Raw genomic sequence first — 144,179 nt, 5'->3', positions numbered from 1 at the left:
GGTTGTTGTGTGTTGTGGGAAAATATATTTTGTGGTATATTCTAAATTGATATTTATTTTCTGATTTGCTGTGAATATTTCTTTTGAAAAAAATTATTATAGGTATTTCTGTCACTATTTTTATTCATTTTTTGACTTATTAACTTATATTAATGAGCTAAAGATAGTCTACACACATTCACAAGACCGTCACATTCATTATGTATTTTGATATGGAAAATAACAAAGAATAACAAATAAAGACTTTTGTAGAGTATTCATCATCATCTGTAAACACATATCCATTTCAGGGTTGGACTAGGTCCGGAGCTTACCAAGGATTACTGGACACAATGTTGGAACACACCCTGGAGCGGGTGCCAGTTTATCTCAGAGTAACATATGCATTCACTTGCACTCAAACATCTTACAACAACATCCTTACAATCTCAAAATATGATATGATTTTACTTGTTAATATAATAAGTATGTATTTATTTACAAAGCACATTTTAACCCAAAGTGCTGTATAAGCAAAATACATGTAAAATTACATAAGACATCTAATGTATACCATACATATCAGTTTACTGAGCCAAAAGCTAATCGATGGAAACAGAAAATAGGTTTTTAGCCTAAATTAAAAATGTCTGTTTTTTGTAGTCAGTGGTTTAAATGGCCTAATGCATGAGTCCAGGAATAAATTTACACTGGAAAGCCTAAAATAGCAATTGCTGACCTATATTCACAGAACAAAATTTATTCATGTTCTGAAAACTGTAAAGCACCTTTTGGATGTCACTTAGTCAAAGTTATCAGTCATCATTCCACCATACAAGAACAAGTGCTAGCCGCATGTAATAAATGTAATGCCTTAGTGAATATAGTGCACAGAATTAATTGAAGATAAGGATTTTGCTGTGAAAACATGCTAATTTGCATGCAGGGTTTAAAGTGTAGTTATATATATATATACATATGAAGAAGAAATACCTTTATTGATAGGTGATATTGCTTTTCTGCATTTCACCTATCTGTGGTAAAGAACACACAAACAGACTAGAGAGCATTTCTTCATACTAGGGGCAGTGGACACACACACAACTGGAGCAACCACACCGACGCTTAAGTAGCAGTTTGGGGGTTAGGTCAAGGCAATGGCATAGGCATACATTTGCTTTTGACATTGGAGGGGACCCCCACCCCCGCACACACACACACTTTTCCTTTGCTCTGTGATAAAATGACAATGTAAAAGAACTGACAATTGGCAGTTTGTTGTGCAGTCAAATCTTGAGTTTGTTTAAAGCTTGAATTTGTGAAATATTTGAGATTAAAAAATAGATTTAGTTAATTTTCATCTTCCAAACATGCAAATTCAGACTATTACCATAATCTCTTAACATTAAAGGGCCTGTAATTGTGCTTGACTTGGATATATTGGTCTATAAAAGTGAATTATATGGGATTCAAGCTGCACAACCTCTAGTGACTAAGTAGGTGAATTACAATATCATTTGAACAAATTATTTCCCCCAACTTTTTGGAGCCACTTCCTAGTCCTACCCAGGAACATAATACACACATTTTTAATCTAAGGTGGCCAGTTGTGTTTAATTAGAGATTGAAAGCACCATTCACTTGTCACTTGTCCTTTTACCACAGGTCCCCAGTAATAATGATAGATTTACACTGGACAACAGTTGGGAATGACTAAACAATTCAAGTATTGCAGTCACACAGTGTGGATCAGAGACAGCACATCTACTGTTCTGAGAAAACACAAAACAACATTGTTTATTCTGCAGAAGATAGTAAATCTTAATAGTAAATATGATTTTAAAGCTCAGAACGCTTATGGATTCAATCATGTTTTCTAAGCTGTGGAGGATGTTAAAATAGCTAACTAATAAATAAATAAAAAGCCCAAACAGGTGGTGGTATGCTGTTGCTGACTCTGTCTTTATTTCTCTGGTTTCTCCTCGGATCTGAGAAGAATATGTCTTCTTTCTGATGCTAGACTAATTGCCGTAACAGTACCTTTAACTGGTATAATACTTTAAATGGAATACCATTATTTGGAAGTTCTTTATACCTTTTACCCAAAACATTTTAAAACATTACCCAAAACTCTTAATTTTTAAGAGTTTTGTTGGTGATGTTTTAATTGGATAACTGTTGTCTTTACATTGTCATTACATTTATTAAATGCATTCATAATGCATGATATACTGGCTGGACACAATGATTTTACAGAACAATTTATTCACATTCATGTCTGAAGTTGACATGATATATCAGTTTCTGAGAATAATCTGTAGAACTACACATATTTACACAGCCATTGCCTCAGCCACAACTTTATTCGGCAACACTGTCGACCAATAGTGGAGTTCCTTTGGTGTCACCAATGACCAGTAAGATTCAATTAACCTGCATTTCTTCCCTGTATAAGACCAATTACAACATGTTATCTTAGTATGACAGTTAATTCCAGAATGCAGGTCTGTCCTCAGAATGTGTTCAGTTTTATCTTTTAAAGCCACTAATCTTTCTAATCTTATTTAAAAAGAAACAGCTTTTTTTATGAGCTTACTGCCGTGGGGGTAGGAATTTAGAGATGATGAATTTAGTCTTTCAGTCGAACTGACTCTTCAGCATTGATTTACAGCCCTGCACTTCTCTGGTCTTGCAAAAACAAGAAAGAAAGCTTTAAATGAGGACCCTGAGTCAGAGACAAATTCAATTCTCACACTAACGGCATGCAGCTATCAAATTTTTCAGCTGCAAAGGGTTTTTGGAATGAGCATTCATTAAGGATAAAGGAGATGATAAGAGGTTATGTGAGAGTGGTTATGATAAAATTCTACACACAAAAAGAACATTCTGCTGTCTTAAAAGGAGCTTGGCCTTCTGAGTGATGCACAGGTCAAAGTGTTGGCACTCTTCGGGAGATTGCAGGTTCAATTCCAAGAAAGCACAATTGGCCTCATTCCACAAGGCAGTTGTTCCCAACTGTTCCTTTTGTATTAAAGAATATTTTAAACCCCGCCCACTCTGACACGTACACGGTCAGAAAGCCGTTGCTATGGTGGTACCCTCAAGGGTACATATTCAGTACCTTTAGTTAGGGAACATTATTGTAATGTTTTTTAAGTTTCATACGCCCCATTTCATCTGCAGGACATATATTAGGCTCTTATATATTACTCAGCTCTACAGTGAAATCTAACAAATATTGACCTCTCCTTCTGAAGAGAATGTACCTTTAAGGAATACAGCTGGATTTTTAAACCACTGTTGTACCTTTTAAAGATACATTTACACTTTTGCACCTTTAGTGACAAAACTTTAGTGAAAAAAATCTCTACCGTACCATTTTTCTGACAGTGTATGTGTCTTTTGTTTCCAGACTCCACTGGATTTTAATTTAAACATCTTAATCCATGAAAACCTGCAAATACTTAGTGAACAATATAAATTGACAAAACATCTTTACAATGTGTGTAATGTATTCATATGCCTTGCTCTGCCCCATTTTTGGGAACCACTTCTGGAGGGAATCACTCCCTCCCTATTACACAGTGCTAGATTAAATAAATTTTTGTTCACTGATAAACATAGATCTGGGATTTTATCATTGTCCTGCAGGCTAGTTGAGCTCTCATGTGGCATTTGGTTATGACGTCTTATGCGTCATGTACTAGTTGTCACCCCCCAAGCTTGGAAGCATCGAGTGATTAAAGGAGACAGATCTAATGTCCGGAATCAGTAAATAACTAAAAACAAAAATACAGCTTCAATGTTTAAAAACTTTCTTTCAAGAACTCTCCATATCACATGTTGATTTCTCCCCTTTCACAAAAATGAATTGCTGCACATAGAGATGATATATAGCTTGTAGGTGCTGCAGTGAATTTTTCATTTGGCTCTTAGTGCATTTAAGTCAGCCAACTTCTGCCCATCATCTTATCAGTATGGAGAACGTAATTAGGAATAGTTCAGCGGCTCAGAGGAGTGCAAAGTTAGTGCAGGACGAGAGACCAAAGGAGACCCTAGAGAACCAATAGAAGGGAAGGATTGTGGTCATTAGAAAGAAGAGGATCTGACACATGCAGGAAGCCTGTATTGACTGCCCATCGAGAGAGAGAGAGAGATGTCCTAGGTTCAAACAATAAATAACTAAATAAATAGAAAACATCTTTGCTAACAAGGCTGAAGAGTTAGGGAAAAAAATAGTCAGAGCTTAAAACAAACATCTTTTATACATCCTTTTTTTTTTTTTAAACTGATAAAGATATAAAAAAAAAGTCTATGTAAATGGTAGCAGGGTAAGCATTATGGCTACATCTGACCTCTGATTCCAGCTATGGGGGGAAGCCAAGGACAAAAGGGTGAATCAACACACCTGTAAAGTTTTGTGCTATTACAGAAATTAAATGGGAGAAATCCTGCCCTCTGCTAAGTGCAGGTACAAACCGGATTCCAAAAAGTTGGGACACTAAACAAATTGTGAATAAAAACTGAATGCAATGATGTGGAGGTGCCAACATCTAATATAATATTCAGAATAGAACACAAATCACAGATCAAAAGTTTAAACTGAGAGAATGTATCATTTTAAGGGAAAAATGTTGTTTCAAAATTTCATGGTGTCAACAAATCCCAAAAAAACACTCAGATGTCTGGGGACAGAGGAGACCAGTTTCTCAAGTTTAGAAATAAGAATGCTCTCCCATTCATGTCTAATACTGGTCTCTAACTGTTCAATCATCTTGGGCCTTCTTTGTCGCGCTAGAACCTGAACATAGTTCTCTGGATTAATGGTGCCTTTCCAGACATGCAAGCTGCCCATGCCACAAGCACTCATGCAACCCCATACCATCAGTGATGCATGCTTCTGAACGGAGCGTTGATAACAACTTGGGTTATCCCTGTCCTCTATGGTCTGGATGACATGGCGTCCCAGTGTTCCATAAAGAACTTCAAATCGTGACTCATCTGACCACAGAACAGTCTTCCATTTGGCCATACTCCATTTTAAAAGACCCCTGGCCCAGTGCAAACGTCTGAGCTTGTGGAGCTTGCTTGAATTGGCTTCCTCTTTGCACTGTAGAGTTTCAGCTGGCAACAGCAGATGATTATAACTTAATTTTGCTATTTTACGCTGGGTAACACCTTTCTGGTATCGCTGCACTATCTTTCTGCGCAGCAATGGTGGAATTGGTGATCCTCTTACCATCTTGGCTTCAGAGAGCACTGACACGCTGAGAAGCTCTTTTTATACCCAATCGTTGTCAATTGACCTAATTATTGTTAATTGGTCTTCCAGCTGTTCGTTATATGCTCAATTTCCCTTTTCCAGCCACTTATTGCTACTTGTCCCAACTTTTTTGGGATTTGTTGACACTGTGAAATTTTGAATCAACATATTTTTCCTTTAAAATGTTACATTTACTCAGATTAAACTTTTGATCTGTCATCTATGTGCTATTACGAATAAATTATTGATATTTGCCATCTCCACATCATTGCATTCAGTTTTTATTCACAATTTGTTTAGTGTCCCAACTTTTTTGGAATCTGGTTTGTATTAACAATGACCCAGAATATGCTAAAAGGCGTCCAATGCCTAGAAACAATCTGCCTTATTGCCACTCCGGGGATAGCTCAATGCACTTAACCAGACATAAAACAATGGCACTGAAGAAATTTACTCTTAATAGGTTCTTCAATGGTTATTTTGTATGCAATTTACTCAGCTTAGCTTCATACTCTCAATAAACATTTTACAGTTTTTTTACTGCAGTTTTATAGCATGAAAATGATTTTCACCACTAACTGCAGCATTACTGCCTTTGTGCACTTTATAGAGGCAGTAGCTGTATAGTGAACCATGAACACCCAGACACCAAAATATTTAAATAGTTATTTTGTCTGCTCAGGTTGTTCTTCCCTATTATGTATTTGGTTCTTTAAAGAACGAGAATAGGCCCTGAACAACACAATTCAAAGGTTTTGACACATTTCCAAATTGCAACTCAGATTGTGGTTTGACAACTTGGCATTAAGGGACTAGGGGATAGGCCTCATCATGCCTGTTTAACACATAGTTAACCGGTTGTTGCAGGTTTTTTCAGTACAGTATTTGCTAAGGTTTCACTAACACAGCCAGGATTTCTAAAGAGAGTTTGGAAATGAAGATATAACACAAAATTATACATTTAAATGAATTCATTTTGTACAGTACTGTATGTATAATTTTATGGAGCATATGGTACTTTTGGGGGCAGCAAAGTGGCGCAGCAGATAGTGTCGCCGTCACACAGCTTCTGGGTCCTAGATGTTGTGGGTTCAAGTCCCGCTCTGGGTGACTATGAGGAGTTTGGTGTGGTCTCCCCATGTCCACTGGGTTTCCTCCAGGTGCTCCGGTTTCCTCCCACGCCCCAGAAACACACATTGGTAGATGGATTGGTGACTCATAAGTGTCTGTATGTGTGAGTGTATGTGTCGCCCTATGAAGGACTGGTGCTCCCTCCACGGTGTGTGCTCTGGACCCACTGCCACCCTGAAATCTATAAGCAGTTACAGACAATGAATGAATGAGTTAATATGGTATCTTAGCAAAATTAGTGTTTTATTGTGTGTCTGTGTGGGTAAACAATGGAATAAAATTCCTCATTTAATTGTGGGTGACATTTAAACTGCAGATTATCAGGCTGTTGCAGTGGCTGGTGTTTTCAATCATACCCAATAAACACATTCATTTAGCTCTTGTAAATTAGATAATCCATGTGAACATCAGCCATGTAGGTTCACAGATTACATAATGACCTTTCATAAAGCGGAATTGTATGATCATGCAAGACAGATTTCTACCATGTACTTTACAGGGGCATTAAAACACACACACACACACACAAAAAGACACTTAATATAAAATGGAAATTTTATGCACACATTTGGATTCCATTTTATACTGTGTCTCTGAAAAAGATATATTTACCATTGATGTTTATGTAATTGCTTGGTGGTTGAAACAACCTGTTTTTTATGTAATAAAAACATGTATCTCTCAAAATAGTAAGTTTACAAGAGAAGGTAAAAGCTTAAAGAGACGCTATGTAGCATTTCTACATTAAAGTTACAGATTCTACATGATTGTGATGTTCCACTGAGCTTCACAGGGCAGAGGGCTCTTGCGAGAAATACGTTACCCTTTACGGCGCAAATATCATGAGTGGTTATCTAACTACAAGAAGAATCTAGCTCAGTATTCCTGGTATGGACATTATTGCAGAGAGAGCAAGGAAGAGAAAGAGTGAGAGAGCAGACGTACAAGAGTTAATACTGGACTGAATTTACACAGCAGACTGAGCTGAAAGAGACATGAGAACACAAGTTGGAGTACTAAGTAACTTGAATTGTAACTTCCTGCTGCTGTGTTAGTTAATTTTTTGTTTATGAAAATGTTATAATCAGGTTAGCAGGTGCTAACTTGTGACGAATTAGCTAACTATTTGCATTAGACATATATTCTGGTAATAAATGCTTTTCTGTGTGTTGCTTTGTGGTTGAAATATCTAGAGTCGGTGGAAAACAAGCTTTGTTGAGGACAGTGTTCTTATCAGGTTTTTGAGAGTTACTGATGAACGAGGGCCAGTGGTAGCCTCCAATGTATATCATGAGCAATATATAGATTTTATCATGTAGTCAACATCATTTTATTTGATTATGCAAATACGGGTGGGTGGGTGGGTGGAAGCCCAGAAAACTTGTCATATGTATGTAAGTGAGCGAGAGAGACAGACAGAGAGTGATGGGTGTGAGACTTCATTTCATGACAGTACTTTAAACATGACTTAGTCTGAAGTGCATTACTTTGTGTTAACATCTAATCAATATATCTATGCACATGTAAGAAACTTGTGCAAGAATATTGTACAAGCAACATTGTTTGGTAATAATTGCAAAAGTATGATTCAGAGATGTAAAAATTTTGTCCATTCACTCCTAAAATGTTGTGCATTATATGTGATGTCATCATTTCAAGGAGGTTTCCAATCTGAAAACACATTAGAAACCTCCAATCAGATTTAAGAAGATGGAATCTTCTCTCTCAGGACCTGTCAAGTCTCATGTGTCCACTCCCGTCCTGTCGAGTCCTTTCCAGTCCCAAGTCCTGTCTCCTTTTCCCTTTTTTCAGTCACCTGTCCAGTCTCTTGTTCAGTCTCCTGTCATGTCCCATGTCCCTTCTCATATATCCGGTCCTGTCGTGTCCCCAGTTCCTATGTCTGTTCCTGTCTTGTCCTGAGTCCTGTCTCCTGATGGTTCCTTGTCTTGTCTTGGTCTGTCTTGTTTTCCATGCTCCTCTCCTGCACCAGCTCCTGGGGGTTCTAGGTTTACGTGCCCCGGGAGTTGCATGTTTTGGAGGGGGCATCTGTCACATGCTGTGTTTGTTTTCCTAGCCATGTGCTCATTTAGCACATGGTTCTGTTTATTCTTCCTGTCTCCGCCCTAGTCCCGCCTTAGCTCTGCCCTCTAGTCTGAGTCTCCTTTGTAGTCCCGCCCTCTCGTTATTGTCCCCAGGTGTCCCTTATCAGTGATCTGTGTATATATAGTCCCTTTGTTTCAGTGTTCCCTTGTCGGTTCTTGTGTGTGTAGATGTGTGTTTCTCTTTCTTGGCGTCTCCCATGTCTACCCCTGTTCTCGGTTGTCTGTCAGTCTTCCTGTCTGTTCCTGTTTCAAAAAAAATTTAGTATTAGTATAAAGTATTGTCATGGTTTATTTAGACACATTTTAGAACAACAAACCTTATTGGTACACATCATCCTGATATTGCATTTTAGGACCACTGCCTCTTCAGTAGAATATAAATTGAATGCTGGTAGTGTCTCTAATATATGCTGAAGCAGAAGTGCTTCAGGATGTGCTGCTGAATTTTGATGTTAAAGGAGGAGACTGAACTGTTCCCAGATCAGCTGTAAGCTTTGACAAGCAGCCTTATGGTATGCTTTGCAGCTCATTATCTGACTGTGCAGTATCTCAGTGCTCCTATTACCTTCCATTCTCTGTTGTCTGTCCTGGAGTATCTTACATCTTCTCTCACTGTTGAACTCTGTGCCCTTTGCTTAGTTAAAAGCCATGTACACATTATTCACACAGGGAAAATGCAGAAAACATATTTAACAAAATTATAAAAACATAACAAAACCCTATACATTTATATGATATCACAAACATAATGTATTTCAGTATTTACTATATCTGCAGTTTGCATACAACATCTATTATAACTTTCAGGGTTTTTTGTTTGTTTTTGTAACATACGTACACTAATGTATATATGCTTATATATGTTTCAGGGCTATCATGCAACAACAAATCATCATGAAGGTACATGAGATAGATTCTCAAGTGATTGCATAAAGCTCTGAAGTATAATATGTTCTTACATTTTTATTTTCTTTTTGCCCAATTGTGTCAGGTTGGAGTTTGATAGTGATTCAGCATGGCTATGCAGAAATGTGGAAGAGCACTGGTCAGCACTCTTTGGTTTATCAGGGTGAAAGGATTATGGCTTAGCCCCTCCATTCTCAATTTGCATGAGCAAAATTCAAATGTATTTATAGACTTCTGTCACTGAGTCCCATTTTCTTTTGCAGTGTTTTGTCTGCTTGAAAAGTAGCTGTTTTAAATTAAGTTCAAAACTATTTAAAGCAATGATACAATGATGAGGCTTTTTCAAATAATCTTAGGTATTTTCTCTATTTCATTTATTTGTCATGGGTTTCAGATCTTTAGACAAAACATAATAAAAGATGAGAACATTTTAACAATTGTAAGGAGGCCTTGGAGGCAGTGATTAATTTTAAATAAATAATTTTAGAGGTTGTTTAAAAGAAACAAAAACTACTGCAACAACTCCACTGACCATACAGGAGCACTTTGTCATTCTACAATTACATATTAGTAGTCTATAAGTTTCTCTACATAATATGCTCTTCAATGGTCAGGATCCCTGCATAACCACCACAGAACATGTATGATTTTGGTGGTAGATCATTCTTAGTGCACCACAAAGATGTGGTGGTGGTGTGTTAGTGTGTGTTGTGAGTGGATCAGACACAGCAGTGACGCTAGAGTTTTTAAAGCCCTCAGTGTTAGAGCTGGACTGACAATAGTCCACCAACCAATCCAACATCATCCTTTGGAAGGCGTCCTGTGTCCACTGATGAAGGACGAGAGGACATCCAACACAAAATGTGCAGCAGCAGATGTGGTATTTTTTCTGACTTCACCTCTTCAAGGTAGACTAAAATGGTAGGAGTGTCTGATGACACAGTGAGTGGACACAGTGTTTAAAAACTCTCTGATCACTCATACCAGTGCAACACACAGTAGTGTCTTGCGTAGTGTCACTACAGCACTGAGAATGACTCAGCACAGTTCAGTTTATGTGCAACAAAGAATCAAGAATTACATGAAAAAAAATGCCTGATGCCTGTCAGCAACAACTACAACCAAATGCTTCCTGCAAATTTAGATTAGCCTTTCATGCATTTGGAGGACTTTTGGCCCACTCTTTATTGTAGAATAGATGTAGAGAACAAAATCCATGATTCTTTAATTTATTTTAAGTTGCCTCGGCTGGGAAGCAGCAAAGCATCCCCACACAATTACAATGCCATTTAAAACATTAATGAATTAATTAATTCACTCTTGATGTGGTAAATCCTGTCCAAGAATGCTGTGCTAGCTTATTTTGACTCAGCAGTTCACAGAACATTACTACCAAAGGCTTAGAGGTCTTCAAAGTGTTTTATGGCTAATATGAGATTAAACTTTATGTTGTGCTTCTCACCCTGCATCTCCCCCATCTAAACTACTCTTTACTAGTTTTTTTCTAACAATGGGTTTATGAACACTGCCCTTGTCTGAGGATGTTTATCTACTTAAATATTTGTTCATGGATAAGTGTTTGTTCTGCTCTTGAAAAAATGTAGGTTTTCTAGCATTACATATGTCTGTACATGTTTACTTTAATGTAGTCCCATTATCAACTACATTTGATTTGATGAACAATATTGAAAGGTTCAATATTGAGGAAACCTGATGCCACACTCTAATCAGCTGATTAACCCAAAACATTATTCTTGTCTGAAGGTGAACAATAAGAAGAATCAGGGCAAACATTTCCTCACTGCTTTCCCTTTATTATTTAAAGTATGTATGCTTAAAAGTAATGTTTACAATTTGAGCTTCCAACGCCATAGAGTTGTCCTCAATGATAACATCATTACCACTTTGTCTGTTGCTATACCCACTGCTATACCAAAGATTGCATAGGACAGTGGGAGTGTACAAGAAAACCACACAATGTTTTGCTTACTTTAAGTGAATTTACAATTATTTACAAGTATTTACATACAGCAAGCCATTTCTCCAGGCGTAAGCTAAGCCAAAATAATAAACCAAACCCATTCAAACTCCACCCAAAATAACTAGCTAGACTAAACAAACCAAAAATCAAACAAAGGAGAGACAACTAGCCTAACTCCCTAACTTAAACAAAACAGGAGAAAAAACATGTACTCCAAAGAAAATGGCACACCCCCTTCCGGTGCAGACACAAACCAAGATTCTATACACACACTGTAAACACTCTACACTACAATAGTAAACAAACAACTAACATACCATTAACCCAAACAAAGGTTCTCTCTTCTCCTCTCTACTCTCTCCAACACATCAACTTCTGGTTCTTGTTACACATCTGGGACAAGAAAACCAGTGGGCTGTGGTCAGTATACACCATAGTGGGCAAAGAACGAGAAATGAGATACACTTCAAAGTGCTGTAGAGCTAAAAGTAAAGTAAGAGTTTATTTTTCAATTGTACTGTCTCGTTGCTGGTAGCTGCTGAATTCCTTTGAATAAATACACACAGGACGATCAACTCCTTTGTGTTTGTCCTGGATTAAAACAGCTCCAGCCCCATTATCACAAGCATTCACTACCCGTTTAAAGGGCAGGGTGAAGTCAGGAGTGGCTAAAACCTTAAGGCTTTTGAAAACCTTATGACAGTCACTTGTGGAAGAGCCATCTGAGAAGAGTTTTTACAAAAGGTACGGTAGTACCCAGCCATACCAAACAATCTGCATAGTTTTCATCTGGTACGTGGCACAAGGTAATGAAGGACAGCCTGGATCTTGTCAGACGGAGTATGCATACTACCTTTTCCAACCTCTCTACCCAGGTATGTAGCTTTACCAACGTCACACTTGGCAAGGTTAAGAGTCAGGGAAGCCTGATCTAAAAGAGCCAAAACATCTTGCAAAGTGAGCATGTGCTCGGCCCACATGCATGTTAAATTACCATATCAAGTAATAGGCAGCAGAATTCAGTACAGATTGAAGTACACAACTCACCAGTATTTGAAAAGTTGCTGGGGCATTTCACATACCAAATGCCATAACAGAGTATTGCAAAAAAGCATCAGGCTTCACAAAAGCAGAAATTTCAGAGGCACATTTGATTAAAGGATCTTGCCAGTAATCTATATGTAAATCCAATTTAGTCACATACTTGGCAGAACCCATGCTCTCCACACAATACTTGATTCTGGGCAAGGGATAGGAATCAGGTACTATGATGGGATTCAATTTCCTGTAGTCAGTACAGAACTGGAAAGAACCATCTGGTTTAGGGACCAGAAGGCATAGAGAATTCCACGGGCTGGAACTAGGAAGTGCCAAGCAATGTTTAAACAGAATCTACCTCAGTACATATGTAGGCATGTTCAACAGGACTGATGCAGGTGACTGGAGGTGGTTTAGGACACTCTTGACTTTTACGGGATACATGCGGATACATACAATTTTAAAAAGGTACTAACACTCTAGACATAGACTTGGCTGGGATGCTCCTCAAAGGATATACATTTGGAAAACGTGGCTAGGTAAGTAGGTATTTATTACCCTTTTTAGCTCTGGGGAGAGGGCCCACGCAATCTAACAAAAGATGGTCAAAGGGTTCACCTACCACAGATATTCCCAGTGCTATGGGGATACCTTGATTGATTCTGGTGGTTTTACCTTGATTCCTTGGGCTACGAGATGGATAATTACTTGATGGATGGACAGTTGGACTGCTTAATCCTCATCTGACACACGAAGGATTTTGCACTATTCTTTAGGATATACAGGTCTACTCTACATCAAGAAAACTCCAGCATCTTCCAAGGAAGCAACATTTACTTCAAGACTGCTAACAGGACTCATAAACTGTTAAAGGATTTGGACGTCTTCCTGCCTGGTGAGATCTATCTAGTTTTCACTAAGAGTGAGGCATTTTGGAAAGACTCTTAATTGTGTAAATATTGTATGATAATTGATGGAATGCATGTGGGCATTGGAATTCTTGTCAAAAGGGTTATGGTTGGTTTATTTTGGGATTGTGGAATTGTAATGTAAACAAGTTAGAAGCATCTAGTTGATGGTACCCTCCTTGTTTTCTTAACAGGTTTACACATAAAACTGTTATACACTGAAGAGTGTAGTGCTCTCTGTGCTCTCCTTATCCACAACCACTGACTAGACCTTTCAGCTGTTTCTGGTAACTTCTTCACAGTAGGCCTTAATTTTTGACACCTAATGTCAAACTTCACAAGCAAGGATGTGCTTGCCACCTGCGTTCCCTCACCTCAGCTACGTAGTATGCATACTTCAACTTCTTCCCTTTGAGTGCTGTAGACCAGTGCTATTTTGGAACTGAACTGATGCGTGTTTAATTAAGAGAAACATTTATATACCAATTTATCCTCAAAGTGGGCCTCTATCTGTGAGGAATATGATGTCTTATCTTCTTATCTGCACAGGTTTCCTCTGTGTACAAAAGGCGAATGAATGGAAGAATAAATTAATGAAATCTGTTGTCCCCCAAACACAAGTCAGAACACAGGACAAAATTAGGTTTAGCCACAATCTGGGTTCAAGGAAAAACTCCCTCAGAGCTGAGGAAGGAACCTTGGGAGGAACCAAGGCTCACAAGGGGGGACCTCCTCTGGTCAATCTACTGGTAGTCATAGTAAGGAGTCAATGAAAACTTCAATGTAGTGTGGGCAGATAATCCAATGCCCACCAAGTGGTGGCCTGAAGCGTGGAGAAGGAGTTCGACAGTCAGTCATCAATCAGTGTCCAGCCAGACAGGTTGTCCAGCTGGGTGGTTGTTTACTCAGAAAAAGGTAGAGGGAAGGAATTAGTTTTTATCTGTTTGGGTGAATGTAAAGCAAAGAATGTGAACATTTCCAGAGTGGCTAATCACTCCAGCAGGTCTGACAATAACGAAATGGAGAGAGCCAGAAGGACACACAGATGCAGGAGCATCCTGAAACACTGGCATCCCTCCGCTCCACCATCAACAAACCTGTGTGATCCCGTGCAAGCAATGGGATGGCAGCATCTCAGTTTACTATAATTCCCTGTGTCCATGTACCCCTGGATCTGCTGTCTTTATCTAAGGGGGAAGAAAAGTTAAACTGAACAAATGAGTTTTCAGCCTACATTTGAAGATTGCGACTGTATATGAGTCCTGAACATTTTCTGTAAAATCATTCCAGAGTTGGGGGGCTTTATAAGAAAAAGCTCTTCCCCCAGCTGAGGTCTTCTGAATTCTGGGAACTACTAAAAAGCCTTTAGAATCTTCCTTTAGAATAATTGGAAGAAAAATCTGAACTGATAATGTTCCATTAAGTAAGATTTGAACCATGATAGGGCTGTTCCTGTGATTCCAACCATGTTTTCTAAACTTTATAGGATAATATCGTGGTCTATCATGTCAAAAGCTGTGCTGAAAGTTGCACCAACAGGCATACTTAGCCTTGATAAGAGGCAAGAAGGAGATAATTTGTTATCTTGACTAGAACTGTCTCAGCGCTATGATGTGGCCTGAATCCAGATTGGAATTTTTCATATCCATAGTTCTAATGTAGATAGGAACTAGGTTGTTGGGCCACAGCTTTTTCCAAGATCTTAGATATAAATGGTAGGTTAGAAATATGCCTGTAATTGCAATATACTTGCATCAAAATTTGTTTTCTTGATTAGAGGTTCAATAACTGCTAGTATAAAGGATTTGGGTACATGGCCCAGGCTAAAGTTTACTATAGTTAAAAGAGGATTGATAATAGCTGGTAGTACGTCTTTGAGTAATTTTGTGGGAATTGCATCAAGTGTGCAAGTTGTACAATTTGCAGAGGTGATTATGTTGTCTAGTTCTAACTGTGGGAGTGGGTAAAAGTCTTTCTCCTACAATTATGTTATGTTTTATATCAGCCTCATTAGATGACAGCCAGGTCAGATTTAATACTGGGTTGAATTTGTTGTCTAATACTTTCAATTTGATTATTAAAAAAGTCCATAAAAACTTCACTGGTGAGAGTTGCAGGAATTTGTGGTTCAGAATCTGCCTAGTTTTTATGTAATTCTGAAACACACACTAAACAGTACTCTAGGATTATATTTATTATTGTAAAGCACCGAGACCAGATATGCTGAGATATGCAGAGTGGAACACTTCCAGCTTGATTGATTGCCATTTCCACTCTAGTTTCCGTACTGTTTGTTTTAAGGTACAGGTTTTATCATTGTACCATGGGGCAAGTTTTTCTCTCTTATGCTTTTTCTTTTAAGCGGTGCCACTTCAAAAGTAGATCAACGGGTATTTTCTAAGTAGTTAGTACATCTAGCTCCATTGGGTCTGATGGAGTGGGAACTGAAGTTGGTTCAGTTAAAACATAGTTTAACTGTGGTTTATCACACCCAGCCACACACAGGCCAAACCTGTTCTCAATCAAGAAATTACTTATAGGACCTGCCTGACAAAGTGAAGTAGACCAAAAGATCCTCAAAGGATGTAGCTCATATAAAATTAGATAATGGTCAGCGATTGTTGAGGTTTGCACACAGCTAGGTTCGCAGCGAAATCACTGAATTCTTTTACAAATTCTGAGTAGTGCCCTGGTGGTCTGTAAATGTTAAATAATCTAAATACATTATTTTTTGTGACTGGATTTGTAATAATTTTGGAAAGAACCTTGAAAGAAGTGAAGGTGTTGCTTTGTTTCTGACTGATATCTAGGGTATATTGGTAAACTACACACTCCACCTACTTTGCCTGATATGTACATAATGGGCTATGTACAAAATAATAGCCTAAAGAGGTGGCTTCATTTAGTACTGAAAATTCATTTGGTCTAACCCACATTTTCGTGAAACAGAAAATGTCAAATCAAATATATGATCACTTATAAATTCATTCATGGTGACTGCTTTTGAGTTTAGTGATCTTATATTGAGTAACCCAAAATTTAAATCTGAGGTGTTGCTATTTTCTAGGTATACTTTCAATAATTCATGTTCATATGCTTTTTACCACCAAAAAATTTACTTTAGGAAACACACTTGTTCAATACCATCCATGTCCAAATAAAAATATTAATCTAATCTAATTAATTTAAAGTTTATAGGAGAAGATAAAAACTTCTTAACATTCAGTGGAAGTCATTGTAAAAATTTTAAGCAATTTTGGAGCATTTCTACTGGTTCATTCGTCATGAAACTTTAATGTGAAGAACAGCTGCTGTGTTCAAATTATGTTTTTTCATTCATTCATTCATTGTCTGTAACCACTTATCCAATTCAGGGTCGTGATGGGTTTGGAGATTACCAGGAATCACTGGATATAAGGTGAGAACACACCCTGGAGGGGGCACTTTGCAGGGTGACACACTTACACACTCACATCTATGTACATATTTGAATAGTTAAACCACCTACTAATGTATGCTTTTGGGCTGTGGGAGCAAACCAGACCACCTGAGGGAACCAATGGGGAGAACACATCAAACTTCTTAAAATAGTAAATGTAGTAAAACAAAAATCAACAAAAATGGAGGTACATGTTCTTTTTTTTTGGCACAGTGACGATTTATGAACAGTATCTTTGTGTGACTAGCTTCATATGCAAGCTAGCAGATATTTGTGTGTTTGCGGGCATTAACTCTTTATTCTTGATATTCACATATTTAGCAGATATACAAATTTAGGAATGAGTATGATCATCTAAGGGACTGATCTTGGGAACATCAGGCTCCAACCTAATTTCCTTTGGATAAATGAATATAATGACATTAAATAATCAAAACCTGCAGGTTCAGATGCGATAGAATGAGTTCTGCACTTTGTGTTCTTAGCAGTTACCTACTTTCATAAGATACAGGTAAACAAATAATGGTTATAAGTTTGTGCTTGCACTTATTTGCATTTGTACTTCTTAAAATGCCAATTTCCTCTTCTCTTCTCTCAGAGTGTGTCTAAATGAATACATTTATTCTATCACTCCTCCATCTCTGCTTGTGCTGCCTCAGTGAGTTTTCTCCACATCCTCACAGACTCCAGGGTGGCCCTGCCTCTCTCACGTATTTATAAAATACAACAATTGACACCTATGCTACTCAGCCTTTTGGTCCATGCTTTCCCTGCCTACTCTAAACTAGAGAGAGAGAGAGAGAGAGAGATGATCTTTGTCATCATCCAGCTCCTGCTTGCTCCATCTGCCTCCCTGCCAATCTCTCCTGCTGAATCTCCTTGTGCTATTATTAAAAAATAAAGAAAAATTGGTGGCTACGTAACCAAATATTTAACATTGAAGTATTGTGAAATCACTCAATTTCACCTATTTACTGCACATGAATCGTATGCACCTAAAGCAGTTCTTAATAAAAGAACATTAAATGCTGTATTTTTATTATATGCACTTGTTTACGGCCAGCACAAGGGATGCTCTTCTGCTCATATTTTATTTATTCATTCTGTGGGGGTCTCTCACCTCTTGATGCAAAATCCACATTTCTTCACTTGCTGGAACTGTTGCCAGGGGATACAGTTGCAGACTCAGCACTTTGGAGAAAGGATTTCTCAGCAACCACAACAGTTCATTGTCAGTATCATCACTGTCCTCATCGATTCTGATATTACCATCCACCTCCTCTTCATCATCATAACTGACACCACCACCCACATGATCACTAAATTCCCCAATATCGCTATCAATATCATTATTCTCAACTTCATTAGACGTTACATAAATTACATCATCATGAACATTTATTAATGCCTATGTAGATATCAACACCAGCATCACAGATATCATCATCAAATCAAAAACCAAATCAAAGTTTATTTGTCACATAGTTATACATGTTACAACTTGAAGTGAAATGCTTTGATGACTGTAAACACACATTAACAAAAATAAGAGTTAACGACATAGGAAATAGAATTAGAATAACATAAAATATATAGACATTCTCAGAATAAATAATGCTAAACTAAAAATATTTAAAGCTAAAACTGTACAACAAAGACAAGAAAAATAAAAAATATAAGTATGTATTAAAACTATAAAAAAGTGGGCTGTGCATATGGCATACTGATAAAGATTGAAATGCATAATGTACAACTTAATGCAGTGCAAACATTGACAAGTGAAAAGTCTATGTGGTAAGAGCAGTTAACCTGTATGTGGTGTAAAGTGTGAACTGGATGAAGATGATGGGTTTGGACCTGGTTCAGTGTCTGAATAGCCATTGGAAAGAAGCTCCTCCTCATCCTTTCTGTGTTTGTTTTCAGGGAGCGAAAACACTTTCCTGATGGCAACAGAGTGAACAGTTTGTAAGGATGACTGATGCCCTTCACCATCTTCTTGGCTTTGGATCAGCACAGGTTCTTATAGATGGTCTGAGGGTCAGGGAGTATGACTCAGATGAGGCACTCAAAGAGAGGAGTGCCTGCAGAGTCTGCCTATCCTGCCTGAACCAGGTTGTAATGGTTCCTGTGAAGATGCTCTTGATGGTGCAAGAGTAGAAGTTCCGCATCACCTTGGAGGGCAGTCTGAAGTCCCTTAGGCGTCAGAGGTGGAAGAGAAGCTGTTGGGCCTCCTTTGCCAGGTTGTTGATGTGGCATGTCCATGACATGTCCTGCGATATGTGAACTCCAAGGTACCTGAAGCTGTCCACTCTTTTCATTATTTTCATTATTATCATTATGACTAATATCATGAGCTTTATCCCAGACACCTGTAATCTGTAACCTGTAACCTCTAATCATTTTCATTATTAACATTCTCTTCATCACTTTTGTGGTCAACACTCACCACCACACCCTTTATTATCATCATCACTAAAATCACCATCATCATTATCACTACCACCATCACTATCATTATTATCATTATTATAATCACCATGACAGGTTTAAACAGTTCAAATGTAAGACCATAAACAATGACCTACAGCAAAATTTAACAATTGATTTTAAACTAGAATGTTATGTAAATGGCATATTTTTCATCATTTTTCTATCTTGACACATAGACAAATTTAAGAATTTTGGAAATGCTTTTCGAATATCACATCATTAAGTTAAAGGTCATCCTAAGGGTACTGAGGAAATTAATATGTGGTCGTTTGGATATGGAGTCGTTTAAACTCGTTTTTTTAATTTCATGCACTAAAACTATGTACACATGTCATCTCAGAATTCATCAAAAAGACAAACAATCATTAACATATGTATCTCATAAATATTATATAATTAATCAAATTCTTTTTTTTACTGATGCATGGTATACCCTTATTGTTTGCAGGATTGCTGTCAGTCATTTATATTTCCCTTAATTACCATAAATCCAGTGCTTTCCTGACCTCAAATCACCCTCTTCCTGATAAAAAGAGAAACCTAAATATTGTTCAGGATAGGAAAGAAATGGAAAATCAGTCAGGTTCAAACTGTGAGCCAGGCCAAGTTAAAGAATACATTCAGGTCTGGAATCTGGGAGGCATTTTTTTTCACTTGCTAAATTTATTATCTGGGAGTAGTGTAAATTGGATGGGCACAGAAAGGTCAGACCCAAAGAAACTCATAGAGACCGATAGCTGCAATCCCTTTGAAACACTGCTGCTTGAAGTGATGCCATGCCCCTTTTCAGTTCTCTTCTTCCCTTCCTTCCATCATGCTCCATGCCGCAATGCCCCATTTAAGAAAAACAGACTGAGAGGAATGGCTGTGTTAAGCCAGCAAATCACTGTTCAGTCCCTAAAAGCAACACGTGTGTGATGCTTTATCGAAGATATACATTATTGAATGAGTTACTATCATTCATCCACTTGATGAGGAATCTCCAATTCCCAGCAATAATGTCCTATTAGATGTGGGAGACCAATTCAAATTCATCCAGACAGAGTTTGCTAAGCTAGGTTCAGTTAGGGAATGTAAAGAGACCTACAGTTACATTCTCATATCCAGATAAAACCATGTTATAGATATACATAAATGTAGTATTTGTCCAGGTTTTGCCCAAGAAAGGAACTGAAACCCCAGAAAGTGATGTTACCCACCTCTTTACCAACCACAAGGTCTCAACATATTTACAATTAAACAATGCAAAATAGCACAAATCTATTTTTGTTTTCTTATTTAATGCTTAATTAGAGGTGTAAAGGTAATGCTTTAATAATGCACCAATGAAATAAAATAATAGCATTGATATTTTTCAACACCATTAAGACATTTTCATAATTTGTCCTTGTGAGCCATTCAAAACTGAAAAAAACGTAAACTGAAGCAAGAGATTCTCTAACCAGCTCACTGCAGTCCTGACGGAGTGGATGCTATCACCAGCAAAGTGCTGGGAAACTAATGTGTGGCTGTGGAACTACATACTCTGACAGAGTTTTTAGCTCTTTTACTGTGATAGGTACCTACAAATGTTGTCTAAAAGAGCTCACTATAAAGGACTTTGTCACTGAAGTCAATGTTTTACATTGAATATTGCATATAACGTGAGGGTTCAGCCATAGTTCTCATTGTCAACACTGAGGAAGCTCCTCTGCCTTCATTGCAATGCTGTCAGTTGTTAGACCACGCCCCTCTCCGCTGATGTCCCACCTCCCACATGAGAAAAGGGTCAGAAGTCTGTAACTGAAAAACAAGGATCCGAAACTGAAAACAAGGATCTGAAAGTGAAAATAAGATCTATGCCCGAAAAAATGATATGAAACTAAAAAAAAATTGGATTCTGAAAACATAAAATCTGCAAATATAAGACTTCAAATATCAAAATATATAGGAGTGTGAACATTGAAAAAAATCATTTATTCCAAAAAAAAAAAAATTGAACCAAAATTATATTTAAATTGAAAAATAAAAATCATCCTACACTTTTTTTTTTGATTGCACTGTTGTATTTTTCAAAGTTCAATCTCAACATTTAAACTTTCAGTTTTTTTTCAAATGAACAAACCTTTTGACCCTAATATAGCTCCATATATTTTACCTTAAAATTACAGCTTCAATATTATTGTGATGGTTCACTGAGCTCTAATAAGAAGAATAGTCTCTGTGTGTTTCCACTCCTTCTGGCATGATTTTTTATTTATTTATTTATTTGTTTTTATTTCCTGAGGCGGCCGTGTTTATCCTATGTTATTTTTATTCATTCTGTGCCAACCAAACCAATGTCTGAGGAAATCTCTGGCAGTGAATTTGCTGCTTTATGCAGTCTCTGAAGTGTGAAAGAATTCATAATTTTGGACTTCCTCAGTTTGTCTGACTGCAGACCAATCACAGTCATTATGGTGCAAGTCAGGCTACACTGTAGGGTTCGGTTCGATGTGTGCCCTATGGCATAGGTTTGATGCAAAATCATAAATTGGGCTTAATACTCAGAAGACAGTGACCTCTGTTGGTTTGGAGGGGAAATAACTTGGGTCTTTCTCTGACCACGACACGCGAGCAGCTCTCACCAGCCTCAGGGAACAGCTTCATCCCGGAGCTGTTCTGCACAGTCAGTAACACAGTTGGAGAACACAACACACACTCTTGAAGATGAGACAATTACTCTCTCCTGCAAGTATGAGATTGGTTCAACTACTATAGGAAGTCTACATTGGTATCGTCAGTATCCTGGATACAGACCAGAGTTCTTGTTGCTGCAAACCCTCCTTTCCCATGACTGAATGTTACAGAGACTGGAAATATTGTGCAGCTGGTGATCTCCTCTGCTGAAGTATCAGACTGTGCTCTCTACTAACTGTGCTTTGGTGCCCACAGTGACAGGAAACCCAGCTCCACTGTACAAAAACGTATAGATAAATCAGTACTGTCAGTACAGTTTTCTCAAGAGAAAAAACACAACAGACAAAAAAAAACCTGTGAGCAGTAGCTACAACAACATCCAGGCCCAGCAGCAGCTACCACCAGGCCCAGCAGCAGCTACTACAACAACCAGGCCCAGCAGGAGCTACTACCGGGCCCAGCAGCAGCTACTACAACATCCAGGCCCAGCAGCAGCTACCACCAGGCCCAGCAGCAGCTACTACAATATCCAGGCCCAGCAGCAGCTACTACAACATCTAGGCCCAGCAGCAGCTACCAGCAGCAACTACCACCAGCAGCTACTATCAGGCCCAGCAGCAGCTACCACTAGGTCGCTCTGCTTTGTACTCCGCCTAGCCAACTGCAGCTCTGAATACCTACGAGTCTACCTGCGTGAGTCCACCGTGTAAGGCCACCTTCAATGCAGCCAGTCCTACAGCCGTCCGGTATGTGCTACAATTACATTCCCGTTATTGCTGGGCCGGACAGAAAGCGCAGAACAATCCACAGGCACCAAAATCATGCTAATCCCAGGCCAATAATACTGACCTCACCCACTACTACTACCCTTTCTGTGGGGCTATGGAATTGCCAATCAGCTGTGAATAAGGCAGACTTTATCACATCTTATGCTAATCATTTATCTCTACAACTATTGGCTCTGACTGAAACTTGGATTAAGCCTGAAAACACTGCTACTCCGGCAGCTCTTTTGAATACCTATTCCTTCAGCCACACATCTCGTCCATCCGGACGAGGCAGTGGGACAGGCTTGCTAACTGCTCAAATCAAATCAAATTTATTTGTATAGCGCCTTTTACAACTGACGTTGTCACAAAGCAGCTTCACAGTTTCAAAACAGAACATTTAAATCAAAGCCCAATGCAAGCAAGCCGAAGGCGACAGTGGCAAGGAAAAACTCCCTCGAGGCTGGAGGAAGAAACCTTGGGAGAAACCAAGATTCACAAAGGGGACCCATCCTCCTCTGATCAAACCATAGATTGAATTTTAAATGATCACCAATGAAGTGTCATTATGCTACATAATAATAATAATAATAATAATAATAATAAGGTGAGCAGCTGGTCTGGTCTGGTCTGGTCTGCAGGAGAATCCAGCAAACAATCTTCCATCAGTGGGCCTCCATTCTCTCTGCTAATGGCTGCTAATGGCTTTCAATGCATAATTTAACTACCGTCAACTACATATACCTCATTTGAATACCATGCCGAACTGGTTAGTATTCTAGTCAAACTTGGTATTATTGTTATTTATCGTCCTCTTGGACAACAAGGTGAATTTATAAATGAATTTGACATGTTATTGTCCTCCATTCTGAAGAATGACTGTCCCATGCTCATTCTAGGTGACATGAACATTCACCTCGATAGCCCTGGCTCTACTGATTTTAAATCTCTTATGCACTCTTTTGATTTAGAGTTAGTCCCCAGTCCACCGACTCATAAAGCTGGTCAAAACCTGGACTTAATTTTCACACCTTATTGTGATATAGATTCACTCCGCTTCATTTCTCAGATCATTTTTTTATTCAACTTAGCATCTGCATTTATAGGAAACCTACTGCTGTACCAGTCATGGTCACTTTCCATCGCAATCTCAAAGACCTTTCTATAGATCAGTACTGATCACTGGTTGCCAATACTATGCTTTTATTAGGCTCATTCTCCTCTCTCAGTCTGAACACTGCCACAGATACACTCTGCTCCACGCTGAGCTCCTGTTTGGACAGTTTCTGTCCTTCAACATTTCGTATCATTCATACTAACAAGCCACGGCCTTGGCTAAAAGTCCCTCTGGAAGCTACGTTCCAAACTCCGGGCTGCTGAAAGGAAATGACATAAAAAGGGTATTCTGTCCGACCTATCTATCAGTTACTTTTGGCTTCCTTCTCAGAATGTCTTACATCTGCCAAAACTGAATTTTACAATGAGAAACTTAGTTCGCTGACAGATTCCCGAAGATTATTCACAGCATTCAGATCGCTGCTGAATCCTCCACCTCCTCCTCTGCCTATTTGTCTAACAGCTGAAACTTTTGCCCCTTTTTTTTTCTGGGAAAGTGGCGGCCATCAGCGGTCAGTTCACAGATCCACCTATAGTCTCTGCTCCTCTTTCTTTATCAGTCAAGGAAAGTACATTTACTTCATTCACTCCTCTCTCTGAGAAGGAAGCACTGGCCCTCCTAACATGTAGCCATTCTACTACATGCCCTCTAGATCCGATTCCTACAGACCTTCTACAAACCATTGCACCCACAATTATCCCAGTCATCACGCATGTGATTAATACTTCCCTATCCACCGGTGAATTTCCACTTACCTTCAAACAGGCCCAGGTGACACCTTTTCTTAAAAAAACCTTCTCTCAATCCTGCCCTGGTTGACAACTATCGACCAGCCTCGCTATTACCTTATATTTCTAAACTCATAGAAAGGGCAGTGTATAATCAGATTTCTGGCTTTCTTTTCCAGAATAAGCATCTAGATCATAACCAATCTGGTTTTAAAAAGAGACATTCCACAGGCTCTGTTGTCTGTGACTGAAGCCTTAAAACGGCCAGAGCTGCTGGACAGTCCTCAGTGCTTATTCTGCTGGACATGTCAGCAACTATCAATCATGACATACTCCTATCTACACTTTCAAATATGGATATCTCAGGCGCACCATGGTTCAGATCTTACCTTGCTGAACGTTTTTTTAAAGTGCCATGGTTAGGACAGCTGTCTTCATCATGTCCACTGTCCATCTATACCACCTCTTTGGGCCCAGTTATTCGTTCTCATGGTTTCTCCTACCATTGCTTTGCTGATGATACTCAGCTCTACTTGTCATTCCCGCCGGATGACTCTTCAATCTCAGCACGAATATCTCATTGCCTCTCGGATATATCCTCATGGATGAAGGCACACCATCTTAAACTTAAACTTAATCTTTCTAAGACTGAACTACTGGTGGTTCCCACAAAACAGTCGGTTCAACATAACCTCACCTTTACAATCGACTCGCTCTCACTTTTTCCGGTGAAGGTTGCTAGGAACCTGGGAGTTATGTTCGATTACCAGCTATCATTTACACATCAAGTGGCCTCTATTGCCCACTCCTGTCGCTTTGCGTTTTACAACATCAGACAAATTAGATCGTTTCTAATGCAACATGCCACTCAACTCCTAGTGCAGGCTGTGGTCATCTCGTGTCTTGACTACTGCAATGCAGTGCTAACGGGCCTTCCAGCCTGTGCTATAAAACCATTACAGATGATCCAGAAGGCAGCAGCATGTCTGGTCTTCAACAATCCAAAAAGGGCACATGTCACCCCACTGCTCATTGAGCTCCACTGGCTTCCGGTTGCTGCTCGCATCAAATATAAAGTCTGAACGATCGCTTACAAGGTGATGACAGAGCAGGCGTCCTACTACCTGCATTTGCTCCTAAAGGCCTATGTCCCGCCTCGGCCACTGTGCTCTTCCACTGAACATCGCCTTGCTTAACCCAACATCCACACTAAGCAATCCAGACTGTTCTCTTCCATAGTTCCCAGATGGTGGAACAAGCTGCCTACCTCCACCAGAGCAGCGGAGTCCCTCGCTGCTTTTAAGAAACTCCTAAAAACTGAGCTCTTTAGAGAACACCTGCATTAGCCAGTATAACTATCGGATGAGTATAGACATACTCTTTTAATGTTGCATTGTTTTAATGTTTTAATGTTTTAATTTTTATGTTTTTGTACTATCATTGTAAGTCGCTTTGGATAAAAGCATCTGCTAAATGAAATAAAGTAAAGCAAAGTAAGTAAAGATTATGCATGAGTCTTGCTGCAAAAATTATAACAGGACATTAGAACCATAATAAATCATGATACATTTACTTTCGATACTTAAGTACATTTGAAGGTAAATACGTTTGTACTTTTAATCAAGTGGAGATCTAAATCAAGAAATTTTACTGGTGTAATATTTTTCATTGAGTATCTGTACTTTAACTCAAGTACATGGTTTGTGTACTGTGTCCACCACTGGCATTATACCAACACTATATTGTTACTACAATAATGTTATATTATTTATTAAAAACAATGGTTGGAAATATAATCTTTTCCCTGATTCCAGTAAATAGAATTGCACTTTCAGCATTGCTGCCTGCCTGGGGCATCCTTTAGCTTTTTGGCGCATTTTTAGAGCGAAGCCCCTCCCTCCCGCCACCACCCCACATAGTTTTATTGCACCCGTACTCTAAATTCCAAATGTGATTGGCTATCAGAATCTACTCACGTGCAGCCAGCCAATAGGTATATATGCTTACTCGTGGTTGTGAATTTCTAACGAATCATCACGCAGAAGAGGCGGGGGTTTTCGGAAAACGGGTACATACCCTAAAAACGCGCACGCACGACAATGCCAGCCCGAGGACAGTTGCTTTTTCCGGCGTTTTTCACCATGAGAAGAGCTTCAGTGTCGTTTCTCGTAATGAAAACATATTCACTGAAGCCTTCCATCCCGAGAAGAGATCTTGGGAAATAGTTCTTGCCACAGTCGATTAACAAAGCCACCGCCGCTGGGACATGCTGGTTTTCTCTAGCACTCATTCCCCGACTCTCACTGAGAACAGGATCCTGAAAGTAACAGCGGCTAAGTGTCTGAAGAGAACGAACCATGAACCGTGAAAACGTAAAACAAAGAGTGGAAATGGGAGTCCGATAAAAGAAACGGAGAAACTTTCACCGACGTTGGATCAGAGCTATGCATATCATTAATCTACCATCAGTGATTCCTATCGGATGCTTCTTGGCCACGATCAAGCCGCACAGAGTAAGAAAAGGCGCAGTGAAGGACTAAACAACTCACCACTAATCTGCTTCTCTTGAAAAGAACGTTGCATTTAAGACCATACCCAACTTTATGCAATTACAGCTGTCTGTTCACTCTTCTCCATGTCCTCCCAGCGTCCTTAGGCCAGTGTGCACACCCTTTGTACAACCCTGAATCATGTAAAATCGCCGACGAGATCTAATATGGTTATGCTTCGCATCGTTGCATCGCTTAAATCCAGTCAACCTTGTAATGTCGCTGAGCAAAACGAAAGGATACATCCAGTTTGGTGCAGTGATCCAAAGGCTGAGCGAGACAATGGCCAGGTCAGTGGACAATGATGTTACCAATAGAGAAACACAAATAAGATAGTTTCCCTTCACTACTTTCATTTAGTTGTGATTATACACATTGTTGTATTGCGCGGGATGGGGCACAGTGGGATGTGTGGCGACTGTCTTCCACTTTGAGGATGAGCCGGGATGATTTGTAACTCTACAAGTGCTCGAAGAAGATCTCCCTTCTTGCTCGTTTAGCGCTTCAGATTTTTTTTTCTTTCTCTGAGACCCGTTTGGCGCGGTGCAGTGTGGGGTGGCCGAGAGCGGAGAGCGCTTGGCCGAAGGTCGCTGTCCGCGGCGCTGCTGGTGCTGAAATGTGGTCACTACCTTGCCGCAGGTTGCCGGGCTGCCGCTCTTTGCTGCACGTCGGCGAAGACACGGGCCGCTTCCTCCTGCTCGCGTTGCTTATTTTGCTTTACTTGCTGTGCGGCGCCGCTGTTTTCTCCGCCATTGAGAGGCCGTCCGAGCTGCGGGCGCGCGGACGCTGGAACCGGACCCTGCACAACTTCAGCGACGCCTTTAACGTCAGCCTGCAGGAACTCAGCTCTTTACTGCGGGAATACGAGCGCGCTGTGGCCGCCGGCATTCGCGCACACTCCCTCAGACCCAGATGGGATTTTACAGGCGCATTCTACTTCGTCGGGACGGTAGTGTCAACTATCGGTGAGTTAGTTACTAATGCTGCTAATGCTTTATTTTACTGAAGCAAAACTGTTCCACAGGTCTTTCCATAAACTTAAACCTGGCCACTCACAAGACTTACCTTAAATACTTATTCATATTTATATGGTTATGAATTTATCATTCATAACCATATACACTGAGTACATTGAATAGCTTATGCCACTGCTTGAATGGTTATGGTTAATGTTTACAGGGATAAATATACAGCAGCACAGGCCAGACGCTTAAGAATAAAAAAAGACCATTTACCTGAGGTGTTTTTTTTTTAAATTCAAAACTAGAAGCAATCCTGAAAACTGGTCACAGATCGAGTGACTTGATGTCAGTCACTGTCACTAGAAATGAAACAAAAATCAATATTTCAAAGAAGTGAATATGTTATTCCTGAAGTGTTTTGTGAATTCAGACTTCAGGCTTTAAACTAGTGTGTACTGTAAACAAAAAAACTATTTTGTATAGGAGAAAACAAAATCAGAAACACTGGTTCTTTCTAGTGGGAGGCACGGTGGCGAAGCAGGTAGTGTCGCTGTCACACAGCTCCAGGGGCCTGGAGGTTGTGGGTTTGTTTCCCACTCTGGGTGACTGTCTGTGAGGAGTTGGTGTGTTCTCCCCGTGTCCGCATGGGTTTCCTCCGGGTGCTCCGGTTTCCTCCCACAGTCCAAAAACACACGTTGCAGGTGGATTGGTGACTCTAAAGTGTCCGTAGGTGTGAGTGAATGTCTGTGTTGCCCTGTGAAGGACTGACGTCCCCTCCAGGGTGTATTCCTGCCTTGCGCCCGATGATTCCAGGTAGGCTCTGGACCCCCCGCGACCCTAAAATTGGATAAGCGGTTACAGATAATGGATGGATGGTTCTTTCTAAATTGGGTGTTTGAGTATGAGTAACAGCCAAAGTGTTGTAAAATCCCACATCTAATATTTTCTCTCTCAGCCACAGGCAATATGGCTGCATAAACATACACATGTGTAAACATACACATCCATTCTCAACATTCTGTTCCCAAACAAAATATGTCCTCTGTTCACATTTTTCCACGGGTCTCACTGAGCAAACTGGATTTGCCTTTTCTAACTTCCTGTAGTGTGCACACTCCTGGGGCAAGACATTCAGGATGCAGCCTGAGGCAGAACAATCTGCTGTGGGGCTGATTCCCAAATAACATGTGGACTGATTCCTGCACATAGCAAGTAACATTTACATCTGCAACAGGTCAATAAAGAGCAAGTGTGTCTCCAAGGGGGCCCTCTGGCCAGAATTTATGTGTTGTTGTTATGAGGGTGTGTGTGTTTGTGTCTATTTGTTGGCTTTTTTCAATATTAAAATAAGAGTCAACATACAATGTACAGGTGCTGGTCATAAAATTAGAATATCAAGAAAAAGTTGGTTTATGTTAGTAATTCTATTTAAAAGTTAAACTTGTATGTCATACTCAATCATTACACACAGACTGATATATTTCAAGTGTTTATTTCTTTTACCCCAAATACAAAAAAAAAGGATTTTTAGAAATGCTGGCTTTACAGTTTTTAATCAAAAGGCAAAAAATCTGATACATTTACTGGAATTTAGTGATTTTATGAGCAAACTGGGATAGAAATAATACTAAAAATTAAAAATACATAAATAGCCTAGAAATTATCACAACATTTGTGAAGGATAATCTGAAAATCAGAACCACATGTGAGATGCAGTATGAATTTGTACATTAACTACTGATACATGTTAAGAAAAGGGATCTTTCTGTGAGTAATGTTTGTATGTCAGTGTGTGTGTGTGTGTGTGTGTGTGTGTGTCAGTATTATATAATTATATAGATGTTAGCGTTCCCAGTGACTTCAGGCCCCTTGGCCCCATCAATGTGTATGTGTGTGTGTAAAGTAATGAGTAATGGTCCTGGCAGCATTCTAAATGAGGCTGCCAGTTTAATTCTCTCAGGCAAGCTCACATACACCTCATACAATCTCAGGTGTTGTCCTATGACTGCTTTCATAATTGAAAAACAACCACACAATGGAGTGATAAGAGAAGGAGTTGGTGCATGGGCTATAAAATGAGGACTTGGAATGGGACAGCCTGTAAAAATATAATAAAAGTTGCCTTAATATTTTTAAGTTCACCAACTTATGCATACAAATTTACTGTAAGTGTCTACTACTTCTATTAATTTTCAACAAACTGAAAAATATGAGAAAAAATGTACCCAGTGAAAATAAGTATGATCAGGTCTATAATGTTGTCTAAACTTACTGTGTAAGAAAACCATAAATTAATTCATTCATTGCCACACTGTAAACACTAATGTTGCAAGAAATTTGATTGAGTGACTCTAACTTACAATATAACTCAATTTAACAATTCATATATTTCCAGCAATTACTTCTTTTTGAGTTTGTGAAACTGTTTGGTTTTGATTTAGCAGAGTCATGTTTGTGGTTTTAAATAAAAAAAATAAAATTGTATATCATGTCATAAATGTAGAACCTTCATGGCACCAAGATGGTGGATCATATGGGGTTGTAAAGTTTACAGTTATACAAACTCAAAAAGAAGAAATTGTTGAAGACATTTTTGATTTGATTTGTTAAATAAGGTGTAATTTTTAATATATTTTATGTTAGAATTAGTCAATGTGATTAAAACTAAATGGCTGGACAATTTGAGATACATTTCAACATGCCAATCATTAGTAGATTCATCTGCATTTTGGGTGATCAGATCACATTAAATTTTACTTGACTGCTTAAAATGGTAGCATGATGGTGGGATAGATATTATTGCTGCCATAGCAAGCAAGAGGGTCCTGTGTTCAAACCTTACCTTGAGCCATTGCCTGTGAGGAGTTTGATGTGTTCTCCTGGTACCATGTGGGTTTCCTTCAGATTCTCTGGTTTCCTTCACTGTCCAAAAACACACGTTTGTAGGTTGGTTAGCTATATAAAATTATCCACAATTCAGAATGTGTGATGTGTTGTGATCAACAACACTCATCAAAAGCAGTTAACAAGGATAAATTAATTTATAATTTTGGAGACTGAGAAGTGGAGCTATAGAAACTCTCCAAAACACAGTCCTGTAACTGTTGTGTTGTGTCCAGTGTAATATTTTAATTACTGCACCTCTCAAAATTTATAGCATAGTGTTCTCAATGGACTAAAGTCACTTCCTGGTCAGGAGGCGCCTGCCTTGCTTTTTTTTCAAATTGCAGCCTGTTTTCCAAACATGATTTTATGCTTTGTTCTGCACTAGCTTGCATCTCCACTGATGATAGGAGGTGCCTACCTAATGACCCCTGTGAAGAACTAGTAATGTAGTGGGTGTTTTAGGTACTCATGGGCTGGGCCAATGAATAGCCTTAGTTGTTGTGTGTAGCTAGTTGCTGATCAGAACATAAACGGCCACAGCAACCTTAGTGTCTATGTGTAGGATACTTAAATGTTCAACATTGAATGATGTCAGAAATGTTATTATTGTTGGTAGGAAGAGTGTGATAACCAAAAACCTATAAAAATACAAGCATAATATAAGCATTAAATGCTTGATGATGAAAAATGTTTTTATGGTAGGATATGTGTGTATACAGTAACTTTGCTTTAATATAATAAAATTGAAGTAACAAATATAAATACCATATTTTCCCAACAGATAAACTATTTTCCTTTTCTACCACTTTCTTAAAAGAATCCAAACAAAACTTCAAAAACTCACAGAATCACAAAAATATCACAATGCACATAAATTTTAATTTTGCAAAACCAGACTATGAATTAAAGTCTATTTTATCTTTTTCAAAACTACACACAGATTCACAAATCAGATGACAAACAAAGCCAGCCAATGCCTATGCACTATACACAGTTTTCACAGCTGGTCTGAACTGGTCTTTTCCTGCTCTGGGTTGAACAGTTGATTTCTTCCTCTGGCGAAGTATAGTTTCATTGTTCTGCAAAAAACGTGATGTGAATGGTTTATCAGTATTAAATGGAATGTTACTGCAAGTTACTGCAATTACTGATATTTACCTACACTACAGTAGTAATACATGGGTATACATAGTCCTGTTATGTGAGTTCAGTAGTATGTAGTGGTATAGATGATAGTTTTATCTGTCTACAATGTACTGGCTCAGATTAGTCTGGACCTAAATATCTCATCCGTGATGGTTGTTTGTCCTATTTCTTCCTTGTCCTTGTCCTCTTCTTCTTTTGCCAGTATTGGCAGAGATCAAATTCTGATTTCTAAAGATTTGTAGTAAGTAACTAGAAGGGTTGTTACCCATGAGGACTGGGTTTGGTTAATTGGGACATGGGTGTGTTGTTTGCATGGCAGTATTTTCTAAAAGAATCACAGGGTTTTCATTTGTGAAAGTTGTCTAATGTAGGTAACTGTTGTAGGTGTTTTTAAAAAGTGTCACATCAGCTGCTAAATGAGGGTAAGGCAGAGAGTGCTTATTATTTAGTATTACCAGGTCAATTGATAGGCTGCATGAGTTTGTTCCGTATTTTGGTTCTTAGTAAATACAGAAAAGTGTAACTGTAATATGTTTACCAATATATGTACCAATACCTAAGACCCTTTTCTAAACTCTTAGAACAGTAGCACAACTACATCCCACATTTAGCTGAAAAGTTATTGTCAAAGTATCATAATACTAACAGTCAATGCCATTACAAAAACAGCATTAATTTCCAGCGTCAGTTCTACCGGCAATAAAATAGATGTTATGACATCCACTAATTTTTGTCATTTTGTCTTGTAAATTACTACTTCTATGCTTAATTGTAATTCTATGCATTTTGGTAATATACTATCTACAAGTGAATGACTAATAAACCAAACAGGGTTTATCACAAGCTTGGTGTGGTAAATGGGTCAGGAGATTGCTGCTAGTGATCAATGTAAAATCCAACTTACATGGCCTTTTGTCCCAAATGTGTAAAAGTAAAATACACAAATACAGTTAAAAAAAAGCCACAAAATTGCACAGTCCTGTTTCAATCTCTCCCTTATACAGACATTTTCTTTTTTCTCTCTCTCACTGATGCTGACTCAATCCAAAAAGCCCCTTTGGATGAGTCCATGTCAGTGATTTTGGTGATTGTAAAAAACTGTAATTGTATTTACAATACACAGGCTCAGTCATTCAATCTTTATTAGACTGATCCTAGCTTCATCCAAATAGATATATTTATAACCTCTCCAAGGATTACAAATCAAAGATTCTCTAATGGAATGAAAATAGACAGCAGTACAGACCTCATATCTCTGAGTGCTACTTTACATATCGTACAGTGTACTTGATATTGTAGAATGTAATGTAACCTCACTGAACATGTACAGTTACTGGCACATATTGATATTATTGCTATTTCATTCTTTCTGAATTTTGGCCTAATGGTTCTCAGTATGCTTGTGTTGCTGGATACAGTCAACAGTTTTAAAATACACACTGTTAACCCCTTCTAAATATATACAGTTTTTAAAAACCCACAGTTGTTTTACACAGCCAAGCTGATTTATTCATACAGATGATTTAAATAGTGCCTATTGTTGTGAGAAATCACATCTCCATCCACCTTCATGTAGCTGTTTTTCTACAAATAAAGGTAATTGTGAAATATTAGAGGTATAGAGGGCAAAATTGAAATGGCAAGATTTATTCAATACTTCTTAACCTATCTTCTGTGTAGAGCAGAGTTACAGTAATGCATTGAGACATGCTACACTATATTTTACTGTACTTAACTGTTTTATTTTTTTCTCAATATCCTGACAATGTAGGCCACTGTAGGTCTTTTACGGACTGCTTTGCTACATCCTCCTTCCTTCCTACTCTTGCCAATTGGACAGGTTTTTTCTTTTACCTGTAGTGTGTTAACAGGGACAACAATGTGCAAGTTGTGTATAACCTTGAGGCCTTTGTTTTCCATTAATCAAAATACACTAAGGACCATAATGTGTTTTTGTCAGAGAGAATGTGTTTAGAGTTTTACAAATGGTTGCATCAAGCTGCAACAAATCTGCAAACTGTGATGAAAAGGTGTATATTATTTAAAGTTTGGTGAAAAATGTGACTAATTCTATTAATTAGTTTTGCGAGTTGATAGTTCTGTTCTGAGAACTGTATCAGGTCAAAATGACTCAAAACTGGAAAACTAATACACAAGCCCTAAAACACTAGAACATAGCAATACTACAAAAACTGGCAATGAATAATGTATGTGGTTCACCCTGCCTGAAATAGTTTCATCTCATTAACACAACAAAAGACACAACAAATGTATACATTTGCACATTTTTATTCCTTAAAATCGTCCATATCACAGGTTATATTTGCCCGAGCCAGACAGCTGGGGGGAAATCCCCTTGCATACCTGATCCACCCCTGACATGCAACAGCTGAAATGACCCTTTGTTCTTTTAAGAATTGTTCTTCCTTCTCCCTCTCCTCTTTCTCCACCTCCATTTTCTCCTTTTCCACCTCCTTCTCCTATCTCTACTCCTCTTTCACATCCTATTTTTTTCTCTTCCTTCACCTGTTCCTCCTCTCCCTTCTGCTCTTTCTCCTCACTGGTGTCCTTAACCTCTTTTTCATGCTTCTCTGGGTCCATTGTTCTGAAAGTGAATTAACTAACTGGGACCTTTTATCTACCCATTTTAGGTTCTGATTGGTGTACAAAGAATTATGGTTCTTAGAGGTTCCACCTAGGTAATTGTGTGATAATTGGGCTCTAGCTGTGCTGACTTGAGTGATTATTATTGAATGCTAGTGCTTTCTAAGTGACAACATGGTGTAGGTAAGGAGAAATGAAGGGATTTTTGTGTAGTTATGCAGTGACAGTGCAACAAATCTGAATCATTTGTCAAAATAAATAGGGGATAGTGTTTATATTTTAGGGGCATGGGTGTTATTTTTCTTAAATAGTTTTTAATGTTTAGTTCAAAAGCCTTGACAAAGGGTTTAAGCAATAGGTAAAAAAAAATAATCAACCTGTTTTTATTTATTTATTTATATTTTTTCCCCCCAGAATGTCCTGACTATGAAGGCCACTGTAAATCTACTTATGGTTTGCACAGATCCTGTATTCCTGATAATCATGCCAATTACTGAAAGGACACAAGTGTGCATGGTTTTTACCTGCACTGACAAAAGTCTGTTAGTTGTGTTTAACCTTTGTGGCCTGTGTGTGCCATTTATGATTAAAGTGCAACATGGTGCAGAACATGTCTTTGTCAGCGAGATTGTGTTTAGAGGTCTGCAAAAAAAAAGAAAAAAAAGTGAGTATATTTTCAAGATTTTGTGAAAAGATGGGTTCATTCAATAAATGTGTTTTCCAATTTCAGAGAATGGGATTTAGTGTTTAAGCAATTCAGAAAAATGTAGTATATAAACTTTAATCTTTTGAACTGCCAAATGACGTTGGGAAAACTTCAGATTAACAGATGCTTGCCTTTAAAATTAAGCCTTTTCTCCAATTCACTTGCAAAAACTTTAGCTACAGCAACATCCCCTGCTATGGTTCATTGCATGTATTGTACCGTATGTTGCGAAACCTACTCTTATCTGTAGCCCTGCAGGCTGCCATATCTCTGACCCTCAGCCCTCTCTCCTGTCCCCTTCTATACAGATTGCTTGTTTTCTGCATACACTGCTCTGCTTCTGCAGTTCAGACAGACTGCTTTACACAGAGGAGACAGAGCTGTTAGCATGGACCCTGCTGGCCTTTGTAGCTGGGCAAGGCAAACAAGCCAAACCAATGTTCAGTTAGGGAAGGGTAATCCCCTTATGGATGAACAAGCACTGCTCCATGTTATTGACTAAATTCACCTGCTGCATGGCAGATGCTCCCCAGCATCATGATTAGTTGGACGAGGACATTTGCAGTGTGGCTGGAGAAAAAGTCAGCAAATCTCCTGGGGAAGAACTGCGGGTACGTGCAAGGAAAAGGCAATTCCAAAATGTTGGAATATTTCAATTATACAAACCCCAGTTAAAAAAAAAATGTCTATGAAAACAACAATAAAGGCAAGCAATGACTTGTAAACTCACTTTGATCAATATTTATACTAAAAAATACAAAGTGATCCAGTCAGTTTTTGGTAAATAAGGATGATGAAAGAAGGGCTCAGGTGTCACTGCATTAAAAACAGACATGCTTCTGTAATGGATATATACAAAAAAATTGACAAACCATTATTAATAAACATTATTAGTGGCTGCATCCACAAGTTATGACAGTATTGTGCACATACACTATACACTGAACAATCATTGGATTAGGAACACCTACCTTGTATCTACTCTCATTGTCCATATCACCAGTTCGACAGACCATTCTGGGGCACTTTGTAGTTCTACAATTAAAGACTGTAGTTCACATGTTTTTCTGAATGCATTCTTATGCCCATTTCACCCTGCTGTTCAATGGTTAGGAGCCCCAAAGGACCACCACAGAGCAGATTTGGGTGGTGGAACATTCTCAGTGCTGCATTGACACTGACCTGGTGGTGTGTGTTGCACTGGTATGAATGTTTCAGACACAATAGTCCACTGATAAGCAAGATCCATGTTGTAGATGTAAAGTCAGAGACAATAGCTCATCTGTTGCTGCAGGTTTGATGTTGTCTTCATTGGCTATAGAAGACATGGACTAGACACGATTGAGCAAAGGACACAAAAGTCCCCTCAGGGAATTGTTCAGTAGCGTTGTTCAGTAATTTTTGTGATTTATACATTTATACAACAAATATATAAAGAACCCAAAATCACAAAAAACTGTACAGAAAAAGGCTTTAAGTTGCATGAGAACACTGTCATATAGTTTGCTCAATTGTGTCTAGTCCATGTCTTCTACTAGCTGCTCAAATATTCTTACATTATCTCTTTGCCTTGTTTTTGTCTTCAGTTTTTGTGGAATATTGTGCACTTGCAAAAGGGGCATAACATGGTGTGAACAAATCATACTTCTGTAGCTCTATGTCTGTGGGGTTTCTTTTGAAATTCACAGCTTTTAGACAGGCTTTTGTCTGTTGCTGCTTTATTGTAACCATTGCAGTTCTTCTCCTTTACACTGCAACAGTAGCAACACACAATACATGCTGCAGCACCCATTTACAAAAAAAAATCTCAATCTCTATCTCTCTGGGTCTCTCTCTCCACCCACTTTCCCTTCTCATCCCCACACCAGGCATATTCTAGTTACATAGTGGTACATAGTTTTTTGCTACATACATGAAAAATCGACATACTCCTTCTGTCTCTCTCTCTCTCTCTCTCTCTCTCTCTCTCTCTCTCTCTCTCTCTCTCTCTGTTTGGAATGGGTCTCACTGTATCACTGATTCTGATTCTAAAGTAATCCTTCAACAACCTGTTTTCCCTGCTGAACATTTCCATGCAAAATAACATGTATGGAAATTCATGGAATTACAGGACCTCTCTCTATCCGTGTCTTAAGAACCTCAGCTGGGTGGATGAGCTTCATTTTTCATTTATCTGCAAGTGGGAGTGATGTGGTCACTAAGCTTTCAGTCTCTCCAAGCTTTTTGAAGCTGCAGTAAATGAGGACAGAAATCTTCTCTCTGTTTCGTCCTTACTGCAGCAGACTACGTAGGGTGTATGTGTAGATGAGGGTATAAGTCTCCTCATCTATGTGTCACTCAGCTCCACTGTGAGTATACACACACACACACACAGTGGGGATACCACACACGCCTTTCATGTGATTGAAATTGCCCTCAGGCATGGGTTGTTCCATTCCATTTTTAACTGTGACATTTCCAAGCCCTCTGATTTTAACAATCGATCAAGTAGATGAGAGAGAGAGAGAGAGAGAGAGAGAGAGAGAGAGAGAGAGAGAGAATGTTGGTATTAGAATATAGTGTGTTAAGGGGAAATAGTGTAAACTGTAACAACAGTTTATGTATATATAAAATATTCCTAGGGTGGCACGGTGGCGCAGCAGGTAGTGTCGCAGTCACACAGCTCCAGGGGCCTGGAGGTTGTGGGTTTGATTCCCGCTCCGGGTGACTGTCTGTTAGTGTGTTCTCCCCGTGTCTGTGTGGGTTTCCTCCGGGTGCTCTGGTTTCCTCCCACAGTCCAAAAACACACGCTGGTAGGTGGATTGGTGACTCTAAATTGTCCGTTGGTGTGAGTGTGTTAGTGAATTTGTTGCTCTGTGAAGGACTGGCGCCCCCTCCAGGGTGTATTCCCGCCTTGCGCCCAATGATTCCAGGTAGGCTCTGGACCCACCGTGACCCTGAACTGGATAATCGCTTACAGATAATGAATGAATTTATAAAACATTCCTGGTAATAAGTCAGAGTTACAGATGATGAAGGTATTACATTTCAGTATTCTCAATAGCAATCCGCAAGTTCTAAAAATGCATTTAGGGTGTGTTCAGACTTGTCAGTTTTGGTTCGATTAAAATAAAATTCTGGTGCAATTGCTCTGTTAGCGTGGTTTGTTAGAGTCCGTGTGAATTCTCCATTACAAACTCTGATGCACACCAAATAAGTGGACTGAGACTGCCTGAGCAGATTGTCTACACATACTCTGGTGCAGTTCATTTCAAGTATGAATGCAATATAATCCAAATGCTTGGATTATATTGAGCCAAGCTCAATGAGCCAAATACAGGATGTGTCATCCCAAGAAGTAACAATAATTACGCCGTGAGGGAACAAAGTGTGTTAAAAACAATCAATGTGCTGAGGACAAATGTCTCCTCTCTGTAGAAGAGCTGCTTTGGTTCTTGCAGTGGAGGAATTCCAGGTGTTGTCCAGGTTCAATTGTAAAAGTTTCAGTATGAACTTGAACCAAACCAGGACTAAAATGTAACACTGCATAATTTTCTTGTTTGGTCTGGACCAAGGGAACTAAGTTACAAGTCTGAACATATCCTTATAAATTCCTAAAACAATGATAAATCACTCTGAACACTAACTAACACTAGAACATGGGAGCATGAAGTAGTGGAAGTGTTTGAGGTGATGAAAAAACATTAATATAAATAGAAACTAAACAGAGCAGGGAACACTAAACTAGATTAAAACAGTGGAAACAACAATGACACCACACACGATGGAAATGACCACAACGAATGACACTTGATATGTGACTGCAAAGACAGAGCTTATATAAGATAATGGGATACACCCATGAACAGCAGTGACATGGCTGCCAAATAGCTGACAGATGCAATATGTGGCTAAGGACAACAACCCCCTGTCACAATTCTTGGTCTAACACCTAAGGATTTCCTGGAAGTGTGCACTTTGAAGATATTGTTGACGAGTGAGCAACATTGACAGTGTATATAAACTGGACCCAGTGATCCTGCTGTTTTCAATCCTGTCACTTCCTGATTGACTTCTTTTGCAATGAATACCGGAAAAGTGAGAGACTGCGCAAGCACCCGCATGATGCTAATCTTTTGTGTGCTGTTTAAAGAACCGTAGTGTAATTAGGGGCTGTTAAATCCCACCTGCCCCCAAAAAATTCTTTCCCAGAATGGAGATGTTTTTGCTTTGATGCACAGGTGTAATCATAGATTTTAGTGAGAGCCTGCTGTGCTCAGCTTGGCATTAGTTATCACCATTAATGGAGAATAATCCTGTTGTAGTCATATAGTGTCTGTAAAATATGTATTCTGAAACTTTATATTTGCAATAATGTAAGGTATAGTTAAATCACAATTCTCCTCATAAAATTCTGGATTTTTCAATGGCATTTTATTAATTCCTACTGCATTTAGCAAGTGTTCTTATATCTGTCACATCCTGGCCCAGTCCTGTCTGTTTTCCCTGCCATTTGCTCTCTCAGCACATGGCTCTGTCTGTTATTGTCCATGTCTCTGCCCTTGTCCCGCCTTTGTTCCGCCTCCTTGTCCGCACTCCTCATTATATGTTTCAGGTGTGTCTCATCTGTAAGATGTATTTAAGTTCCCTTGTGTCATTTCCTTGTATCCTTGGTCATTTGTTTCATTTCCTATTCCAAGTCATGTCATTTTGTTTCCTAGTCATGTTCTAACTCCTAGTCAGTTGTTCCTTGTTTTCGTTTCCTCATTTCATGTTGTTGTTTCGAGTCCTTTCATTTATCAGTCGTCGTGTTTGCCCTCAAGTCTGTTTGTGTTTGTTTTGTTATTTTGGTTTAAATAAATGTCTGTGTTGTAGCGTGTGCGTCCGCCTCCGTCAGTCTGCCCTTCGTGTTTCCTGACAATATCGTTTCTTTCACATTGATCTGACATTGACCTCTTTTACAAATAAAGAGTGGGTATGATAATTTAACATAGGCATTAAAGTAAATATTAATTATAATTGTTATTTTAAAAAAATAGTATTTGAATATTTGAACGTCACACAAAAAGGCATGATTACATCTTGCATCTTAAAAGAACAGCAGCAGACATCATATAATCAATTTTATTGCTTTATAACAGCAGATTTACAAGTGTGCAAAATAAATATATCAAATCAAATCAAATCAAATTTATTTGTATAGCGCTTTTTACAACTGATGTTGTCACAAAGCAGCTTCACAGAATTCCAGTAAGACAAAGATTTGACATGAAATGTAAAAAAATGTAAAAACCCTCAAGTGAGCAAGCCAGGGGCCACAGTGGCAAGGAAAAACTCCCTCAGCTAAGGAAGAAACCTTGGGAGGAACCAAGGTTCACAAGGGGTGACCTATCATCCTCTGATCAATCTACTGGTAATAATAGTTAATAGTCCGTGAGAATTTCAGTATAGGGGCAGCTTCAAGGCACTTGGTGGTTGCTGAAGTGTGGGCAGCTGGTCTGAAGCATGGAGGAGGATCTGTCAGTGTCCAGACAGACAGATGGGCAGTTGTTTACTCGGAAAAATGTAAACGGATGGAATTAATTTTGAACTGTTTGGCTGAATGTAAAGCAGAAAATGTGAACATTTCCAGAGTGTGGCTAATGACTCCGGCAGATCTGATTATGACAGCTTTAACTAAAAGGAGAGAACCAGAAGGACACACAGACACGGGAGCATCCTGAAACACAGGCATCCCTCCGCTACAGCGTCAACAAACCTGAGTGATTGCATGAAGCGGCGGGACGACAGCACCAGCATCTCAGTTTACTATAATTCCCTGTGTCCATGGACCCCCGGGATCTGCCGCCTTTATCTATGGGGGAGCATTAACTACCAAAAGATAAACTAAACAAATGAGTTTTTAGCCTAGATTTGAAGATTGTGACTGTGTCTGAGTCCCGAACATTTTCTGGAAGATCATTCCAGAGTTTGGGGGCTTTATAAGAAAAGGCTCTTCCCCCAGCTGAGGCCTTCTGAATTCTGGGAACAACTAAAAAAAAAAGTATTCTGTGATCTGAGTAAACGTGGAGGCTCATAATAGGAAATTGTATCTTGAAGGTATTCAGGAGCAAGCCCATGTAGAGCTTTATATGTTAATAACAGAATTTTGTAGTCGATGCAGAATTTAACAGGCAGCCAATGAAGTGATGATAGAACTGGGCTAATATGTTCAAATTTTCTAGTTTTAGTGAGGACCCTGGCTGCAGCATTTTGAACTAGTTGAAGTTTTCTTAAATTGCTGCTGGTGCATCCTGACAGTAGTGCGTTACAGTAGTCAGGCCTTGAAGTAATAAAGGCATGTACTAATGTTTCTGCATCCTGCAGGGATAAGGCATTTCTAATCTTAGCAATATTGTGAAGATGTAAAAAAGCTGTCTTAGAGATACTGCCTATGTGTTGATCAAATGATAAATCCGGGTCAATTATGACACCAAGATTTTTTGCTGCTGAACCAGGTTTAACTTGAAAGTCAGCGAGATTTAAAATTAAATCTGATAATTTATTTCTTGCCACCTTTGGATCCAAAAGCAGGACCTCTGTTTTGTTGCTGTTTAGAAGGAGGAAGTTACACAACATCCAGCCTTTCACAACTTTTACACAGTCCTCTATTTTTTTAATCTGTGCTTGTCATCGGGCTTGGCTGAAATATACAATTGCGTGTCGTCTGCGTAACAGTGAAAGTTAATGTCATGGTTTCTTATAACTGTGCCTAGCGGTAACATGTATAATGTAAATAATAATGGTCCTAAAATAGAGCCTTGTGGAATTCCAAATCTTACTTTAGAATAATTTGAATTTAGATTGTTTACTTTTACGAATTGATAACGTTCCGTTAAGTAAGATTTGGACCATAATAGGGCTGTCCCTGTAATTACAACCATGTTTTCTAACCTTTCTAGGAGAATATTGTGGTCTATTGTATCGAAGGCTGCGCTTAGGTCAAGAAGCACCAACAGGGATACGTGGCCTTGATCAGAGGCAAGAAGAAGATCATTTGTTATCTTGACTAGAGCTGTCTCTGTACTATGATGTGGCCTGAATTCAGATTGGAATTTTTCATATATATGATTCTTATTTAGATATGAACTAAGTTGTTGGGCCACGGCTTTTTCTAAGATCTTCGACAGAAATGGCAGATTTGAAATAGGCCTGTAATTAGACAGTGTACTAGCATCAAGATTTGGTTTCTTGATCATAGGTTTAATAACTGCTAGTTTAAAAGCTTTGGGTACATGACCCAGACTAAGGGATGAGTTTACTATAGTTAAAAGAGGATTGATAACAGCTGGTAGTACTTCTTTGAGCAATTTTGTGGGAATTGCATCAAGTGTGCAAGTTGTACAGTTTGCGGAGGTGGTAATCTTCTCTAGTTCTAACTGTGGGCGTGGGTAAAAGGTTTCAAGTCTTTCTTTTACAATTATTCACATCGGGTGGCAGCCAGGTCGGATTTAATCCTGTGGCTTGAGTTTGTTGTCTAATATTCTCAATTTTATTATTAAAAAAGTCCATAAACTCTTTACTGGTGAGAGTTGCTGGAATTAGTTTTTCGGAACCTGCTTGATTTTTGTAGTTCTGGAAAACACACTAAACAGTGCTCTCGGATTATTTTTATTATTGGAGATCAGCGAGGCCAGATATGCTGAGTGAGCTTTAATGAGGGCATTTCTGTACTCTATAAGGCTGTCCTTCCAGGCAGAATGGAACACTTCCAGCTTGGTTGATCGCCATTTCTGCTCTAGTTTCCATGATGTTTGTTTTAAAGTATGGGTTTTATCATTATACCATGGTGCGAGCTTTTTCTGTCTTATACTTTTATGTTTAAGTGGTGCTACCTTTTCTAAAGTAGATCGACAGGTATTTTCTAAGTAGTCATTTAGTACATCTAGGTCCATTGGGACTGATGGAGTGGGAACTGGTGTTGATATTTCTGGGAGGTTTTCTATAAATTGTAGATGGTTTTATTATACGCTTTGTAGAATAGCGAGGGGTCTTGTATATATTATATAATGGCTAAGACGTAGCTCATATGAAATTAGGTAATGGTCGGAGACTGCTGAGGATTGCGGTAAGATATTCATTTTTTCAATGTTAAGACCTAGTGTCAGAACTAAGTTTAAAGTGTGACTGCAGTAGTGTGTAGGCCCTGTTACATTTAGAGTAATACCAATAGAGTCTAAGATTGAGGTAAATGCCTTTTTTAGGGGGTCACTTTCCTTCTCAAAATGGATATTGAAATCTCCTACAATTATAACTTTATGATTGCAAACCGCTAGGTTTGCAGCAAATTCGCTGAATTCTTTCAGAAATCTAAGTAAGGCCCTGGTGGTCTGTAAAAGTTGCATAATAAAAATGCGTCCTTTTTTGTGACCGGATTTGTAATAATGGTGGAGAGAACCTCAAAAGAAGTGAAGGTGTCACATTGTTTAAGGTATCTAATTTCTTGGGTATTTTGGTAAATTAAACATACTCCACCTCCTTTGCCTGATAATCTTGGGCTATGTACATAATTATAGCCTAGGGGGGTGGCTTCATTTAGTGCTGAATATTCATTTGGTCTAGCCCATGTTTCCGTGAGACAGAAACCTTGAATTTATGATCACTTATGATATCCTTTACGATGACTGCTTTTGAGTTTAGTGATCTTATGTTCCAAATTTTAGTTCTGAGGTGTTGCTGCTAGGTGTTGTGTATGATTTAATATTGATTAGGTTGCTGAAACAGGCTGATTTTGTTTTTCTACTTTTACATTTAGTTTGGGGGAAAGACACAGTCTCAATACAGTTGAACCTTGGTGACGCCTCAAGGCAGTTCACAGACGGTCGGTTTAGCCTGTCTGTCTGCGGCCTGGTCCCGGCTCTGGATTGTCAGCAGCTGTCTACACTACTCTGCTGACTTACAAAAAGACTATGTGCTATGCTGCAAGAAAGTAAGGCAGCACCCTCCCGCGTGGGGTGGATACCATCCCTACCTATAAGACCACTTGATTTTCGGAACACCACTTGGACATCCAGCAATTTAACGCCAAAAGTCTGCTGTAGGCTTCAGCGCCATGCCACATTGGTATGGGACCAGAGCAGATTACGGCATCGGACATCGTCTGGGCCAGTTTAATCACCTCTCTAATATTACCCTTAGTTACCTCAGACTGCCGCAGACGAATATCTTTGGCCCCTACATGAATGACTATCCTCGGATATCTCCTATTAGCTAACAGTCTAAGGTTGCCATTAATATCCGGCACTCTGGCTCCTGATAAACAGCTAACTGTTACTACCAGTGCCCCTAAAGGAGTAGCTAATATCATGTGTCGAACAATAAAGTCTCCTATAACCAGAGCACTCTTAACAGGCTCCTCATCGGGTGCTTCGCTGAGCGGGGCAAACCTGTTTGACACGCGAATCGGAGGAGCGTGGTGTCCCGGTGGGTTAGCTTTGGCCTCAGTGTTAGCATCAGCCTTAGCTTTCCGGCTATGACGCCGAGACGTCACCCATTCACCCCGCTGTGAGGGCTCTAACGCCGGAGTCGAGGGGGTGCTAACTCTCCCTAAGGTACCCGGAGTTGCTAGCACTGAATCTCGCTGTTTATCCCTTGACAATAATAAGCTCCGGATGTGCACTTCTAGCTGGTCCACTTTATCCACCAGAGAGCTAACTAGCTGACACTTAGCACAAACACAACCACTGACATTATCGCTAGAGGTGGAAAAGTGGGTTAAACTAAACATGCCACACTCTGAGCAGGCAAAACAGCCAGTAGTAGCCATGGAATTGCAGGTACTTACCGCTTTTAGTTGATTTTAGTAGCTTACACCAAAAACGTTACTCCAGGGTCAGTTTTAGTGCCTCTGTAATAAATTTTCCTGCGGAGACAATCTATAAGATAGATCTATGGATGGTTAGTAGGTTATAAAAACAGAAATAAGTACAGAAATAACAGTAAGTACGAGTAACAGGAAAGCCAGAGCGATCAAAACAGCTTCCTCTAAACGGGTACAGGAACAGCCAAACGGCTGTTGAAAATATACACTTTTCACCATGATAAAGGGACTATATTTTTCATTTGCTACAAGCCTGTCAAGTTGTTTTGAGAAGCACTGGGCAAATCTGTGTTTCTGAATTAAAATTCAGCTTAACAGCTTTATCATGTCATCTTGATAAAATATAGTGTGCTATCGACTGGCCAATTTTGGTATTACTGGTCGAACACCTACATTCATTCATTCAATGTCTGTAACTGCTTACCTAGTTCAGGGTCCAGTGCGTCCAGAGCCTACCCGGAATCACTGGGCGCAACCTACAACATCTAGGTCCCTGGAACCGTGTGACTGCGACACTACCTGCTGCTCCACTGTGCCTCTCTCAAACTCCTAAATAACATTACTTACAGCATTGCACTCTGCTGTTGAGAAATTCTTTTGAGAATATTGTACCCCCAAAATCAAAATGAAATTTATGCCTGTGTCTCACATTTATGTTACACAGGCTGTGTTTGTATGAGATGTAAGCACTAGCCTGGGGGTTTTACAAATACTTTGTAAGGGCTTTTGTTATTTTTTTCCCAATTCAGTAGGGGGCATTTTGCCTACAGGTTTTATATGAAAAGGCTTTACCCACTGCTGTAGATTTAATATTTCCAGACACTAAATCTAATTGATGGTTCATATTATGAAATAATTTCATCCAAGGATGAAGGGGCTAGGCCATTTGACTGACAGCTAGCGTAGTGCTTATCATATAGGACCAATCCCACATTCTAGATTAACTGAAGCTTGCAACATGCGAGCAGAAACAAATACCAAACAAGATGTGCTTTTGTTTATTTATTACAAATGTGTATTTATTTATTTATTCTGGTCTTGTCCCTGCATCTTCACCACCTTCATTCTTGGCCTTGGTTTTCAAGGTCTGGGACTTGCAGACACAGCGAAAATACAAATAAATCTTCAAGTTGGTTAAGTGCATGTGTCTGAAGATGGCTTCTGTGAGCATATAAGGGCCCAGCTACTGATAGATTAGGGCATAAATATCTCTCTCTCTCTCTCTCTCTCTCTCTCTCTCACACACACACACACATACACACAGTCTTGTCTACATGGTTTAAGGGATCATTACATAGTCTTCCAGTAATTTTTTGACCTCAACCATGGTAGATTAGGGGGAAAGGGGGAAAATAAAGTAAACAGATCAACAAATGGACTAGTCTGCAACTATAAATCTACAAAGTGCTCCTGAACAAAGCAGAAGCAAGGAGGTGATCATAATGTAATTGTTGATTGGTGTATAACTTTCACATATCATTGTGTAGCATTCTTTGTCCACTCCCCCTTTTCTTTTTGCTACAGCACTGAAATGTTGTACACAATGTGTGTAGCATGATGGCATCAGCTACACTATATATAATGGATCAGATGTAATAGAAAAGTGATGCGTTAATCATGAAGCTGATTATTATGGTGTGGATATTCTTTCATAATTGAGGTGAAGTGACTCATGATAGGGATGATATGTTACTGTAGAATGTAGCCCCCATCTGATCTGCCCATCAGATTTTTATTTTGAGTGAATTTGATGTGAACAGAGAACAAATAAATTGAATTTGGAAAATGAAGAACCTCCCAGTGAAATGAACATAATACACATTCTGCAGAAACATAATCAGGTAAGGAAAAATGATCTTTAACACCCTAATGTAATACTATGCTTTGTGTTCATGTCCTTTATTTATGTCACCATGTAATCATAGTTGATCATAATTTTCATTGTATTTCATTTTCATCATAGTTCAACCCTGAGTGAAGATATGGGCTAAAGTTAGTGAGATTAGGATGTGAACAATAATGTTATAAAAGCTGCCAGAGAAAAATTATGCACTTGCAACCTGCAGTAACTAAACACTCGTGTATTATCTGCTTCATATAAAATGTGTGTAAAAGTCAGATGCTGATCACTGTTAGCACATTAGCAAGCTAGTAATATTAACACACATTTCAGTGCAGTTTTATAGAGAGACCACATCGGGACTTATGCCATTCCTGCCAGTAGAAAAAGGCCAGACATTTGTGATATTTTTGGATGGTTTAAAGACATAAATTACACAACTAAACAAAATGAATTCACATTTGACCAGTAAGAAATTGTTTAACAATATTTTATTTATATTATTATATTATGATTACTTAAATTTTGGATTGAACACCTGCCTTGTTAGACATATGCCTAGATAGGATGCGTGCCTTCTCCTGACCAGTATGTTGGATGTGTTGACACAGCACTCTTATTCATAGTTATTTTGGAGAATTTCTATTGATTCATCATGAAATTTCCACATGGGGTGAATGAGAGCTGATTTGTTCAAATTATGTAATAATTTAAAATAGACAAAAATGGAGATACATGTTTTAAATTGGTCAGCAACAATATGTACAGTAAACAAACTACTTGAATTAGTATTTCAAGTTGAATTAGTAATGTCACTGTGTTAGTAACTGTTATTAAAACAACGATAAGTCTTATTTTAATCATAAAAACACTTTTTGTAAAATTCTGATGATGCTTCCTCACAATTTGCTAGCTCTCCAGTCTGTTTCCATGCTAGAAAAGTGTCTAATATGCTTGGTTGCATGAACCAAAATGTGGATATTGCTCTATTCCTGCTCCATTGGTGGGTAATATTGACATATTTTTTTCTGATTACTTAAGGTTGAACTGACACTTAATTTGGGCGTCCGCTGCTTGATAGTAAACACAGACCGAAAATGATACAAAACTAAAGAACTCAGGTTACAAATACGTTTTTGTGGTAATTGAAACCATGAATAAAAATTTACACATAAGTTAAACTTCAGCCATGAACAAACAACAGTGTTTTGTTTTACTCAAACATATCGTTTCACATTAAAATCCATGGAGCTTCTGAGCGTAAATGAAAGCAGTTTCCCAGAATCATAGATGCCGCTTTTAATCCATTATAAATTAAACACTCTTAACACTCAGTGATCTTGAATGGTATGCAGAAAAAAACATTAGAAACCACCTCTTAGAAATGGGAAAATCAAAAGAACATTATAAAAAGTACAGGTAAACCACAAGGTATTTGTTAAGACAAACATACAAACAAACAAACAAAAAAAGGGTTTGTCAAAGAACAAACATTGTAAATGACTCTCATTTTACCTTACAGGATCCAATCCCCTCAGGGATTCCTACAAAAAAATTTATGATTTCTTAGGATGTCAGATCTGGCTTATGGATGACTATATTGCCTGAAAGTGAGTGGTGAGGTAGTAATGATGGACCTGAGACAAAAAATCTGAAACAGATCAAGGTTGTTAGGACTGTAGCAGACAACTCTAATGACACCAGTGGCAATTCCAGTCACTAAAAAGAACACCTGGGTCTGCTTCTCACATTGCTGAAAGGCAATTAAACCAGATCTAGGCTTATCTATAACTAGGCAGAAGAGTCCCAGGAGGAAGGCTACGGGGGTCTGGACAAAAAGGAGAGTTGTGAATTGGGTGAAAGCAGATGTAAAGATGCAGATGCAGTAAAATCACCACTGTGGCATTTATTATGACCCATGGGTTGTCCAATAAGTGGAGGTATGTGCATCTTAGCAATTCTTAGCATCATCATAAGTGGCCAGACCCTAAGTCTAGCAGAAACTGATGCCCACTGAGAGAGTACACAGCTTAAGGGCTTTGTGTACATCTGGACCATGATGAAGGACTGGGTGCAAAAAAGTGTGTGTATATCAGATATAGCTTAAAGAACACAATGTCTGATTTTAAAATCTGTGAACAGCAAGCTGTGTGTTCACTGTTAAAACTTTGAAGTAATACTGCATTCATTTTATCGAAGTTATTTGATTGTAAAATTTGAGAGAAAATCAGTTTTTCTCTGTAAATTATTTAATGTAAATACATGTAAATGTATGGTTTCATACCTTATTTCCAGTCATTTGACTGTATGTTTATTTATTTATTTATTTATTTATTTATTTATGTATTAATGACGTTGTGTATTTGGATTACTGTATTCTTAGCACATTTGTGGAGTAACCAGATAAACCTGCCTTGATAACACACCTGTTTAAGGTAATTAAAATGGAAACAAATTTCGGATTTTCTGCTAATACTTTAAGAAGCAGACTTGGCTTATGACGATTTAATTTGAGCATCAAGAGCATCATTTTGAGTCTCAGCTTACTAGCAATATATTATTACCAAGAGACTTGGATAAGAGAAATAGACTAATGTATAAAATTCAAATATCTTAATAGTGTGCATGGAAACTGAATTATTTATACTTCAAAGTTAAAATGTTTTAATAGCATATTTTTCTTGTTAGTTTTAAGACATTTAAGTGTGATGCAAAGTCTTAGATATTATTGCTTATTTTAAGCAATAATAAAGCTTGGCATCACTTTTTATGAATCCCATATTTATAAGACTTAATGTAAGACTTAAGTCATAAATGTGGTTATAACTCTTTATAACATAGCAATAATGCGTTGTAAGCATAACTAAAAACTCTAATGCCACAAAAGACTGTTATTATGAGTTTTTTTTTACTTATACATGTCACTATTCATTATAAATCCTTTTAACTCAATATTGACCTGTGCATAATAAAATGCCAATAATACATATTAACAATTATAAATAAATTAAAGGTTTAAAATTCCATTGCTGAGTGCTTTGAGTAAAGTGACTGTGTCAGGACCGGGCAGACGGATGGAGGTGGACGCACACACTAATAACAAAAACTTTATTTAAACAAAAGGTAACAAACTTAGATAACTAGACAGAAAACTTGGACAAAGAAAAACTTGGACAAACCGAACGAGAACACGAAGCACAAGGAAGGACCAGACAGACCAGACTGACATACAAAGGGAAGCAAAGCGCAAAGCGAGGAACAGACAAGACAAACAGACTAGTGACAGACGAGTGAAAGTGGAATGTTCAACCACCAGGAAGTCACACAAAGGAACTTAAATATACAACACAGACAAAGAGGGATGAGACAGATAAAAAGGGGGCAGGATTACAAAAGAGACAGATGGAGACACTGACGAGGAGGAGGAACTAAGGTGGGACTAGGGCAGAGACATCAACAACAACAAAGTGTCATGTGCTACATGAGCACAGGGTGGGGACAACAGATACAGGACAGGGCCAGGGCGTGACAGACTGATGTTTTACATCATAACGTATTATAAATAAAAATGAGAAAAAAACTACTTGAAGCACAAAATGATTTTTAAATGAATTTATTTTTTGTGATCAACTTTTGAAATGATGGAATTTTAACCATTTTAAATGTGCTTAATCTTAATATATGTTTATCAACTATAGCTCATTATAAATCTTATAAGGTATTATTGGAGTTTATATAGGGCGGCACGGTGGCGCAGCAGGTAGTGTCGCAGTCACACAGCTCCAGGGGCCTGGAGGTTGTGGGTTCGATTCCCGCTCCGGGTGACTGTCTGTGAGGAGTTGGTGTGTTCTCCCCGTGTCCGCGTGGGTTTCCTCCGGGTGCTCCGGTTTCCTCCCACAGTCCAAAAACACACGTTGCAGGTGGATTGGCGACTCGAAAGTGTCCGTAGGTGTGAATGTGTCTGTGTTGCCCTGTGAGGGACTGGCGTCCCCTCCAGGGTGCATTCCCGCCTTGCGCCCAATGATTCCAGGTAGGCTCTGGACCCCCCGCGACCCTAAACTGGATAAGCGGTTACAGATAATGGATGGAGTTTATATGTATACAAAGCATTATTACCTAATTGCAGTTATAACTGCACTCATAAAAGCTTATGAATATGGGCTTCATAGAAAGTGTTACCAAAACGTTTTTATGCAAAATTTGCTTACTCCTTAAGTCTAGATTTGAATTTTCTTTCTTTATTAAATATATATATTGTCATGCCCTTATCCTGTCATGTCTGTTTTCCAGGCCATATGCTTTTGTTTTTATGTGCCTGTTTGTTATTGTTCATGTTTCCACCCTAGTCCCGCCTTTGTTCCTCCTCCTAGTCAGTGTCCCTGTCAGTGTCTCATTTGTAATCCTGCCCCCTCGTTATCAGTCTCAGATGTCCTTGTGTGTATATAAGTCCCTATATCTCTGTGTATGTTGGTCAGACATTCATTTCCTGTCATCGTGTTGCCCAGTCTAACCTGTCTCTTCTGATTCTCATTTCCTCTGTTGTTGTTTTCACCTTTGTATTCTTACCAAGGCTGTCTGTTTCTGTTGTTCTTCACCATCGTCATTTCCATTGTTGTCACGTTGTTTTCCGTGGACATCACTGCAGGGCCCCCTGCCTCCATAGACGTTGCTGCAGGGCTCCCTGCCTCTGTGGATGTCGCTGCAGGACCCCCTGCTTCCAAGGACGTTGCCGCAGTTCCTCCTGACCACCAGGAGATGATGGCAAGCCTCAATGCATCGTTTGTATGCCCTCCAAAGGAGATGCCTTGCCTCTGCTCCTGTCCCTGAGAGGGTGGCAACCTCTGCCACTCCCGTTCCTGTGATGGCGGCTTCCTCAGTCGCTTCTGTTCCTGTCATGGTGGCTAACCATGCCGCTCTGGTTCCTGCTAAGGCGGCGACCTCCACCGCTCCTGTTCTTGAGGAGGCAGCAGCCGCCACTCCTGTTCCTGTGAAGGTGGCATCCGCTGCTCCTGTACCTGTGAAGGCGGAATCCGCCGCTCCTGTTCCTGTGAAGGCGGAATCCGCCGCTCCTGTTCCTGTGAAGGCAGAATCCGCCGCTCCTGTTCCTGTGAAGGCGGCGAACCCAGCCATTCCGGTTCCTGTGAAGGCGACATCCACCGCTCCGGTTCCTGTGAAAGCGGCATCCACCGCTCCGGTTCCTGTGCCAGTGGCATTCCCTGCCACTTCTGTTCCTGTGACTGTGGCCCCGGCCGCCTCTGTTCCTGTGACTGTGGCCCCGGCCGCTTCTGTTCCTGTGACTGTGGCCCCGACCGCCTCTGTTCCTGTGACTGTGGCCCCGACCACCTCTGTTCCTGTGACTGTGGCCCCCGGCCGCCTCTGTTCCTGTGACTGTGGCCCTGGCCGCCTCTGTTCCTGTGACTGTGGCCCCAGCTGCCTCTGTTCCTGTGACTGTGGCCCGGCTGCTTCTGTTCTTGTCCCTAGATTGGCCCCAAGGACTTCTGTTCTGATCCCTAGGGCTGTGCCCAGGCCGGCTTCTCTGACATACCCACATACTTTTGCCAGTCCTGGGCACTCCCCAGTTGTTTTGGTTCCTCTGTCTGTCCCTGTTCTGTCTCTGTCCACGTCCCTGTACATTTGTCTGCTTTTGATTCTGTCCCAGTCCCTGTCACCATGTTTGTGTCAGTCCCTTTGAATGTCCTGGTCCCTGTTCCCATGCCAAGTGCTCTCCAGTGCCTGTTTCTGTCCAGTGTCTTGTCTCCTGTCTCTTCTCCTATTCTGTCTCAAGTCCAGTCCCCTGTCCTTTCCCAGTACCCAGCCTCAGTCCCGTCACCTGTCTTGTCTCTATTCCATTCCCCAGTCTCTAATCATGTCCAGTCCAATGTCCAGCACCCTGTCCTGTCCCCTGTCCAGTCACATGCCCCTGTCCAGTCTTCCGTTTCTGGTCCTGTTTTGTCCCCAGTCTTGTCTCTGTTTTATACATCTGTTCAGTCTCAGTCCCCATCTAGTGTCCAGTCAAATGTCCAGTCACCTGCTCCTTTCCAGTCTTCAGTCTCTAATCCTGTTCAGTACAATGTGCAGCACCCTATCTTGTCCTCCGTCCAGTCACGTGTGCCTACTCCTGCCCTGTCTCCAGTCCAGTCTCCGGTACTGTCCTCTGTCTTGTCCCGTCTCCTGTTTCTAGTCATGTCCAGTGTCCATTTCCGGCTAGTCTATTGTCCACAGTTCAATCTCCCTTCCAGTCTCTTTTTCAGTCCCCTGTCTGGTCTCCCATTGCTCCCCTTTGTTGGTCTCCTGTCCTGTCACAAGTCCAGTCTTCTGTTTCCGGTCCGGTCTTGTCCCCAGCTCCGATGTCTGTTCCTGTCTTGTCCTGAGTCCTGTCTCCTGTTGGTTCATTGTCTTGTTCTGTCTAGTTTTCCATGCTCTCTCCTGTGCCAGCTCCTGTGGGGTCTAGGTGTACGCACCTCGGGTGTTGCGCATTTAGGAGGGGGCATCTGTCACGCCCTTGTCCTGTCATGTCTGTTTTCCTGGCCATGTGTTATTGTTATTGTTCATGTCTTCACCCTAGTCCTGCCTTTCTTCCTCCTCCTCGTCAGTGTTCCCGTCAGTGTCTCATTTGTAATCCTGCCCCCTTGTTAACAGTCTCAGGTGTCCTTGTGTGTGTGTGTGTCCCTTTGTCTCTGTGTATGTTGGTCGGATATTCATTCCCTGCCATTGTGTTGCCAGTCTAACCTGTTTCTGCTGATTCTCGTTTCCTCTGTTGTTGTTTTCACATTTGTATTCTTACTAAGGCTGTCTGTTTCTGTTGCTCTTCACTCTCATCATTTCCACTGTTTTCACGTCTGTCTCTGCTGTTCCTCGTGTCGTTTGCTCTCAAGTGTATTAGTCTCGTCTGTTCCTCGTTTTGTTTTTGCCCGAGTCTGTCTGTCTTTGTTTTGTTATATTTTGGTTGTAAAGAAAGTTGCTGTATTTTAGTGAGTGCGTCCGCCTCCATCAGTCTGCCCCGCAATCCTTATATATATGTATGTGTGTGTGTCTAGGCAGAGTTTTACTTATGTATGGCATGGTATTTTAAAATCTCGAATCCACTTTAACCAATCATGTTCATCTCAACCTGTTGACTAATAACCCAATTACGTTCCTTCAGCTTCCAGGGCAGCACTGCTTATAGAACCATTTTGAGTAGTGCTGTTGCACACATGTTTATAAGATCTCCGTTTTATCTGCATTTTACAGGAGACAGTTGTGTGTCATCTAGTCTTTAATTTCTGTTAGACAGTTTATTCTGAAATAGACATTTATTTCAGCAGACAGCATCATTTGGCACAGCATTATACAGCCGCTGTCAGAGGTCAATTATAATAATATATTACTATATTGAACCTGCTCATGAACAGTGTCAGTGTTCAATATTTGTTTTAACCCTGCAGAATTCAAAGTGCTCTAACACTTCTAGCTAACATCTGGAGAACAAAATATATTAGAGAGGTAGCAGTTAATAAAAATAAATAATTTTAAATAAAAATTATAAATCTAATCAATAAGTCTAAATCACTGACTGACATGATGTATATCTGTGAACAAGTGTATTAATATTAGTTTTTTACATCACTGTAAGAAGGCTTATCAGTGTTCTCTTGAATTGTGCTACCTTGTCAAAATGTGCTACCATTGTGTAAATTTACAGGTACAGCCACCTAAATAAAACAGTAAGTAGGAATGCTTAAAGTGCCATATCAAAACATTCTCCCAGTAGAATTATAATTAGGATATTTTGTACAGCCTAAATCCCTTAAAGATATGGTACATGCTGTGATACAAAAATTGTCTTTGAATTTATTTAATTCCATGTACAATTTTGGAACAGTTCAGCAAAATAATATATGTAAGCTAAGACTGTATAATGCATCCAAGGAAAACAGATTTATCATGAAAAACAAATGAAAACATTAAAAATTGAGCATGTACACAACTGCTAAGTAGCAAAACAATGAGCTGCAGCAGTTCTCTCAGTGAATCAGTCACACCCTTCCCCACAATGAAGATTCTGGTTGTTTGAATGGTTGAACTCGCCATTTAAAACATGGATTATGATGTGCGACAGAGTAGAATATTACACAGATCATATGTGTGTGACATTCCGGCTGTAGTCGAACCAGGGTTGTTTGAGGGGGTGGGGGTGGCAGTGTATTGGGGACAATCTTTTTCTGTTTAAAAAACAGAAGTGATGGATAAACATAAATAGGCTATGGAATGCATGCACTCCAAATATGAGAGAATCTGAATCTGTTGTTACAGATGTTTGTTTTTCTCTAAACAGCAAACATGTATCAACTTTTGCTGATGAGAAGACCTAGAAGACTAGAACACTGTCCAGGACCTAGAACACTGTACACTCTTTGTGGGTGTAACCATTGCTCTTGTACAACTAGACACACCCAGAGATGTCATTATGGTTTGTGCTGAAAAACCTACTATTCTTCGGTTGCAGCTGCGAACAAACTTTTCAGGTTTTGGAACCTATTTTTGTTGGTGGAAATTCACCAGTTCAACAGTTAAAAATTTGGTTCACGAACAGGATCGAAACCCATTCCACATTGGTGGAAAAGCGCTATCAGAGGTCTTGGGTGGTCCATGCCTTGAGCTGTTTTGGAGATATAAGGGATACCTGTGAAAAAATTAGGCAGCTGCCATCTGCTTTTCCTGAAAACAAGGTGAAACAAAGGCTTATGTGAACACAGTTTATGTTTCCAGTGTTATACAGATGATCTGACATGAGCTTGGACCCAGTGATCCTAACATTTTTGCATAGAATTGATGTATGCATTCTCCTTGTGAATATAAATTCAGGTTTCATTCCTTGATGCAGCAGCAGACTTTGTTTACTGCCAAGGGTTTCTGAAGTACTCTTAAGCCCATGTGACCATATTTATAATATTAGCAAGAATGAGGGACCATAGGTCATTATTTCATCAGACCCTGCCATACACAGAGTGAGGTTTCTTTGGTTTTCTTGAATCTTTTCAAAATATTATGTCCATTAGATAGGGAAAGATCTGAATTCTCTGATATTGTCCGTAAATCCTTCATAAATCACTTTTTTTCGTACATATCCAAAGTATATTCGAAATACCAAAATATTCATAGTCTCCAAATGTTCGTAGGTATGAAGTTTACACATGCTCCTGAAAACGCATAAATTGTGTGTAATATCTGAAAGATGCTTAAAGTATCTTCTGACATGACTTTAAATAAGTTAATAAAAATGATTAAAAAAGCACAAAATAAATAATCAAACAATAAATATATAAATAAATAATCAAAAACATTTTCACAAAACAATCCTTTTCCTAATACAGCCTGTTAGTCAAAACAAATTTATATGAATCATTGCAATATAAAAGAGTTTAGTGTCTGTAAAACACACCTGTGTATATGGCTAATGTTGCCCTGCAGCTCGATTTAACAGAAAGCTTTGCACAGAGAACTTTAAAGTCTTTGGAGATGATACAGGTTTATGGTGTATAAGGTGAGTGATCTCTCGCTGGTCAGCTTGAGTATCTGAGATCTGCTGTCAATATCAATATCCCAGAAGCAGATATATGTTGCTGGTTTGATACAGTCATATATGATCTTTTTATTATTTTTTTCCCATGCATATACAACTACACCATGATAAAGCATGAGTCTACAAAATGTCTAATTCTTCTGTTCTTTTGTTACGTGTGCCACCTACATATACTTCAATTGTTACCACTCCAGAAAAAAAATTCTTCAAACAAGCCAGCTTGAAAAAAATCATACTATCTTACACCTGTGGATTACTTTGCTCTTTGTGTATTTATTTAACTGTAATATAATTATAATATAATATAATATAACTATAATATAATTATTATATATTAGCTTACTGTTGACATTATTTAGAACATCCTGTGTTATAACTAGATGGCTAGAGATTATGCCAGATCTCTGCTCATTTGAGCAGCATCAATGCGAGATGAACGCACCACTGCTGAGCCAACAAGCCACAATCGGAGGAGCAAGTAACTATGGACTTTTAGTGCACAGCAAATGTGTTCCCACAAACGTGTGGAAAATAAATGAGTATAAAAAAAAGAAACAGTAAGATACCACGCCCAGTGTGAGAAATGGCAGGAAAAGGTATAGGTAGGCTGGCAACCCTGATAAACTGCAGAGAACTAAACTCATTAACGTCCCAAAATAAAACTACATGATTTTAAGTGCTTGGTGAACTTTTCTTTTAAACACAACTCTCCTCTTTTATCCATTGGGAGATAAAGGGCATTGAGACAAATAAAGAAAGAGAAAGAAAGAGAGAGAGAGAGGCTCAAAAGAGAAGGGCTATGTAACCACACACACATTCACAAATAAAGAAAGAATGTGTAGCAGGCTCTCAGTCCTCAGATACCAAATTACCGGCAGGGAGCTTGGCTCAGAGTTTAGCAAAGACCCAGCACCGACTGACTGGATTCTGTGGTTTTATATAGCCCTCGCACAGCTGATGTGAATCACGCCTAATTAGTAGTGTGTGTGATTCAAGACCTCTACCCTGCCTCAATCCGTACAGGACCCCATCCTTGTGGGGCGGCTCCCGATGTCCCAAGTTTGTCCACACAATCCCGCCGAAAAGCCCTAATGAGTTTGTGGTTTAAGATGTGATGGTAGGGGACCCAAGACCACTCCTCAGGCCTGTAATCTTCCCAGTCCACCAAGTACTCCTCCGCAAACCCACTCGACGTCCAGAAGATGCCGAACAGTATATGTGGGTACACAATACCACACAATAAGGGCTAAGCAATAAGACACTGGGTTTATACGGCAAAGGACCTTAAATGGCACAATGTAGTGGGGAGCAAACTTGGTAGGGTAACCACGCAGAGGTTGAACCTTGGCCAAGAGACTGACTCACTGCCTGGACTGATATGCCAGCGCCAGTCACTGTCTTTTGTCAGTGTATCGTTTTTGAGCAGCAGCCACTGACAAGAGAGTCCTGCGTGCTCTTTGCCAGGCTAAACGTCAGGATCTCAGTTTGTTTTGCAGACCGGACCTCTACATCAATCTCTTGGTCAGGAAACAAGGTTGGAACATAACCAAACTGACACTCAAATGGTGACATCCCTAAGGACGAATGCCACAGGGTGTTGTGAGTATACTCTGTCCATAACTGATGTTCTGACTAAGAGGACGGACAGGATTAAGCTAGACAACATAGTGTACACTCCAGGTCCTGGTTAACCCTTCTCGGTTTTGGGAATTGGGGATGGAAGCCCAATGATAAGCGGGCTCCAGCCTCTAACAAATGGCAAAAAGCCTCCCAGAATTGACTGGTGAACTGAGGCCCGCATCCAGGTCTGACAGGATGTCGCTAGGCAATCCATGAATGAAAGAAGAAGTTTGGTTGTTTCCTTCCCTGTTGGCAATTTCGGCAGTGAACAGCCTTGGCAGTCAGCAGCCTTGGAGGACTTGTTGACTACTACCAGAATCACAGTGTTGCCCCTGGATGGACTTCACTGTGTCAAGTGAAAGATGAGACCAAGTATCCGAAGGGACAGCTAACGGGTGCAACAGACCAGCGGGTCTAGTCCTAAGGTCTTTAAACTGGGCGCAGGTGAGGCAGGATTTCACATGCGCTCCGACATCAAGTTCCATACATGGCCACCAAAAATTGTGTTGAAGTTCCAGTGTACAAGTGATCACTGGGTGTGCTGAAAAGGGAGATGCTTGTGCCCATTTGAGTACCTGAGGTCTGACTGGCCCATAAGACCTCCTCCAGGGTCCGGTTCAGGAAGAAGAACCTGACGTATCGCTGTTTCAATCCCCCACTGGATGGGCACCATGATGTGGGCCTTTGGGATTATGGTAGAGGGTGGATCAGTGGGAGGTGAGGATTCCAACTGATGGGAGAGAGCATCTGGCTTGACAGTCTTAGACCCCAGCCGGTACAGGTTAAAGTCAAACCAGGCAAAGAACAACTCCCATCTGGCTTGGAGTGGATTTAGTCGGTTGGCCTGCTGTATAAAAGCCAAGCTTTTGTGATCTGTCCAGACCAGGAAGGGGTGGTTAGCTCCCTCCAACCAGTGCCTCCACTCCTTGAGAGCCAGTTTTACAGCCAATAACTCATGGTCCCCCACGTCATAGTTTCATTCATCAGTGGATAGACACCTGGAGAAGTAAGCACAGGGATGAAGCTTGTCTTACAAAATTGCACCAACAAGAAGCTCAAGATTGGGGAGTTGAAGGCCAGTTTTCCACAGCCTGTATTTTAGAAGGGTCCATGTAAAACCTATTGCGAGACATGACAAACCTCAGAAAGGTGATGGTTCAAGCATGGAATAAGGTTTCCCCAACTTCACAAAGAGGTGGTTTTCAAGAAGAAGCTGGAGTTCCTGCCTAACATGGGTGAATTGTTTGTCTACTGTCTTGCTGTATATTAGAATGTCAAGTAGACAAACACATCTGTCAGGGGCCTCCTGCAGCACCTCATGGATGTATTGTTGGAAGACGGCAGGAGCATTCATCAACCTGAGCGGCATTATGAGATTTACATAGTGCCCAGAAGGAGTGATGAACGTCGTCTTCCACTCATCTCCTTCTCAAATCCTTACCAAGTTGTAGGAACTGCGCAGGTCAAGTTTAGTAACAATGGAGGCCTGCTGCAGCGCCTTGAACACATAGGTCATGAGAGGCAATGGATATCTATCTTTGACAGTTATTTGGTTGAAGCCTTGGTAGACTATACACGGGCATAGCCCACCGTCTTTCCGACAAAGAAAAACCCGCCCCAGCTGGAGAAGTAGATAGCCGGATGAACCCAAAGGCTAGAGCCTCCTGTATATAATCTTCCATTGCCTGACTTTCAGGCCCTGAAAGGGAGAATAAGGGGCCTCTAGGAGGAGAAGTGCCCGATAGGAGATTTATGGCCATATCATATGGCCCATGGGGAGGCAAAAGTTGAGTCTTCTGTTTGCTGAAGACCTTCCCAAGTTTCCAGTATTCCTGGGGAACTTAAGATAAGTCCAGACCTGCAGGATTGCATCCTGTCTCAATTCATGGTTTGGGTAGATGCAAACAGGGGGTCTGACCAACCTGACCCCAAGATAGAATCTGTCAGGCAAGCCAGTCTATATAGGGATTGTGCCTCTGAACCCAGGGGTAGCCCAAAATCAGCTCAAATAATGAACAACACAATCTGTTCAGTGTGAGGCCCGTAATGTGATAGGGCAAGTCTGCTGGGTTACCACAGCTGGCTCCAGAGACTGGCCATGAATGGCAGTGGTTGGAAGGGGTTCCTCCAGTGGAACAAGCAGCAGAGCCAACTTCTTGGCCAATCCAGCATCAAGAAAGTTGCCTGCTGCTCCTGAATCCACAAAGGCCTGGAGACATGTTTCAAATGATCCCCATGCAAGGGTGGTGCTGAGGAACACACCTTGAGCTCAGGGAGGACAGACAGAGCCCATCAGGAGTCCTTCCTTCCTTGACGGACCTAATCTTTTCCTGAGATATCTGGGAAAGCAGGGCGAAGATGACCCGAGCCACCAAGGTACAGACACCTTCCCTCATGCATGCGAGCCTCACGCTTGCATTAGGAAAGGCAGGTGTGACCTAGCTGCATTGGTTTTGGTCCTTTGTCTCCCTGCTTATCTTGCACAGGAGTGGGGTTAAGTGTAGGCAGACCTCCACAAGAGCTTCGACTGACCTCTGATCTTATTACCCTTTGTCTCTCTTGGATGTGATTGTCAATGTGGTGCACTAAGTCAATAAAATCATAGAGAGTCAACAGGGTCTCTGTGGATCAGTTCATCATTGAGCTCTTTGTTTAGGCCGTGATGGAAGGTGATCAACAACGCTGCACCATTCCACCCACTCTCAGCCTCCAAAATACGAAACTCTACGGCATAATCTGCAACCGTTCTTTTTCCCTGATGTACGTTCAAGAAACGGGAGGCTGGCTCCCCTCCTATAACTGGGTGGTCAAGGGTCTGTCTTAGAGCTGCAGCAAACTCATCCTCAGAGGCGCATACATCAGGTTAGTGTGCCCAAACTGGAGTGGCCCAAGCCAAAGCTCATCCAGTCAAGAGAGAGATGATAAATGACACTTTATCACGCTCTGATGGGAACCGAGAGGGTTGCTGCTCAAAAGCCAGTGAACACTGGAGAAGGAACCCCCTGCAACCTCCTGCCTCACCAGCATAACGCTCTGGGGCAGGAAGCGTGATTCGAGGCCTCACCCTTGCCTCAACTTTTACAGGTAAAATGATAAGTTTTGCAGAAAAATGACTGTTGTCTTTATGTGGCTAATGTTTAATCACTGTTTGAATTAGAGAGAAACTAATTTGTAACTCAAACGGTTTAGTTCTGTAGCCCCTTCTGTTTGTGTTTACTTTTGTGCAAAAATAAGTCAATGTTATCCATCTGTTGAGCAGAATTTTCAGCGAGTCACATGATTTTCAAAGTTCGGATACCATTTCTCGTAATTCAGCATGCAACATACAGAGCACAGTGTCTACAGAGTTAAAATCGTGAATATGACATTTAAGTGTGTCTTGTGTACATCTTCTTTTCCCTGAAGGTCTGTCGGAGATCTATGCAAACACCCTAATAAGGCTGCCCCTTAAATTCTGCACTACTGAAGTCATTCATGTATTTCCCAGTTTATTAAATTCCTAAGACATCTTTAGCTGTTAAACCATGGTCATCTTCTGTCTGTTGTTGAGTCTAAAGAACATAACTGTGATCCTTAAACTACAGTGAGAACTAAGCAAGCTGATAGCAACTGTTGCAAGCATCACTAAAGCCTTATGGAAGCCACAAGCTCTACCTGTCATGCCTCAGTATAGATCACCCAAGCAGGACTCAGTACATCAATGAATGAATTATAGCATGTAGTTGTTATCACAGAACATTTACAAAGAAATGTAGACATTTAGTCATGTTCCACAGAGAAGAATTCTGATGTATTTGTGGGGGTTGATTCTGCACAAATTTCTTGCTTCTGTTTTGCAAATAGTAATAAAATAATTCTTACAATAATGCCATTGATAAAAATGTAAAATACACCTGAAACCAATAAAAACAACTTACACAAAAATGTTGTTTCAAAACTATTTCAAAATACACATTCCTGGTCAGTGCCAGTAATTTATTTATGTGAACATCAAGCGGCCCTTTCAGTCAGTACTGCATAATAGTAATGGAAAATACTTTCAAATATTCACATTTCAGCAAGTACTGTATCTGGTTTTGTACCTTCTTAAAATGTTAACTGCATTAAATGCACTAAAGTTTTGTGTTTGATAGCATAGGTTAACTTAGCCACAAACTCTTCACTGACTCAATTTCACTTCACCACTTCTCAAATCAACCCTCTTAATTTATTGAACTCCAGAGGCTGAAAATGTTCCCCTTATGCCAGCAGAATGAATAGGAATGAAACAACGGGGGCTGATACAAGTGATACCGGTGTGCTTTAAATTACTGTTTTTGCTTAAGATATCAAATATACTACATTAAGTTAAACCTTATATTAATTATGTAAAACATATTAAATATTAAAACATGTAAAATGCTATATGTTTTAAGTACCATTGTTTATGTTAATGCCATTTTTCTGTCCATTTTTACAATGTATATTATTTCATGTTCCCTTACTGGATGGGGGCCTTGTTATGGCAGCAGGGCTTGTGTGGTCTCATGACCTCTAGGGCTATGTCTTTGGGAGCTGTTAGGTCCCAGTAGGGTCTCCCATGGCGAACAGGTCTGGAGTGACTAAAGGTCTAAAGTGTATCCTGCCTGGGAAAGGTTTACTGGGACCTACCCCTGGAGTCAGGCCTTGGGGTAGTGTTAGATGGTGAGTGGCCAGTGGATGGGCAGCCCACGTAACCCAGCAGGGCTCAGCCATAAAAGGCAGTGTGGGGGGATCATGTGGGCTCACCACCCGCAAGATCCAGATTAGGGGTGCAGTGCAATGCCCATCGGGCACAGAGCAGGGGCAAAGGGGCCCCTGGCATAGTGAAACTTGGCAGCAGAAACTGGTTCTTGGTACACGGAACGTAACCTCACTGCGGGGAAGGAGCCAGAGCTGGTGTGTGAGGTTGAGAGATACCAGCTAGATATAGTTGGGCTCACCTCTACACACAGTGTGGGCTCTGGAACCAAATTCCTTGATAGGAGTTGGTCTCTTTCCTACTCAGGAGTTGCACAGGGTGAGAGGTGCTGGGCAGCAGCGCTGATGGCTGCACAGTTGGAGTTCATCCCAGTAAACAAGAGGGTCGCCTCAATGAGGCTTGCAGGGAGGAAAACTTTGACTGTTGTGTTTGCATATACACCAAACAGCAGCTCAGAGTATTCAGCCTTCTTGGAGGTAGTGAGTGGAGTTCTAGACTTCTATGCTAGTAATGGTTTGTCCATAACCAACACCATGTTCGAACATAAGGTTGCTCATAATTGTACTTAATACAAAAGCAGCTTTGGTCAAAGGTCTATTATCGACTTTGTAGTTGTGTCTTCTGATCTCAGGCCATATATTTTGGACACTCGGATAAAGAGAGGGGCTGAGCTGTGAACTAATCACCATCTTGTGGTGATTTAGATCCTATGGTGGGGAAAGCTGCCGGACAGACCTGGTAAGCCCAAACGTATAGTGAGAGTGTGCTGGGAAAACCTGCCAAAGGACTCTGTCCAGATGGATTTCTACTCTCACCTACGAGAGAACTTTCCACACGTTCCGGAGGAGGTAGGGGGAATAGAGTCTGTTCCTGACTTCCATTGTGGAAGCAGCTGCATATAGCTATGGTAAAAATTTTGTTCGTGCCTGTTATGGCGGCAACCCAAGAACCTGTTGGCGGATGCAGGAGGTGAGAGAAGCTGTCAAACAGAAAAAGGAGGTTTTTTGGTAGGCTCAGGGAACTTCTGATTCTGCAGATTGATACCAGTAGGCAAAAAAGGCTGCAGCTGTGGTAGGTGCTGAAGCAAAATCCAGAGCATAAGAGAAGTTTGGAGAGGCCATAGAAAATGGAAAAACTTCTGGACGGCCTCAAAGAGATTCTGGAACACACTCCGACAGCTCAGGAGGGGGAGAAGGACACTCTCCAAGCTGTGCTCAGTAAGGATGGTGAAACTCTAAACTCGACTGAGCATATTGTTGGGTGTTGGAAGGAGCACTTTGAGGAGCTCCTTAACCCTAGAGACATGTCTCCTGTGAAGGAGGTAGGGCTAGAAGTGTTTGAGGTGTCAGACTCCATTTCCCTGGCTGAAGTCACTGAGGTGGTGAAAAAGTGGCAAAGCCCCAGGAGTGGATGAGATTCGCCCAGAGTTACTGAAAGCACTCAATACAGTGCGGCTGTCTTGGATGACACGCCTCTGCAATATTGCACTGACCTCTGCAATGGTGCCTTTGGATTCACTCAAAAAAACGGTTTTGTGTGATTGTCATCATAATGTTTCTTTATCTGAAATAAATGATATTTTTGCACTACTTGATCATTTCTTGTAAACACAACTTAATTCATTTGCGTTCATTCATCAAAACTACTCATAGCAAAGCCAGATATGACAAAATAGTAATGATGACGAAACATTTTCACACCGTGATTGTTTTTCTTTAATGGCGTCTCAGGTATGTAAACACTTTACAAAATCCACTTTCATCCATCTAAATACAGAATAATGGAGATGTTTATCTTATGATATTTATTTATATTATACTTTGCTTGAGTAATATTAACATTTTGTTGTGTGTGTTATATATTTTTAAAAATTAATCTAGCGCTATACCGCAGGTAGGTCTACGAGGATGTTTATATATTAACATTCTGCAGTTCCCTTCAACATTCTTGAAGCCTTAAATGGATTCAGATTACAAGTTAGTTGTGTACGAGGCACATTTTTGGATTGGTGTTTGCTGAATTTATATTAAATTTGCTCTCTGTGGTGATGTGGTATTGCTGAGTTAGCAAGCTTGCCTTCTGGCTTTAAAAGCCATCTTTCATTACCTGTAGGCTTAAGACTCATTCTCAGAAGTTAGGAAAATATTTAAATGTCTTTAGAGTTGGTCTAGTTAGGGTTGGAAATGTGTGGTATCTGCAGTGGGATTCTCTCACACACACTCACACCTATGGACACTTCGGAGTCACCAATCCACCTACCAATGTGTGTTTGTGGACGGAAACCGGAGCACCCAGAAGAAACCCATGCGGAGAACACACCAATTCTTCACAGACAGTCACCCAGAGCAGGAATTGAACCCACAACCTCCAGGTCCCTGGAGCTGTGTGACTGCGACACTACCTGCTGCGCCATCATGCCACCCAGAATGGATCATTTTAAGGGAAAAATATGTTGTTTCAAAATTTCATGGCGTCAACAAATCCCAAAAAAGTTGGGACAAAGCCATTTTTTACCACTGTGGCATCCCCCCTTTTTACAACACTCAACAGACAGAGTTTAGAAAAAGGAATGCTCTCCCATTCATGTCTAATACTGGCCTCTAATTGTTTAATCGTCTTGGGCCTTCTTTGTCGCACCTGTTGCGCCAAATGTTCTCTATAGGTGAAAGATCTGGACTGCAGGCTGGCCATTTCAGTACCCGGATCCTTCTCCTACGTAGCCATGATGTTGTGATTGCTGCAGAATGTGGTCTGGCATTATCTTGTTGAAAAATGCAGGGTCTTCCCTGAAAGAGATGACGTCTAGATGGGAGCATATGTTGTTCTAGAATCTGAACATAGTTCTCTGCATTAATGGTGACTTTCCAGACATGCAAGCTGCCCATGCCACAAGCACTCATGCAACCCCATACCATCAGTGATGCAGGCTTCTGAATGGAGCATTGATAACAACTTGGGTTATCCTTGTCCTCTCTGGTTCGGATGACATGGCGTCCCAGTGTTCCATAAAGAACTTCAAATCATGACTCATCTGACCACAGAACAGTCTTCCATTTTGCCACACTCCATTTTAAAAGACCCCTGGCCCAGTGCAAACATCTGGGCTTGTGGAGCTTGCTTAGAAATGGCTTCCTCTTTGCACTGTATGGTTTCAGCTGGCAACGGCGGATGGCACGGTGGATTGTGTTCACTGACAATGCTTTCTGGAAGTATTGCTGAGTCCATTCTGTTATTTCCTTGACAGTGGCATTCCTGTTTGAGGTGTAGTGATGTTTAAGGGCCCAAAGATCACGAGCATCCAGTAGAGTTTTATGGCCATGACCCTTACGCACAGCAATTGTTCCAGATTCTCTGAATCTTTTGATGATGTTATGCACGGTTGATGATGATAACTTAAAAGTCTTTGCTATTTTACACTGGGTAACACCATTCTGGTATTGCTGCACTATCTTTCTGTGCAACAATGGTGGAATTGGTGATCCTCTTACCATCTTGGCTTCAGAGAGACACTGACACTCTGAGAAGCTCTTTTTATACACAGTCATGTTGTCAATTGACCTAATTAGTGTTAATTCGTCTTCCAGCTGTTCGTTATATACTCAATTTCCTTTTTCCAGCCACTTATTGCTAGTTGTCCCAACTTTTTTGGGATTTGTTGACACTGAAATTTTGAATCAACATATTTTTCCTTTAACATGTTACATTTACTCAGATTAAACCTTTGATCTGTCATCTGTGTTCTATTACGAATAAAATATTGACATTTGCCATCTCCACATCATTGCATTCAGTTTTTATTCACAATTTGTTTAGTGTCCCAACTGTTTTGGAATCTGGTTTGTATCTTTTAGCTTTTCTGTATGTAAATCCCATTTTCTTTAGGCAGTCTCTTACAGTTCGGTCACAGATGTTGACTCCAGTTTCCTCCCATTTGTTCCTCATTTGTTTTTTTGTATATTTTCTGTTTTCAAGGCACATTGCTTTAAGTTTTCTGTCTTGACGCTTTGATGTCTTCCTTGGTCTACCAGTATGCTTGCCTTTAACCATCTTCCCATGTTGTTTGTACTTGGTCCAGGTTTTAGCTGACTGTGAAAAACCAACATCTTGTGCAACACTGCATGATGATTTACCCTCTTTAAGGAGTTTGATAATCCTCTACTTTGTTTCAATTGACATCTCTGGTGTTAGAGCCATGATTCATGTCAGTCCACTTGTTGCAACAGCTCTCCAAGGTGTGATCATTCCTTTATACCTGCATACTAAAAAGCAGCTTTAATCTGATGCAGGTGTTAGTGTTTGTAATGAAAATTTGCACGGTAATTCCATAATTTTTTCCTCAGTATTGAGTGATTCCATAATGTATTCCTTATGTTTGCTCTAAAAGCTGTTACTGGCTACTACAATTATTTTTCTTTTAGTTTTTCTTAAAGCCAGAAAGTTGCCATTTGAAATGCCTTTAGTTTTTTGTCATGTCTGTGATCTGCTTTTTTCTACAAAATTAAACAACTGAAGGAACATCCTCAGAGACTGGTGATTCCATAATTTTTGCCAGGGGTTTTATTATATCCACATCTTCCTTTCAGTAGAAAATCACAGTTAAATGTGCTGTGTAGTCCAGAACTTTGCTTAATCACTGTCGGGGAGCCCAGTGGACAATTAATTTTGCTTTTGATCTCTTACATGCTATATTATATATTAGCATATTGTACAAGCTTTGTTTTAAATGCAAAAATTTATTTGAAAAATGTGCACATTCAAATTGTGGTCCTGATATGAATTTGAATGTATTGGCCGTACTATATAATGTTTAGCAAATGAATATGCATGTGAAGCCCTTGCTGCATTGTTCCAATTTTTAAAAGGTTACTTAATGAACAGAGACTTCAAGTACTCCAGACTTAATACTGATTTTTTCACTTTGTGAACTTCAGGGCATGTGGTCACTTTTACCAACAGGTTGTTTAAAAATGTCTTTTGTATTGACATCAAACTTGTATTGTTGCACTTGTATAATTTCTCCAAATACAGCTTTTGTGCATTTGTTACATGTAAGTTCTGTTTATTTCTCTGCACCCTCGCACTATTAAGGGTTATCACAGGCTTTACATTTAAATATCATTTAAACTTTAGCATTCTGTGTTGTAGTAACATAAATAAATTAGATGGAACAACTGTCCACAATCAAGTTATTTAAATCCAGCAAAAATATCGTTTATAAGTTGGATAACCACAAGTGAAAGAAATTCACCTAAGTCTATATATGCATGTGCAGAAAACCTAGTTTAAATAAGTTACACTGAATTAATTTAATTGGTTTAGGTGAACATTATTATTTTGAGTTGGATTGGCCAAATCTAGTTGTCTTGTTGTCACTCAAATGTTTTGTGTAGTTCCAAAAAGATATTTCCATGTTGAAACTATACAATCCAGTTGTGTGGAACCACTGTCCATGATTAAATTATGTTGGTTGAAAGAATTATTTTTTTGAGTGTTGGCAAGCGGGTGGTGGTTCCTATTTTTAAAAAGGGGACCGGAGAAAGTGTGCCAATTGTGGCATCACACTTCTCAGACTCCCTGGGAACATTTATGCCAAGGTGCTGGAAAAAAGAATCCGTCTGATAGTCGAACCTAGGATTTTGGAGGAACTATGCGGATTTTGTCATGGACGTGGAACTACGGACCAACTCTTTGCATTTTCTCAAATGATTGAGGGGGCATGAGAATTTGCTACTCCATTCTACACATGCTTTGTGGATTTGGAGAAGGCATATGACCATGAGATACTGTGGGAGGTGCTTGGTGAGTATGGGGTGCCAGGGTCGCTCCGGTGAGCCATACAGTCCTTGTACTCTTCAGAGTTTGAGTTAAGCTTGTTCAATGTGGGCATTGGACTCCATCCGAGCTGTGCCTTGTCTCCTCTCCCGTTCCTGATGTTCACGGACAGGGTGGCGAGATGTAGCCTGGGACAGGAAGGCTTCCATCGAGGGGCTGGTGAGGTGGCATCTCTGGCTGATGATGATGTTGTTCTGGCTTCTTTGCATGGAGGCCTCCAGTGCTCACTTGAGCAATTTGCAGCCAAGTGTGAAGCGGTCGGTATGTGGATTAGCACCTCCAAGTCTGAGGCCATGGTTATTTCCTGGAAACAGATGGCATGCTACCTTCAGGTAGGGGGTGAGAACCTACCCCAAGTGAAGCAGTTCAAGTATCTCAGGTTCTTGTTCATGAGTGATTGGAAGAGGGATTGTGAGGTTGACTGTAGGTTAGGTGCAGCGTCTGTAGTAATGTGGTCTGGACTGTACTGGACCGTCGTGGTGAAGAGAGAGCTGAGCCATAAAGCAAAGCTCTCAATTTACCAGTCAGTCTACGTACCCACTTTCACCTATGGTCATGAGCTCTGGGTAATGACCAAAAGAATGAGATAAAAGTGGCAAAAATTAGCTTTCTCAAACCAGTTGCTGGGCGTACTCTCCATGATCAGGTGAGGAGCTCAGTGATTAGGGAGGAGCTCAGAGTCACTGTTCTTTCACGTTGAGAGGAGTCAATTGAGGTGGGTCAGGTGGGTCAACCCTGACGCCTCCCACTGGAGGTACACCAGGCATGTCCAACTGGAAGGAGGCATTGGTGTAGACCCAAGACACGCTGGAGGATTATATCTCCCAGCTGGCCTGGGAACACATGGGGATCCCCCAGAAGGAGCTTGTGGAAGTTGCAGGGGACAGAGATGTTCTTTGCTCACCCTGTTACCACCGCTACCCTGAAATGGATAAGCTATACTATTATACAACTAATATATATATAATACAACTAAAATAATGAAACTATAATACAAAACAATGGAGAGAGTGGTCTGCCTCCTCCCCCTCCTCCACAGACATGAAGCTCAAGCAGGTTGCCAGTTTGAGGAAAACTGAACAAACAAGCAAGGTATGAGTTTAAGACCTTAACAATAATAGCTAAGAAGAATATACCATAATCAACAAATGTACACAGAATAGTGTTCATCATTTCACTAAAACATCTACCTATGCAAGAAAACAAGACAACTTTATTTATATAGCACATTTAAAAGACAAGAAGTGTCAACCTAATTGCTGTATGGTAAGACAACCAACAATTAATGATAAATTGAGACAAGGTGAGATATCCTATTCTAATATAGAACAAATAAAGGTGTAATTAAAATAAATAAAACAGATAAAACAAGCAAACAGGACCTCACACAATCTATGAGGATTCAAATGCCAAGGCAAATAAATGAGTTTTTAAATAAATAATATCAACATTACACACAGACAATCTAAATGAATATACAAGATCAAGAGTATGCCCATGCCCATAAAGCACAAGAGAGATAAGTTAAAGGAGTCAATATGCTGTAGAAAGTCTCTGACTAAACTGGTTTGGTAGGGCAGCAAATATGAATTTTAAAATCTCCAAGAATCAAAATTGTATCAGTACTAGGCAAAGTAACTGTTAAAAAATCAGAGAAGTCTTGTAAAAAAAATCCCTGTTGGACTTGGGTGGCTGATACACAAGTGCGCAAAACACAGGACAAGGCAGTTCCACTATGTAAAGCTGGACTTCAAAAGTAGAGTACTTCATAACAGTCAGCAGCCGGCATTTAAAACAGTTTCTAAAAGAGTTGCTAACCCTCCTCTATGACCAGTGACTCTAGGTGTATTTAAAAAGTAAAAGTCATCAGGGAACAGTTTGACATCAGCTGTTAGCCACTTTCCCTTATGAATATGAAGTCCAAGTTGTATGAAATAAAAAGTCATTGAATAGGAATGTCTTATTCATCAGCGATCTAGCATTTAACACATCTGTTTTAACTGATGCAGTATTTGAAGTTCTTTGTGGAACATTGGTAGACGAAGGGATAGTCCCAGGAGAATACTCCAGCGGAAGAATATTCGTAGAATCTTCCCCGGTCTGACTACTGCGCAATCTAACTGGACATTGGTGGCATGACAACCAAATTGATGGAGTACAGTCGAATCCAGCGTATGCCCAGACACGTACGATGACTTATTCGCCAGTTTCTTATTCTGATTTTCTGTTCCATCTTAAATGGTGCAGTAGTTGCATTCTCTCGCAGCTAGATGGCAAAATAAGCATACAACTGCCATACAAACCATGGAAAAACATACAGTGGAAAAACTACAAGTTTAGCTTCATTCCGTTGATATGATCTCTTTATTTTCAAAGTGTCTCAAAAATCTGAAAGTCTTACTGAAGAGACAATATAACAGACTATTAATATCCTGAAGGTGAAGAAAATTTACTGTGGAATTTTTATATAATTGCCCTATAAACATAGCATTGGAACCAATAGAATGTGTGGAGATACATTTGGCTTAATTCATTTTTTAGGTAATGGCCCATAGCTTTTAATGTAAATGTGTGGGTAAAATATTTATTTGGCTTAATTAATTGGACATTAGCTCTTTATTTTCAAAGTATGTCAATATATGATACAATATAACATTCATTCATTCATTCATTCATTATCTGTAACCACTTATCCAGTTCAGGGTCACGGTGGGTCCAGAGCCCACCTGTAATCATTGGGCGCAAGGCAGGAATACACCCTGGAGGGGGCGCCAGTCCTTCACAGGGCAACACACACACACTTTTGAGTCGCCAATTCACCTACCAACATGTGTTTTTGGATTGTGGGAGGAAACCCACACGGACACGGGGAGAACACACCAACTCCTCACAGACAGTCACCCGGAGTGGGAATCGAACCCACAACCTCCAGGAGCTGTGTGACTGCGACAATACCTGCTGTGCCACCGTGCCGCCCTACAATATAACAGACTATTAATATTCTGAAAATGAAGAAATGTAACTGTGGAATTTTTTTGCAATGGCCCTGTGAACATAGCATTAGGCAAAATAGAATGTGTGGAGAAATTGCACATTTGGCTTACTTCATTGGACACTATCTCTTTATTTTCAAAGTGTGTCAAAAATCTGAACGGCTCACTGAAGATATAACACTATTAATGTCCTGAAGATGAAGGAATTTTACTGTGGATTTTTTTTTTGTTTTGTGAATATAGCTTGTAATGTAAATATGTGGGGAAATTAAGTATTTGGCTTAATCCATTGTACATTTCCTCTTTATTTCTTAATAGTTTTTCGAAAACCTGAAAAGTTCACTGAAGATACAATATAACAGACTATTAATATCCTGAAGATGAAGAATATTTGCGGTGGAATTTTTATGTAATTGCCCCATAAACACAGCATTGAACACAATAGAATATTTGGAGAAATTGCACATTTGCATAATTCATTGGACATTATCTCTTTATTTTCAAAGTGTCTCTAAAATCTGAATGGCTCAGTGAAGATACAATATAACATTATAACAATATAACATAGTTTAATATTCTAAATACAACTATTGACAAGGAGATGAATCAGAAGGAATCTGATATCATGGAGGATATCATGCAACATTTGCTCTTTATTTTTCATCTGTTTACAATATCTCCTTTCTAAAAAGAAAGCAGTGGAATTTCTATTATGTTCTCCTCCAAATCCCTCTTAGACTAGCATTCTTTTTGGACAGAGCCCTCAGAGTGTAATGTTCTCAGGATGAGGCACAGAAAACACCTGGTGTCATAAGATCATAAAGAGCATTTTCTAAGAATAACAGACAGCACATGTTATCATAAAACCATAACATAGCTAAGTCTGGCCCTGTATTAAAACCCTTCTCATTGCAACTAAGCACTATAATTACAAATGAAAGATATAGAGGAAAAAGTAAAAATAATTTATTTGAGCCAATCTAATAAACTTTATTGCTTAAAGCCTAATCTACTTTTAGCTTGTGCTAAATGATTAAAGCTGTCACCTTGAGGTCATTGAAATGGGTAATTTATTGGCAGGCATCATTTTATACGATATCCAACAATAATTAAAATTATAATGTCACATTATTAAGACAGAGATTACACAATAAATTATTTCTGTCCTACGGCTTTATAACCAAATTAAATTCTATCTATTTATGTGCTAGTTAAAACAATAGCTGAAACAAGCAGACCTGATTGTGTGTTAACTTACAACTGATCTAACAACAAAATGCAACAAAATATATTAAAAGAAATACAAATGTTTGTATTTGTTGGTGTCAAACGATTCCTACACAGACATCTCTCTATACTATGAAACACACTGAAAATCTATGTATTTTTGTAAAAAAATTACAGCTGCTTTAATTGTAATGCACAATATCTTCTATAGCCTGCTGTATGGTTCACATTCGGCCCTTGTTTCAACTGGAATAATTTTAATAGAATATTACAGTGAATATTACTTCTACAAGACATTCAATATCTAATTAGCGTAATAATATAATTTCATATAAATATTAATGATGATGTATTGCTATCCTGGTACAACATCAATTATTGGATATAAGATATCATTTCATAATATACTTGAAAATGTGAAAATATTAAAACACTTCAGGAACAAATGTGCACATTCATGTTGGCCCGAGGATGTCTGTAGCAAAATTATATCATGTATATGTATACAATTCAGCATGTGATATGTATCTGGTATACCAGTGAGCAGTGAAACACCTCCCTCTCCAGCTCTGCCCCATCCCGTGCCTGTTCTCCACAGACCCCCTGCACTCCAGTTTGTGACTAATGATTTCTTGCTCGTCAGAGAATCATAGGCATCAGGAGAAAATAAAAATGCCTCATCATCTCTGTTTTCTCTGTATCTGTTCAGGTATTCATTTCTCTAGAGACACCCAGACAGCAGAAATAGTGTCTGTTTCTAGCAGGGGAGATGCCAAATTGCATCAGACTGTTCACTGCCAGTGTGCTCAATGATGCACTCAAAAAAGTGATACATCTTCCTGTTTGTGAATTTCTTTGGCAGGTAATGTACAAAACAGCTACACATTATAGTGCTAGTGCTACTATGGGAGAACACTGCTGACATCATTAAAGTTTTGGAGTCTTCTGTCACAGTAGAAGACATATACACTAAGAAGATATTTTTAAGCTTAAAAGGTCTTCTTCATGACATGTATGACCACAAAATCAAAAATGTTTTGATCAAAAACTCTTCTTTGACAGCTTGTTATGATTCCTTTGACTGATGTTCGTATCAAATGTGTAACCATAGCACAAAGATCACATAACAGTACATATACCAATTTTTTTTGGAATCGGGTTTGTATATTCCTTCATACACTCTGTGCATTGTTCTATTGTTACACCATCATTTGAAGAGCCATAGATATAACTAGTTTTGGTAGTTTATACCAGGGATGACCAATCTGACCTTTTCAGTTCCGATATAGATACCGATACATATACTTTGTGTATCTGGTGATACCTGATACTGATCTAATACCATTGTTGAGGTGGGGTACAAATTGGCAAATATAAATACATATTTCCTTATTTTTAATTATAATGAAAAATATTTTAAGGAACAAATACCTTTTTTCACATTTTACACAGTTGCCTTGGGTCTTAATTTATTATTTTAAATGAGAATGAGCATACTTAAAATGCCAAAGCCAAATTTCGTTTATTGTATTTGTCAGAGTCCAGTCGATGCAGCCAGCCACCAGCAGGGGGCCTGGCCAGCGGAGGGAAAGGGCTGGATTTGAGCTGGACTCAAATTCCCAGAATCCTCAGTGACAATGAGCACCAACCAGCTTCAGCTGTGCGGTGCTGTATATAAAGCCAGGCTCAACCAAAAGCCAGTGTTGCACCTTTTTGAAGGAGAGAACCATAATAGAGGGAATAGCTAACAAGGAAACAAATATAAAAGAAAATTTAGAAGAAGAAGGTAAAACTTAAAAGGAGAAAATAAGTGTTAAGAGAAAATAGCTGAAAAGAGAAAACTAAATTGAAAAGAAAACTGAAGAGAACTAAATAAAAAAACTTTAAAGCCAAGGGAATTGTTTAAAGAGCAATTAAAAGATACAAGCTCTGTTCATGGCTATTTCGATTATATTAAAGTTTAATTGTTTTTGAGCATGCCAACTTGGCGTCTCCTTTGTTTGCTGTTCATGGTTTTGTGGTTACACCTGTTTAAGGCAAAATAAATAAAATAAATAAAAGTATACGCAAGCACACAGAACACACAAATGAATAAAAAAAATATTTGTTTTGCACTTGGGTCCAACACATGCTTGCCATAAGTCTTCTTTCTGCATTCTTGTTTTCACCATTCTTATTCAATGCATTTAGCTATTTCTCCATGTTTAAGTGTTTAGCTCTGTTTACCCTTATCTTTGCATTCTAACCTAAACATGTTTAGTGCTGTGACAGATTTTAAGCACGAATATCCAGAGTAAAACTAGACACCTGGAATAAATATGCATTAATTCCATAGCTGTAGAATTCTAAAGGCAATTTGTTATAACTTGTAAGAAATAATAAGAAAATTGACATAAACTGTTAAAATTTACTGGTGTATTTGCTCAGAATGTATGAACATGATAGTGGTTCTCTCTAAGGAAATTTTCAGTAATTAAAAACCAATAGAACATGTTTTAATGTAAGGCTACAGAAGCAGGAAGCAGAGAATGGAAATCTGTGCGTGGGCAGAATTGTGCACTTTTACAAAAAAAAAAAAAAAAAAAAAGAATTTTGGCTAAGAAGCAGCATCTCAGCTTCAAAAACACCATTAATTAAAAACTATAATGCTATAATGGGTGGTCATCACTCTCACACAGCTCGATGATCTTGGAGTTTGGTGTGTTCTCTGGGTGCGCTGGTTTCCTACCATGGTCCAAAAAAACATTCATAAGTGGGTTGGCTCCTCAAAATGTCCATATGTGTGAGTGTGTGTCACACTGCAATGGACTGGCACCCCCCTCCAGGGTGTGTTCCCACCCTATGTCCAGTGATTCCGGATAGGCTCTGGACCCACCACAACCCTGACCTGGATAAGCGGTATTAGCATTTTAATGAATAATCTTTTATCCCTGGGCTTGCATTTTGCATTGTATCCTTTATCACTGGGCTTGCATCTTGCATTGTCTCCTTTTTATTTAAAAAAATCTTGTTGACTTACCAGTCATGCAGTACATATAAAGTCAAGTGTTTTAGCTCCTAGTCAAATAACATTTTCTTCATATTGCACATATTGTTTATTTTTTCTTTTGTTCATAGACAAACAATTCTGCACATTTAAGGGCAATTACTAAATATTTTAGGATATTAATTTTTTTCAGTTTGTTAAGCTGAAATTAAATTATGTCATTAATTAACAGAATTATTATTATTATTTTTTAAATATATTCTCTTCAGAGGGTATGTCAATGTTCTATTTACAACCTCTATTTCCAGAAAATTTGGGACACAGTGCAAAATGTAAATAAATTATTTAAACACTGTGTTTAATTGAAAATAATACAAAGACAGTAAAGTGAAACCTTGACTTACAAGTGAATCAACTTCTGAATTTTCAGAGATACGAGCCGTCGCTCTGTCGAATTATTATTAATATTTTTTTTGCTTTATGATGAGATCCAAGATCTGAGTTAGCAAGCAAGCTTATGCCAGGAAACATAAGATTTACTATGTATTGTTCAGTTAATGAGCAATTACTTCACTGTTACTTACTGAAGGAATTAACAAGAATTACTATGTTGTTAAAAGCAAACATTAAGTGGCTAATACAGCATTATTCATTCATCACTGTTTTATTGGGTGTGGTCTGTGTTGTGTGAATGATAAGGGACCACAACAGAATCTGCATTAATTTATTCTGCACAATTTCACAGATAGAGATTAAGACCAGAGGCACTTGCCCATTAAGACCAGCGGCACTTGCCCTGCAGATCTACCTCACCCTGAAGCAGGAAAGGAAGAGGAAAAGGATTTAAACCAACATACACTGGCATGTAATTATACACACACGTATTAGAGAGAGAGAGAGAGAGAGAGAGAGAGAGAGAGAGAGAGAGAGAAACAGAGACACAGTTAAGCTCCACACAGGATAAGTGAAAGAAATGTATATATTTCAAATTTGTCAATCACTACTTGGTTTGTTATTTGTTCATATTAATTGTACAACTTAAATATTAACTTCTCAAAGCCAGTGCAACTAGAGCACCAGTAGTATGCTACCTCACTCTGGAGCACAGGAGAGGAAAAGGGGTGAGGGAAATTCACACTAGACTTAAACCCAAATCCTGAGTATACTCCATCAAAATAAGGGTCCTGTGTGGATCAATTAGAAACAAACTCTATCACAGTCACTTGCTTAATTAATGAGATTACAATTATTATATATTTGAGTCAAATTGTGAAAATCTAGTGAAACATTTCACATTAACTATTATATTAATATTAACCCTGTTACACCTGCTTTGTACCCAGTTAAATATAAATATTTATTATGCAATTCCATTTCAGAAAATTTGGGATGCTGCTCAAAATGTAAATAAAAACAAAATGCATTGATGTGCAAATCATTTAAACAATATATTCATTCATTTATTCATTCATTGTCTGTAACCGGTTATCCAGTTCAGGGTCACGGAGGGTCCAGAGCCTACCTGGAATCATTGGGCGCAAGGCCGGAATACACCCTGGAGGGGGCGCCAGTTAAACAATATATTTAATTGGAAAAATTACGAAGATATTTCAAATATTGAATGTAAAAAAATGTATTGTTTTGCTGGAATGCCTACTGGGCCGACCTAGAAGGGGCATTTTCACTAACTGACTGACTCCTAATGTTGAAACGTGCATGTGCAAGTAAGAATTGTTCAGGCATATTTCACAGAAAGAACTTAAGGTCGCGCTACTACACCCTTTGTTGTTCGTTCATCCATTTCACACTACAATTTGTGAACTAAATTTGGAACTGTTCAGCGGTGATCAAACGTCCTCTAAAATTGCGTCTGGCTGGGATACCTTATTTGCCAAAAATGTCTGGGTTTTGCTGTCTGCAGGCTTTCCCCCCATCCCATTTCTTGCCCTAAATATTTCATTGAAGTGTTCACTTTGATGAGATTGTAGAAAGGTGAGCAGAAGGTGCAGGGGTGAAATTGTTCAAGGGGTAGAGAATTGAGAGCTGAACTGGGACACACTCGTGCCGCTTCAGTGCTGTGGGTTCACTGTCCACCGTGATGAGCAGCTCACTGTTTTACTGGAGCCTCTAACAGAAATGTGTTGAACGTTGTTGAGGTAATATTTATCATTGTCTCTTCTTTATGGTTGTAAAATGTTACTGTGACCAAGCCTTTTGTTTTCTACTATATATTTAACAAACAGAAAGTCATAATGTCTGTCCCTATAACGACACGAATACAGGGACACATCTCACCGTTCAAGCCAGAACAGCATAGCGAGGTATTACTCAAAATAAATGAGGCTGTGAATTAATTTAAACACCATTTTATCAGTCAGAACCTTATAGAAATATAAGTCAGAATTAAATATTAATGATGTGTGGATCGATGCTGAAATATTGATACCTCCAATACCAAACCTTAATGCTCTAAAATCAGTTAAAAGTATAAAGTACTGATACTTTTGATACTTCAGTCATTTGAGGTAATGTGTATCATTAACCAAAATACAGTGGATAGTAACTAAACTATTGTGATCTTGTCTAAATGATATGTGGTTGGTGGGAACTACTTTTTCTTCCACCTGGGTAATTGCGTAATGCATAAGCACAGCAGCACCCTGCTAAGTCAATCATTCTCACTGTTTGTAGACAGACACAATGGCAGAGCGTAAATGGGGTCATGAGTGACTGTCTCTCTTCGACAGTCTGAGGCTGAGTCCTTTGGTGCTGCAGGCAGGCAGTATCCAGGTACAGAGGCAGAAAATATGTAGATTTATGCGGTGCAAAGTGTTGTTGCTCTTGGAGTTGTTCCAATGAATTAATATGGTTATGAAATAGGTAACGAAATAAATACATGCTTCAACAAATAGCTGCATGATTTTAGCTTGGATTAATAATGTGTATCAGTGAGACAATCTCACATACGCAAAAAAAAAACTAGAATTTTCAGGTAAGGTTGCCTAAAAATGTATCATTTAAAGTAAATTACATAGACTAGGTGTCATTTTTTTCTCTCTTGCTCTCGTGGGAGGCGGTCACATTTTCTCCCTCTCCGCTCATTATCTTTCCTGCTTAGCTTCTCTTGTCTTGTCTACCCTCGGAATCTCTCTTAACTCCGCTCTTCAAATTAAAATAAAAAATGGAATTGATCAACTGGTCTCTCAATGCTATTGACACCATCTTCTCAAGGAGAAGCTTGGGCACAGGGGAGTCCACCTGCCCTGATGGAATGACGCCGGCTGGATATGCCATGGATGGATGGGAGAGGTGGCGCGTGATATGTCTGGTGCCTCTTTCAAGAATTGAGTCAGTTGTAAACAGTCCAAAGAAAACATGTCCAACATGATTGATGTGATGGGCAGAGCCATTAGCACACAGACTGGGACTGTGAGTAGAAGCTTGGATTCCTTCAAGAAGCCACTAACGGGTTTGAACTCCAAGATTGAACATTTGGAAGACCAGTGCAAAAATGGAACTTTGAATCAGAAGGACTATTAGCTCAAAATTCAGCTCAGGTTTCTTATTCTAACAAGCTGAATTTTATCTGTTTTGGCTGCCCCAGCTATCAGTGGCCTTGGAGTTGCTGATAGTCAACTCCTCCGGAGGAACGGTTGCTATGGAGATCTGCTGCACCCCCTCTGTCTGAACTGCAGGCTCAAAGACACGTGACTGCTACTACATTCTTGGACATTTTCACAAACTGAACCTGGCCCACCCCTTTCCCCCCTTGAACACACCTCCTACTGCGTTTGTCCACATCACTGAAACTATCTGTGTGTATTGCTTGTGGGCTATAGGTATTGTTTTTTTCAAGATCACACACTGTGCTTCCTTAAGGCACAGGCTGTGACATTCTTTTTTTTTACCACCACTTCCCTGTTGTAATCCAGCTGTTTTCTAACTGTAAGATGGCGCGGGCACCTGCTGCCGTCGTGTCTGTTGCGCACACCTAACCCCTGTTTGGGTGAGTGGACAGACGGAATGTAATTTCACTGCAATGTTGTACTTGTATAACTTTGTATGTGACAAATAAATTGAATCTGAATCTAAAATAAAGCTTGGCTGTAAATACACTTTAGAGTTTAAAGTAAATAAATAACTCTGATTTCTTGTATTCTTTATGAAGCTATGATTTGAAATACACAATTTTTTTTATTTACCAGACACATTAGGTGTATTTGCATCTGATTTGTATCGGATCTGATACCTGATACAGCTGATACCAGCCTGAATTTTACTCAGTATCGGATTGAAAAGGGAATCAGTGGTATTGAACATCACTAATAAATATCTGGCTCCCAGCGATGTTCTTTTATCAAGTATAGATTACTTGGTTGATAAATGTTAAGGTGCTTGGTTTTAGAAATGTTCAAAAACTTAAATGTTAAAATGTTATCTTGTTGATTTCTGGTAAACAAATTGCTTTAATGTCATTGCAAAACAGTTCTTTAGATTTGTACCTTGGTATGAACAGAAAATAACAGACTTTCTATGATCATGCATACAATCCATACACTGTCAGCAACTAACAAGATAAACTGTTTTTATAATTTGTTATTTTTGTAAACAAAGACTGATATGAAGCACCAAAGCTTCTCAAGACCTTCCAATGACAAGGGCATGTATTCCTGCATGTGTATGATCCTGTATTAATCAAATCTAAATGTATATGATTCTGCTTTAATCAGTTCTAAATGTGTATGACTACTCTGACTAACTGACTGGCCGACAGTCTGTTAAGATCCAGCTATTAGGGGGAGAATATAATAAAGGTACACAAGACTTTAAGATCCAAATATTAAAGGAACTCTATAGTAAGACAGCAGTATGGCACTTTAAAATACCAATTACTAATTACCTCAGACACACAGGATCAGCAGAGAGATGACAATTGTATAATTACAGTTTTTTAAGAGCCAATGCTCATAAAACTTTCCAGGAGTTAAGCTTAAAATTCCCACTCCTTAGTACTAAGGGGCAGCATATCCAATAAAACCCATTACAGGCTAGAACAGGGACAGATAGGCTAACCATTGAGCTCACATCACAAAAAACAACAAACAAACAAAAAAAAAAACAACACAATTCCAAAAGAAAAAAAACACTACACATTAAAAAACAACACATACGATAAAATACACAAAACCAAATACACTCAGTGAACCAAAAAAAAGTATATATATACAAAGCGGATTTCAAAAAAGTTGGGACACTAAACAAATTGTGAATAAAAACTGAATGCAATGATGTGGAGGTGCCAACATCTAATATATACAGAATAGAACACAAATCACACATCAAAAGTTTAAACTGAGAGAATGGATAATTTTAAGGGAAAAATATGTTGTTTCAAAATTTCATGGCGTCAACAAATCCCAAAAAAGTTGGGACAAAGCCATTTTTTACCACTGTGTGGCTTCCTCCCTTCTTCTTACAACACTCAACAGATGTCTGGGGACAGAGGAGACCAGTTTCTCAAGTTTAAAAATAGTAATGCTCTCCCATTCATGTCTAATACAGGCCTCTAACTGTTCAATCGTCTTGAAAGATGAAAGATCTGGACTGTAGGCTGGCCATTTCAGTACCCGGATCCTTCTCCTACGTAGCCATGATGTTGTAATTGCTGCAGAATGTGGTCTGGCATTATCTTGTTGAAAAATGCATGGTCTTCCCTGAAAGAGATGGGAGGTCTAGATGGGAGCATATGTTGTTCTAAAACCTGAACATAGTTCTCTGCATTAATGGTGCCTTTCCAGACATGCAAGCTGCCCATGTCACAAGCACTCATGCAACCCCATACCATCAGTGATGCAGGCTTCTGAACGGAGCGTTGATAACAACTTGGGTTATCCTTGTCCTCTCTGGTTCGGATGACATGGCATCCCAGTGTTCCATAAAGAACTTCAAATCGTGACTCATGTGCTGGGTAACACCATTCTGGTATTGCTGCATTATCTTTCTGCTCAACAATGGTGGAATTGGTGATCCTCTTACCATCTTGGCTTCAGAGAGACATTGACACTCTGAGAAGCTCTTTTTATACCCAATCATGTTGTCAATTGACCTAAATAGTGTTAATTGGTCTTCCAGCTGTTTGTTATATGCTCAATTTCCTTTTTCGCGTTGGGTCCAGAGCCACACTCACACATTCACTCACACTTTCACACCTATGGACACTTTTGAGTGGCCAATTCACCTACCAACCTGTGTTTTTGGACCGTGGGAGGAAACCAGAGCATCTGGAAGACACCCACACAGACACGGGGTGAATACTGATACATGAAATTTCAACCATTTTTAAATCTTTTTAATATTGAAAAAAGTAATTTAAAAGTACAATTTTAAAAATATTAGGTTGTTTGAATGTAATTTCATAATTTATACCTACAGTTGAAACCTATTTTTTTTTATATTGATACAGTATGAAATATCAGCTGGTCATCAAATTGAAATTATTAATTTGATCAGGGCATTATTTTAGATTGAGCAACACCTGCGCATGCGCATTCTTTAAAACACCACAGATAAAGCCGTTAGTGTTAGCACTAGTACTCTTAACACAAAGTGGCACAGAAAAACACCTGAAAGTGTGCCTGAAAGCTAATTTTTAGCATCCATAAAAACAAAAAGAGAAGGATTTGCCAGAACTTGTCTTTTTTTTCACCTGCTGCCAGCCGAACACACAGAGAGAGTCATACTGGTAAGAGAACAATCTTTGCATTTAATTGACATTAGTATAAATGCTAGCTAACTAGCTATACTTACTGGCTCCTGACCTTAAAGCAGTTTTTTTTGCCAGACTATTTTAAATGCAAAATGTTCTAAATGCTTTAGTTTCCTAAAGCAGCATTTTATACATTATTTAAAACATTACCTTTTCTCTGCTAAGTGCTATAAAGTGTTAATATTATGTGTTTTTTACAAGGCTCCATTTGATAATGGCTCCGTCACGATTCTTTCCTGACCGTTAGCGGTGCACTTGGGAGCCAAATTTATCATTTGAGTCTAAAGTTTGTATCTCAGTGTCCTACACAGTGTTCCTGTGCAGTCCACCGAGGTATATTAATGGCCAAGCACGTATATTTAGTGACCAATTTTGTTGTCCTTTAGGAAATATATTTTGTCAATTCAAGTAATGTTATTTTTGGGCTCGTAGAGCCCTGTGGCTCAGAGTGGCTTGTCCACCTATTAAGGGTACCCTGTATGCGCTTTGCTGATGTAAAGTTAATCTGAATGGAGGTATGAAAATGAACCGTGGCATCACTTTGTTGTATGTAGTTGGTTTTTTAAAAAGAAGAAATGCATTGTTAGGCTGTTTTTAGCTTCATTCACACAAAGACTTTTGTGTTTAAGAGCGTGGAATTGGTGGTTTCTGCAAGCACAACAGATGGCTTAGTTTTTAGCTGTTAGCTTTGGAGAGGCTGCTATTTATCCCATGATTTCAGCGAATATATATATATATATATATATATATATATATATATATATATATATATATATATATATATATATATATATATATATATATATATATATATATATATATATTGTGGGTTTGAGCATGTGCAGAGCAGATAAACCTCTTGACCGAACTATTTGAAATGCATTGTAAATATATAGTTCTTATAATTGATGTAACTACTTTAAGATATAGTAAACTTTAATTTCAAATTAAAACTAAATATTTTCTCTGTTTGCTTCAAGGATGCAGTCGCAAATAAGTTTTTCCAATGAACCGCCTGTTGGGAAGATCCTGTCATTGGTTATTGCTTGTGGTAAGTTGTGTTTACATTATCATAAGAAAGTAGCTAGGGGTGCTGCAGTGTTTAAGTAGCGTGGCATGGTATTGGAGAGGTGTACTGGAATTACCACTCACAAGTTTCGTTGAGGAATTTAAATGTTCAGAGGTCATGTGATGGTTTTGTCAGGATCGAATGATTCAGTGGTAAAACCAGCAGCACCAATTAGAAAAACAGGAAGAAAATTGACTACCAAAGTGGCCATGCAGTTAGCCAGGCGCTCATTAGAACTAAGGGATGTGATTGGCCAACTACATTGTAAGAGCAGGCCTTGGGTCCGGTCATTTGTGAAAATGTTTTAGAAAGACCACATCACCAGAGAGAAAGCAAATGATGACTAGTTTTATTTGCAAGCAGGAGGAGGAGGCACGTTCAGCAACAACAGCGTTACAGGCGAAACAAGGCCAGTGGCTTCAATGGGAGAATCTAGAGAAGCGGGAGAATTTAGAGAAGCAGAAGATTTCCTGACAACAGTTGTGGGCGATGGAGGCAAGTCGTATTAAGTTTTTGCTGGGAGCAACATATGACGTCCTTCCAACACCGCAAAATATTGGACACTGGGTGGGTGAAGACCCTAGTTGTGGATTATGTACAGGGGTTGGCACGCTGAAGCATATTCTATCATCTTGTAAAGTTAGTTTATCACAGGGTTGGTATACATGGAGACATAATCAGGTGCTAAGGGTTTTAGCATGTTTGTTGGAAATTAAATCGATAGAGGTTAATGTATTGCTGAGTAGCTGTAGTAATAAAATAATTAGATTTGTGCGTGAGGGGGGGTGTTTTTTCGAGAATGTGCACAGGCTACAAATATTGGTAGATGGTGTGAAGCACGAGATTGGAAAAAATTGCTGGTGGACATAGGAAAAAAGGCCAGACGTGGTGGTCCACTCTAAAAGTACACAGATAATTTATTTCATAGAGTTAATGGTTCAATCTGAGGATGCAGTAGATGAAGCATTCGAAAGGATGAAGTTGAAGTATTCAGATTTGGCGGCTTATGTGAGGGGACACGGGTGTCAGGCATATGTAAGGCCGGTGGAGATTTTAGAGGATTTGTAGCTAAGTGGGCCACATCCCTGCTTGTGCAGTTTGGCATCTGGGGCTGGAAACTAAGGGCAACTGTGAAGGAGTTAACAGCTGAAAGGTCTAGTCAGTGGTTGTGGATAAGGAGAGCACAGATTACTTGAGGAAATGAACTGTAGGGGTGCTATTGGTATTATTGGTGATGTAGCATGTAAATTTCACATGGATTAATGGTGCCAGTGGGGCTAAGTACAGCCTTAGTCACCAGAGAGGCCAGTGTGGATGTACAGTTGTTGATGGTAAAGGATAAGGCAAGGCAAGGCAAGGTTATTTATAGAGCACCTTTCATACACAATGGCAATTCAAAGTGCTTTACAGACAGATAAAGAGAAAATAGAATTTAAAAAGTAAAAGAAAATAAAAAAATTAAAAAGTATAAAATAGATTTAAAAAGAGTGTATAATAACAATAAAATTAAAATTAAAAGCCATTCAGTAAAATTTAAATCAAAATAAAAGACAATAAAACATAGTAATAAAAAGCACAGTTATTATTATGTTACTAGAAATAAAATAAGTAGATCTACATTTTAATTCAATCAGCGATACTAAAAGCCACAGGAGAACAGGAAGGTCTTTAGTCTAGATTTGAAGATAGTAACATTTGGGGAAAATCTGATGTCTTCTGGGAGTCTGTTCCAGGGGCAGGTTCCAGGTTCCAGCATAGTTACTGAAAGCTGCCTCCCCGTGTGGTTCTGATCCGGGGCACCACTAGCTGACCAGTCCCGAGTGATCTGAGTGGTCTACTGGGTTCATACACTTCTAGCAGATCTGAAGTATATTTTTGGTCTGAGGCAGTTTATTGATTTATAAACAATTAATAGCACTTTAAAATCAATCCTTTGTTTAATTGGGAGCCAGTGCAGTGACCTGAGGACAGAAGTGATGTGCTTGGTTCTCTTGGTCCTGGTAAGAGTTCTAGCTGCTGCATATTGAATAAGCTGCAGCTGCCTAACTGTGGACTTGGGAAGTCCAGTAAGGAGACCATTGCAGTAGTCCAGCCTGCTAGAGATGAATGCATGAATGAATTTTTCTAAGTCTGGTTGTGACATATACCCTTTGAATTTTGATATGTTCTTACATATATCTGTGATAAAACGCAGATTTTGTTATTGCCTTAATGTAGCCATTAAAGTTGAGATCTGAGTCCAGAATTACACCAAGATTTCTGACCTGGCCTTTAGGCTTTAGAGCTCTGCTGTTGAGCTGAGCAGTGACCTCAAGTCTTTTTCTCCTTACTGCCAAACACAATCCCCTCTGTTTAGTTGAAGGAAATTGTCCCTGATCCAGTTATTTACTGATTCTGGGCAGTTGCAGAGACTGTCAATAGAGCTATAGTCACCTGGTGACAAAGCAAAATATATCTGAGTGTCATCTGCATAACTATGATAGGCTATTTTATTATTTTTAAGGATTTGTCCAAGTGGTAACATGTAAAGGTTAAACAATAGAGGCCCAAGAATTGATCCTTGTGGAACACGGCATGTCACTGATGTTCGGTTTGATTTATAGTTTCCAATAGCCATAAAGTAGTTTCTATCTGCTAGATACGATCTTAACCAGCTGAGAACTGTTCCTGAAGGCCCCACTCAGTTCTCTAGTCTGTCTAAAAGGAACCTGTGGGTAAGGTAGGACTGTAAAGCTGGCTTGGAGAGGTGTGGGTCTTGGACGCCAGACTTCACTGTTGAGCCTTCTGGAGGTGTTGCGGGCTTAATTCAGCTAAACACCAATGAGAGGAGGAACCTGCCTGATGACCCCTGTAAAGTGTTACAGTGATACAGTGGCTGGTTGGGGTACTCATGGGCTGGGCTCAATAAGTAACTGTAGTTGTTAAGGATAGCCGGTTGCTGATTGGCTCATCAATGGCCACAGCAACCTTAGTGTTGAGGTGTAGGATTCAACAGGAATTTTGGTGGCTGCAGTTGGAAAAGTGTGGTGGGCCCTATGTAAAGGACTGGCATAGGATATTTTACAATCATATCTTGTGTATGATTTAAAATAAATATGTAAAATGGTCTAACAGGTCTATTACAGGTAAAATAAATATACATTTTAAACCCACTGTGAACAACCCCATAAAACAAAGGTATTTTCTATCCTCTTTTTTTAATTTTTTTTTTTTTTGTATTTTTCAGATGGAAGATTTATTTCTTTATATGTAAGGCACATCATACATGAGTCACCTATACACAAATGTAGTAGGCACTAAAGTTTGCTTGTCAAGTGCAGTATTTGTGTCATGCCTTTGCCCTGTCTTTTACTGTCCTATACTGTTGTATGTCTGTTTCCCCACCAAGCGCTCAGTTAGCACATGGCTCTGTTTGTTTTAGTCCTTATTTCTCGTCAGTGTCTCAACCTGTGCCTCCTCTGTGGTCCTGGCCCTCAGGTATTCCTCGTTTGTACTGTGTGTATATATAATCCCCTTGTTTCAGTGTCCCTGCGTGGTCTTGCGTGTGTATGTCCAGATATGTTTCTCTGTCTGTGTCTTGCACGCCTTACCTCTAGTTCCCGGTTGTCCTTTGTTTAGCCCTGTCTCATTTAATCAAATCCGTGTCTGTCTTTAGTTTATTTTTTGTTTTTGTAAAAGAAGACTCTCTTGCTTGTATGTCTGCCTCATCATCTACTCGCCAATCATGACAATATGTGAGCAAATTTTTTATAATTTGTAGCTGGGAGATACTTAAAAAAAATGTAATCATTTAAAAAATAGGCCTGACTATTATTTATTAATGACAGTGTAATATTTTTGTATGTAAATAATGTGATTCTGAAATTTTGTTTGTAAAAATTCTTTCTGTTTGCTCTGCTCTCTTATTTTTAAGATTATCATTCCTGTGAATTAAAAAGGTCCTCCATAGACAGAGTTCTTTGGTCAGTTGGACACGTACTTAAGCAAGATGCTGAAGGTGATCAATAGAAATAGGGGAGTTGTGAAAGTGGAGAGTTGCAGGTTTTGGAGGAAGTATGAATAGACCCTCTTGTGTTTAATTTGAATTAATAGCAATTCTTCTTAGTCAAACTGTGGACATCAACATCAGAACATCAGAAGAGACTGCATCTTCAAATTTCAATAATCTACCTCAGCAATATATTGTAATGTTAGTGTTTGCCGAGAGAAACTATGACGACTCGAATTTACAGTCCATAATGGGATAAATAGCAATTCGCATCTTATCAAAGAATCCCAGGTAAGGACATCTCTCTCACTCACTGACCACCCCTCCAAAAATGAACTTGACCATTATAGAACTTTTTCAAGGTGCTTTTTTGTTTTTGTTTTTTATTTTACCCCACAAGAACTTTCATACATACAGTGAATATAAAAAATAATAAAAGTTTATTTTTTCACATGGAGTTATTTTTGTACATCAACGTACATATTTTTTATCCTGTTTTTCCTGTGGTGAGTATCCATTCATGATTCAGATCAGACACAGATGAAGTTCAAATGCATGAGGATCCTCATGGTGTTCACAGATGATACCAGAAACCACCACATCAACATTTTTTGATGATCCTTTGACCTTTCTTCTAATGTTGCCATTAGGATAAACTGAGAAGTCAAATTTCTATCATCTCTTCAGTACAATGTTGATTGTAAAGCAAATGGTGATGTAGGAATGCAGTGAGACCTTGATGGAGGTCTGTATTCTACTATATATTCTTCTGTTTGTCCTTGCTCTTTTTCTTTTTTTTTTGCCGTGCATTCAGGAAAATTATGCTGAGAAGCAGGATCAGGCAACCATGGCAATATTTATTGGGTGCTCATACACACTCAACCTGAAGTATCTTAAATAAACTGCAATTTACCTTGCAAATCCTACTTTGCAAGAAGTCCTGATGGAGCTGATGACAGCAAAAATTAATAGACTGAGCACTCAGCTGTACATACGAGAGTTTACAGTTAAAGTGAACAGGACTGTTATTTTTATTTTTCCATTGTTTCATTTAAATTTTGTCTACATTCAGTATTTTGGGGCCCTTAATATGGTGTTGCATGTAAAAGGTGCTTGAATGTTCACTGTGTTTAAAAATGTAGTGCAATTCTGAACTACATGACCATCAACCCCCTGTGCTTGGATCCTTTGACTCAGCAGGCTGCTGGCACGCTGGAAGAAACAAGTAAGTCAAACTCATTTCTGACACACTTTGAGTTATTTCAGTTAAACATGCCTAGATAATGTTTATAAAAAGTAGAAAGTATCTACACCATCAGTTGGCCACCTTGAATAATGCGAGATAAATATGGTCATTTTTGTTTGTTTTCAGAGTCTGGAAAATGAGTGTGTTTGGCTGGCGCCACCGCTGTCACATGGAATTGAATAAAGAGAGTCTTTAAACCGTGTAAATTGTCTGTGCTTTTGTTCCTGTTTAATCATTTATAAACATTCTCAGCATGAAATGGTCTGGAGCTCTGTTAGTCAAAGACAAAACAAGAAAACACAAAATGCAGATTTAAGGTTTTTATTATTAAGTGAGAAAAAAATCTAATCCTACATGGCCCTATATGGAAAAAGTGTTTGCCCCTACACCTAATAACTGGTTGGGCCACCCTTAGCAGAATTGTTGTAATTCAGCCCCAATGGAGTGTTTTTGCTTTTTGCTCAGCAGTGGTTTTCTCCTTGGCACCCTGCTATACAGGCAAAATTTGCCCAGTTTCTTTCTAATGGTGGAGACAAGTGAGGCCTGCAGTTCTTTGAATATTTTTATTGGGTCTTTTGTGACCTCTTGGATGAGTCGTCACTGCGCTTTTGGGGTAATTTTGGTCAGTCGGCCACTCCTGGGAATGTTCACCACTGTTCACATTTTCGCCATTTGTGGATAATGGCTCTCACTATGGTTTGCTAGAGTCTCAAAACTTTAGAAATGGCTTTATAACCTTTTCCAAACTGACAGATTACTTTCTTTCTGATTTGTTCCTGAATTTCTTTGGATCTTGGCATGATTTCTGGCTTTTGAGAATCTTTTGGTCTTCTTCGCTTTGTCAGGCAGGTCCTATAAGTGTTTTCTTGACTGAGAAAATGTTTGGCAGTAATCAGGCCTGTGTGTGGCTAAAGAAATTGAACTCAAACACTATTTCACACAGGGCCATGTAGTTTTGGATTTTTTTCCCCTTTGATAATAAAAACATTCATTTAAAAAGTGCATTTTGTGTTTACTTGTGTTGTCTTTGACTAATATTTAAATTTGTTTGATGATCCAAAATATTTAAGAGTGACAAACATGCAAAAAAATAAAATAAAATAAATAATGAAGGTGGTAGACACTTTTTCACACCACTGTACAGGTATGCATGCCCATACACATACCTATATATGACGGATTCTGACTGAAAAAAGAAAAATTAAATCTATCCATCCATCCGTTGTCCACTGCTTATCCGGATCCGGGTTGTGGGGGAAGCAATCCGAGTAAAAAAAAACCAGACCTTCCTCTCCCGAACCACTTCTTCCAGCCTTTTCCGGGGGAATACCGAGGTGTTGCCAGGCCACTCGAGACATATAATCTCTCCAGAGTGTTCTGGATCTTCTCCAGGGCCTCCTCTGCATTGGAGATGCCCAAAACACCTCACCAGAAAGGTGTCCAGGAGGCATCCAGACCAGATGTCCGAACCACCTCAACTGACTCCTCTCGATGTGTAGGAGCAGCAGCTCCACTCTGAGTCTCTCCCAGATGTCTGAAATCCTCACCCAGTCTCTAAGGGAGAGTTCAGGCACCCTGCCGAGGAAACACATCTCAGTGGCTGGTACCTGTGATCTCACTTTTTCGGTCATTACCCAAAGCTTATGATCATAGGTGAGAGTTGGAACGTAGATTGAACAGTAAATCGAGAGCTTTGCTTTTCAGCTAAGCTCTCTCTTCACCAAAATGGACCAGTACAAAGTCTGCATTACTGCAAATGCCACATCAATACATCTGTCAATCTCCCACTCCATCTATCCCTCACTCATGAACAAGACCCAGAGATAATTGAACTCCTCCACTTGAGGCAGGATCTCATTTCCAACCTGGAGCGAGCACTCCACCCTTTTCCGACTAAGTACCATAGACTCGATGAAGCCAACAAGACCATATCATCTGCAAAAAGCAGACAAAGGATCCTGAGACCACCAAACCGTACATGTTCCGCCACTTGGCTATGCAGAGCAATTCAGAAAAATTCCATAAATGTTATGAACAGAACTGGTGAAAATGGGCAGCCCCACTGGAAACCAGTTGGACTTACTACCAGCCATACAAACCAGACTCCAGCTCTGTTTATATAGGGACTGTATATGTCATAGCAAAAAGCCCAGTACTCCATATTCCCAGAGCACCCCCCACAGAATATCTTGAGGGACACATTAAAATGCCTTCTCCAGATCCACAAAGCATATGTAGACTGGTTGAGCAAACTTCCATACACCCTCCAGGATCCTGGCAAGGGTAAATGGCTGGTCCTGTGTTCCCCGACCAGGGCAGAATCAGCATTACTGGGGAGGCTGAGTAGTCTGATAGTTGGAACACACCCTCTGGTCTCCCTTCTTAAAAAGGGGAACCACCACCCCTGTCTGCCAGTCCAGAGCCACTGCCCCTGATTGATCCAATCAATATAAACAGCTGGAACTGTGCCCTTTAGTATGGAAGAATCCCCTAGTACAAATAAGTGAATACAAATAGGCACTTCCTGATGAAGGATCTTCTGGATACAATCATGCACTAGCATCCATACTTTAGGGCATTGCCACAGAGCATGTATCAAAGTACCCTCTTTAGGGCATTTTCAGCAACAAGGATTGCTTTTGAGGTTAGCCCTGTACCGTCTAGAAGATGTCTGATACATTCTATTAATTATCATGAATTGAATTATTCTAGGGCGGCACAGTGGCGCAGCAGGTAATGTCGCAGTCATACAGCTCCAGGGACCTGGAGGTTGTGGGTTTGATTCCCGCTCCGGGGTGACTGTCTGTGAGGAGTTGGTGCTCCCACAGTCCAAGAACATGCATTAGTAGGTGGATTGGTGACTCAAAAGTTTCCATAGGTGTGTGTCTTTGTTGCTCTGTGAAGGACTGGCGCCCCCTCCAGGGTGTATTCCTGCCTTGCGCCCAATGATTCCAGATAATGAATGAATGAATTATTCTAGTGTGAATATCATGTTACATACTCTTTGAATTGCATAAAATTTTGACCCATTGTTTTTCCTCAAACGAGACAACGTGATCATTTTCCCATATGGATTTCAAAGAATTGGAAGAGCTACACTTCTGTTATAAACTAGAGTTAGTGTTCAAGAGGGTGTCAACATTGAGGATCTTTTGCGATCTTCCTCCAAACAGTCTTAAAACATAACTATATAGGTTGGGATTGAGCACTGCGAGGAGGCAGAAAGGAACACATTCATTGGAGGAACAGGGCTCATGGGAAGGGGATGTGCTTCTATAGTGAACAATTGGCTATAGTGTAAAACACTTGAAATATATTAGTCGGTGTAATGAATATATTATGAGTATAATGAGTATAATATATGTTTCACATTTTTAATGGAAATCAACTTTTTCATGATATTCTAATTTTATGACCAGCACCTGTAGTTGGGATAGTCACTGGAAGTGACTGCATAATGTAGTTCAACACTCTTCATTTTTAATATGTTAGACTTTGCCCACAAAGATAGATGTAGATGTGTACATCTCTCTATGTCTTACTCAAATTTCATAAGTAAGAGATCCATATTTACCTGTAAAATGTCTTGACAGGGTGCAGCAGGTAGTGTTGCAGTATCACAGCTCCAGGGGCTTGGAGGTTGTGGGTTCGATTCCCGCTCCGGGTGACTGTCTATGAGGAGTTGGTGTGTTCTCCCTGTGTCTGTGTGGGTTTCCTCCGGGTGCTCCGGTTTCCTCCCACAGTCCAAAAACACACGTTGGTAGGTGGATTGGTGACTCAAAAAGTGTCCGTAGGTGTGAGTGTGTGAGTGAAAGTGTGTGTCTGTGTTGCCCTGTGAAGGACTGGCACCCCCTCCAGGGTGTATTCCCCGCCTTGTGCCCAATGATTCAAGGTAGGCTCTGGACCCACCGTGACCCTGAACTGGATAAGCAGTTACAGATAATGAATGAATGAATGTCTTGACAGGTTAGGTGGAAAGTGTTACAAAACAAAACTTGAGTTACAAATTAGTTTCTGTGGCTATTCAAAGAGTGAATTAAAACTTACAGACAAGTTAAACTCAGCCACATACAAACAATAGTCAATTTTTATCCTCAAGCATACTGTGTTTCTACATAACCGTAGATGTCCCCTTCAACTGTGTTTGTTGTTTTTCATATGTCTGAATTATGAGAGATGATAAGAGTTATGTTTCTGCAGTGTACATGTAAACCTGATCCAAGTGTTGTCTCCTTTGTTTAGCAGGAGACATTTTTAGTGAAATTTGAATCCCATTGTGCCAAATAATTCATTAAAATTTTTTAAACGGTGTATGGTTCTTACTGGCTAAACAGCCACATTTTATCAAATATAATATTAGATTTTTTTCTCTGATATGCTTGTGTATTAAAATATCATACTTTTTGTCAACTACCTATATCAATCGTGGGGTAGTGAAAACAAATGCTGAATAACCAGCACTCTTCTGGTAATTACAAGCTATTGTCTGTTGACTGTTAGGACAATTTTACTCACACTTTGCTGAACTCACCCAAATGTATTTTTATGCTGAATCTCATACATGATCCGGTTGTATTTTATTTGTAGGTTTTGGGATGACAACCCCTGTGACAGTGGCTGGCAAAGTGTTCCTCATCTTCTATGGACTACTTGGTTGCGCAGCCACCATCCTCTTCTTCAACCTCTTCCTGGAGCGTATTATTACACTATTGGCAGAGGTGATGAAAGCATTTCGGCTGCGTCGATTACGCACCAGTGGCCTCCTTCCACCAGGGATATGCCAGGACTTCGCAGCCAGCAGTCTGCCAGGCTGGAAGCCCTCTGTTTACCATGTGATGCTGATCTTAGGTCTCTCAGCTATCATTATTTCATGCTGTGCCTCAGCCATGTACACCCCTGTAGAAGGCTGGGCTTATCTTGACTCCCTTTACTTTTGTTTTGTTACTTTCAGCACCATTGGCTTTGGAGACCTGGTAAGCAGTCAAAATGAAGCCTACAACTACCAAGGCCTGTATTGCTTTGCCAACTTCCTTTTCATATTGATGGGTGTGTGCTGTATTTATTCACTCTTCAATGTGATCTCCATCATCATCAAACAGGTGCTCAATTGGATGCTTGGCAAAATGAGTTGCCTTTGTTGCCAGCGTTGCAACAAGGCCAATGCATTCTTAGGACGACGCAATGCTATACGCCCTGGCTCGCGTCTCCGACAGGGCCACTCTGGTCTGCCTCACAATGTGGAGGGAACAGATACAGAGGGAAGGAGACTGTCTGGTGAGATGATTTCTATGCGGGACTTGGCAGGTTCTAATAAGATCTCACTAGCCATCATGCAGAAGCAACTTTCAGAGTCTGCAAATGGGTACCCAAAGACAGTGTGTGGAAACTCAAGGCACAATGGCTTCTCTGGTGGAGTTGGAGCACTGGGCATTATGAATAACAGACTAGCAGAGACTAGTGACAACAGGTAGAAACAGATTATGTATAAGAGAGTACCCAAGTTTTAGGTAGGGATTCTTTCTCCAAGGTGCCCAGAGGTCTTGAAAAGACTACATTCTGACATACAAGATTCATACATACAAGATTGCAAATGAAACAGCATGATATGCATGAATTATTTTGGTTTCCTCTTTGAGCCAGGGTTTAACATTGAGATGGTGATAGTCCACAGGTCATGAAACATGACTATAATTTTAAAGTTATGATTTTGATTTCAGCTGAGTAAAGCACTTAACCCCAGGCACAAAACGTTTCAGTGGGTTTACACAGGTTACTTCTGAGAATGGATCTCCATTGAATATATTTATAAAATTATGAGTTGATTTATGATCTTACATGTTTCCAGGAATAAACAATATGAATGTGAATATGTTTGCATTCAATTGCATCCAGAGCATTTCAGCTTAAACATATCTTCACTGTATGAACTGCTTTTTAATTTAGATCCATGCACTATTCAGTAGGCCATTTATGATTGACTTAGAGCCACTCTAATTAATAGCTCCCTTCTGTGACCTAAAGGTTAAGGTGGCAATTTCCCCCTCCAGAGTTGTATACACTCGCACATATTGCATATACATGCATTTCAGCTATGCATCGGATGTCTTAGACATCACATTGCTTTTTCCCAGTGCAAACATACATTGGGCAACTCAGAGAGCAACTGCGTGAATACAAATGAAGAATCTAAACAACTAAATGGCATTCATGTACAATGTAGTATACACTAGTTAAAAAATGTATGGTTCCTAAATTGTTCTTGGCTTGGACAAATATTAATCGGTAACGGACATTATATGCTATGGTGAACCTTTATATAATGATGGCTGTTGTCTTTTTTCTTTCTTTTTTGTGGTAATATGCCTCTTTTTTCAGATTGTTCTTTAAAAAAATAATTTAAAATGTTTTTTAGGAATCCAAATATCCATGGAACTGTTCATTAGAAGCCTTTTTGCAGCTTTATTATTAACAGTGTATATAATAAAAAGTCATCGCAAGGTTAGGTTTTTCATTTTTATTTTATTAAAGGCAGTAGTGCAAAGCAAATGGACAGTGTTAATATTATAATCCTATGTACCTGAATTTTCCACTCCAGGCAGTGAACTTTGACAGCTGAGCAAAAGATCTGAACTTGTAGAGTTTTCTCCTATGTAGCAAGGCTTTGTTGCCTAAGCAGCGATAAAGTCTAGTGGTGTCTGCAAAACTGAGTATGACATAGATCTTTATTTATGAAGTAATGTTTTCTCATGGGTTGGGTTTGTACAGTAATATATTAGATGTGTCCCAGAGGATACAGCTTGAGAGCTTTTTATACTCAAGGTTAAAATCTATTACTGTTGAGATAAGCAAGTTCTGAGTCTTTAAAGATGATCTTTTATATTGATCTATTCTGTTAGTGGTTGTAAAATGGCCTCAGAATTAAAAGAAGGTATCACCTTTTTTCATTTTTTTTCTTCAAGGAAAGATTACCTTCAGGAAATCCATGATAAATAAACAGAGCTCATAAACTTGCAGCTTTTAACATTATGTCTGAGATGACTTATGTGTGTCTAATTTAAAAAACAGAGTAAATGTTGAGAGATATCAAATAATTTAATCATTCTTTATTGTAGTCTCATACACACACATTTTGCATTAATGCATTAATGATAACTGCCTAGTATTTAATACAATGGCTCCCAAAGTGAGTGTCAGCCCCCCTGGGGTGGGGGTGGGGCATGGAGTTATTGCAAGGCAAATTAATGAGATACATAATGCATGCCAAAAAGATTCCACTGTAAGGATGATTTGTCCCTTTATTTTGTTTGGATGGACTGATGGATGAAATTGCATTTTAGTAAAAAATTCAATATTTAAAAAATATTTCCCAGTGGAGCTGGGAAACAAAAGTCATGTGGTGGGAGGGTGAAGTTCAAAAACAATAAAAGGGTGTGTGTGCACTGCAGTAAAAATTTGGTTACCACTGATTTAACACTATGTTTTTTATTGGAGAAGCATGGCATTGGATGTGAATGCAATCTCATCCTTCAGCTGGCTGCCATGAATCTTATGAGGGATTCCATATAAAATTAAGTCTTGCTAAGACTAAATATATGCATTTAGTTCTTGTTTTTTTTTTAACAAAAACATAATGTGTATCATTATTTTTTTTTCCAAATAGCTGATGACCTCATTCTATATTTAGCAACATGAACCTACAGTACTTTGCCATCTTTTTTCTTTCCACCTTGACTGTGTTGTAAAATTAACATAGACATAGACATAAACTTTCCCATAAATAACAGACTATGAATAGAATTTCTATTTTGACAGAAGCGGGCTCAGTAGATGGTCTCAGATAAAAAGTCTTAACACTTCATACACAGGAGAAAGAGCCTTACTGAATTATTACCAAAAAATTAAGCCTAAATTTGATTTGAAAACTGAATCTGAGATATTTCCATCGCCACATTTTTTTCAAAGTTATCTGCTGGAGGAAAGACTGTGTATTTAATGAAACTTATTATAGCCGTGTACCTTTGAGCAAAATAAAGGAAAACTACAAATGATAATGTAAAAAATAAAATGCAAAATGTGTTTGTTGAAAAAACTATGTTAATTTTTTTTATTATCATTTTTTTTGCTGTCTTAACTCATTTTTCAAGAAAAGTGTGAGTATAAAGAACTGAACAACATTCATATAATATAAAGGTTTACATTAGTTAAAACTTTTTGTACTTGAACCCTACATCAAGGTGAAAACCCATGCCACAATGTTTAATATTAAGAGTAAATGAAGATTACAGTGTGAAATATATTACAGAGCAGTGCAAGGCAGCACAAAAAAAATCCACATTCTTCTGGAAGAGAATCACCTTGAGGCTTATTTGGGTAGCGATGTGCTTCCCATCCATTAGGCTGCACTTTCACAAACTTCACATTCTCTACTACACTCTGTCTCCAGGGCTCTGGATCAAAAGGGTCCATCATTACCTTCAACTCCGTACAACAGCTTTCACTGATTTAGAGCACACAGAGTCCAGCCTGCCTGTTTACCTTAGCCCACACATTTTTACTACCATATCAGTCACAACACTATTTATTCACCAAGTGTTGTAAATCTGTGGTGTACTGCAAAGCAGGATTTGAGAGAAGAACATATCTGCTGCTATGAGAGAAAAACACTCAGGTAGATCAAAATTCAGGCTTGAAGTAGTTTCTTGCATGTGATTATGTTAAAGCCATATGAAATACACTTGTATAACTATATATATATATATGTATATTTTTCTAATTCTGTACTAAATGTGTAGAAAGACATACACTGTTCCATATAATGAGTGTCAACTACAGCTATCTGTTGTAATTCATTGTAATTAGAATAAACAAGGAGAAGTAGCAGTTGTAAAGTGTGAAAGATGGTATGAAAGGCATCAAATGTAGATTCTTGTTTTAAGCCTGTGATAGTGAGGCATAGTGAGCAGGTATTACCTGCTGTCCCAAAGCTTGAACATGCATCACTAAAACTATGAGACATTTAAGATAAATATATTTAGGACAAGTAGACACAAAAATGAAAATTGTCATTTAAAATCTGCATGTATTGCTCAGTAAATAGCCTTAATTTTTTATTTATTTATTTAGTTAGTTATTTATTCTGGCAGCATGATCATTGGTTATGTATATTAACTTTTTTGCATTTTGCAAAATGTATCTCCATTGATTGCAATGGTTTTAAATGCCTCAGAATCCTCCATTTGCCCTACTACAGAAGTGTGGAGGGAAGTTTTATTTTTCTTTTCTTCCTGAGTTCAGTAGCCATTACACATAGCTTCACTTTATATATACAGCAATATAAACGTGTCCAAAGTAGGTTTTTGTGATCTTCTTTTTCCAAATGTTAATTTCCTTAATGTGTAAAAATCACATTTCTGTTTAATTTTCACTGTTTGACATGTGTGAGTCACCTTAAGACATTAAGCAATGTAACATTTAACAGTGGTGACCTGAGGGTAGAGACAATGTGACATTTGCAGCAGTTTTGTGCTGGGAGGGAGCCATGCCCAATCCGGCAGTGTCCTACAAGTTAAAAATTGGATTCAGATCCATTGATATGACACGGTTATGGCAGTGGTATGTCAAAGATGTACCTTGCTATACAACTAAATAGTAATTTTGTCTGTCTTAGATTTGTTTATTTATTGTTATCAGTCATTGATTCAGTTACATGCGAATTACATGGCTCACAGTAAAAAGGGACATTCATTTTAACCATATCTGTTTTCTCATCTCCTCCTTAATGTCAACATTTTTAATTTGCCCATGCAGGATGATGGGATATTGACTGTAATGCATAGGAAGCTAAATTCAGATATGGTACATTTGCTATTCTAGACTTGGTTGAGATGTACAAAACAAGCCATTATGGTTCAGATGTTTTCATCTTTGGACCTGATGAATCTAATATGCCAGTTAGTCTAAACCTTCGACTTATTCATCTGTGTCCCACAAATATAATTGTTCCATGTTTGCCTGCATTGTGCTGTACCATTGACATATTGTATGCAATTTCCTTCTGGTTGCAAGTTGCACATTTATAAACAAGGATTGTACTTTTTTATTGATGTAATTCATGATAAAATCTGCATTAATAAAAAATGCATAATTAAAAATGCATTCATAAAAAAATATATTTATTCTAAAAAGTTGTTTGCTTACTCATTGTTGTGTGTAATAAAGAAGACTGATAGAGATCCAGATATTTGGTGTTCTTTTGTGTTTAAAATGAGCTGCAGTGCAATTGGTGCGTACCTCCCAATTCCAAAGTTCTTATAACAGTACTGAACAATGGTACTTCAAAAACACAGTGATCTAAACTGAAATCAATCAAAATTATCTAAAAATATACTCCAAAAATGAAAGGGTTTACATTGGTTATTTTATAGGTGTTGGTTTCCTTGAAATAGTGAGATGAGAAACAACCTTTTTTTTTTTTTAAGAGATGAGATATTTTTCACCAGTTTAGTCAGAATATGTTTTCCACCTGCTAGAGACAGCACTGTGCAAAACTCAGAAACTACCCTACAGCAATCTAAAGTACTGCACTGACGTGGGGATGGTTGTGGTAGTGGTAGTGGTGTTACTGTGTGTATGAATGATGGATCAGGTGCAGAAGTGTTGCATGAGTTTTTAAATACAGTGCCAACTCACTATACACTCTGTTAGACACACCAACTTGTTGGTTCACTTATTTTGGCTGTAAAGTCAGAAAGAGATCTGTCGCTGCACATTTTGTGTTCCTCGGTTTTTAATTCGTAGACACAGAACACCACCCACATGACACTGTTTGCTGTATAATTCCGGTTGGTGGACAATTCTTAGACTCAGTAATATTAAAGGCTCCTGTCTAATTGTACTAGTACAAAACTAAGAAAAGCGCACAAGCATGTTATGCACAAGCACTGCAGCAATAAAAATGAGCCACCATCCAAATCATACATGTGCTGTGATCATCCTGACCATTGAAATGCTCCTGTATGGTCTGTGGAACTGATAAAATGGACAATGTGTGTAGATGCAAGGTAGGTGTTCTATATTCATTAATTGTTCAGTGTAATAAATACAAAATGTATGTGTTAAAAGTGTAATAAATAAACATTTGAACTTACTGTACTGAAAACATATGGTCACTAACTTTTGCATATTGCAATAGATATATTCAACTACATATTTCCTACCAAGCTGTGATGATGATGGCTAGCACATTCTTCTTCCTATTATGTGAAGCCAGTCCCTGACACTTTACAACATGTTATTAGTAACAATATCCTTGAAAAGCTTTATAAGAATTGAGGAGAATATTAACTGCTATGTCAGATGTTATGTCTGCTGAATCTTCTAATTCCAAACTGGTGGAATTTGCAGAATTCAGTCCACATCTGAACATATCTCAATCAGTTAAAAAATATATATCCAACACTGATATCCAACAAATGGATTAAAAAACAAATGCAAAACAGATGCCTAGCTATTGCTGAATTTACCACCAATTCCATGCTTTAGAGTGGTGCAAGCAACAAAACCAAACAATCTACCTGCATTGTTTTTCGAAAGTGCTGAATTTAAATCAGGTTCCAAATTTGTGAAACTACCAACCCAGCAAAATGCCGGTTCTCTAAAATATAGACTGAATTCTTGATCAGTGAAATCACAGTCATAAAACTGAATAAAATGGCCAAAACCTTAACAGGAACACTTACAAACAGGTGACATACCATCTGGGGCTTGAAGAGTTTGCTCTATAGGGACTGAATTCTGTTGGTGCATCTGTCTCATAGTCCAACTAAAATGTTTTGCCTCAAATTTTTGTTTTAGTCCATCTGGATATTCCAATTTCTGTGCATACAACTATACAAAGAGCATAGTGAAGAATGTGGTGAAATGAAAAATCATTCCATCAACACTGCTCCCTCAATGACAATGGCCATGTTCACAAGTGCCTGTGGTGTTGCCTGAGCAAGGTCATACTCCATCACTTCAACAATTACTTTGTTCTCTTCTTGGGTAAGACCCCTCGAGATGGGTATCCTAAATAAAAACAAAAATATATGCAAATACTGGTGTCCTTGCATGATGTTAATTACACTCTTTCTGAAGCATGTTACAATAAAGGCAAGGCAAGGCAAGTTTATTTATAGAGCACCTTTCATACAGAAGCAATTCAAAGTGCTTTACAGAAAAAGAAGCAATTAAATTAAAAGCCAGAATAAAATCATATATGTCCAATAAGACAATTACATAAAAGCTGTAAAATGATTAAAATTATTAAAACAATTTAAAATGACAATAAAAGAAAAGAAATAAAAGAAATAAAATGCAGTTACAGAAAAGTGTAGAATATTTTAAACTGAGCTGTAAGCCTGCTCAAACAGGAGTGTTTTAAGTCTTGATTTAAAAGTGTCTAAAGTCAGGGCTCTTCTAATATTCTCAGTCAGCTGGTTCCATTTAAAAGCAGCATAGTAGCTTAACGCTGCCTCTCCATGTTTAGTTTTGACCTGAGGCAGGACTAACTGACTAGTTCCTAAATATCTGAGAGCTCTGCTCGGCTCATATCTCTGTAGCAGATCTGATAAATACGTTGGTCCTACCCCATTTAGACATGTATAGAACAGTAATAACACCTTAAAATCTATTCTGTAACAGACTGGTATCCAGTGTAAGGATTTGAGGATGGGGGTGATGTGATCTCTTCTTTTGCTCCTAGTGAGAACTCTGACAGCTGCATTTTGAATCAGCTGAAGCTGTTTAATGGTCTTTTTTGGAAGTCCAGCTAAGAGACTATTACAGTAATCAATCCTGCTACAAATAAAGGCATGAATAAGTTTCTCCAGGTCTGGTTTAGTCAGAAAATCTCTAATCTTACTGATGTTCTTAAGATGGTAAAATGCTGATCTAGTAACCACTTTAATATGACTACTAAAACTGAGATCTAAGTCCATTAATACACCAAGGTTGCGAGCCAGTTCTTTTCATCAGTAGCCAATCTTTGTCTCCAGTGCTATTCCCAAATAGTACAAACTCAGTTTTATCTTTAGTCAGCTGCAGAAAATTGTGTCCCATCCAGTTTGTGATGTGTTCAAGGCACCTGCTTAATGAGTCAACTGGGCCAGAGTCGTTTGGGGACAGGGCCATGTAAATCTGAGTATCATCTGCATAGCTGTGATAGGACAGCCCATAGTCCTGTAGAATCCGGCCAAGAGGAAGCATATATAAATTAAATAAAGGTGGACCAAGAATAGAGCCCTGGGGAACACCACAGGTTACTGGCATGTTCTCTGAAATATTATTTTCTATTTCTACAAAGTAGTTGCTGCCTTCCAGGTAAGAAACAAACCACTTTGTGACTGTTCCTGAGAGTCCAACCGAGTTTGTGAGTCTATCTATAAGAATCTTATGGTCAATGGTGTCAAAGGCAGCACTAAGGTCAAGAAGTAATAGAAGAGATACCTTTCCAGCCTCTGTATTTAAGCGAATGTCATTAATTACCTTGATTAGAGCAGTCTCAGTGCTGTGATTAGACCTGAACCCGGACTGGAATTTGTCTAGGCTACTGTTAATGGACAAGAAACTAGTGATTTGCCTGAACTCTATTTTCTCAATGATTTTGACAATGAATGGTAAATTAGAAATTGGCCTGTAGTTACTTATCAGAGATGATTCTATTTTTTTCTTTTTTAGAAGAGGCTTTACAACTGCAGTTTTTAGTGAGCTCGGAAAAATCCCCAACATGAGTGAGGTGTTTACAATGTGGAGTATGTCTGGTGCTATAGTGTGAAACACCCTCTTTAAAAAATTGGTTGGTAGTGTGTCAAGACAACAAGTGGATGATTTGAGATGATTAACTATGTCGATTAAAATTTTATTGTCAACAGTACTGAACTCTGACATTTTAACTAAGGAGTCTTTATGAGGTGATAGAGAGGGTCCAAACTCATTGTTGGATATAGATGTACTAAACGCTTGTCTGATATTCTGGATTTTAGTGTTAAAAAAAATGCAAACTCATTACATCTCTCAGTTGATACTAATTCAGGTGCCATTGGTGTGGGTGAGTTAGTAAGTCTGTGGACCACGGTGAAGAGGATTTTGCTGTTGTTAATGTTATTTTTGATGATGCTAGAGAAATAGGATTGTCGTGTTTTGCATATTGTCACGTTGTATTCACTTAGCTTATCTTTGTAGATTTCTTTGTGAATATGAAGACTTGTTTTACGCCATCTGTGTTCTGCCTTGTGACACTCCCTCTTTTGGATTTGAACAACAGAAGCATTTCTCCATGGTGCTTTCTGTTTGCAAGACATAGCCTTCATTTTAACTGGCGCAATCTCATCCATAACACTGACAATTTTTGTATTAAAACTATTCAGCAGATCATCAACAGAGTTGGATCGTTCACATGGTGTAGTGCACATTTTACTCATGAAAAGTGTAGCTGTGCAGTCCTTTATAATCCTTTTCTTGACACAAACTCTTCTGTCTCTGATGACTGGCGAGGCCCACATATCAAAGAACACACAGTAGTGATCTGACAATGCGACATCCTTCACAGTCACTGATATGTTGAGACTCTTTGAGAAAACAATATCCAGCGTGTGACCATGACGATGTGTACTCCCTGTAACGTACTGTGAAAGGCCAAAAGAGTCCAATATGGTGTGTAGTTCCTTGGCAAAACAGTCCTTGGAATTGTCAATATGTATGTCACCAGCAATAACAAAATGGTCAAAGTCAGTAGAAATAAAAGACTGCATCTCTGTAAATTCAATAAAATCAGCACTGTACTTCGGAGGCCTGTAGACAGTTACTAGTAATATCTGTGGTGTCCCTTTCAGAACTACACAGAGATTCTCAAATGTTGCGAAGTCACCAAATGATAACTGCTTGCACTGAAAAGAACCATGGAACAGAGCAGCTAGACCTCCACCTTTTCTACTGGCATGAGATGCATTTAAGAAATGAAAATCTGGAGGAGCCGACTTCAATAAAACAGTTGCAGCACTACATTCATTTAGCCAAGTCTCAGTTAAAAGTATAAAATCAAGCCCATGTGCTGTAATAAAATCATTAATTAAGTATGATTTGTTTGTGAGAGATCTGATATTTAAAAGAGCTAACATAGTAACTCGTGCACTTTGCCACAGAATCTCTGTCTCACATTTTACATGCTGTAGATTGGCTACATTCACAGAATCTGACCTGAACTCCCTGTTATTTCTCTCTCTGATAAGTACTGGAATGAATATAATATATATGCTTGAAAATAAATATATTTTCAAGCAACATAATTTTCTTGCTCATTTACATTTGATTTTGATATCAAATGTACTTACAGAATGTCAGGCTTGGTAAACAAGAGAGACGCTCGCGGGTGTTTAACAAGAAGAGATTTACTTTAGCCACGAACCTGGTACACCGGGACTCCATCCACAACCACCGGAGGCGGAGGTGCCTCGCCTGGTATCACCTCGTCCAAAGGACCTGGAACCACAGGCTTTAAAGGGGAGACGTGAAAAGACCTAGAAACTTTATACTGTTTAGGTAAGTCCAACATATACGTAACATCATTAATCCTTTCCATAATCTTAAATGGACCAATATATTTAGGAGTCAGTTTCTTACAACCTCCTTCAGATCTGAAGTCCCGTGTTGAAAGCCAGACCCGATCTCCCGGCTGATAGAGTGGAGTCTCCTTTCTATGGCGATCAGCAAAGTTCTTATATCTGTTTAGCACCCTTTCAATGTGTTTATGAGTAAATTCCCATACCTCTTCACTCCTTTTCATCCAGCTGTCCACAGTTGGAACTTCGGTAGTCACCGCTGTCCAGGGCATGATAGGAGGTTGATAACTCAAAATACATTCAAATGGGGTGATACCTGTTGTGGAATTTACCAGGGAATTCTGTGCCATTTCAGCCCAGGGGAGGAAACGAGCCCACTCTACCTGGTTCTTGTGGCAATATAATCTAAGGAATTTACCCAGTTCCTGGTTAACTCTTTCACATTGTCCATTGGACGGAGGATGGTAACCAGAAGTTAAGCTTACATTGACCCCCAGATGTTCAAAGAATGCGGGCCACACCTGGGAAGTAAACTGTGGACCTCGGTCTGATACAATGTCTTCAGGGATTCCAAACAGTCTGAACACATAATTGAACAAGGTTTCTGCAGCTTCGAATGCTGTAGGAATCTGAGAAAATGGAATAAATCTCACAGCTCTAGAGAATCTATCTACCACCGTTAAGACAGTGGTGAATTGCTGCGAAAGAGGTAAATCAGTAATAAAGTCAACTGCTATGTGAGACCATGGGCGGTTAGGAACAGGTAATGGATGCAATTTTCCAGCAGGCAAAGTCTTTGGGATCTTGCATTGTACGCAAACTGTACAAGACGCAACAACACGGTGAATATCCACTGACATGTTCTCCCACCAATACCTAGCTTTTACTAATTCCTGAGTACGTGTCTCTCCTGGATGACCAGAGGTAAGTGAAGAATGAGCCCAAGTGATTAAATAGTCTCTGAATTCCGTAGGGACATATTTTTTGTTGACGGGGCACTGAGAAGGAATATTCATGGTTTCTAAAGCCTTATCAATTTTATCATCAATTTCCCATCTAACTGCAGCGACTACCACCCCAGGTGACAGTATTTCTTCCGTTTGCTTTTCCAAGTCTTCTTCCGTAACAAACTGTCTAGACAGAGTATCAGCTTTAGTGTTACGCGAACCCGGGCGGTATGTAATGGTAAATTGAAAACGCGAAAAGAAGAGTGACCAATGAGCTTGACGGGGATTGAGTCTTTTTGCATTACGTAAGTATTCTAGATTTTTATGATCCGTTAAAACTAGGAATGGATGTAGTGACCCTTCCAACCAGTGACGCCACTCCTCGAGAGCCAATTTAATGGCTAATAATTCCCTGTTCCCTATACCATAGTTTCTCTCAGTAGACGTTAATTTGTGTGAATAAAAGGCTATGGGATGTAGTTTCTTAGCACCGTCTGAACGTTGGGAGAGAACCGCTCCAATACCTACATCGGACGCATCTACTTCAACAACGAAAGGCATCTTCGGATTAGGATGATGAAGGATTGGTGCTGTAGTAAACGCCTCTTTAAGCTTTTGGAATGCAGTGTCAGCTGAACTGTTCCACTGGAGTTTTCTAGGGGACCCTTTAAGTAATGAAGTCAAAGGAGCCGCTATTGTGCTATAATCTCTAATAAAGCGGCGGTACAAATTAGCGAACCCCAAAAATCGTTGAAGATCCTTTATAGTAGTGAGAACTGGCCAGTTAATAACAGCGTCTACTTTGTTGTCGTCCATGACTACCCCTTGATTACTTATTATATATCCCAAGAAAGAGATTCTTGGTACATGGAACTCACATTTCTCTCCTTTTACATATAATTGATTGTCTAGCAATCTATGGAGAACTTGACGAACCTGTTGAACATGTGTTTAAAGGTCTGGTGAGTAAATTAAAATATCGTCTAAATATGCAATAACAAATTTTCCCAGCATATCTCTCAGTACATCATTAATAAAAGACTGGAAGACCGAAGGCGCTATTGCCAAACCAAAAGGCATCACTAGGTATTCATAATGTCCATTGCTAGTTGAAAAAGCAGTTTTCCATTCATCTCCCTCCTTAATTCTTATTAGATTATAAGCGCTACGGAGGTCTAATTTAGTAAAAACCCTTGCTCCCCTAATCTATTCCAAGGCTTCAGGCACTAATGGTAATGGGTATGGAAATCTTTTGGTTATTTGATTTAGGCCTCTATAGTCAATGCATGGTCTTAAACCCCCATCTTTCTTCTCAACAAAGAAGAATCCCGCCGATACTGGTGAAGTGGAAGTACGAATGAAACCCTGTGGTAGTGCTTCCTTTATGTACTCCTCCATTGCTTGGTTTTCGGTTTGTGGGGGATAAATCCGAGCTTTAGGAAGATTAGCTCCATCTATGAGGTTTATAGCACAATCGTATGAACGATGTGGAGGAAGTGACATGGCCTTTAACTTGCTGAACACTTCAATAATGTCTCTATACTCATGAGGAATATCACATCGTGTACTAGTATCAGGGCTCTCAATAGAGGTGGAATGAATATTGATCTGTGGTCTTGACAGACAATGCTTGAAACAGTGTGGGGACCAAGACAAAACCTCCCTTTCGGACCAAGAGATAACTGGATTATGTTTTATTAACCATGGCAAACCCAAAATCACAGGATAGTCTGAAGAGTCTATAACAAATAAACTGATCTTTTCTTTATGCAGAGCACTGGTCTCTAACAGGACAGGAGCAGTCATTTGAGAAACCAAACCAGTTCCTAGGGGGTCTCCATCAATAGCTGATAGTTGTAGGGATCTTTCCAGAGAAATAACAGGAATCTTCAAGTCTTTCACCACAGCCGCAGTGATGAAGTTTCCTTCTGCTCCCGAATCAATCAAGGCTGAAAATATAGGAGAACAAGCATGAGAGCAGTGAATAGTCACTGGAAGAGTGAATGACCTTGAAACAAGCCCCTTTGTGATGGTACTCACCAATTTAGTCTGTGGAGGCGTCTCGCGCTTTCCAGGGTGAGGTGCCTGATATTTGCATGGCCGAGCCGGACACTGACATATAATGTGATCATCTGTGCCACAGTACATGCATAAACCGTTGTGTTGACGGTGAAGCCTTTCTTCTGGTGTAAGACGCAACGAATCACATTGCATGGGAGTAGGATACTCGGATGCTTGATGAGTGGAAGAAACAGGTGCAGGGATTGCCCTGTTGCGATGTTGCCGCAGGATAGGAATGTGGGTGCCCTGGAATGTTTTTCCAATATTGCGAGGTTTACGAGTACTTAAAAGATGGTCAAGACGAATAGCCAAGTCGAATAATCCCTCCAGTGTGAGATTTTCATCCCTACAGGCTAACTCCGACTGGATGTCCCCATTAAGTCCGTTGCGAAAGACAATGATTAATGCGGGTTCATTCCAGCCGCTACCAGCAGCGAGAATACGGAACTCTAATACATAGTCCGCCACAGATCTGCTGCCTTGATGAATTTTTGCGATTATTTCGCCATTTGATCTCCCCTCATTAGGACGATCAAAAACAGTCTTAACGTCTTTTTCAAAACGACCGTAAGAGAGACTCTGTACATTAGGCCAAACGGCCGTAGCCCAATCAAGAGCTTTACCAGTCAACCGAGATACTAAAAATGATATCCGAGCGAAATCAGAGCATGGAGGGGAGCTATTAAAATATAATGAGCACTGCAACAAAAATCCCTGACATTTGTCCATAGAGCCATCATATTTATCCGGTTTACTCACGCTATAGGGAGATGATGGGACAGAAGAAGGTGTAACTTCATTCGAGGTCGACGAAGATTCGAGCAAAGGAGCAAAAGGTCGCTGGGGAACAAGACTTTTTAAATGTTCAGAAATCACCGCCATTTGCTCTTGTTGCTGGCTCTGCTGTTGCCTCAATAGAGTTACAGACTCCGATAATTGCTGCAATATAGAGTGATGTTCTTCTAACAACTTTCCTTGGTTACCGATAGCAGTTGTTAAGTCACCAGAACCCGCCGTCTGCATTTTGAAGGCGAAGTATTCTGTCAGGCTTGGTAAACAAGAGAGACGCTCGCGGGTGTTTAACAAGAAGAGATTTACTGTAGGGATGTGCAAAGCACACCGTAAAGAGAAGGCAAACAGAGCAAAAGGGACAATCCAAAGAGTAGTGAGATACAGGCTGGGGTCAAAAACACAATGTACTAAACAATAGCAGTCCGGATCCAAAAACACAGAGTCGAGAAGAACGTAAGGTAGGGTCATACACGGTTTGGCTTTCATTCATAAGGTTCGCTCGGTATGTAACAGGAAAGGTTAGCAATACTTCGCAAATGGTGAATGCAACAGTCTGGGTTTATATAGTGAGTGAGTGATTATGACTAAAACGAAACAGCTGTGAATTAAAACTCAGGTGACCTGGAGCGTGCGAGAGGGGTTCTATTGGTTGGTGAAGTCATGTGACCATCAGCTGAATCATGGGAATTGAAGTCTTCTGAGTCATTCCCAGACTCAAGTGGTACTGCGTCCTGAACTGAGGGAGGATGCGAGACGTCCGCAGAGACAGGCGTGACACAGAAAAATTCAGGCAAATCTTTTCAAATTCAGAGACTACCATATTATTATTAATTTGGAAAACTTGCTGTGCTCCAATGCCTGTGCAATAATCATACTTTATAATCAGCATCTTGATATGCCACATCTGTGAGGTGGATGGATTATTTCAGCAAAGGAGAAGTGCTCACTAACACAGATTTAAACAAATTTGTGAACAATATTTGAGAGAAAGTAATATTAATAATTACTAATAATATTACTAATAGTTACATAGAAATAATCTTAGATCTTTGAGGTCAGCTCCTGAAAAATAGGAGCAAAAAAAAGCATTTATATTTTTGGTCAGTATATCTAAAAAGAACTATCAAATATATCTGAAAACTCACCAGGCAGGTCTTTAATACTGGTTCACACTCCCTTACATTGTGGCAGTCTCCTTAGAGATGTAATCCTTCTGTGTCTGTTGTTTACAAGATGGAAGACAATCACATATAAAGTGTAATAAAGAATAATGTTCACCTCAGATACTAAGGTGCCTGTGCCACAGACCCTGTGTCTGTGTGTATTGTTGGACAATTTCCCTACTTAAACCCACTTAAACCAGCCTCTAGGACAGGAAATCCTTTTGGAACTCAGCTAAAACCTGAAGAGGTATTAGAGAAAAAACAGAGAGAGAGAAAGATAGAGTGACAAAAATAAGAACACGTTTACAGGATCGATTAAATATTTCATTCCACTATTAAAATAGTGTTATATTTGCAGTTAATATCGCACAAGTAAATCTAGATGAACAATGTACTTATTCCCTGTGTGCTCATGTAATACAGTTTTATCAAAACCTTACTTACTGTGTCAACGTGCAAACAGGTAAAAAATGTAGCAATCTGAAATAAAGAACACATAGCATAGGTTAAATTTTGTGTCAACTTCCCAACCACTGTTAAGCCACATGCCGTTGCATTTTGTGAAAACAAATAAAATAAATTTATTGGAAAACAAGGTCAATGGATGTGGGGAACTATATGTAACTATAAAGCAATTCCTGTTTTGAGACACTACTAAAGTACATAAACTGGCTTCATGAGTATTTTTACTTTAACATAATTTGAGAGCTACTTGTATGTTGCAACTAAGACTTTAATCAGTTACAATGACTCATAAAGGACTGAGAAAAGAGAGGTTTCTTTTGGTAGAAATGTCACAAAATATTGTTTGTTTTTGTAATATCCAACATAATAAATACTAAATTACTAAATTATTTTTGGTCATATCAGTCTTCATCCCCCCTTGGGTTGCATTGTTTTCAATACTGGTAATAAACAAATGATCATAGTACAATAAACATCACTTTTCATGTTATATTACAGTGTGAAACTAGTAACTTGTGTTTCTGCAAGCCTAGTGTTTACAAGTGTGTTCGATGATAAAGCTATCACACTATTAGATATATATGCACATGTAAAATATGGGGAAATTTTACAAAACAAGCAAAATACTGAATAAACCATAAATGTCAGTAGTGTGCGTGTGCTCATGTCCATGCTAACAAACACTGTATTTACTATACCAAAGAACTAGAAGTAGTAAAAATGTGCAGGAATGTAGTGCTATACAGAATACAAATCATATGTTAAATTTTAATACACAACTCCAAACCACAACACAATACAGATTCAGTTAAATGGCTGCTTATTTACATGTTCCTTAACATGACTAAAATATGGAAACACATTAAAGTAAAGTTATGTTCAATTCGAAAACTAAATTGTCTATCATTGCTATACTAGATGTCCATTCATATCAGCAAGCAACTTACTCAGATTTTCCATCTATATTGGAATATATATATATAGATTCTTGTTTCACCAGAAAATAACTGGTGTAGCATTTAAAGAAGAACAGAAATATTTTAAACTGGTTGCTAATGTTAGTGTAGGCAGTAGTTCCACTAGTAGTAGTAGTTCTGCAGTACTTGCCCCAGTGGGTAGTAATTGTCTGCTCAGGTAGCAGAGCCTCATTCTTGTTATGCTGTGTGAAGGTAAGATGTCATTTGAAGCATCCAGTTAAATATAATTGTTTATTAAGCCATCCATGGTAAATCAGTGCTTAAAAATATTGGTGAATTTGTTTGTGATGCTATATTAGAGATTGTATTGTTGATTTGGAGAGTTTTTTATGCTGTTTTTGTCAGGGTGCGTTCAGTGTGGAGCTATGGAGTCAGTCGCATGTTTTAAATGCATTAAGCTCCATTAACCCTGTTCTAAGGGTAAAATAGTGTTGTATTGGTTATTTTATTTCCACTTATTAATATTTTGTGCAGTTTGCAGTGTTTTGTGAGCATCAAGTGCCAATATTTATCTATAAACAGATCTGGGTATATTTTATAATAAACCCATTGTTAAGTAGTGCTGTATAACAGAGCTAGCTAAATGCATTCTTGTTATGGTGTGTGAAGGTGACCAAGAGCTGCAATGCTGTGCTGAGAATCAACTGGATCCTGTTGGGTTACTAAATAAACTGCTGCTGAGCTGCGAACAGAACGAACACTGTTGGCGTCCAGTCTCCCTTTTCCCCCTAAATCAAAAAAATACACAACGCAGAGGAAAAAAAAAGTACCATCAGAGGTGGACTGAGTGTGCAGGTGGTAAATCGCATAAAGCCCCAGGTTACATCTTTGGTGTCGTGACCCGGATCACAGTTAACAGCCATAGATCTGGTTTCTATATCCTTTGGACTAATATTTCTGTTTATTGTTGGTGAACTAAAAAAAAGTCTTTAGAGGGTTCACCCATAGTTAACCAGCCTAGCCTACTGATCTCATTGCCACATACCAGCCCAAACCCAGTGTTCAACCTAGCCAATCAAAGCTTACTCAACACTCCTGTACATCCTGCAGCCCAACTGCTTCAGCTTCACTACTGTAGCGGAGTGACCGTATTCCAGCTGGTTATGCTTAATAGTGATTATAATTTATAATAATTAATATTATTATTACTGACTTAAATGACGAAAATATTAACAAGTAATTAGAGAGGGAATATTGTCACCGCTACGTGAGTTCTTCAGGATTTTCAGACCTTAATGAACAAACTCCACACCCTATTATTTCATATAATGGAAATACTTTATTAAAAAGAAAGATTAGTTTGATAAACATAGCACAATCATCAAAATCTCACGGAATCAACGCAGGTGAAACCGGTTCGAATTTAGAGGTGGGCTAGGCTATATGACTTGTAAATGAGGTGTTGCTATATGATTTAATTAGGGTATCATTTTACCAAGAGATTTAATTCGTTTTCAGCTCTGGAAATGAGGAATTTAGCTTACTTTTCTATGATTCAACCACTCGATGGGTACAGCGGCGCTTTTGAGGTGATTGGAGAGAGGTCCAGCTTGGTTCCCGCAGTTCTTTCATGGGAGCATTGATGCTGGGTCAGTGTAGGCTTTGTCACTTGCGAGCGACAAGAGCATGGTGACGTTGGTGGACGGGTTTCCTCTGGCTCAATGTCCTGAGTGGGATGTTCCCTCCAACAGGGGGCGTCAGAATAAAAGTTTGCTGTTTTCCTCCGATCTTCAGAACTAATCTTTGAATTAATTAGATTATACTTATTTTACGATTTTCCTCTGTTTTAGCGGTGTCTTTTATTCTGGCCACAAATAAGTTTCACCTGCTTTGATCAGTTGTAAAATTAAACTTGGATTGGGCTACAAACACGAACACAAATAAAACAAAGAAAATATTACTGACAATTACTCGGTTACTCTGTAGTTCCTCTATTGTACTGCTAATTGACACAAGGCGTCCCTTGGAAGTTGCGTAAAGTCCTCTTCTTAAAGAGTCTTTTGAGAGTCAGCTTGTCGGCGTAGAGAGAAGACAAAAGAACGGAAAGAGCGTACGAGAGCCGTACGAGAAGAGGTCCAGAAGAGAAGAGCAGAAGTGAAGTTCGAAGCAGAAGTAGTAAGAGCAGAGCGACTCCTTTTTCAGATGTGGCGCGGTCATGCCCATTTGGGAGGTCTCTTTTCTCTGATTGGATCCTGGGTCTGAGGTTCACATGACCTTTCACGGTTTCACCTCTCCGAAATTCACATTTTCTGGATGGATACATAACCTTAATTTAATCAAAATACTTCATACATACTTGAATATAGCATAATGAGTGTACCGGATTACTTTTATCAAACACATAAATATATCGAGTACATTACCATCTATTCTAGATGTTAGAAATGAATTCATCTTTCTAAATGGAGACAGGAATTTTTTCTCATGATTGAAACTAATACACATCACTCGGTTAGTTAGTAGACATTCACCTGAGAATAACAGTGGGTAACATTAATACACATTGCATAAACATATAATTATATGACCACTGGGGGCACTGTTGGTCCATGCCACTTGGGGGTGCCACTTGGGGGCACTGTTGGTCCATGCTGTTTGTCTGGTTTGAACTAGGGTTGCGAGAGGTCACCACAAGGCCAGTTCTACGCCATCTGTTGATTTTGTAGAAGATAAGCAGTCGCCATCTCGGCGCTGATGGCAATAAAACTGCGGTTCTTTAATCCTGGTCTGCAAGGCTCTGATTGATCTTCTAGGCAAAAAAAAAGTCATAAACTTGGGTTTCTACTTTTACTGTCCAGAAGAAGAATGGGGAGTAGTCATCTGGCATCCTGGGGTCACTGAAGTGTGTTCTGCTTAGTCTTTGTTGTAGACATAAGTGTGTGCGTGAGTTTGTGTGTGTGTGTGGGGGGGTGGGTGTGCAGAGTCTTTCAACACACACACATTCTGTGGAATGTGGGTTCTGTCCCAGAACGTATCATCAGAGTGGAGAGTCTTAATTTTTTATTTCTTGATCTGGTCCATACTCCACTACATTCCCCCCTTTTTTCAGTTTTATGGTCCAGCAGGGAGCATGGAGCTGAAAAGAACTTTTGCTGTGGAGGAAGGTGAGATCAGCAAGCATATTCAAACACTTTTTCAGAGCTGATGTCTTCCTATCAGTGTATGGGTGCATATGGAGTGTTGACTTTGCATGCTGAAGGGATTCTAATTACTAATGGGTAGGTCTTGTTCAAACGCAACCTTGAGAGCTGGTTCTTCGACATGGCTTTCGGCTTCATATCTAAAACTTGGGGGTTCACCTCACTGGGCTCTCTTATGTCTAACAAACTTAACCATTTTATTAGACTAAGGGGCTCTAGTGACTTTGAAATAGAACCAAGCTATACTAAAGGTCAAAAGATATCCTAATCCTACCAGTGTAACTAGTAAGGTGTCTGGAGTGGACCATGCATAGGTGACAGGCTGTACTGGCCAGAGGGGTTGAGACGACAGTTCTTTAAGAGTGTTATCAATAGAGGTTAGGCCAATGACTTGGGTTCCCTCAACCCAAGTGTGTGTGGGGGGGGTGTGCAGAGTCTTTCAACACACACACATTCTGTGGAATGTGGGTTCTGTCCCAAAACGTATCATCAGAGTGGAGAGTCTTAATTTTTCATTTCTTGATCTGGTCCATACTCCACTACACTACAGTCCACAAACCTAAGCTGGCCATTATAGCCATCAAAATGGGTTTACCCCGACTGAGTACCCAGTCCAACCGGCTACCCAGCAGACCCATTACAGTCTCCCAGCCAACCCACATTCCTCTCAAGTACCAGTCACAAGGGAGCACCAGGCCTATGCCGTAGCTCCACAGCAGCAGGTCTATGTCACACCCCCTCAGTACCATAGCTAGCCTCAACCCCTATTGAATTCCCCTGCCAATCACTTACCTACCTCAGATGTTTCTGCAGCTCCTGGTTTAGGTGTCCAAAGCTCTGATAGGCCCACCCAAGCATGTGGATTCACCCAAACACTGAGAGCAGAATATGGTGATATCCAGTCATCTCTTGACCTACTTGCTGACTTCTATGAAAGAACCCAAAAGCCAGGTGAGACTGCATGTTCATATGCCATTGCATTAGAGTCCATTTTTCGCACTGTGGAAGAAACACAAAATGGTGGTAGCCCCTTTGCAGACAGAGATGGAAAGTTAACTTGACTAGAGGTATACATGATGAAAAGGTGTACATACGTATTGCCCCAGTGAAACCAAGGCTCATGACTTTTCGTGAACTCCAATCAGAACTTCATCATCTAGCCAAAGAATCAAATCTCACACAGCCAAGAGCAAAAAGACCAATCAACCAAGTCCAATTGACGACCACAGAAAACATGCAGACACCTAAACCAGAGTTTGTGAGAAAATGTGACTCTGAACTGGCTGAGTTAACAGCTTTGGTAAAAAAAAAATGGCCCTGACACAGGAAGAACAAATTGCCAGAATGTCAGCATTAGAGGCAAGAATTGCTGCAATACCCCACCCAATTAAAGCAGTGCCACCACAGAAAATTGACAAAGCCACTTTAGTGTGTTTCCATTGAGGCAAAGTGGGGCACATGGCTAGAGTATGTAGAGCTCTCCTGACCAGTGATGATCAGCCTCAGGGAGAAAGTCAAGTTGGACAGCATTAAAACGCCTATATCCCATGGTCATATGGGCAACTGCGGGCATGCTTCAAGAGTCCCCCAAAGACAATAAACATTCATATTATACTCCACTGATTGGGCCAACAAATGAAGGCAATGTTACAGTAAATGGAATGAAGTGCAGAGCCCTTATTGATTCTGGACCTCAAGTGACCACAATTACGGATGAGTTCTGGCGGTGAAACCCTGAACTGCACTCTCAGCCACTCCAGCATACGGATATTCGCATAGAGGGCATGGGGGGCCAACAGGTGCCACATCTGGGCATTCTGCAAATCAATCTTTCATTTCTGGAGAAGTCCTATCACGGAATACCAGCATTCGTTGTGCGAGTCTGCAACTATCTGGCCTATGTTCCATTGCTGATAGGCACAAACGTGATACGTGCTTCACAAGAACACCTGAAGTCTGTATTTGGTATACAGTACCTGTCCATGGTAAAAGAGTCTCACCCTGAATGGTACTCTGTCCTTGTGAAAATGGAAGGAGCTGAGTCAGAAGATGAAACTTGTAAAGTGGGCCCTGTGAAATATATTGGAGCAAAGGTCATTCTGGCTGGGCAGGAGGTTAGTGTGATTGGAAGAGTCTTTGGAGGCCCTAGATGGCGAGGGTACACTGCCCTTGTTAAGGGTTTAGCTTCCCAGAAACTCCCTGAAGGTTTAGCTGTCACTCGGGTCCTAGCAAATGTGAAAAAAGCTGTGTTCCTGTTCAGATAATGAATATGTCTGGGCGACCTATGAAGATAAGGCCACAAACCTCCATTGCTGAAGTCTTCCTAGTAAACCAAATTTATGAAAGGGGGGAGGAGGTGGGTGCAGAGAAAATTAAGCTGCCACCTCGTAGCCTCAACCCACAAACCAACATGCTTCACACAAGTCTAGCCCAAGACAAGCCCCACAGTGACCCTGAACAAGATATTGTGTCCTTATTAGACCTCAGCAATGCCTGTTTTGAGACAGTATCTGAAGATGATGGATGTAATCAAGCAGAACAGTGATATGTTCTCCAAACATCATTTGGACACTGTATTCACTACAGTGGTTAAACATGAGATTCCACTGGTCGACCCCAGGCCTTTCCGACTATCCTATAGGAAGATACCACCATCCCAGTACCAGGCAGTGAGGAAGCCAATCACAGAAATGGAAGAAGCGGGTGTGATACGTCCAAGTAAGAGCCTATATGCATCACCTATTGTGGTCGTTACCAAAAAAGATGGCTCCCTGAGAATATACATGGAATCTACGAAACTGAATTCCTGCAGCATTTGTGATGCATTCCCTGTTCCTAGAGTGGAGGGAGCTCTGGAGGCCTTGGGGCAAGCTAAGTTCTTTTCCACACAAGATTTAACATTTAACATTTAGCATTTTATTAAATACTGCATATTAATCCTATGTGGCCCACATCTACAAATAAAAGACAATACTGGTAACTGTCTGGAAAACGATGTAAAAAATGTTAAATAAATAGAACTATTAGCCCACTCTATGGCCGTACATCACGGCCGAGACAATGCCGACTTCATGTGCAGGCATCGAGCCAAGTGTTTTGGTTCCAGCGTGCGTGATTCGGCCCGAGTGAGGGCCGATACAATTTTGCTAGCTGTGTAGATACAATGGCAGAATAAAAATACAGTAAAAACATTTATAAGGTCAATTAGCCTAACGATCTAAACTTCAAGGTCTAACTTAATTACATTACTGTGTGGTTGTCTGTCAGTTATTATTATTTTTTATTATTTTTATTAATTGCAAGGTGATATGGATGATATTTAAATTCTGAGGTAAATTTACTGGCTAGCTAACACTAATCTAGCATGTTGCTGAAAGAGCAATCACACACAAAATCAGTGTTTGTTAATTACACTAAAAACTTAATCCAATCTGTAAAAGTGACCAAATACTCTTTTTTCAACCCAAGTCAACTTCTGTCTGAAATAATAGTAATAATTAAAAAAAATAAATGAAATAGTGTTGGTATGGATTTTATAATTACATTTTTTACATCCATCACTGAAAGAAATTGCTTTTCCACAGACTTTGAGAGATTGTGGACCCTGCACATGCAAGTATTACTTGCGATTTCAAGGATGTGGATGATCTGTAGTACCGTCTGGACAGGAATATTTATACATATTCATATTCACCTCTGTAGGATGGCATTGGGCATATTTTGAACCAAACCTCCACAACTAATATAACTATGTTCCATCGATTCTAGGATGATCCACACTGAGCTAACACGTCTTTGTCTTGTTTCAAATGTGTCAGTCAAAATGGAATTCATGAATCTGTGTTTAGTAATAAGATTACATCTAATCCACACATACTCTACTCAGGAGGGTTGGACATATGCAGCCCTCCACTTTTAGCTGAATATGCAGAAAACTGCAGAAACTGAATAGTGTCTATCAGCAGCAGGATTTATTAGGTTTGGCTGATGCTTCACTCATGTCAGTTTGCCAAGAGTTATAACATATGTGTAGAGAAGACTGCAGAACCGACTAGTGTCAACAATCCAAATGATGCTCCTTTGAGAGGGAATTATTCTTGCCATTGTAAATGGCATTCTATTTCTGACCATTTCTATTTCTGCTTTGTTATTTCTCCCAATGAGCAATCTTGATTAAGTCAGCTTGTCAGCTAGCAAGTAAGCAGTACAAATAATCACATATGCAGTAACTGAAAAAAGACATCAGAATGAAAACTGTGATACTGGTAAATCCTGATTGAGAAGAAGCATCAGAGTAGAATGACAGAGGAGAGGAAATGCAGTGCCACACTGTTGCACTATTAATATTTTGATGAGGAATGTTAAAGCACAATTTGTCTTCATCTGTAAAGGCTAGGAGAGGCAGATGCTAAAAGCTACTTAGTGCCAGTCCTACTATATGCTATATTGTCTCCCACGCTGTAGCAGCAGGAGTCTCACACCCAGCGCCTTTATCAGTATTAGCATATTTAAAATAACATATATTATTAAAGTGTCAGAATGGTTTAGGAGCGTCTTTGGTTAGTTGCGAATGTTTTCTGGGTTGGCAGTCACAGTTTTGTTGAAGAAAAAATTATATAATCTGAATGTAAGGCACTTCTTGAATTTCCCACAGCTGTTAAACTAGGCACATATCAGACATGTTGATTTTAATGCATTATTTCCTTTAAAATATGATACCACCATGAAGTATGATACAAATTGTATACCTAGATTAGAAAACTAGCACTTTTAAACTCAAATATTATATTCTCTATCAGTGAGATAATTCCTCTTCTCAAAAGGTTGAGGGTGTCTCACCAATAGATGTAGCAGGCTAACATCGTTAATAATGTGTACAGATTCTTCTTCATTTCCTCATGCATACATGTTACATTTTTAAGCTTACAGTATAAAGTACAGACTTGGATGAAATAACGGTAATACTGTATACCATGATATATTAAAATGTGGATGGTGTTTCAAAATGAGCATGGTAATTAAAATTATGATGTGTCAGGTGTGTCAAATTACTGTACCCTTGTCTAGGTAAGTACCAAACAAAAGAGGTAATTCACGTGCCTTTAAGAGGGCCGCAGGGAGAGGGTGCTTTGGGAGCTCACTGACTGGTGATGCCATACTCTGAATACATCTATCTATCTATCTATCTATCTATCTATCTATCTATCTATCTATCTATCACCAGCATTTGTAAGAAGGCATAGATAAAAAAAAATACTGTATAAATTTCTGTTATTCTAATTTACTTAATTTTATAGTGATTTTGTGCAGCATGGTGGCGCAGCAGGAAGTGTCACACTAGAACTACCAGGATTTTCATATACCCCCTCTTTCTACCAGAGGCTGTCAAATGGCAGTGCTGGGGTAATTTGCAACCCATTAGGCCATCTTTTGTTATGTACATTAAGCCACTACTAGGTGCTAAAACAGGGGGATGGGTGATAGTGTGAACTGTGTTGACTGACAAAGCTCTGAGAGTCACAGCAGGCACAGACTTTCAGGAGTTTAGTTCTCAACAAATAAAAAATATTTTGGTACTTTGGCAGTTTTCTCAGCTGCTGATAATAATTATTATTATAATCTTTCAAAAATATAATGAAATAATACTTGTTTATTTAGAATACACACAATAAAGAATTATTTAAGCTTTTTAGTTTATATTTGTTGATCTAATGCAGTATTATTTGATGTGAAACCTACAAAAACCTTGAGAAATATAAATAAAAAAATCAGTTAAGTAAAAATTGCTCAAAAATAGTATTTTATCTTAATTTGAGTCATATTTACTTCTCAAGAAAAACACTTTGCCAATGGGGCATATTTTGACTTAAAACAAGAAAAAATGTCCTGATAATATTCTTTTACTTGGGTTTTAAAAAGTTTAAGTAAAAATGTCCTTTTACAAGTAGCTGAGGGTTGTTTTTTTGTATAAATTTATGTAAAAATATCTTTACCTATTGGCAGTTTTTCAAAAGACAAAAACTACTTAAAATAATACTTAAAATAAGGTTACAACATATCAGAGCTGTTTAGACTAATCAATATGCCACTTTTTGCACTGTGAAAACAATCCTACATTAGCACAAAGGAGGCAGTTTTTCAAAAGGCAAATTTACTTAAAATAATGGTTACAAAATCTGAAATTTAGCTATTTTGACCAATCATCAGTGAGAAAACAATCCAAAATTAGTACAAAGGAGGCAGACTTGAGATGTTTTGAAATTATAGTTCAAATAATGTCTTTGTGTCAGTTTTAGAATAAAGAGAAAGATGACTGCAGACACAGGAAAACTTGTTAATAAAGTGTGTAAACTTTATAAAATAAACTGCACCAAAGTAAATAGCCTATCTGGCTACATGCTGAGTGAAATAAAATAGAATAAACCTTTCTCGCTATAATACAATATTACAAATATACACCATGGAGGGAACTGAGATGGGTTCTATATTTATTTTAAAAATGTTATTGTTGCAGCCATTAGATCGAAATATGCCAGTGCCAGGTAACAGTGAACAGGGACGGGTATGGTGGGTGATAGCGTGAACGATGATGATAACGATTATGTATGTTTCCACCTCCATGTGGATAAAAAGCCACGTCACCACACATATTTCACTTACTCTGTTGAACAAGAAGCAAAGATGGCAAAGGTTTACAGTACACAGCAGGCTTTGGACATGATCCTGAACCATGTCAACCCCTGTGACTCCGATGGAGAAGAAATTACTATTGATCAGAGCGGTGACTCTGAAATCTCTTCTGGTAAGATTTCCTAAATTTTCTATGTTTGTTTGCCGGTTCTAGCTGTTGTGATTTTGGAAGAGATACACTGCAAAAAGTACAATCTTGAAGTTACAATTGCTCAAGAATATTATTCTATTTTAATTTGAGTAATTTTGACTTGTATTTTGACTTAAAACAAGAGAAAATGTCCTGATACTATTCTTTTACTTTGGGTTTTAAAAAGTTTAAGTAAAAATGCCTTTTTTACAACTACCTGAGGGTTGTTTTTTTGTATAAATTTATTTAAAAATATCTTTATCTATTGGCAGTTTTTCAAAAGACAAAAACTACTTAAAATAAGGTTACAAAATATCAGAGCTATTTTGACTAATCAATATGCCACTTTTTGCGCTGTGAAAACAATCCTACATTAGTTCAAAGGAGGCATACTTGAGATGTTTTGGAATTATAATTCAAATACCATGTTTGTGTCAATTTCACATTATTTGAACTTTTCACTAATCAAATCTCAAACATATGGTCCTGTAGATGAGGAGACTTCACCACCTCCAGGAAAGAGAGGTCGCATGGAGACACACGAGTGGCTGACAGAGACGGCAAAAGATGGCACAGTGTGGCATGAAGAACATAGTTTATATTTCTGTATAGTTTACATTTCTATTTATGAATACTTTTGTTATCATATTGTTGCATGCTTATTTTATCTTTTATTACTTCCTTTATTACTATTTCATTGTACAGGGAAACCAAGCAAAATGTTTCTTTCCTGTTCATATACCAATAAAACTACCTTGAATCTAAATGTCTGGTAATGTTGACTTTTTGGTGGGTGGGGGTTCACCAACTTGCTGCAGAGAAGAGTGTGGAGTGCAGTAGATTGTCTTCTTTCAAATGTAAATGCATCATTTACATAACACTGGAGGTGAGAAGAGCTGTTCACACCTGCCAAATGGCAGTTCTTTGGGATTTAAAGGTATAATTGCCAAATGGCAGCGGTTTGGTAGTTCTAGTGCTAGGAAGCTGGAAGTGGGTTTAAGGCCCACTTCAGGTGACTGTCTATGAGGTGTTTGGTGTGTTCTCCTTTTGTCCATGTGGGTTTCCTCCCAAAAACACATGTTGGTAGGTGGATTGGTGACTCAAAAATGTCTGTGTGTATGTTGCCCTGTGAAGGACTCGCGCCACCTCAAAGGTGTGTTCTTACCTTGCACCCAATGATTCTGGGTAGGCTCTGGAGCCACCATGACCCTAAACTGGATAAATGGTTACAGATAATGAATGAATGTATAGTGGTTACTGTTTGTTATACTCTGTGTGTATGCATATTGTGCTAAAACAGAACTGAATTACATCATATTGAACTGGATATTATTACCACCAACATTTTGTTTGGCAATTATAGAATCAATTAATCAATCAACGTGAATGAAAGTTTTCACCAAGAAGTGACACAAGCTACCCTGTCTGCACCATGCAAGCCTTAACTCTAAATTCTAACTCTGAAAGCCAATTAGGCTGCAGCCATTTTAGTCAACTCTTTCACATCCCAACAGTTGAATGGAGACCTCATTATGTATTCAATTTCTCCACAGGTTAGTCCTAATGTCAGCTTTGTTCAGTCTACACTGATTTTAATTTGGCATGCAGCATGAGTAAGTGATTGCCATCACTGCAGAAAATTGCCAAAGATTCAACAGGCAGGGAGTGTCACTCTTGATGTGAGTGGACTGAATAACTAGAAAGTCAAAGAGGGGGACAGGGCAAAGGTGCAATCCTGAATGGTCTGATTGATGAAGCTACTTACTGAACATCTGTTTGGCCATATACCAGAATAACAGAGCATGTGGTAGAAGACAGCTGACAGCTGGCAGCTACTCATCAGTTCAGATTAGGCAGAGGATAGTGGCAAGCTTTAGTTCAGATTAGGCGTGAAGTGAGAAGTGAGATTGAAAGGCAAAATACACTCACTAAAAGGTGTGTTCAGTTCCAGATATTTTAGAGTTAATTTAAATTCTAAGCCATTCTAAATTCTAAGAATTAAGGGAGTTACTTAATATTACTTAATACAACTTAATATTACACAATTATCTCCAGTCCAAAACTAAGACAAAGCCTTCCTTTTCCTTAACTTTGTAACCATTGCTATAACCCCTATCAAAATATATTGCACCAGCATTTTCCTTGGATATATTTCAAATTTCAATCACTGTATACAGAAAAGTTGGACATGTGAGAGTCAAATATCAAACCTAGTACTACAACAGAGTAAAGAATTAAGTTTAATAGTTGTTGCATCATAGTTCTCAATATCCTATGAATTTGATACACAAATTAAAAAAATAAATAAATAATGGACCATAACATGCGGTTCTGAATGCACCCAGTAATTTTGCTGTAGTGCTGTTATTCGAGTAGATGTACCCGATTGGGGGAAATTTTGGTTTGGGGACTTTCATTGTGCAATTTCAAATGTATTGCTTTGATATTCAAATGCTTCAATTTCACTGTTAGTGCTACAACAAATAAATGTTATATTTGTATGATTCTTGAAGCCAAAGGCTTCTACAGTGAGTTATTTATATACCTATAATTTTATAAGATCAGTGTAGAATAGTATTTCCATGTTATTCAAGTATCACTAATAGATTTTTCTTTTATTGCTCTGGATGATTTTATGCCATTTTACCACTCTAAATCTTTTATGATATAGCACTAACAGAACCAGACACAATCTCAGAAGAAATGATAATTCTGACCTTTATAAAAGAGACACAGAAGCCTCTTCCTTACAGCTCTGGTCCCTCCAAAAACCCCTCTCCAAGCATTTCAGAATCTGCTGACTGGAATTAATAGTTCTGACACTGACAGAAAAATTACACACCAAAGAGTAGAACAAAGAAAATAAGAAAATAAATTAAGTACAAATAATACAAAGACAAAATACATAAACAGGATAATCATGAAAAAACTAGGGAATAATTAATGACCAAAACTTTCAGAGGGATGTAGAACTAGGAATGTAAGGCCTAAAATTTCACAAAATGCCTGTGACTAATAAGGACATGTTTATGTTCTGTGTTAATTGTCCTCATGTATTGATAGGCACTCCTTTGTCACAAGGAGACACATGGGGAGGAAAACAAAGCAGGGAGAACCAAGGAATTGACACAACCAAACAAAGTAACAAAACCAAAATAAATAAAGTTGGACAGAAATAAAATAGAGAAATGAAGAAGAGAAAAGTCACAAAAGAAAACAATCGACAGACAGAACAGACAGAACAGACAGAAAAACAAGACAAGTGAAATCATGACAAACTAAACAAATGGCAACAGAGAAAACGAAGCAGACAACTAAAATAAACTAATTAACTAAAGTACACAAATGATTTGTTTACATAAAAACACGTTAGGTGCAAGTGACACACATGGGTTTTGCATTATTTACTTTTCATTTTTCTCTTAAACTTGACTACAGGTGCTTTTGGACCAATCAAGAAGTGCTGCATTCTGCCTCTTCACCAACCTGGATTCTTTGTGGTTTACTGGGAGGCAGGTCTTGACACTTAAAAGGACCAAATGTGGGTGGGGGCAAGCTGATGTGCACCTATACACACAAACACATAGTAAATACTCAGTGTAGACACAGCAGGTAAGGGACGGGCACCTGCATTCTTTTTCTTAAGGCTAGCTCTGGCTAGGTAGGTCAGTTATTGTATTATTTTCTTTTCTTTGGCACCATCCTCAGTTCACTATAACTTTGTCCAAACCTTTAGAATTATAGGCAGTATTTATATATTTTCCAAAATACCTATTAAGCAAACCCCTTGACATTGAAGAGCAGTTATACTCTCACTTTACAGAATTAGACATAATATGCTTCAGAAATTATATACATCTGTCTGTTATCCTATTATATGTCTAAATTGGTATGCATGCTTGTGTTAACTATCGCTAGTCATTCTTATCTGTTAGATAGTATCATCTAGTACTTGTGTCTTGTAGTACTGTCATTCCATACATATTCCCACAGTGCTTAACAGTTAGGGTAGCTGCCTTGACAACATCGTCTTCCCCCCTTCCTCCACCCCCACAATTTTTTTCTTGCAATTCATTTAGTTTTTTCCGATGTGTTTGTGCATGGCTTTCTGCTATGTCCAGTGACAAACACGTGTTCTGAGGTGTAATCCAGTGTTTAAGGTGAGCTGTGCATACACGAGATCAGAGCATGTGCTGCCTATGCTTGTAAGCAATGTTTTGAACTATTGATTTGAATTTGCACTTGATTTGTGAAGCAATTCACTCAATGAATCGAGTCTACCCATTTATGGGGGCTGATCCGGGATATTTTCAAGTTTCTTTTGACATTTTGGATATGTAATGTTTGATGCTTTGGCTGGGGCTTGTTCCTTTGCTGCTTTGTTTATGGGGGTGATAGTGGTTGTTGTATAGGAAGGATAGCTACTGCTAAGTTTAAGTTTGATTTACAGAATATCTCTAATCCTACCTATGAAGTACTGGATACATGTAGGAAAGATGATTTAGTTGATATAGCAGGCCACTTCAATTTCAAGATTTCAAGAACTTTGTTAAAGTCACAGATCTGTACACTTATTTTGGAATGCTTATTAGAGGTAGATTTGTTAACTGTACATACTGTCGTGGATGCAACAACTACATGTGCCTTGCCTGGACCAGCTCAGGGTTCTGCCAGGGAAGTTTCATCTGACTGGGAGGATGTGCTTGAGCAAACCGTGCCTGTTGTCTCTGCTGTGAAGTCTGAGGTAAGAGCTTATCTGTCTCTGTATGAGCTGTTTTCCCCCAGGTCTTCACATTCTTCCCTGTCTTCGTCTGAGAGTCGTGTTAACCCCCTTGGAGTCTGGGCCTATCAGCCATATCTGAGGTGATCTGACATTCCTTAATATTTTAACAAATTTCACCTTCCTAATAAGGTTTGTTCCCAAAAAGCTACACATGCTAATATTCAGCACAAATCCAGCAAAAGTAATGTGTGAGAAGTATGTATTCATTCACCTGTTTTTGTTTAAATTAATTCTAAACATGGACATCCCAAAAAACAAAGGTGTTGATATATAGTGAAAAAACACATTGTGGAAATTAATTAAGCTTTCTTTAGAGCTCTGAACTTTGTAGACATGGGTGCTATCTACACACTAGTGTTTACAGCTTTCTGATACTTTAATTAGTTTTTCTTCTATATTGCTATGAATCTGATGTGACAATGTTTTTCTCAATACATGTGACTCACACATTGACTATTCATGAAATAGGTATGAAACACGTGAGAAATCCCTGCCCCACTGTCAAAGATAATGGCCCATTAGCCCCCACTCCACCTCATTAGTGAGAACAACTACTTTGATATTTGCTATTTTAGTTATTTAGTAAAGACTCAGATTACTTTGGAGCAACATAGCCATACATATTAGCTTCGGGCGACTTCTTAAAAGCGGCGGCACGGTGGTGCTGCAGGTAGTGTCGCAGTCACACAGCTCCAGGGACCTGGAGGTTGTGGGTTCGATTCCCGCTCCGGGTGACTGTCTGTGAGGAGTTGGTGTGTTCTCCGCGTGGGTTTCCTCCAGGTGCTCCGGTTTCTTCCCACAGTCCAAAAACACACGTTGCAGGTGGATTGTCGACGTGAATGTGTGTGTGTCTGTGTTGCCCTGTGAAGGACTGGCGTCCCCTCCAGGGTGTATTCCCGCCTTGCGCCCAATGATTCCAGGTAGGCTCTGGACCCCCGCGACCCTAAATTGGATAAGCGGTTACAGATAATGGATGGATGGATGGACTTCTTAAAAGCAACAGAGAGCACCCAAAGTTAACTACAAGCCAGTTTTCCCTCTATCAGCTGGCCTCTGCACATTTACAAAACATTTACTATCAGCTTCACAAATTCCTTCACTAGAATATATTGAACTAGCACAGCATCAATGCTAATCAAATGTGCTGCAGAAAAATGAAACAAATATATTTTACTTACTCATCATAAAATGAAGCCATTCCTCTTCAGGCAGCTGAAAAGTGTGGCAGGGAAGATGAGGAGGTGGATGTACATGCAAGGAACACTTTATTAAACAGGACCAAAACTAAACTAAAACCAAACATACATGAGCAGGAGTAAAAACACTAACTACATTAAACTGAAAAAAATTAAACAGGAACAGACATGGGCAGACAGATGTGAAACGGGGTAAACATATATATATATATATATATATATATATATATATATATATATATATATATATATATATATATAATTTTTTTTTTATTTATATATACATATATATACAGGGCTAGGGCTAGGGCATGACAGATGCCCCCTCCTAAACGCGCAACTCCCAGGGCACTTAGACCTAGACACCTAGGAGCTGGCGAAGGAGAAGAACCAGGAAAATGTTGTTTATTTTCAGTATTGTGAAGAAGATGCTGAAAAAGACTTTTACAACAACACCATTCTTTCATTGCAAAATTATCAGGTTTATTACAATGAAAAGAACAGCATCTTAACCCTCTGAGGTCGGCTATGCCTATATAAAATTGAAATTCCACATAAACACGTATATAACTCTGCGAGATTTTATCCAAAAAAAAATACAACATACCTCGGAAACTTTGAAGGGTCTACTTTCCAACTATATATAGGATGAAAATATATATATATATATATTTATATTCTTGTGAGAGAAGCGTAAACAACAACCGGCACAGTTTTCTGAGAGTTTCTAGATCCTGTGCTTTCTGATCATGTTCCTTTTTCCTATATAGCTCCACTTGATGGGCTATATGATCCGTATAAACATTTTTTTTCGCCATGCTTCCAAGACCCACTACTTCTGCCAGTTTACTTCTCACTGATAAGAGTAGTCCCTTTTGTAATTTGGCTTGCAAAATTGACTGCTCCATTTGATTTAAATGTGGGTCTTTTCTTGTGACATTTCTCCATATCTGATGGGCTCTTGACACATAGGCTCTTGGGTTTTCTTCCTCTCCTAAAGGCTCAATAAGAATATTATCAGGATGAACATTTGTTGGAAATGTATCTTTCAGTGCTATCCATGTTAGACTTCTATTTGCAGAAAAAAAGCTCTGGATCATTAACAGCAGTTCCTACATATCGATTTAGGCCCACTTTCTGTAGAATTTCTTCCAGGGCTGGAACCCCAGGAGATTTGGTAAAAGTCTCTTTATGTTTCCTATTACAGGCTGCGTTCCCACCAGAAGCTCTTCCAACTTTGAAATCCAAGGATGAGCTCTATCTTGCAAAGTAGGCAATTTTTCCATGATATCTGACATTTCAGTATTCTGCCATGGCTTGTACTCCAAATTCCGTCCTCGGATGTTTACTGAACACATCTTTTCAAATGTCTTACATTTTTTTTGGGGCATGTGTACAGTCTTTCAAAATTTTTAATGTCTTCATTTCTCAAATCTTCTTTATATACCTAAAACTCTTTCAGTTGTGCCTCCAGTGCATTTTGGCTTTCTAAGCTAAGAGCATTATCTAAGTATGATAGGCATTCTTCTATTTTTGTACTGGATGCTGCAGGATGGAATCCTCTTGAAGAGAAAGGTCCCTTACTTTTCCAACCATCATCGCTGTCTTCATTCTCTGTTTCATCAGAACTATCATCTCTTGAGTCCTATTTCCTTCTACTCACATCTCCTCTTTTTTCTGCTTTAGCCAGTATTCGTCTGATTGCTGGGTCATATCCACCCATGATCTCCTCCTGGTCACTCAGATCATCATCATCTTGAATGGTCCTCCTTCTCATTCTCAGGTCTCCTTTAGTCGGCAGACGTAGAGTTCTCTTTTTGCTTTTGGAACTCAGATACAGTTTTATTGTTGTCTCTGCTTGTCTTGCTTCTATTACGTAGTCATCCTCAGCTTGGATGTGATAGCTTCCTCCTTGACTGATCATAAGGTGGGGGGTGTCTTAACTGAGTCCACATGTGAAAAAGGTACATTTATTTCTGCCATTTGTTTTTCTATTACCTTAGTAAGCTGACCTATTGCTTCTGCACCTTTCTCCCTCTTTTCTTTTGCAGCCTTTATCAGTTTCTGAATCTCTTGTTCAAACAACTGGAGAATGCCAAGCTCTAATTGTCTTATTTCCCTACACTTTTATTCCTGCTTCCCTTTTTTCTTCCCTGATTTGTATGTGGCCACAAGTACCTCCACTGTTTTAATTGCATCTGGGTTAAGTGTCCCCTCAGTTGGTCGATGTTAGGCCATCGTTTATAAAATTTAGTAGATATTTCTACAATGCCTTTTATTAAAGGATACTTTTTCTTAACTATCTCAACAGGAGTAACCCCTTTTAAAACATTAATGCCCATTTTTGGCATGATACTGGCTTAGTGTGTCTCCTGATTATAAAGTAATACTAATATAATACTAAAATAATTTTTAACCAGCTTAAACTTATTTAAAATGTTTTCTCCCTCATTTCCATTTGTTTATAGGCCACTGTATCAACATAAAGTACCCCTGATTATAATTTGCCAACTTCAGAGAAATCAAACCTTAATATGCATTGCAAATTCACACTACTAAATACCCTTTACTAAGTAATTAATACATCCGATCACCTGAAACCAGCAAAAATCACAGTATTAAACTTTCAATTAACTCCAGCTTAATCAAAACAAACATTTGCTGAAATACTAAACACTTTTTACAACTCTTTATATAATTATTAACCTAATAAGTATATTGTCTTTATACATTAACTGCATAAGTCAACCTGTTGCCAAGTTCTTTTCATAAATGTCATATAGCCGCTTATATGCCTACACACAAATGAAAATTAAGCCTAAATTGAAAAACTTCTTACAGTAGTCAATAAGTAAAAGCAGTCTACATGAGTATCAGCAATAATTACTATATGAGTATATATACATATTATTAAATGCAGGTATTTGTGAAAGACTCTGGATAAACATATACAGGCCTTGCTTAGACAGGATCCAGCTGCTCGCAGTGACTTCAGTAACCCCTTCTGCTGCTGGGCTGTGGTCAATTGCTGCTGTTTTCGCCCCCCTTTTTTCTCTCTCATACAACCCACAAGATAAGGGAAACAGACAGGAAGTTAACACACTGAGCTTACTTATTGGTAATTAAACATGCAACACTTTAGTCCATTCATAACATTTTATCTTCCAATTTGATATTGAAAATTTTATTTTTCATGTAAAACAAACTTCAGCAAGTATCTTTGTTGTTTCGGGACAAGGATAACGCCCCTTCTTCTAAACAGGAAGGACTAAATGAAAGGAGTGAGGGACCAGAGAGTGACTGATAGCAAAGAAAATAGAAGGAATGCATCCTCAACAAATCATCCCTTTCCACCTGGTTATATTTTAGTCTCAACTTACTATCCACTGAAACACTTAGAAACCAACTATATGGTCAACTGACACCACACTTTTCTTTCAACATATCTTGTGTGACATAGTCACATAACTGCATCCCTTAGGTTCTTAAAAACTTAATATATCAGTATTATTCTAGTACTTGTAATTTATACTTCAATATATGAACAACCATTCGAGTGGTATGTTTTAAATCTTTGAAATTTCTACTGTCAAACTCTCAGAATTTATTTCCAATATTCAAATATTAGTAGTACTTTTGTACTCATTAGTTGGCTAATAATTATACATTAACAGCGCTGCACAAAGATCTAGACACCAGACATTATAAAATTTAACAGTTTATCCAAGCAATAAATATTCATTTGCTAATCCCAAATAAACAACCAAGAAGTTCTACAGTAAATCCAACCAAAAACACCATTGAAAAAAGCCCTCTCTATACACAAATATTACCCATAAATTATTATATTTAATCTCTACTGAGCTCACATACAATTTCACACAAGCGCCATACCCGCTGCGAGGCAACCTTTCAATCTTCTTAGTGCCCAAACTTTTGCACATCACTGCACATTATATATTTTTACTTATAAGCCTTTTTGTGTCTTCCACAATTTTCAGCTTAGACCCAAACAGGCTCAGGTGAATGTTCTCTTACGTTCTTAAATACCACCCCAAGGAGCACCTCTATGCACATTTTACTTTTAAATTTGCCCCAATGATTAACTCACTGTCTTATACTCCTTATGTAAATCCAATTAATGTGGCTTTTATCAGTATGTCACAAATCAACGTGCTGCCATCTCTCTCTTCTCTCTTTTTTTTTCTTAAGAGTGAAACTGTTGTTAACTTTTGCTGTGTTGTGAAGACAGGTGATGGAAAAGAATCTCCGCAGACACGGTTAAAAGTGTAAATACATCTTTATTTACCAAAACAGTGTCTTACGGGTTCTTAAGGATCCCGTGAGAGATAGTGTTCAATTGAGCGCTCCGATTCTCTCTCCCATGTCTAAGATCTCTCTCCGCTGGCTCGGACCCTTTCGTCTATATAGTCCTTTCCTTTCCAAATAAGGCAAACATAGAGGGTAGTTTACATTTGCATGTTCTAAAGGGAGGGTGTAAAATTGATAGTTTCCTGCTCTCTGACAGCTCATCCTAAACATCCCTCTCTGTAGAGCACAGACATAGAGCATATGGCTGAACATAAAAAACACACTGAACTTAATACTGTCTTATGAGGCCGTCTGAAAAGTATACCTCAAAACCTAGGTCTTATGCAATTGTCAAGCAGGGTCATCGCATGCAGGCATTAGATCTCGAAGGCTTCAAGGAGTGGAAGGTACTTAGACCCATGATCTCTTTTTTCTCCCAATAAAAGCCAGCATATGGAGATTTCAATTTTTCTCCTTTTCTCCAATACTAATTTTACATTTTAATTGCCATTGATAAGCAGTTTCTAGGTATTCAACTGTATCCAATTAAATCACACCCAGAAACACTTTTGTTAATTGTGATTCTCTTTCACACACATTTTCACAACACTCTGCTTTATTACTTCGCTTTCCCTTTTTATTTTCTTGATATCTAAAAAGTCCTTCATGTGATAGTCTCCAACAAAGTCTCATTTATGTTATCTAAAACTTATATATTTCATAATGTCCTATTTTCAAGCTCATGATGATTAGCATAATAAAATCATTTAATAAAAGTCCTCTTTAAAAGGCTCATGTGATTTACAATTAAAAAAATCTTGAAAAGGGCTCATAGTGGTTATCTTTATCAATATCTTTCCCTATTAATTTCTAATCTCTTCTTCATAATCACTTCCTGGATTCATTCTTTTAATTGAGACTTTGTCACACACACTCAATCTGAACAGCCAAAACAGAACAGAGGAGGCACAGTTCTCAGAATCGATCCCGAAGACCTTGGGGCCAATCTAGGAACACGAACAGAGGAGGCTGGGGCCACAATCACGGGATGCTGTCTTTGCGGGAGCAGGAGCGGCAGATGCCGCCATTGCTGGAACAGGAGCGGCGGGAGCTGCCTTTTCTGGAGCGGTGGAGGTCGTCACACTGGGACAGAAGCGGTGAGGGTCGTCGCCAACGGCAATGGCAAAGACCCACCAGCAGGAGCATTTTGCTTGTAGTATTTTACTTGACTATGTTTTAAAACACTTTTACAACTGTGTAAAAATGGAATCTACCAGAGTGAATGATGGGCTGGAGAGCAACCTATGGCTAAAATCACAAGAAATATGGAGACGGACAAGTCCATCACTGATGCAGACCCAGATGAATGTGAAACCCTGTCAAATTCTGAATCACTCTGGAAGGAAATGAACACCTGGCCATATTTAAGGGACCACTTCGGCTTCAAGTGCAAGAAAGGTGTAAGTAGGAATATGATGTTGAATAGACATAACTTCAACTATTTTAATAATGATGTTCATACCTTCAAGCCTCTCCATGAGCAATTTATTTAATTTGTCAAATTATTCCATTAATTATTACAAACTCGTTGGAATTTATATCCCCTTGTGCTGTTTGCGCTACACAGGAGAGATGCGCTAAGCCCCCCTTCACTGTTAAAAAATTAACTAAGTAACTTTTACTCTGAGTTAATTTGAAATACATAACATTTCTTTATTACATAAACACTGTTTATTCCCACCAATATTACAAATTAAAGTCTTATTTAATCATATTCTTTTAATGCTGCACATTTTCTGATAGAGTAATTTAGACTAACAAACTAAAAAATAAATACATACAAAATTAACAGAAAAATATCTTCAGTTTTAATACAAAGCTTAACCCTATGAACCCTGTGTATATAGCTATTAAAGATAAAAATACACAATAAATAATTATTTAAGCTTTTTAGTTTATATTTGTTGATCTAATGCATTATTATTTGATGTGAAACCTACAAAAACCTTGAAAACCTATAAATCAATAATAGGAATATGTTTTTGCTGATGACTCATAGTTTTCTGCCCAGAGATAGCGTGAGATGACGTCATTTGAGTCAAAACGAAACTGAAAGTAAACGTCGTCTTTCTTGATCCTTTGCACCATCTTTATTTCTGATTATAGCGAATATCATTAGAATCCTTCATGACGAACATGACACACAAATTTTGAAGGAGCACCTTGATTTTTAGGTGGTTTTTCACACTGGATTACTTGTGGGTTGTATGAGAGAGAAAAAAGGGGGGGCGAAAACAGCAGCAATTGACCACAGCCCAGCAGCAGATTCATGTGTATCACTATAATACTGTTCTTTAACCCCTAAGGAAGAACACAGTAACACCCTGTTCATTAAGAACATTAGCGTTAGAATATGTTTCGCTTTATAATACTGTTATTGATCATCTCGTAATGAAGAACACAGCAACACCCTATGCATTAATAATGAGTTAACATTATCAAATGGAGTTGGAGTATGAGAGGGAGATTAAGCTGCGTGAACTGGGGCTGAAGGCAAAGGATATGGTCTCAGTCCAGTCACTGCGACCAGTTTCCCTCATGCACACCTATTCCCCTGTCTTGCTTCATGCAGACACGCCAGTACAGCCAACACCGTCTATTTTGCCTACTGCACCACCCACTACATTTTGCTTTCACTTGAGTACATTTTTAGACTATAAGTTTATTTATACTTGAGTAAAATTCAAACAAACTGACAGTGCTTTTAGTTGAGTAGAATATTTTAGTACTCTTTCCACCTGTCACTTAGCGAGGGTTCATTGTAGAATTTGAGTGAGAACAGAGGGTAATATTTGATAAATGGTGTTCTGCGAGCAAAGTTACTAATTTTAAACCTTTGAGACAGTTGATTTTGTTGGAAGAATTTAAGAATTGTCTTCCTGAATGCATTGTGTCTTATTTAAATGAACGTGCAATAATTTAATGTTTCAAATTACTGCTGTATTTGTCATGTTTGTCAGACCAGAGGAAAACCCAATGAAATTGTTCCTCCTGCTTCTTTGTGTCCAATTCCCTGAGGCTGTAACATTGTGGAAAATTACAGCTCCAGTGGTAATTCAAGCACTGATAAAATTCTTTTCTACTTGTGGCTTGCTCGAAATAATTCAGGCAATCAAAGTATCAATTTTTTTGTATAGAGTTTCTGCGAAGTGATAAATACATTGAATATTCAGCATATTCAGTAGTTTCCAGTTAGAGTTCCAAGGTGCTCTTAAAAGCTTTCACCAGTCCTTAAAATCTGTTATGCCAATTTTTATTTATATTTTATTTGGCCTTTATTTAACCAGGTCAGCCCGGTTGAGACACAATGATCTCATTTTCAAGGGAAGCCTGGCTAAAACAGCAGCCTAAAAGATCAGTTTCAACATATAAAAACAGACAATTTACAATTACACCATAAAACACCAAATCAAACAACAATAGTATAGACAAATTACAATCTAGTTAGATCAGTAGGATAGAATAATGAGACTACATACAAAACAAGAGTAGAAAACATAAGAGGCTGATTCTTATTTCCTTACAATTTTTCTGAATGTTCCAAGAGAAATAAATTCATTCAGTTTCCTGGAAATAAATGTAAAACATGTCCTATGGCGATAAAAACCCAATTTTTTAACCAGGTTTTCTATATGAGGTCTAAAAGAAAGCCTGTCATCAATCAAGACGCCCAGATACTTGTAACAATCAATTGCATTCCCTTGTAGGGAGAACACACTAGGATGGGGGCTCAGGTATCTTCCAGTCATTTGAAAAAAAAAATCATTATTTTGGTTTTAGAAACATTTAAAACAAGGTTCAGGTCTATAAGTTGATGTTCCACAAGGTTAAAGGTAATCTGTAGATAGCCAATGGCCTTGATAAGAGTGGAACCACAAGAGTTAATGACCATATCATCAGCATAGAAACGGAAATTAGCATCAGGGACATTTCTGCCAAGTACATCTACATAAATACTGAATAAAATTGGACCTAAAACAGAGCCCTGGGGCATGCCAGAATAAACATTTAACATTGTAGAGGTGATATCTTCAAAATATATACACTGCATTCGGTCTGACAGATAATTAGAAAACCATCTAACTGTATGATTAGACAGACCAATATTCGCGCATTGTTGTTTCAAGATGGAATGATCCACAGTATCATAGGTCTTAGAAAAGGCAACAAAAAGGGCTGCACAGAATTTTTTATTGTCCAATGAATCTTTTAGATTGTTTGTGACTTTTAGAGAGGCTGTAATGGTATTATGTTGTTTCCTGAAACCAGACTGATATGGGGAGAGGATATTGTTTATCTGAAAAAAGTTTTTCAACTGATAATTTAGCAACCTTTCAAGGAACTTTGACAGAATGCACAACTTGGAAATCGGTCTGTAATTGTTCAAACAAGTAGGATCCCCCTTTCAAAGAACTTGAGCAACCTTCCATATTGCAGGGATACAGTTTGTAGTAATAGTAAGTTGAAAATACATTGAAAGGGTTTAGCAATAAAGTCAGCGGCTAGCTTTAGAAACTGAGGTTCTAGACCATCTGGACCTGCAGATTTGGTAATATCCCTAGAAAGGAGAGCTCTATGGACTTCTTCCACTATAAACAATGAAAAACCAAGCTTCCAGTTTCCAGGAAACTGTTCATCTAGGAATGCTCTGACCTGACAACCATAATGTGGTGGTGCACCATCTTGCTGGAAAAACCCAGGGAGTGCCATCTTCAGTGCATAAAGAGGGAAACACATCATAATGTAACAATTTCTCATATCCAGTGGCCTTGAGGTTTCTATTGATGAAGCCTGGCCCCACTATCTTTGTACCCCATATACCACACCATACCATCAAGGTGTGCAGCACCTGAAACTACGGATACTGGAAGCCTGTGCTAGCATTTCTCCTGCGGTGTTGCTATCAGTGTGTGAAGAGTGGGAGAAGAGGGTCGTATTGACAATCCAACACAATGGGCACCACTTTGAACACATTTCATAAGTGGTCAGAAACTTGTAAATAATTCATGAAAGAATAAAGTTACGTTAAAATCAAGCACACCAATAAGTTTTCCCAATAAGTTTGACGTGTCACATGACCCTCTTCCCATTGAAAAAACAAAAGTTGGACTTCAACATGCCCGCCATGGCCACCACCCATCTTGAAAAGTTTCCCCCCTCCCATATACTAATGTGCCACAAACAGGAAGTTAATATCACCAACCATTCCCATTTTATTAAGGTGTAACCATATAAATGGCTCACCCTGTATTTCTGGGTTGCCTGAAAGTAAGCCAGTCAGCCTCAGATATAGTTTTTCTGGCTAAAGCCCATGCAAGAGGTCAGATAACTCAGGCGTGAGATAAACCATGGGTTATCTCTCCCTTTGACTTTATACCTACAGAAGGGAGCATGTTTATATACAAGGGAAGAGAAACCTTTATGGAAGAAGTCCCTTGCAATCTGTACATCTGTTTGGACACTGGTAAATCATGGGATGAAAAGGTTCCATTAGACATGATTGCTGCATGGGAGGCTGTACAAGATTCCATTTCTTTTAGTCTAGCAGAGCTCGTGTTCGGGCATATGGTCTGCCGACCTTTGAAGTTGCTGAAAGAAGCATTTTTAGTAAGGATGCACAGATATCACTTTTTCCCTTCTGATATGATACCGATATTTCATGTTCAAGTATCTGCCAATACTGAGAACAGATACCAAGTCTATCTATCTTAACTACTAGATAAGTACCTATAAATATAATTATAAATATGTTTATATTGCTATACTTACAGATTTAATTTTGTTAAAGCAGTGTTTGGTATCACTAATATGATTTTTTGAATGACAATTGAATGAACAATATTTACTTGTTTATTAACTTTTCAAAGCCATGAAAAAAAATCCAGAATGCAGTAACTAGTACAAGTATGAAGGCATAGTTTTACTAAGCCTGACTGAACAGCTTGTTACACTGTCATGAGGATATTTGTCATAACTGTGAAATGCTCTTTCCAAGGACTCCTGCTGACCTGTGTCCCAACTAGCAAGATAGATCTGGGCTGATTCTGGCTCAGGCTCGGCACTGTCGGCTGGCTGCGGTCTCGGCATGAATGTGGCACACCACGTCTGGCCCAACTCTGGCTGCATGTTGGCTGGCTGCTGTCTTGGCGTGAATGCGACACCCTGTATCTTGCCAAATTCTGGCTGCACGTTGGCACTGTCGGTTGGCTGTGACTTGGCATGAATGCGGCACCCTGCATCTGGCCCAATTCCAGCTGGGCCAGTTCTGGCTGCATGTTGGCACTGTTGGCTTGTGAGGTGATTGCCATTGCAGTTAGCACACTACACTGATCAGAGCATTTTATTAAATACTTTGTATTAATCATATGTGGCCCACATCTAAAAATAAAAGACAACACTGGTAACTGTCTCCAATCTAACAAAATTATGTTCTCAGAATGTTCCATTTGGGTTGTGGGAATTTGTACTGGATTTGTCCAGTTTTTTTAATGTTCTCACTATGTGTTTCTTAAGTTACAAAAATATTCTGGGAACGTTACCTCAACCTTATTTACACCAGTAATTTAACATTCTAGGAACACTCTCTTGGAATGTTCTTAGAACTTTGCAAAATTATGTTCTGAGAACATTCCCATGATGTTCTGTTTTGGTTGCTTTGGAATGTTCCCTCAACAATAATCTGTACAGTTTGCTTAATATTAAAGTTAGGATAACATTCCCAGAATATGACCCACACACTCATTTGTACCGACAATTTTGCATTCTAGGAACATTGTCTTCGAATGTTCTGATTATGTGCAATGTAAAAACATTTGCTTAACATTCTATTATGGTTGTGGAAATGTTGCTTTGGAAATGTTCCCTGAAAGTGAAAAAATCATTTCCCCCTGATCCCCCATCTTTCCCCTGAATGCTACCTTAACATGATATAGTTATAGTTTTCTTGTTCTTTCTTATTCACTCACTGCAAGTTAGTAGAATGTATACACAGTAACACCTTTTGTGCACTGCAGTGGAACATTTATTTTGTTGTGTTTGTTTTTTTTTCACCTTGTGTCAGATACAAGGAACAGTCACCAGGGCAGTGCCAAATACTGGTCCTGTTAACATTCCATTAATTTTTCCCAGTATAGTTATGTGAATTCCCTTAACAGGCCTCAAACTTTCCCATTTAAAAAAAATAAAAAACCTTTATCCAAATCACTGTTATTTGCTATGGTGGTCTATGTCAATAATGAAACTAAACTGCTATGATAAAAATATACTGAGGCAAAATCAGTGTAAGCTTAATGAATTTTAAAATGTTTATTATTATCATCAACATCAAAAAACACAAATCTTTTAGGGGGTCTCTGTATCCTTCACATGCAAAATTAACAAACAGATTTATTAAGTAAACAAACAAATTTATGCAAGTATCTTTCTATTTATCAGTTCATATAAAGCATTGTTACAATCTACCCAAGCCATTCAGTGCAGCTAAAACACAGCATTCTTGAAGTAATACAGCAGTTTTTGACGCATACCACACTACACATCCATCTCTACACACCTGACAAGTGAGCAAGAGAGAGAGGGGGAGAAATAGAATAGAGGAGAGGAAAGAAAGAAAGGTAAATTAAACTAGCTAATATTATTATAGTTATGTTAGATAGGTTTTACAGTTGAAAACAGAATGGAGCCTGTTTAGATTGTACGTATAAGCTTTAAAATAGTGCTGTCAAGGCTAATGTGCTAATTTTTAAAATGGATTAATCATATGACCAAGTTTGACCCCAACTTACACATTTATTTGTTTTATTCCTCACCATACATTCATTCATTCATTCATTCATTCATTATCTGTAACCGCTTATCCAATTCAGGGTCGCGGTGGGTCCAGAGCCTACCTGGAATCATTGGGTGCAAGGCAGGGGATACAGCTTGGAGGGGGCGCCAGTCCTTCACAGGGCAACACAGACACACACACACATTCACTCACACCTACGGACACTTTGGAGTCACCAATCCGCCTACCAACGTGTGTTTTTGGACCGTGGGAGGAATCCGGAGCCCTCACCATACAAAGTACTAGTATTTTAACTTGTGCTTTATCACAGCCAGACTATGTAACTGAATTTATAAAAATAAATATTGTGTAATTTTATTGTGTAGTGTATATATTCTTATTTGCTATTTAATTTACTTTTGCTGCAGTGGTTGTGTGTTCTCCCCGTGTCCGCGTGGGTTTCCTCCGGGTGCTCCGGTTTCCTCCCACAGTCCAAAAACACACGTTGCAGGTGGATTGGCGCCTCGAAAGTGTCTGTAGGAGTGAGTGTGTGAGTGAATGTGTGTGTGTCTGTGTTGCACTGTGAAGGACTGGCGTCCCCTCCAGGGTGTATTCCCGCCTTGCGCCCGATGATTCCAGGTAGGCTCTGGACCCCCCACGACCCTAAATTGGATAAGCGGTTACAGATAATGGATGGATGGATGGATGGATGCAGTGGTTGTGGTGGGGGGTGGGGGCGTGAGTTATGGAGGTATGTTTGTGTATCAATAACACATGTGTATCAGTAAATTTGAAGTCACAGAGAAAATCACATCAGGAGTTGTAAACCTGTAGATTTTTCCTCTCCCACAAGCCCAGCTTAACAGTTACACCTTCATAAATTATTCACTGCAGGTGCACAAGTTCAATTCTACACACACAAGTACAAAAATATCATACACTCACAGTTGTGCTCCAGTTGGAGTGGTAAATATGATGCAAAACACATTCACACACTCGTATAAAACTTGCACATTCTGGGCAGTGCCACATACAAAAACATATATATTTTTTTTGACTAATGACTAATGCAGAGTTAGCTAGTGAGGGAGCTAATTGTGTTTGCTCTCTTAAACTAAAATCAGTTAGCTAAAATGTACTATATTCATGGAATGTATTTATAAAACGCTCTACAAACCTCATAAAAATCTTATAAAACAGGTAATAACATCAAAAACATTATTTTATACCTCACTTCTTAGAGGGTCCATTAGAGGGTCCCTGGAAAGAACCGGACAAAACCTGCTCCTTCCAGATAAAACTGGACAGTCCACTAACTGCCAAATCTCTGTAACCTTGGCAATGGCTGCATGGTGGAAAATGTTTTATTTCTCCTAACAGCAGCTGTTATTACATTTCAGTTGGGAAAACATAGATAAAAAAATAGATAAAAAGTAATAGATTATCTTAAATATATTACTGAATTAAATATAAGACAAAAATGTATGTAGTTGAACAGTCGTAGTTGTACTTTATCCCAAACATTGATGTAAAACAGGTGACTCTTTCCTAATATGTCTGAAGAATACCATATTACACCTTATAGCATTTATATAAAAAATGTTAAAAGAATGTTCATGTAATGTTCACATGGAAAATTTCAGACTAACACTGGGGGAACTTTTATCAAGGTCTAATAATGTTTATAGAACATTCCATTGATGTTACTGTAAGAACGTTAGCCAAAGTGGTGGGAACGTTTCCTGTTAGCTGGGCTGGAAAACGATTTTTTGAAGACAACTGGACTGGAACAACAGCTATAAAATAAACAAGCTCTGGATGCGAAACAAGGAGGTGGCAAAAGTGAACCGCTGTAAAATCACAGAAGAAGAAGACGATAAAGAGTTGCACACTTTACTGTGTCTGCAGCATGTGAGCAGCTCTCAAAGGCCTCAGTGAACACCTTCTTCTGTGAGTAAGTATTTCAGTTTAAATTTATATCTTAGGATAAATAAGTATTTTGATATTGCCCAAATGTAGTTAATATTGTTAATGTTATGTATGTTATTTTATCAGTTACTGTCTGTTACATACGTAATATTGAACCGTTATTTCAAATGACAAACTTTAGCTAGGCTAACCTGTTTAACTCTAGCTAGCTCCTTTTTTCCCCCGACACAGAAAATATTTAAATGATATGACAATCGCTCTTACATGAGTATTTTAATTTTAGTAATTATGTGATTTGATGGCGTATTTTACAAGACGATGTGAGCATTATTGTGGGGTTTTAGACTTAGATTTGACTTTATTTATCCCACATCGGGGAAATTCACTTGTTACAGCAACACATAATCTTAGGCATTAGGCAAGAATTGGGAAAAAAACAGTAACGCAATAAAAACAATATTTTATGTCACACAGAACCGCTTCCCTTAGTATAAGAAATAAAATAAGAAATAAAACTGCTTAAACACATTAAGAAGACATAACGTACTAGCTAAGTAGGTTAAAATATATTCTCAATCTCAGTGCTGGTTTTTGGTGTAATGTAATATTTTAAATATAATTCCACATACAAAATTTCTTTGTTAGGGAGTAGCAGTGATTTTGGCAGTGATTAATGAGTTGAAGGAGGTTATATTGAAAAAATAGAAGCCTATTTATTGAGAGAAAAAAAGAAACAAAAGCATGTGAAGAAGTTTATTTTTGGAGCTGTGAAATTAGATACAATTTACTTAGTTAAAAATGTACTTAGTTAACTCAGTTAAAATTTACAAAATTAACAGAACATGAACTAATTCATTTTCTTTATATAATTATGTAAATATGGACTGAAGCAAGAAAACTAGTGGGGCAGTGAGAAATGCAGGTGGGCAGAGAGAAATGCATAAAGGAGGCTAATTTAAGTTATTTAGATGAGATCTTTAGCATCAGTTGTAGCATAATCATTTGTATAACCGTTAAAGATTTTTAAAGAAAATATACTGAAGTGAACAAAACCAGTAGAGCTGGAATTCAACAAGGAGTACAACTGAGGTGACTACACTTGAATGTTCTTTCACTACACTGCACATCCTGAATGAAGATCTTTGTTGTCCAGGCTGCCAGAGATGAGGATACAGCTGATATTTCCATCATTGGTGAGGGCAGTGAGTTACTGACAAAATGTGACAACAGAGGCTTGCAAACTGCTGATGGAACTGATGTATGCCATAAATCTGAGCCTAAGTATCAAATTTGTACTTCCACATGTTTGAGGAAAGTAATACTGTTGTAAAGTACGCTTCTGCCACGTAGAAACTCTTCTATTTTTTTTTTTTCTGAGAATATTCTCGGAATAATTCGCTGCATATAATGGAGCAGACACACAATGTAACTGTGAAATGCAGTGTGTTGCTTAAATCATACTATGGTATAGATTTCAGGAATAAACACTCAGTTCACTTCCACATCAGGACCAGAGCGTGATTAATATTTAAACCCTGAATTGGTGCACAAATCCATGGCATGTAGTTTCACATGATATAATTAATGATCACTAAAATGATCTTAAATGCATCTTAAATGCGTCGCGATCCATTTGAACTGATTTTAAATTGTTCTTGAATCTTATTATCATCACTGTGTTGAAGTACACTTTAGCATCCTTTAGTGTCCTTTAGTAATACTTTTAGTGTCAATGGTGGACTGAGATTAGTCACCAACCAAAAACATCCAGCCAAAAGTGTCCTGTGTCCACTGATGGACTAGAGGAAGACTTGTGAGGTATATTTATCAGAAGGCCTCGTAAGGCAGTATTAAGAAATGTTCACTGTGTTTTTCATGTTCAGCCATATGCGCTGTGTCTGTGCTCTACAGAAGAGGAATGTTTAGGATGAGCTGGCAGTAAGGGCAGGAGGCCATAAATTTTACCCCTCCCTTAACATGCATTGTAAATTATCCTTTATGTTTACCTTATTCGGAAAGGAGAGAACTATATAGATTGGGGTCCTAGCGAGATGTGAGGGAGATCTTAGACATGGAACAAAGAATCTGAGCGCTCAATTGAACACTACTCTCACGGGATCCTTAAGAACCCGTAAGGCACTGTTTTGGTAAATAAAGATGTATTTACACTTTTAACCGTGTCTGCGGAGATTCTTTTCCATCACCTGTCTTCACAACACAGCAAAGTTAACAACAAAGATGGCGATGAGGATGGGATTCGAGCTGTGACCTGCCTGCTTCGTATGGCCCCTGCATTCGAACTACCGCTTAAAGCCGGCAAATAGAAGGTGAGATTTTCACAAATTTGTGCGCACGTTGGGTGTTTAGGCTGTCTGATGCAGAAAGAGTTGCACCGAGATAGACTCATTAGTGTATGTAGTGTTGTGTTGATGATGGTGTTGGATAAAGTTTCTCCGTTCTAAATTTTAAATATAGTCATAGTAAAAGGGAATAATGAAGAAAAAAGTGAAAAGGAAAAAGAAAAGGAAAGGAAATGTTGAAATATAAGTGTAGAAAAGCTTAATTAGTAACGATGAGGTGAGCTGATGATGACATGCACATTTGGGTAAACAGGGCCCTATTTTTGCTTGAAACTGTAAGACATGAATCACAGTCATTGCGTGAAAGTAAGCTTTGAGTTATTGTGGAATTGGGATTATATTAAATAGTGAGAAGCACTGGGCCCAGTGGCATTTGGTTAAAATTTATTTAAGGTTAAAAAGAAGAGGAATATAAGGAATTTAAGGTTTAAAGAAAAGGAATATAAGGAATTTAAGGTTTAAAAAAATATAAGGAAGAGAAATATAAGAGGAATATATGGAAAAAAAGAGGAAAAGAGACAATAAGAGAGTTAAATAAAGAGAGGACGCCCTGATTCGTAAAAAAGCCCTCGTGGATAGCCCGGCCGCAAATCCTGAAAAATTCACTAGGTGATTTTTGGGTCAGTTTGATGAGAAACTGGAGGTGTGATGCAGAGATTTAATTAGGGGTGCCCACTTGAAACACTGTTGACGAACACTGTATTGATGCTGCCTCTTTTTGAATTATTACACCTCATAAGGTAGCATAAATTAAAAATAAG

The 144,179-nt window shown here is 38.9% G+C and overlaps 1 protein-coding gene across 1 annotated transcript; it reads left to right on the top strand.

Moving 5' to 3' along the window:
* Positions 1-27,272: 27,272 nt before the first annotated feature.
* On the top strand, positions 27,273-94,521 carry kcnk12 (potassium channel, subfamily K, member 12). Its single transcript, XM_066678257.1, has 3 exons — positions 27,273-27,346; positions 27,606-28,021; positions 93,638-94,521. Exons 1-3 carry the CDS (start codon positions 27,273-27,275, stop codon positions 94,519-94,521), a joined length of 1,374 nt encoding a protein of 457 aa, XP_066534354.1.
* Positions 94,522-144,179: the final 49,658 nt, after the last annotated feature.

The sequence above is a fragment of the Hoplias malabaricus genome, chromosome 8 (assembly GCF_029633855.1).
Source record: "Hoplias malabaricus isolate fHopMal1 chromosome 8, fHopMal1.hap1, whole genome shotgun sequence".
NCBI classification, from domain to species: Eukaryota; Metazoa; Chordata; class Actinopteri; order Characiformes; family Erythrinidae; genus Hoplias; species Hoplias malabaricus.
The sequence above is the reverse complement of the archived record's forward strand: the minus strand, read 5'-3'. Positions and strand labels throughout refer to the sequence as shown.

Bases quoted from the DNA above. Each gene is read 5' to 3' on its own strand.
- kcnk12 (XM_066678257.1), top strand. From the start codon at position 27,273: ATGTCGCTGAGCAAAACGAAAGGATACATCCAGTTTGGTGCAGTGATC. The intron at 27,347-27,605 runs GTCAGTGGACAA...GGCGCGGTGCAG, and splicing joins CTGAGCGAGACAATGGCCAG to TGTGGGGTGGCCGAGAGCGG. The intron at 28,022-93,637 runs GTGAGTTAGTTA...TTTTATTTGTAG, and splicing joins GACGGTAGTGTCAACTATCG to GTTTTGGGATGACAACCCCT.